Raw genomic sequence first — 123,447 nt, 5'->3', positions numbered from 1 at the left:
TACACTTTGTATTCTGTGTTGTAATTGAAATCAATATATTTGAAAACATAGAAAACATCTAATGGTATTAGTGATTAATTACGATTAATTTTTTTAATCACTTGACAGCTCTAATATTTACACACATCCATTTTATAATTTTTTTCCTAGCTTTACCATAACACTGAGTGGTTAGCCAGTTCCAGAAAGCTGAAGATGTCCTGTTCCTCCTTAATAGTAAGATGATTATCTCATGAGCAGTATCCTTCCTCTCTAGTCTTACTTCCCAACACGTACTTTCCCCTCATTATTTTAGTCTCTTTTCCAAAGTGTGTAAGTGCTTCAAGAGGCAGGCAGACAAGGAGGCTGCTGGGTGCCTTGGTCCAGCTAAAGCTCTGAAAGAATTTGGTAAGAGGATTTAATTTAACCAATTTAATAAATGGTTATTTGTAAGATTCAGTAGCAAATGCTCCAGGATTCAAGACCAAGAATGGGATGTGGGGATATCAATCACGCAGATCCTATAACCAACAAAGTTGTCACGCAGTAAGGGCTTGATCCTGCTCCCGTTCAAGTCAGTGGTGCAGGATTCAATCTTATCACTTCCCTAACAGCAGTGAATACATGCACTAAAGAAAGGAAGCAAGTCTTTTGCCTCATCCAGCAAGCTACTCTGAAATGATCACTCCATCTCATTGCAGACCCCTGCTGGTGAAGGCCCTCTGCTTGGGTTTTGCCTTCAAGTGGGGGAACAGGCAGTGATTTCAAATCAATGTACCTCAAGTGCTATGATGGCACAGAGGCCTTCCAGCATTTCAGCTCCAGCAATGTCTGGTGTAGACAGAGCTACAGTTGGCCACCAGTGTTTTTACTGTCCCATCACCTACCAGATATCTCACAGAAGTCAAAGCCACAGGGTCTTTAAAACAGCAGTGGCCATTGGCATTCTACTCTGAACTAGTCCTTCCATAGTTGCTAACAGTAGTGGAACTAAACTGGTGGTAGCAGCCGTGGGAAGTTTTTCACAAAAGTGCCTAGAATAGACAAGGCCTTAAAGCATTAACTAATATAGTGTCACTAACAAACTAGTCACTCAGAGCTTGAGGCTCAGTCGCTAGCTAGTGTATCTCAGACCACTAGCATCCACTCAAGTGCTTGAGCCCCTCACCGTTTCTAGTTTATTGTGAAAGCAGTGGTCTGAGTCATTGTGGGTTGCAGTCCAAGGAAAGAATTGCTGCCCTGAGGGGGCCAAGTCAAGAAAAGTCAACTTCAGAATATTTGAGGGAAAGTGGGAATTTTCAGATGTGCTCTTGAATTACTGCAATACTAGTCCCCCTGAAAGTCAAAGGGGAAAAACAGAAAGTATCACAATGCCCCTATATAAATCCATGGTACGCCCACTGTGATGTTCTGTACCTCGGGAGAACACCCTACACCCCCACGGTCATCCTTATGATTGTGTGGTATCCAATGCAAAGTTTGTCATGTCAGGTGTCTTCGGAAGGCTCATGATGCACTGAGCATTGTTATTCTAGTAATGTTATAGGTTGTAATTTCATGTATATAGTTATGAGGCTGAAAGTGTGTCCTCATGGCTTAAAACAAGCCCAGGCAAAAACTCTCCAAGAGCAGAGAGGCAGTTCACACTTCATCAGGGCATGTATTGGACAAACCCAGCCCAGCCTCACAGGAACAAAAGACACTGGCCTAGGCAGCAAAAAAGGATCTGTTGGATTCTTGAGTGAGTCACTCCCCTTCCTTTGGTCAGTTTGGGACTGCGATGAGGTAATGCTCACCTGACTCTGAAAGGGGGTGCGGGGCAAAGCCAAGAGGGAAGAAAGGGCATAATAAAAGGGAGAGACATTTGCCATGCTCTTCCTCTCTCTTCCAGCTCCATCTACAGACATCAACATGAAGTGACTGAAACGCTGATCAAAGGGGAGAACCTGGCTGAAGGGCAACCAGCCAGCCTGTGGTGAGAAGCATCTAAGTTTGTAAGGGCACTGAAAGTGTTAAGATCAGCTTAGAATGTGTTTTGGCTTTTATTTCATTTGACCAAATCTGACTTGTTATGCTTTGACTTATAATCACTTAAAATCTTTGTAGTTAATACATTTGTTTATTCTACCTGAAGCAGTGTGTTTGGTTTGAAGCATGTCAGAGACTCCCCTTGGGATAACAAGCCTGATATATATCAATTTCTTTGTTAAATTGACAAACTCATATAAGCTTGTAGCGTCCAGAGGGCACAACTGGACACTGTAAGATGGAGGTTCCTAGGATTGTGTCTGGGACTGGAGATATCGGCTAGTGTCATTCGGTTGCACAATTCAAGGAGCAGTTTACATGCCAGAGGCTGTGGCGTGAACAGCCCAGGAGTGGGGTTCTCACAGTAGAGCAGGGTAAGGCTGGCTCCCAGAGTCAAGGATTGGAGTGACCTAGCAGATCACCCGTCCAGAAAACACAAGGGGAATGTCAAACCCACATTTTGAATACTGTGTGCAGATCTGGTCACCCTGTTTCTAAAAGGATGATAGAATTGGAAAAAGTAAAGAGAAGGCCAACAAAAATGATGAGGGGTATGGAACAGCTTCCATCTGAGGAGAGATTAAAAAGACTGGGATTGTACAGCTTGGAAAAGAGATGACGAAGGGGGGATACAATAAGAGGGCTATACAATCATGAATGATTTGAAGAAAGTGAATAAAAAAGTGTTCTTTACTCCTTCACATAACACAAGAACCAGGTGTCACCCAATGAAATTAATTTGCAGCAGGTTTAAAAACAAATATAAGGAAGTACTTCTTCCCATAACGCAGTCAATCTGTGGAACTCATTACCAGGGGATTTTATGAAGGCAAGAGTATAACTCTTTACAAAGGGAGAGTATAACTGAGTTCAAAAGAGAATTAGGTAAGTTCAAGAAGGATAGGTCCATCAATGGCTATTTGCCCAGACGGTCAGGGACACAACCCCATGCTCTAGGTGTCCCTAATCCTCTGACTACCAGAAGCTGGGACTGGCTGAAATGATCACTCCTGGATCACCCAATAATTGCCCTGTTCAGTTGATTCCCTCTGAAGCATTGGGTACCGACCACTGTCAGAAGACAGGATACCGGGCTAGATGGACCTTTGGTCTGACCCAGTACGGCTGTTCTTTTGTTCTTATGCAGTAACTTCCAATGTTCCCTCTTAATTTTTTACATCCATGTGTGGAATGAATTTTGTTATGTGCACCAATATGGAGGTGATGTGGGGTGGGGCAAAGGGGTTTGGAGTGTGGGAGGGGGCTCAGAGCTGGGGCAAAGGGTTGCGGTGTGGCGAGTGAGGGCTCAGAGCTGGGGGTGAGGGCTCTGGGGTGGGGCCGGGGATGAGAGGTTTGGGGTGAAGGCTGTCAGGGGGCTTTGGCGGGGAGAGACGACTTCCCCAGCCCTCACTCGGCGCAGCAGCCCGGAGCCAGGGGAGAGGCATCTTTCCTGGGTTGCAGCAGTTCCTTGGCCACGGGAGAGGCACCTCTCCCTGCCTGCGTGGCCCTTAATAGTCTGCTGTGTGGCTGCACAGCTTAGAGGGAACTTGGATAACTTCTGTTTACATCACCCTTGAAGCTCTAGAATTCACCCCCCATACACCAGGCATTCTCTCACCCACTTAATTCTCTCATCTCCAAGTCTCTGAAGACCCCTCCCCCCATATTTTCTTTCAACATTTGTCCAAAGCCGGGTGGGCTAAAGAGGACTGCTGCCTGCATGACCAATTATTATGCAATCTTGAAGCTAAATTGTGCTGCCTGGCACTTGTGCCCACCAAAGGATCCCCAATGTACTTCACAAACAACACATTTAGCACCCCGAGAGGTAAAGGAGTTATCACCCACATTTTACTGATGAAGAAATGAAGGCACCAAAATTAATCGACGTGCCGAAGGCTTACACTGGAACTCTGGAAGAACTGAGAATATATTTTGACATAAGGTCTCATATTTCCTATTCTTTATTCCTCTGGTGTTTCAGAGCCCAACTTACACTTCCTCAATTTTTGTTTTAGAAACTTTATCGTTTACAGAGAACCAGTTTTACTTTCTCCAAGATGTGCTTTGTCCTTTCTTCCAGGATGCAACAGAAAGATTTTTGTTTAAATGGATAACACACATACACAAGAGATCCAAGTTTGCCATGAAAAACTCACATTTATTTGATTAAACAAAAATAAAATAAACTGCATAGGAACATTTTAAAGTCCAGAGAGACACTGCCTTTGTTTTAAGGCTGCCAGTAGCTGATATATCATCTCCTTGCTACATCCTTCAGCCTTCTCTATGGACCACAAAGATACATTCAGAAGCCTCCATTAACACAAGAGTTCTCTAACATTGTTAGTTTGTTCTACGTAATAGTTTGCCCATAACCTGTCATGCTTTCTTCTTTGCAGTACGTAACATTTTAAGTTACGAAGTCCAGCAATTTTTGTCTAAATAGACAAGTGAACCCTTTTTTGGATGGTGGGGGTTGTGCTAATGGGAGGGTTTTTTTGACCTGACCTGTTCCATTAACAGTTTTATATGCTCTGTTTTTAATGAGCTGCTCAGAGCAAAGTCTGTCCCACTGAGAATTTTTTATTATTCGGAAAACAGCATGATCAATCAGTAAAATAGAAAAGCAGAGTGAAGCAGAACAGGAAACTACCAGAGCAACTGGCTCAAGAAGCACAACTTCCAAGAACTGACAGAATCATTCTCGATGCTCATGGCATTACTGTGCTGAACTATATCAAGATGACAGTACTTCTAATTCAGTAATTACGTTTTATAAGATGGGTTTGTATCTACAGTAAATCAAGCGAGGACTTAAACTGTCTACAGATTTTTGTTAAACTGGTCTTAATTGGACAGAGCTTCCATTTGTTTTTGAGGTTTCCAATTTCTGTGAATCTATGCTTCAACAAAGGACCAAATTAAATGGTATGTAGGGGCCCTCACTCTTTTTACTTAAAATGTATCAACCACCAACCAAGATAGGCATGACAAGTAATGCACAATAGAAACAATAGTCACATACAGTAAGAACCCTCCCCTCCCCCCACCAATTCGGGTGACTAAACACACCTTACAAACTAGTTTAAAACTTGTTAGTCATTTTAGGAGGAAAAAAAAAGCAAAACTCAGAAACAGGACATCTCTTCCTCCGAAGGAAACTACTACATAGACTGAGAAATATTCCACAAACCTATAAAGGAGTTTACTGGTTTGGTAGTTTAAAGAAAGGTATCTACTCTACTTCGCTACATAGACACATAACATTCAGTCAGTAAGGCTCTGTAAAAAGAGCTTTAAAACAAAAATATCTACCTGAGTTTGTAAGCTGATACAATCATTAAGAGAAGGTCTAAGACCATGCAGGTACACAAATCTTTTTTAGAACCATTATTGGTTAAACCATGATGGAAAAAGATGCCAAATTGGCTTGTTAACCCGTAAGATCACTTAAAAAGACATCAAGGTACATTTTCCACCATAACATTTACCAAACCCAACACAGCATATAACCATTAGTGGTTTTCTGTACCCACTCTTCCAACTTTTGTCACTCAACAATGACTAGGGGAGAAAAACAAGAGTTTTTAATACAGTAATCTGATAATGTGCTTCTCTAAACTTTACATGTAAAATAATGGGCCTGTTGAATGCCACTATTAAAGTCAAATAAAAACCCAACATAAGGGCTGCCTCTGGTAAGAACATTCAGTCTGAATTGCCCTCCAGGAACTTGGTTGCACTGTCATGGTGGAAAACATCCTGTTGCATCAAGAAAACTACATATACAATCACCAAGTCAAAAAATCAATCTCATTCCCTTCAAGCATTTGGTATAGCATTGCGTTTAAAGAAATTATACCCTTAGAGTCTTTTCTGACAGGATACATTTGTAGGCATGCAAAAATAGATAAAATATTTTTCTCTTGTAGAGAGAAGACCTAAAGGTCTTAAGGACGTAAGAACTCTGCAAATAAAGACACAAAGCATGTCATGTCAACCAGTACGTGTCATAATACTGAAAAAAAATCAGTTTCCCTTTGCATAATTTCTAGTGAAGACGAGTCACACTTACAGGAGGATGATTAGAATTAGATTTGCCTGAGTGTACGAATATTTGGTTTTATTTACAGTTCTTTAGCAAGGGCAGCCTAATATTTCCACAAGGAGGCAAAAACAACAAAAAAACAGCCACTTGTACACATCTAATATTTCCACTTAAACAAAAATGCATCTCCTAAAGGCAGGATGTACCCTTCCCCTGCACGCAGACTAACCCTTTCTTCTGAGACCTATCTGATACTAAATTGAGGTAGATGCTTTACTTCTCCATGGTGAAGTAGAACTTTAAGAAACAAAAACAGTTGGGTCTCTATTTGTGCATTCTGTACCACAGCAAACTGGGTTCCACTGATCTCCAAAGGACTCAAGGACCTGAGGTACAATATTTGTCTAACGCAAGTACCAGTGTTTAATTTTTTAGACAGCTCCAAACTGTTTGTCTAAACATCTCTATTTTTATTTATTTTCTTAAATACCCTATTACCTTTTGGCACCATTTGGATTCACTCCTTTAACAAATAAAAATAAAAACACTTTGGCACATGTTTTTAAAAACCAGAACTGAACATAGAAATTTTATGATCTTCAAAAGAAATAAAACGTATGGCTGGATCAAGCCTAAAGACTGCTCTGGAAATAAATTAATTTGGCTTAACTATAACTAAACAGACTGAGTCGATCGCCAGCAATTCCCAATGGAACGCCACAACGAAGTGCCTTCTTCTGTTTCCAACTTGATTATTTTTGGCCCTCATATACACTAAATTTTAGGTTTTTCCCTCTTTATGGTATGCACTTGTGGGCTTCCCCATATAAGTTATACTTAAAGGGTACAAATGAAAGGAGTGACTTACCGGAGGGTACTGCATCATCTAACCTCATGGCTGCCTCATAAGCCCTCAACCAGGACATCATTGAAACTCTCACTAAAACAGTTCTGAAATAACAGGACTGCTTCATATGGCTGAATTAGGAGATTATGAGCGTTAACGGATAACATTTCACAAAGCAAAAATTTACTGACAGCCAACATTGGTTTAACCTGGCACAGTTAAATTCCTTTGGGAGCTTTCAGAGCACAAGTCTGTAGATCCAAATCTGTTATTCTTCTCCAAAGCTAGAGCCCGGGGGGCGGGGGGTGGGAAGGGGTGAAAAGATAAACCAACCTTCTCCTTCCCCTAATCCACTTCTACCAATTCAGGAGATTATACTGAACAGTTTAAGAAAATGCAGGGGTTTGTAACCCAGCGTCAAACCTTTGCTTACCTTTCCTACACTCCTCTCCTGTATGTCTATTCGCCTATTTTCTACATGTATCAGGACACTGGAGGCATTATCCAACAATTGTCCATGAACATACATAGAACAAACGCTGAGCCAGATTTGAAATCCTACCAATTATATACCAAATAAACAAGCCCCTATGGGACATACGATGTTGGCATTAAACTTTTCCCTATAATATTACACGACTTACTCTCATCGCATTATAAGCACTTCATTTTATAAGCTACACTAATATTTTTCAATGAGAACAAGTGTGCTTAGCACTATCTATTACAGTAACAGAATAGGAAATCGTTTGGGTAGCCACACAGCCGTTTTTTAAAAACAAAAGCCTCCCAACATGTGATGTGAAACACTTCAAAGTCAAATAGTCTTGTTTGTGCTGTAAGCAGATCCAGTGAATTAAGTAAACAGCAACTGTAAAGGAAGACATTGTGCCTCCCCCAAATAAAGACAGGCTTGTGGCCTTCTCCAGTCTTGTGCAGCAACATATGACATAGTGAAGGTCAATGGAAATTCCACCAGCCTTCACATCTCTATGCAATACAGGGATGGAGACAGACAAGAAGAATTTTGTTGCAATTCAACTCAAAGCATGTCAGGAGCCCCAAAACACTTTATATTTAAAAAAATAAAAAAAAAAAAAAAGCCTGGGGGCTGGGGTGGCCACACAGGGAGAACAGAAAATACAAAAGGGCAACATCAGTAAGCATTAAGCATAATAGCTTTTCTGGCATAATCCAGCAGTGACAACCACAAAGGTCAAGGTAAAAAGGCCAAGCATTTTTAGTAAAACAGAGGTGAAATGGAAGTATTCTGCAAATTGTCAAATTAAAGCTTTCAACCGGTTATCTTTGGTATCTAGGTCTTTGAGTCTAATTTGTTTTCACAGCCAAGTTACAAATAATTCTCTCAGCGAAAAACATAGAACAAACAAACAAAAACAAACAAACGGTATCAGCTTCCACAGGCTACCACAAAAGGAAGGAAAGTGGGTTGTGAAAGCTAAAAGGGGTAATTTGCTTTCCCTTACACACAAATTCTGAAGAGCCATATACAGGTTTAATGACAAATCTCTCTAAAAGATTATCTTGGATTTTTTTTTAACACTATCCCTAAAATTAAACGCAGTTTATGCCCATTGCTGAGCATTTGCTTCATGAGGTGTTAGCTGAAAATAGCACAGTTACGTTATCCTGTATAATTTAGGTTTTGGGGTTTTTTTTGGTTTTAAAAGGGTTCTTGTGATCTCACTGACTCCCTCTTCATTGTCCACCTCTTAAAATCCTCACCTTCCTACGTGGCTGCTGTCATAAGCCTGGACAAATTATTAGGATTTCTAAAAACAGGAAATGAATTTCTTGGAGATGTTATGGTAATACAGAAAGCAGTGGAAGCAAGTGAAAGTGCACCTTGAAATTTCTTATTAATATGGAAAGAGTCCTTCAATATTTCAGGTTGCTTGTGTATGTGGTGGCTGGGAGAAGAGATGAACCCTTTCTTCTTCAGGCTTTTAGTTAATAACCTTGCTTCTCTTTCAGGGCTCTTCTCTTGCTGGAATTGATAACACTAATCTTACACCACTGCAGAGGAAAAAAAACCTAATTGATGCATGAACTCTTCAATTCTGCACAATGCAAAATCTCTCCATCCCCCATATTAGCCTTTATGGTTTGCCAATAACAGTCCCATCCAGAAGGCAAGGCAATTTCTCAAGAGTCCATGTCAACATCAATATCTAACATATTAAGATGCAAGCTATTGAAATGTGGACTGTAATCCACTAGGGAATAAAATTCACGTGGCTTGGTAACCAAAGCCCCTCCTCAAGATCTCAGCTTCTCAGAAAAACAAGAAATTCCTATCCCCATTGGAGCTAAATTTTGCAGTTTATGGAGTTTAAAGAATCTGACTAATCTAGTTTTTAGACACTGTCCCCATTTTAAATGCAGTTTTTCGGTGATGCCAAGGAATGATGCAGAGCTTTATATGGCTCCATTTTTCCCCATGTTGGTTACCTTTCACCAGGTGCCATTAAGAATGCCTGTACATTAAAAAATGTTCTTCGATCCTTTCAATCCAACTTTTTTTTTTTTTTTTTTTTTTAATAAAGGGGAGGGATAAGGGAAAAAGAAAACAAAAAGTTCAGCTGATGTCACTGACTGGTTTTGTGATCTGATTTTTTTAAAAATGTGGACTTCTCTGAAATGCACCCTGAATTTCCAAAGTTGTGCTTTATGTTTATTTTTGGGAAAATTTACTTTGTCCTGACAAACCTATTAATCTTTACTCCTCTAACTAAAGCCTTTATGGGAACAACAAAACGAAACAAACAAACCCCACAGACATTTCACATTAAACAAATTTTAACTCCAGGGTTCAATCTTCCGTGTTTTGATGCAACAGGCATCGATACACATAACAGTGACATACATATGATGGAAGGAAGAATGGAACCTTGTTTTTAAAATGTGGCTAATAATCAGACAAAGGGCTATAAAGAAATTATAGAACAGAGAACACATTACAGAAAGTCCTGCTTTTTTCATTAAACTTTTTATGACAACTACATGAAGTCACCAAAAATGATTTTTTTCCCCCAGAAATTTGTGCATTTTCACAGGGGCTTCACTTTGTGCTGTAGGATTACTGCACTTTTCAAAAACACATATGCAAAAAAGCAAACTTGCTTTTCCTGACTAGCGAACCCCACCCACTTCCACAAAAAGATCAAAGTCTTCTGGGAACAAGACACTATGTTGAACAATAAATCAAACACACTGAGGTATAAAATGGAGAACAGGAAAAAGTTCTCTGCTGCAGCAGCATTTAAAAAAAACAAAAACAAAACAAAAAACCCCCACAACCCTCCCCCCCACAAAACCACAGTACGATCAAGAACACAAATCCTCTACAAATATCTAATGCTACTGATTCCCCCCCCCCCATTAAAAAAAAATTAGAGCGCGCCTTTTTGGCTTAGTCTACAGAATTCATCATGCACCCACCTCATGTGTTCAGCAACACATGTTGGTGCATGATGCCCCATGTGGGGAAGAGGTAAAACTTACTGCGGGGGGGTGGGGGTGGGGGAGAAGAGAGGAGGAGAACAAAAAGATAATGAGGTAGATAGAATTTATAACTTCACAGGATCACTCCCTGCAGAAAAGATAAGTACATTCATCTGTAAAAAATTAAAGATGAGGTAGGTTTGAATTAACGTTGTATTTTTTCGTTCTCTTAAAAAGAATTTCCCTGAGACAGTTTCTTCCTAATTCAGATAGCACAGATTAGAAGATGAGAATTCGATTGTTTCCGAAGTCAACCACAACAATCATGCCATCAGGGGTGACAGCTATACCTGAAGGTCGGTCCATCTGACCAAAGCCACTTCCCTGAGTGCCAAATTTGCATAAAAAACTACCATTTGACTCAAATATCTGCACTCGGTGGTTCCTGGAATCAGCCACAATGATGCGCCCCTCTTGATCCACAGCCACGCCTTGTGGGCGCAGGAACTGGCCGTTGCTGGTGCCTTCTGACCCAAGGAAGCGTGCCGACTGGCAATCTGGATGGATGACCAGGAGGCGATGGTTGTTGAAATCGGTCACTACCAGATGGCCTTCATGATTGAAAGTCACACCCCTTGGAGAATCAAAGTGCTTCCAGAGTGCCCCTTCGAAGCCATATTTATTCAGAAACACACCATCAGGTCCAAACAGTTGAATCCGATGGTTCCTCGTGTCAGAGACCAGGATTTTGCCCTCGGTGTTGACTGCCACGTCCCACGGGTAATTGAATTGCCCATTCTTGGTTCCCTTTTCCCCGAATTTCAGAATGAACTGCCCATCAAATGTAAAGATCTGGATGCGATGATTATCCTTGTCAGCCACAACAATCCTACGCGAGCTATCACAGGCAACACCAGCAGGGCGATCGAACTGACCAGGCCTGGAACCCAAGGTGCCAAATTTGTGGTGAAAGGTGCCACAGGGCTTAAACACCTGAATGCGGTTATTACTGCGATCAGCAACCATGATGTACCCTTCTTTGTCTACACAAACTCCCCAGGGGCGACACAGCTTGCCATCGTTGTCTCCCTCGCTGCCAAACGAAAGCCCTGGTAGTCCTATGCCAATGTAACTGCGCCCAGATTTTACCATGACTTTGAACGGACTGTTCTCTATGTGCTGGTTGCACATCATGACAGAGACTAGATGCTCTCCCTCCAGCTGTGGTCTGTAACTGACCAGGTAGGTTCCATTCTGCTGATCATTGACATCTGCACCGAACAAGTTTCCATCAGGGCCCATCACCACTGCAGAGATCATATCGCCCCCCGAAAGGCGTGGTTCACCATCATGGTCGTAGCCTATCACCGTGAAGGAGGCCGCTTTGCCCTGTAGTGCACGTTTGAGACCTTCCCCAGTGGCTTTGGTCAGAGGAGCAAAAGCCCCACTGCTGACAAACCCCATTGATTTAATGGCCATATACAGAGCCTGGTCAGGAGGAGTGAACATGACTCTGTCATCCTCCTGTGGCTGTAGAAGGCCTCTCACATTCTTCAGCTCCTGCACTTGAGCCAGCATGCGATCCCGAGCCAGGAGAATATCCATGCTACGACCCTCCTCTAGGACCTGCTGAACTGCACTAATAGTGTTGTCCAGTTTATTTAGATTCTGACGCAACTTTTCAACTTGCAGGTAAAGGGACTTGGCTTTGACTTGACGAATCTTTTCCACCTTAAAAACAAGCAAAACAAACCCATTACATTTATATTAAAAGACAGCTAATAGTTCAGAAATATTTTTCTAGTGTTGCTTTCCTACCAGTAGTGCAAGTAGGGTAGCACTCTCCAGTACGCAGTATCGGCAAGAGATTTTTAGGGGGTACCCGAAAGACTTTGGGCTGCGGTCTGCTCCTTAAAGGAGCAGAACATGGCTAGGGAGGGCATTCATTCTTTATATGGTTTTAGCAGCACAATGCATATGCTAACAAACTTAAACAAAGCCTATGCATATGCTAACAAACTTAAACAAAGGCTTTGTTTAAGTTTGTTAGCATATGCATTGTGCTGTTAAATTGGTCCAGCCCTTAAGAAGGGAGCAGCGCGGGGGAAGGAAGGTGTTTAAACAGTGTTTTTGATTCTGTTTCTCCCCACTGGTCTGAATTATCCATGACATTCATACTGCATCACATCAAGTCCAAACCATTAGAAGAATGCCTCTGCTTGCACTGACCAGAGGATGTTTGGATTCTGATGTCAGCCCAGTTCTGCAGCCTGACAGGTATCAGGTGTTGTCTCCAGTGTACATAGAATTCTTCTTTGCAGCCAAACTAGTCTAACAGACTCCTGAAACTCTTACTATTTGCATGTCCATAGACCACTTTTGTGGTAAGAGGTTCAGGAGTCTGTTCTGTTCCTATAAAGGAAGTTGAATCTCCCACTAAAATGCAATGTTTGGGTACAATACCATGATACAGTTTAGTTTATCTGTCCAGAGACAGTTCTCATGCATGTTCTGCCAGGCTGATTTTGATTGCCCCTCCTGTGTGTCATGCTGAAGAAAATAATACATGGCACACACAGTTCTATGCCTCTTTTCCATCAAACCCAGATCGTGCAGCATCTTTACTTTCCTAGTGCCTGGGGGAGAGCAATACTTAGATAAAGGCAAGCTGGCAGAAGCTTAGTTTGGACATAAGGGAAGAACTGATAGTGTGTTAAGGGAAAGTGGGGTGATTGTCTTTCCTATCCTTCTTTCATTTAAGAAGTTTTCAATTTGGGGTGCTGCTGGATCCTCAATGACACCTGGAAGTACAGGTGGCACCAAGGGCCCAAAGCATCGTTTTACAACTGCATCTGTTAAACAGATGCAGTTGTAAAATTTTAGACAGGTAAGGGGGGTATTGGAGGGGACAGGAAGAGCGTGGGGGCCCCGGGCTGGGAGGAGTCACATGGAGGGTCACGTGGGGAGGTCACGTACCCTTCCTTGTGTCCCTCCCATGAGCGCAAGAAATGATTTCTACTTGCACCACTGTTTCCTACATAAAATTGGAGTGTAGTTGCCACAGGGATGTTAAGAGATCATGAATGGAAGGGGAAGTGGTCTGCAGGACAAACACTCTGTGAAGATGTGGTCCATGTGAGGAAAATAATTAGGGGAAGTGTGGATGCACATTGCAAACTGAACCTGCTGAGAATCACTGGCCCCTCCTCTGACAAATATAGCCTTAATTAAAAGCAACACACACTTCTGCCATGACGTTTTGCTGCATTAGTTTGCTACTTAAAAGAAAGGTCATTATTAACAACTAAAAATAGTCTTCTTTCTTTGCAATTGTCCCATCTTCCGGCCACAGGGAGCACTAAGGATCCGGCATAATAGGATTTATAGGCAGAGTGACAATTTTTTTTCAGTTTATATATCTGTTTTTCTTCAATACTTTAGAAATCCATTCAAGATGTTAATGGCAAAAAACACATGCCTTGTAAAGTTAATGAAATGTGTAATCACTTCACTGTTGCAGAGTGTACTCCACCATCAGTAATGCAGCCAAGCAAACATTCAGAAATTTCAGCCAGTGTGTCCATACGGTCAATGTACATAGCGTTTGAAGACTGCAGTTATATGTTTAACAGATGAAGGAAGAAGTTCTGCAATGGTGAAGTGTGGACATGTGTTATTAAACTTACGAGACATGCAGTTTCTACCAAGTGTGTTTTCAACATGGACATTTTAAAAAGATGCTCATCCCTTCCTTAGAACAGCTCCCTAAGGCCTAATATTCAAAAGTGACTAGAAAATCACTAATCGCTTCTGAAAAGTTAGGCCTAAGATGCTATTTACATTAATAATAATAAATAATTAAAGTCTTTAATTTTATCACCCTAGAGGCTTGAACTGAGAAGGAATGCAGGCAGGAGGCGCATATTTTAAAGCCTGGAGTTTCCATATAGTCCAGTACCTGCATTGGAGGGAAGAAACGACTCACACTGATCAAAACTCCCAAAAAAGAACCCCAATTCTACTCCTAAAACTATAAAAAGACTATAAAAACAATAAACCACTCTAAAACTAGCTATGTACAATTGTATATTATTAAGTGCGTCACACACAAGAGGACACTAATAGTTCCGGGCCAGACCATGCAGCAGTGAGAAGGAACTGGAAATGCGGCTGGTCTGCCCCACCCTTGGATGAAACCATGAGGCAAGACAAAGGATCAGCACGGACCAACGGACACTACTAATTTCAAAATCTCCAGCTGCAGATGCATGGTGCACATGCGTTAATCCTCCATGGAATATAATAGGGACCATCACTCGAAGTAGTCGTCAGAATTTGTCTGTTTAATAACTGAACAAGCCCTGTTCCCCGTGCTGCTGCAGGGCCATGCAGAAATCAGACAGAAACCAAATTTCACAATTTCTCTGTGAACCAGAAATCCTGTATTTTGGCCAGCTCTGTTTGCAGATCCAGCAAGAATCAGGGCTACTGCATTTCCTATCCATTCCTCTGTGACCGTACATTTTTGTTCTTAAAAGTACACATTTCGAATCCAATGGATATACATTTATTATGAGACACATTCTACCACTCTCATTCATGTTGAAAATACCTTAATCCTCAAACTGATTTTAAAATGGGACTACCTGTATTGTAAATACCACTCAAAATACAACTCAACACAAGGGTATCATAATATGGCCCTATTCTAATTTAAAGACAGGTCAGATTTCCATCTTAAAGGTTAATTGTTAGTAACTAGAACAGCTAACTATACCTATATAAAAAGCTTTTTACCTTCCACAGCAGCTCACACTCCCGTTCTTCCAGGGCCTTCTTATGTCGAGACGTCATGGCTTTGACTTCAGACTGCACCACCTTTGCTTTCATCTCAACCTGCTCCGCCACAGCTTGCGCCTGTTCAATACTCAGCTGGAGAATAAACAGGACACGCATATTGCTTAGTCAAACCAATTTAAGTTGCATTAGGTGATGGCTCTTACATTTAACCCAGTGCCTCCAGCACTAGAACAGAAACAGGTCAACTGTGCTCTCATAATGCTATTGTAGGACAAAGTTCAAGGCAGCTGTTTTCATGTAGTTTTCCTGAGTGCATGTCAGTTTCACATATTAGATGCTGGAATTTATACAAAATTCACTACATAGGACCAAATTCTTCCCGAGCATAGCCTGTGAAACCCCACTGATACCAGTGCAGTTGCACAGGATTCAAGTTAATGTACAATTTGGTCCAGTATTCACATGTTGATTAAGTCCAATATCAAACCTACATTCTTTAGACATGTGTGTTGAGAATCCAAAATGACCTTCTGATCCTCAAGTATTTTAGACTAACAATGCATTTGCTACAGGATACAAATCTAGTCTTCTAGTAAGACTTCTGTTTTCCACTAATGCAGAGGTCCCCAAAGTTGGAGCATGCCCCCACAGGGGGGCATGAAGGAACGTCTGGGGGGGAGAGGATGCAGTGGGCCAGGTCCAGTCTCCACAAGTGTGGGGAGGGAATGCCACCCAGCCCCTCCCCGCCCCCAGCTGTCCCTGGCTCCCGGCCCCACCCCCAGCCTCAGCTCCATTCCTGGCCCAGAGCAGAGGCTGGGAGCGGAGCCGCACTTTGCCGCAGGCCAGGCACTGGCCCCCACTGCAGCCCAGCTGTGGCTTTGCTCCCACCCCCAACCTCAGCCCCTGGCCCCAGACCCACCCCCAGCTATGGCCCCAGCCTCAGCCCCCTTACACTTGTCTGTGTTTCTTCCCCCTCCCCCCCCCACTCCCAAGCCACAACCCTGCTCCGAGTCCTGGGCAGGGTGGGGGCTTGGGCAGGGATAAGGGGGGCTGTGACCCTCAGAAGTTGGGAACTACTGTACTAATGTATGCCATTTCTATGCAAGTCAATTGTATGTAGACAGCAATACTTTTTGTATATGACTTAGTAAAATAAATCAACTTGGAGAAAGGAGTGGCTGCACATGAAAATAAAATTTAGTCTATTGGCACTTTAAAACTGGAGAGACATGAGCAAGTGTTAGATAGAGACTGAAACTTCAAGTCCTCTAAACACAAGTGTAGTCAACTTTCCTGTTTTATATTTAATAAAGTGAAACTATCAGCATTTTCAGAAGCATGGAAGTTGCAATACACCAGGGTTGTACGGTTAGGACCTCATGTTTTGACAGCTGAGGCTAATAATCCTCAGAAATGCAATCTTGAGAAACAGAATAGAGAAAAAGTGTTGTAAGTAGCTGTCTATCTAGTAGGGGCTTCAAACTAGGTAGAGTGTCTTGTGGTAATGGTCATTGGATGGGCTGGTAGGGAAGATGTTAATAGAATCTTATGACATCTGGATCAAATCTGACTTGGGTTAGGAACTTTTAAGAACATCACTTTCAATAAAAGACTGTCATGCTAGAACTCTATAATCTGATTATAAATGTGGATAAGGAACATCTACATTTAAGACAAGGGGAGCAATATTCTTGACTGGTAGAAGATCTCCTTGATAAGAGCAGAGAGGAAGTTACTTTTAAAAGGAAACTGCAAAAAAAATGGGATATTAAAGTTCCAGGCACCTAAATTCGGCCTCTCAAAGCCTGGATAACTTAGACCAGGGGTCGGCAACCTATGGCACATGTGCCAAAGACGGCACGCAAACTGATTTTTAATGGCATGCTGCTGCTTGCCGGGTCCCAGCTGCTGGCCCCGCTCAGCCCGCTGCCGAACCCAGGGCGGGACCCCGGCAGGCACCAGTGTGCCATTAAAAATCCTGTCCGCCCTGGCCCGCTCTTCTCCGCCCCCCACAGGGGCAGGGTGAAGAAGCTTGGTCCTGCTGGCTGCTGTTGCAGAGCAGGCAAGCTCCTCCCACCTCTTCCCCCAGCATGCTGGGTACCTGCCCCTCCTCCTCTCCCTCCCTGCTGCGGATCAGCTGATGGCCCTTGCAGTGGAGGGGGAAAAGCAGAGCCGCAGTGTGCTCACTGCTCTGGGGAGAAGGCGGAGAAGAGGTGGAGGGGAAGGGGGGGGGAAATCAGGGCATATCCCTTCCAGCCCCCTGCCGTGAGCTGCTCTGGGCAGGGGGCTGGGAGCACCCCCATGACCCTAGCCCACACACCACAGCCCTCTGCCCTGACCCCTACACCCCCCACACACCCCAGCTTCCTGCCCTGACCCTTACACCCCCCCCCACACCCTCCCAGCCCTCTGCCCTGACCCCTGCACCCCCCTCAGACACCTCCAGCCCTCTGCCCTGACCCCTGCACTCCCCCATGACCCAGCCCTGACCCCAGCACCCTCCTCACATGTCCCCAGCCCTCTGCCCTGACTCATGCATCCTCCTCACATACCCCCAGCCCCCTGCTCTAACTCCTGCACCCCCCACACATACCCAGCCCCCCCCACCCCATGCCCTGACTCTTGCACCCCCCACATTCCCACCCCCACCCTGAGCACCAAACGGGAGCTCCTGCACCCCTTGCACCAAATGGAAGCTGCCCAGGTAAGCACTCCACACCCAAACCTCCTGCCCCAACTCTGAGCCCCCTCCCTCATTCTAGCTCCTGGCCAGACCCTACACCCCAACCCCCAGCCTGCTCCTTCACCCCCAGCCCTGTACTCAGTGCTCTCCCACCCTCAGCTCAGCGCAGAGAGGAAGAGAATGGGCTAGAACCAGGAAGAAGGTAGGTACCCACTCTATGTGGGCAGGGCTGGGATCCCAGACTGGCAGCGGGCTGAGCGGGGCCGGCAGCCTGGCTGGCAGGAGATGGCGGACGGAACCCCAGACCAGCAGCAGGCTGAGCCCACTGCCTGTCTGGGGTCCCGACTGCTGGCCCTGCTCAGCCTGCTGCCGGTCTGGGGTTCTGGCTGCCGGCCCCTTGCCAGCCGGGGTCCCGGCCGCAGGCCCTGCTCAGCCCGCTGCCGGCCTAGGTGAACGGAACCCCAGGCTGGCAGCGGGCTGAGCAGGCCGGCGGTGTAAGATCAGCATTTTAATTTAAATTTTAAATGAAGCTTCTTAAACATTTTGAAAGCCTTGTTTATTTTACATACGACAATAGTTTAGTTATATAATATATAGACCTATAGAGAGAGACCTTCTAAAAAACGTTAAAATGTATTACTGGCACGCAAAACCTTACATTAAAGTGAATAAATGAAGGCTCGGCACACCACTTCTGAAAGGTTGCTGACACCTGACTTAGACGAAATTAACGAATAGCCTGTGTTGTAGGAAGAGTGGAGATTCTGTGGCTCAGTAGATGAGGTCAAGGAACTGCAGCCTCAGCGAGAATGGAGTGATGAGAAGCATTCTAAGAAAGATGCATGGAGATGGCAGTAACCCATTTTCATTCCTGTAATCACAGTCTGCTGGTCTGTGAGCTCTCCCCCAGAAGCAAGACAGAGCTCCCTTTCAATGAAAGGGCTGAAATATGTGGGTTAGATGAGAAGCAAGTTCTATTTCCTCTTAGGAGTCTGCTTTAGACAGCCTTCCAAATGGCCTCTGAGAACTAAGAACCAGCTCAGTTGTAAGCTGCGTTGGCCAACTGAATACAGTTTAGAAGATGATGATTCCAGTTTTACATTTAAACAAACAACAAAACTAAAAAGGATCTGAAAACAAGTGCTCAGCAGAAGGCGTCCATAACTCTCATGTGAAGCTATGGAGGCAGACCCAGATTAATTCAGTCCTAGTCTGACGTGTGCAAAATGAATTGCTCATCTTCTACCTCACCTGCGATTGGCCAAGTAATCTAAATATTTATTAGCTTCCTCTGCTACAGTGAAAAGGTGAGTGTTTCTTAAATTGAGCTGGAGCTTCACCAGCTACAGCAAGAGGTAATCTCATTTTAAAACCTGTCATTTTAATACTGCTAGGAGCCTTGTGGTTTTTTTTTTTTTTTTTTTTTTTTTTTACGGTGTATCATTAAGATAAATTTGGCTTTTTGTATTTTCCTCTAATAGGTTACCTTTCCTCAAGATAGTCAAAGAATAAATCCAAGACAAAATGAATCCTCCACATAAATAAGGCTGATTTTGTGGTCTAATTATCCAGTTCAAGTAGAAATCTTTTAAACTCTATCTGAATCAAACTCTCCTAGCTCTCCATAGACAAAATTCTGCTACCCAGTGTGTTGACACTTCCATCTTCTCTAGAAATCACAGTTCAGGCAGCCTCAATGCTCCATTTTTAAATCTGTCTTCTTTTCAGGGTTCAGTTTCTTTCTCAGCTTGGTTTTCAGTAAGTACCTCAGGAATACTCTACTGTTAAGGCCACAAAAGAATAAATTTAATTTTTGGTTGGATATTGATCCATAGAACACATCTCCTCCTACAGAGAGTCCCAAAATGAAGTTTTAGTGAATTGTATTGATCATTTCTAGTTATTTTGGAGTGATCTACCTAGATGATGAAAATGTAGTGCTCAAAGACAAAGACTGCTCTTTCAGGATTTGACATGCCTCAGTTTCTGTTGTCTTTTTATTCCTGTTTTCATAGCCTAAGCCTTAAAATACACCACATACAAAGAAAACGTGTGCGTGTGTAAAAAGCAGTCGCTACAAAACCCCAGCTGACTGTGGAAGTGAGAACAGTCTCAATGAAGGATGGCTGTAGCACTGAAACACTGCCAATCACTGAGCTATTCCCGCCAGCAACCTTTCAACACTGCCAGCTCTCTGCCACAAACCTACTTGTACAGTAGCAACTGTGCAAAGTGTACAGAACTCTAATATCAGAGGAAATGTCGGGCATACTGTATGGTTCAGACTTTCAGATTTCAAAGCACGTCTTATTACATATACTGCAATAGCTTCTGTTGGGATAGTCTTAAAAGCTCCCAGGTACTTGGAGAATAAAGAGGATATATAATTTTTCAGTTTATTATTAATAGGAATAATTACTTAGTACTTACACAGACAACATTTTACATTTTCAAAGCACTTGAGCTATACAAACACCCCGGCATATACAAACATAGTGAGAGGCAAGGTCTGGGCTAAGGAGCCCACTGGGTAATACTGGAATCAAACATTCCATTCCAAGGTGAGACAACAGATCCAGACCTGCTCAACCAGTTCCTATACTCCATAGCCAGAGTGGAGCTCAGTGGCGCTGCCACAAAAAGGGGGAACAGCAAACTGGTATCAGAGGCATTCAAGGACACTTCAGGCTCTATCAGAGAAGTGCATCTTCTGCCTGGACTACATACACTGAGGAAGTGCATTCTGCAATTTAATATGAGACAGTCTACCACTGTGACACTCCAGAGGCCATAGGACTAGGACTTCAGAGATGTCTTGACATTAAAGGGGTGTTATCAGTTACATTCACTGTGATATAAAGGCAAGGGTGCACAGCTGGATGCCGGAAGAAACTAGAAACTGATTGACACTCAAAATAAAAGAGGTGCATTTATTTAAAGACAAAAGGAACGTTAGAGATCTGCTTATGAACTGTGTGTAGTGTACAATTAGGATCATTCAAACACATAGCTCAGAGCACATCTGTTTTCCACTCTTTAGGAGGCAAGATGAATATATGAAGAAAACCGTATCCAATCATTATAAAAAAGCTATAACAAATTATGTTGCATCTAGTTTTTACTGCTCTCCTATCAATATACTAGAAGCTAGAAACTGGGCCAAATGCTGGCATAAATTTTCAGAAACAGTTCCATCTTGATTATTTCCCATCAGACTGGTTTAATTTTTTTATATCAGTAGCATAAAAATGACTGACTTTTTAGAACCATTCTTTCCCTATTGTTCCAAGATTTGACAGAAAGAATATGCCATTTAAAATCTACATAAAAGGACTACTTGATAATCCCACTGACAAACTATATGAAAACAATTTGCATCTTTCAAAGACACGGACTTTCTCCAGTCCCTTTTGAATCGTATGTAACACTGAAGAGCCAGATACTCAGCTCTTGTAAATCTGCATAGCTCCACCGAAATTAATGTAGCTACACCAATTTACATAAGCCAACGATCTAGCTAATGTAAATGTTATCTGTGAATATAAAAAATACATTAAAATAGAGTTAAGGTTGAAAGTATATATCAGTAACTCAAGAGTAAAATCCTTACAGGGATGTCATAATTAACATCACAGAAAGCATTATAAGACCAGGAAACTTAGACAGAATCTAAACATGTTAAGGTATAGGTGTCTTAACTGTGCATTTCCAAGTAACTTCAATTCTAGCCTATAATGACACCATGCAAAACAAATGTACAATTATAATTAGTATATTACGGTATTTGCTGGTCTGGATTAAATTCAACTGGTTTCTAAAAAACATATTTGATTTTTCATTTTTGATTCATGTAGTCACAACAGGTGGAGTTAAGTGTTCTAAATGCCTTTACTACAGCGTTTCCAAATTTTAATATGTTTACATTTCTTTTAAATTTACGCCTTGAGCCTAACACTGAATCCTGAATTAGTAATGCTTGTTTTAGGGAGGATTACAACAGCCCCTGTGATGTGTTTATTCCGTGAATTACAGCTATATATCCTTCACCTTAAGTCCATTTAAGCAAGTTTTGTCTGGGAAGTTTCCTTTTGTAAAAGATTTAAAATGTCAGAAATGAACATCAAACAAGAATGCCAAAGAGAATGTTACATGTGGTATTTCTAATGGTTTGGAGATCAGCAGCAGCATCTTTAAGCCTTTTTTACTTTAGCTTTAAGGGCTAATTTCACCAGTACACCACATGGCTGCTTTCTCCCACTCTGGCGCAGAGCAAAGCAGTCCGCTTCCATCTCCCCATTTCCTTCTGCACATGCCCACCTCACCACAGGCTTTCCTCCTACCCACTCCTCTGAATAGATTTGGTGCAACAAGTAGTTTGAGACGTTTTTAGGATTAATGGACTTTTTTTTTTTTTTTTTTTTTTGCAATTCTTCATAATGGAAAGTGTCTTCTTTAGCTACTGGTTCCCACTGTTCCCCACACAAGTGAAGCCAACCTGGCTTCAACTAAGATGGTAGCTCCCCTGTGCTGTCAGGAAGCAGCATCTTAGGGCACGTCTTCACTAGCAATGTTAAAGCGCTGCAGCGGCAGCAGTTTAATGTGGCTATGCAGAGAGCTCCCAGTGCTAAAAAAACCCACCTCCACAAGGGGAATAGCTACCAGCGCTGGGAGCGTGGCTCCCACTGCTGGTGCACCGTCTACACTGGCACGTCACAGCGCTGAAACTTGCAGCGCTCAGGGGGGTGTTTTTTCACACCCCTGAGTGAGAAAGTTGGAGCGCTGTAAAGTGCCAGTGTAGAGAAGCCCTTAGTGAGTGAACTTTGGCACCATCACTATTGGCAACAATGTGAAAGAGGGCACCTTTATGAGATTAAATCTAATTTGCAAGTGGGCTAAACAGATGGGTTAAAATAGCAAAGATGCTAATATATAGCAACTAGTGACAAGTTGCGTTTCTGGATTTGTTTTGGCTTTTAATACTTTGTCAAATTAAGGTAAAACTGAAAGCTCCAATTGCTTTGCTGGTATTGGGGATGTTAGTGCTGTTTCCAAGTGTGTCCCTACTCCAATCCCTATCCAGTGATATTCCCCAAAGTAAAAACTGACTACCCAGAGATGTATCAGTTTGTCTCTGCTCAACATTTACTGGGTTTAACTAAAAACTATTCCTAAAATCCACCTAATTAAGCTGGTTTAAGTTTTCAACATAGACTAGAGCCAGAGACCAGCCAGATGGAAATTTTTATTTGTTTGCGGGAGGGAGGGGAGATTGTTTTGAGTTGAGAGGGGAGCTGAAGGAAGGGGGACTAAAACAAAAACGCAGAGTTTTGATGGAAATAAGGCTAAAAAAGCTAGAAAACTGGCAGACTAGAAATAGTAACAAAGCTCCATTTTTAGAGCAAAAAGCAGACAACTTTGGTTTGCATTTTTTACATATAAGTTTTTCCCAAAAACTTTTAGGCATGAGCAATTTGCAGAAACGCCAGCATTAGCAACATTCATTTTTCCTGACACTCCTCCCACCCCAAGTTTTTAATTCAAGGAATTTAGCAAACACAGCGGGACAAAGAAGAATATTAAATACTTGAAGGGATTCAACCAACCTAAATATCATATGTGGTAAACAAACATTTCTACCACTTTTATAAATAAAATCTTAAATCTAAGAGTGATTTGAGTAAATCCGTTTGATCTGACACTATTTATGGTGTTTACAGTTTTACACTTCTTTTAGCTTGGGCAATAAAAAAACCAAACCAGTTTCACTGGCAAAATCAGTGTTAGTTTCAGGATCTCAGCGCATGGGGGATGGTAGTTAAAACAGGCTATTCAAGTGGATTTATTTGTAAATTGTTGACATGTTTCTATTTGTCCTAGGCTTTATAGGGAGCTCCAGTTTGCCAAAAAGTTATATTTTGGACCAGATACAGACTGACCTATAATAAAGTTTATCACTATTGTTTGCAATGCCCTTTTTCAGCGCACACACACACACACACAAGTCCATGACATCTTAAAACTTAGAAATAAAGATCCTTTTCTTACACAGTAACTAGCTTAATACTAGTGCAGAACCTGCACAAGGCAGGTCCTTGCAAACGAGACAGTTTAACGAGAAGTGTAGAAACAGTGATTAAAAAAAAAAAAGATACACCCAGCAGGCCTTGAGAATATTGGACTTTTTTGGATATTTACTATGCAGCTTCACTGGTGAGAGCACTAGATCTGACAGGGCACCAGCATATTCACCCCTTTGTCATTTGACACAGCTCAGAGTAGATCTAAGCAACAATGCTGGTGAACAATGTTGTCTTGCCTACATTAGTACTCAAATCAGTTCAGCAGCAGCAGCGGTGGTGCAGACAATTCTCTATCAAACTAGCGTATTGTTCCACATCTCTCTAACATTAAATTCCTATCAACGCAAGCTAAGCATGGAAAGATTTCGGGTGGCCTTCCAGACTCACTGGTGAGTGGGAGAAGGGGAAGATTGATATGTTTTGCTTTTGGTCTTTCTAGATTCCTTTTAATTTCTTAAGTGTTAGATGGTCAGACTCCACCCCATCTGCTTCCTAGCTGGGTGCTACTTATTACCTTGCCAACAGGCAATCCCCTCAGCAATCCTCTCAATTTATTTCAGTAAGACAAAAAGGCATTGCCCTAATAGCCCTGCCTACCACCAACTCTGAAGTCTTTGATGTTGGAAGGTAACAGAACCACTTCCTCTGTGTTCTGCTAACGACCCAGGCCTGTTACAGTCTTCAGCTTTTAAACAACATACTGTCAAACACCACAGCAAAGGCAACTAAGGGACTGCCCAGGCTAAGCAAGGTAGTGTATTCCTAAAATCTCGTTATCCAACTTATTTGAATCAACATGTTTTGAAACCACTGTAGATGGCGTAAATTGTATTTTAACACATTAGTCTGGAGGCCAATGCTATGGCAGGTTAATACCCACCTCAAACATCTATTAAAAATACAACTTGCCCTGTTGAGATAGGGTTTTACAAACAAGTTCACTAACACGTTTTTTTTTTTTTTAAAACCCACACCTCTTTTATCCTAGTCTAGACATACCCTGAGATGCATGTCAGCAGGAGTGGCAGACTGAACTAACTTATTTACAACATCCTTTTCAGATTTTTAACTGAGTTTCCTCCAGAACCTCAGAGAGAGTTCAAATAAATTTCCCTTTCTGCAAAACTTCCAGTTGGGGTTATCTGCATGCTTTCCAGACATCTCAACATAGGGGGCTCAATATCCTAACTCCTATCCCCACTTAAGCACAGTTTATCTTTTCTTCTCTAAGAAGTTGGTAAATTTTACATAAAGTTCATCAGCATGGCAGAAACCTATCACTTCTATCTATCCTTAAGTTCCAATGTCATGGCAACATTCCTTTTAAAGCCTGTAAACACCAATCCTTCAACCAACCAGCGGAATTGCTAAAACAGGAACATGAACTGATCCTCCAAGGATTGAGCACGTCACCTCCACAGCCCTCCCTGTGCTATTTTAATACTAGACAACTGGGCTAGTCTCAAAAACCAGTCATTTACGCAGTTTGTATCAACATTTTAGAAAAGAGACTCAACCAAGCTAGTCTACAAGGTCTGGATGCAGTTTCTTCTGGACCTGTCAACATAGATTTGCTAGAGATGTGGGAAGCATTCCCTATTCCATGTGCGGAACCCATAGCTTTGATTCCCTTATGGACTGGAAGAAAGAAATCTCTCCTCCATAACTGGCTTTCCTGTGTGGCAGTGTCACTAACCTTTCAGCTTGACCTTCACCCTCTGAATTTCACGTATACATTTTTTCCCTCAGTTCTGAATTATTTGTAGGATTCACATTTACAAGATCTTGTAGATCCAACACTTTTTGTGCTTCCCCAGTCCTGAACTGTCATTAACAGCTTCACTCATCATGAAATTAGGTGTCTTCTGCCAGCTGTTTTAAGTGTGGGAAAAAAATTAGAAAGGAATGGTGAGAGATAGTAAAAGAAGCAGAGAAAGGAATGAAGCAGATTTAGGAGGAGAAAGGTGAACGTGATAATACACATAACTCTTTGCAGATTGGTACTGTAACCCATGTTGCTAATTTCTGCTTTAAAAAAATTAAGAGGCACAGTCTGCTACTCAATCATCCCAACTGGTGCAAATAAAGCATCAACATCAACAGAAGTAAAAAACAATAATCTACTTACTAACAGACAGACCCTTGTGCAGGCCAGCTTGAAGAAATTCAACGTTACTGTACTTCTGAGGTTCTTTTAGCTACCATACCCTCCTCTTCGCTCAAACTTGGGGCACATTAAATATTTCTACATGGTTTCTATGGAACAGATCTGACATCTGTCAACTCTTGTCTCAGAAACAAAGCGGACATCTTAAGCAGGACTGGAAGGAGTTGTGACGTACTAGACCCTACATGAGCACAAAGCTTTAGGTGAGCCACCCACTTCTGAGCTCCAGAAATCCCAATGATTTTCTGTGTTCTGGCTCACGTGTCTTTTAGAGGACTACAGTGCACAACCCCCCAAGAATGAACCTCCAGAAACTGGGAGAGGAAGAAATAGCCTACAATTTAATATCTATGTTGTACTAGTACTTCTTGTGCTACTCAAGTATGAGCATAAAAGTGACAGCTGCTGCCCAAGAGCTTAATTATCATATTTATGTTTTGTTCTTTATTTCTCTAGCTTAGGTACTTATATGGCCCGCATTACTATACTGAGAGCCTCACAATCTAATGTGTTTATCTTCACTGCACCCCTAAAAGGTAGGGATGTATTAGCCCATTTTACAGGTGGGGAACTAAGGCACAGAGAAACTAAGTGACTTGCTCGAAGTCACACAAGAAGCCTATGGCACAGCAGGGAACTAGTCTCCCATCCAATTTCTCCCAACCCAACCCAACCCATAAATCCCTCCTCTCATGACCAGCAGCAGCAGCTGAGAGGCTCCAATTTGTAGCCCTTGGTAAGAGGATGTTCTACCAGATAGAATTAGTGATTTATCACTCAAACCTCAAAATTACTGATATGTACTCTCAAACGTAGCTCTATCTTAGTGGATTTTTCTTTTGTTTGTTTTTTTTTTAATTACAAAGAGTTCCCAGACAAAAACCTCACACATTGCTACCAAACAAGGAACGGAAAGAAATACTACCATGTGGTCTCTGTAATTATTTGAATATAAGTAATATCAACCTTTTAAAATTTTTAAAAAAATTCTAACATGTCAAGTTTCACTGGTTTGCTCTGGCTACTCTACCCTACTCTGGAGTAGCGCAAAGTAGTGAGAACATACTGGCCTGCAGAAGTGGCTTTATTTCAACAATTTCCATCCCTTTCCTGCCCTCCACATCCTTCCCTCTCAGGCCAAACTCACCCTTTCCCCTACCCTTTGGGTGATTTTGAAAAGAAATAGTTAAGTGTCGTGATTTGTACGTCATTTTTCATAACAAAGTTCATCTATCAGAGGCTGGAGCATAACATCTACAGAAAAACTCAAATAATGTCTGCCCTCCTTCAAAATGGCTGCCTGTCATCTGTTTTTGTCAATGGGAGTGAAGCTGAATTCCCCTCAACTATGCGTAGGACACTGAGCATTTGGGGAATGATGTAGCAAGCATAAAAACATAAGAACAGTCATACTGGGTCAGACCAATGTTCCATTTGGCCCAGTATCCTGTCTTCCAACCAGGGCCAATGCCAGGTACTTCAGTGAAATAAACAGAACAGGTAATCCTCAAGTGAGCCAAACCCTGTCGCCTATACCCAGCTTCTGGCAAGCACTTTTGTCAAGGGTACCTTGTGGCTTCAGTAGCATTGAGAACAATAGAAAATGGCTGCCATTTTTAAAGAGGGCAGTTTGTAGCCTTCCCTGAAGATTCTGTACCAGCCTCCATGGCAGGAAAAACTTTTTTTTTTATGAACATGAACAGCCATAAAAAAAAATAAATCAAAAATAATTAATTGAATTTTAGCCTATACAAAGAATTCAGTGAGTTTTAATCATATGTAAAGTTTTAAGAGTCTGTTATTCAGTTAAGATCATTAAAGACTAAAGAAGTCTGATACCCAGGTGCTAAATTTCTTAAAGGCCTTAATTTAAAATTAATTTTAGCTCCTGAACAGATTTACTTATAAATCCTCAGAGAAAGAATATAGTGTTTTTCATACATAACAAAAAGTTTTGAATTCCTGTTTTAAAAGCAAAGCTCATCCTCAACTATGGAACTGCAAACTAGTATCTCCATAACAGACACAAGCTGCCAGGTATCTCTCATGCTCCAAATTGGTGATATGAAGTTGCTTGTTCTGTAGCTCCATTTGGGGGTATGTGTGTGTTTAATTACAAAGAGTTCCCAGACAAAAACCTCACACAATAGCTTTAAACAAGGAACAGAAAGAAATACTACCTTGAGGTCTCTATAATGATTTGAATAAGTAATATCAACCTTTTTACATTTTTTAAAAATTCTAACTTATGTCAAGATTCACTGGTATGCTCTGGCTGCTCCACCCTAGTCTGTTTGTTGTTGGGTGGGTTGGTTTGTTTGTTTGGGTTTGGGGGGGGGGGGGGGGATTAAAGATACTTCATGCTGCTACTCAGTTTACTTAGATTCAAGATGGTAAAACATAATAGTCTATTTTTAGGTTAAAAGAATAACAGATTTAGATCATATGGTTCTTTGGGATTGGGACAGTATTTTTGTTTTGCATTTGTACAGCATCCAGCACAATGGGCACATGTCCATGACTAGGGCTCTTAGGTGCTACTGCGCTAAAAAAAAAATAAATCAAGAGTTAATTCCACATAAACCAAACAATCTCTGATTTGTAACCTGTGTTCCTTATAACAGAAGGAATATATAAAATCGGAGTGAACATCTGAGAGTTGAACATGCAGAATATATTTATTCACAGTATTACTGCAACCAGTTCTCTTCTAACCCAGGTGCTGAACCAGACATGGCTTTTCTGCACACCCAGATTTCAAAGAACCTTCCAATACCCTCAGCCACCAGCTGCATTTAGGGTGGGGTTTCTGTCCTTACTTTTAACTTACCTTTAGTTAAACTATATTCATTAATATTTAAAATAAACTGAAGAGTTTTAATTAGTTTCTAATTAAGTAGCGGTTATCCTCCTTTTGTACGTTTATTGTGAAAGCATTAAGCATTTCTCCCCTTGATATCTTAGACAAGAGCTGTGCTCTCCAGAAGGAAACGCAGCAGGTTTACTCCACAGGCCAAGCGGCTCGGAAGCAGATACAAAATGATAATCCCAGCTCTGCTACTAATTCATGGCATTCATAAAAGTTTGTGCTTTGAGGATTTCAGATGCCCAACGGCAAAAATCCAGGGACTGATTTTCAGAAGGTCCTGAGCGCCAACAGCTCCAAATGAAGTCTCACTTACACACTGTAGGTTTTCAGCACCTCTGATAATCATGTTCTAAAAGTCTAAAGTTAAGCACTCAAATTGAGACCATCTTTGAAAATTCAACTTATCCTCAGAGCCTCGGTATCACCATCTGTAAGATGGGGACAAACAAAATACAACTACCAAGAACTGCTGAATCTCTTGATTTTATTGAGAATCTCACAATATTTGGTGTGGTACCTAAAGTCCTAGCTAAGGAAGACAAATGATTATGTGTACGTGTAAGCTTTCATTTAAAAGAAAAATTTTCTCTAGCCTTCAGAGTTCAGAGGAAAACATGAAAACGTGAACTGAATATACTCTAAACAAAACAGAACAGAAAGCAAATCAAAAGCACTCAATTTTCAGGGAGGTAGGGAGAATGGTTTAAATTGCATTTTAAAGATCTGATTTAAAGTCTGATTTATGACTTTTTAAATGTTTGAGTTTGGCTATACTGCCTACAAGGGTGTTATGAAGATTAATATTTGCAGAGATTTGAAAGTGGGCAGTGCTGTATAAGTGATGTGTTGTTTATTACAACTTTGGAGAAGATAGTAGTTTAGGGCCTGATTCTGTCCTGCTTCTCACGCTGACCAGTACTTTACTTGGCAAGAAGTTCTACTGACATCAGCAGAATTATCTGCAGAGTCAGGTACTACTCAGTGAGAGTAAGAATGGCTCAATTGGGTCCTTACCTGTATATCTGGTCAAATTCCTTTCTGCCTACCAAAATTCTTCCTGTCGTTTGAAGGGGTATGGCAATTTTCTTCCATCCTTGTCCCGTATTTAGATTTGTTGTGCACTGTTGAACAGCTGCTGCATTCCTCCATAGAAGTGGCACTATTTAATTCTATAACACCTTGCATACAAAATGCTTTATGATCCTTGAATGCAGAAATGCCTTCACCCACTCTCTGCTTAAATTCATCCGTGTTCCTATTCTGAGAAGGTTATATTTGTAATAGATCCCCACTCACCCACACAGAGTGGAATTCTAATCATTCTAATCCAAGTAGCTGATGCTTACTACTTGTCATGTTACACTGCCCAAAACTCCCAACCATGCTTGGGGACCCATTGTGCTAGGCACTGGTCAGAGCCATACTAAGAGACAGTCCGTGTTCTGAAAAGCTGGAGATAGTTGTTGGCAGTTATACAGCAGCAATGAGGCATGTGCCATCTCCAAACCAAGAGGGCTTTATAAGATCAGAACTTTGAGCCTAGAACAAGTTACATATCAAACTGTGCACAGTCTCATGTGGAAACAGCATGATGTCCCTATTTATGAAAGGATGATGCAACAAAGATGCATGTGCATAGTGTGTTGGCATTTCCTTTGATTTTGCTGCTGACAAGGAAGTCCCTTCCTGAATAATGAAAAGACATCACCTAGCGCTACAAGGGAGAGGGTAGGGGACACTGAAAGGAGAGGCTTTTTGCCCTTCACACACAGGGGACATTAATTAGCAGCAGGCACAGCTGGTGGTAGACAAAAGGGAAGATTTTCTTATCCAGGTGAGCGACTTACCTGAATAGCCTGGCGTCCTTGCTGAGCATCTGCTAGCAGCTGAATGGTGAGGGTTCTGGAATCCTGGAGGGCATCTTGGAGGTAGATAAAGCTATGACCCACATGTCGTCCCATGGTGCATTCCCGGCAGATAGGGACAGAACAAGTGTCACAGTAGAAATGCAGCACCTGGAAAGGACACAGAAGAAAAAATTGTATGACACACTAAACCACCCACAGAAGAAAATAAGTATCTTAACCATAAGAGATATTATGGGTAGTAATGATAAGCAAAGTGTTCACAACAGCTTCTATAGAGGAAAAGCGATCCCTCTTGAAAGCAGCCACTCATACGTGGACAAAAATAAAATACAAGTGTGATTGTTTTCTTTGCAATACAATACCAGGATGTCCATCCCACCCTTCTCTCAAGAACGGAAACCATCTGCCAACACTCACCCATTTGGGTATGTCACCTATTGCATGTTTCAGATAACTTTTCTTGCATATACAAACATTGCATAAAGTTACTGAGCCATTTAAAATTTACTGTACTATTGTTGCACTAGGCACATCAAGCAAAAAAACAAGGACAATCCTCTCTCTAATCTTTCAGCCTATCTGCAAGACAGAACATTCAAGGCAAACTGGATGCAAAAGCTTGCCATCACCACCAAAGGTGGTGTCAAAGCCAAGAATTGTGGCAGGTCTCCTGTGCCACCCAGGACTTTCAGCGTCAGTGGAACTTCTGGGAAGAAGATGGAAATAGGAGGAAGAAATTGTACACTAAGTCAGTTACAGAATTTAAAGATTAGCCTGTCCACATTTTTAAGACAAATGGAATCATGTTGGTTAATAAAACTAAACCAGATCCCAAACCCCCATTCACTCCAGAGTAAAACTCTGTATACGCCATATCATGTATTTATTCACTAGCAGTAACTGCTTGCATGTTTGCATTCCATCCAACAGAGGGAAGTGGTACACAGATGTAGCATCCTATACAGATTTGTGTTTTGTTAGAAGTTAAAGAAATCAGTTGAAAACAGATCTGTGGAGGAGTGTAAAAACCACCAAACAACCTAAGAACAAGAAAGTTCAGAGTGAAATCTAAAACTCTAACTTATACCTACACACAGCATTCTTGATGTAGGAGATCATAAAAAGTCCTAGAAAATCCAAAACGCTGTTGAAAAGCCAAATCCACTGTACATTGCAAGTAAGGTCTTATACCATAAGTACAGGTTTTCCACCATCCTTAACTAATAGTTTTAATCTACTCCATAGGAATGACCAAGAGCAAAACAGAAACAAGAACCAAGTAATGTTCATCTGAGCGTGGAGTGGTGGTGGGGTGGGAGGCAAGGCAATCGAGTCTAACGGCAACCAACATTCTCTGTACCAACTTGATTTTTTTTTTTTGGAGGTGGGTGCGGGGGAAAGGAGACTACCATCCTGATTTCTTTTTCCTGAAATTTACTCCATTTATTGATCATAATAAGCCAGGCAAGCAGGCTCACTCCTCCACCGGGGGTGGACACATTTTATATTATGCAGAAACATATCTGTAGCAGCATACAAGGTTGTGTGCGTGTAGTTCATCTTTATTTCTGGATAAGTTTTTGAAGGAGGTTTTCAACAAAACCTTTTAAAAAAAAAAAAGAGTTACATTTCTGGACACAGACTGTTCTGCTAGAAAAATTAAAGCATCCTTATTAGCATCTGAACAAGACTGATACCTCAAACATTCTAAATGTTTTGGAAAATATCAAGCTGCTTTAAATTCTAAATATTAAATTTGGAACGGGTGCCTCTTCCTGTACTAGAAAATTCCTTTTGTGCATAATGTGGTAAGTCAGTTTACTGTATTATAGTTTTCTCCTGCAGTGCTGTATTTTCAATGTAAGTTTACAAAGAACATACATTAAATATTGCTGGTCCATCCAACTTTTAAACAACGGGGGCGGGGGGGGGAATATAAAGCCACGCAAGGTATCAAAGTCAAGTCAAACGAATCTGATATTATTTAAAAACATGCAACATGGATTATGCATCTCACTATCAAGGACGACAGCGGAAAAGAAAATGGCGATCATATGAGCAAGAGCCCAGCAGCAAGTTAAACCGGTCATTAGCTGTTTGAGAGAGTTAATGCCAGAAGCAAAGCTAGGGCAAAGGCCAGGGAACTGTCCTGTCACACAGATCCAGATGCTGCTGCTGCTCAGAATACAATGCCTAATGTAGGACTCATTCAGGCCACAGACAGAGAAACTAATCAAGCAGTTGCTCAATCAACCCACTCCTGCCCTCCCTCTCCTGATGGATGCAAATGAAGTAATCACATTTTTAATGAAACCAACTAACAAAGATGACAATTTTATTTCAGATATGCAGATTACATAGGGAACATGATAAAGTCTTAAGGCAGAATTGAAAAACCAACCTTCTCATTCGAGTGAGAAAGCTGTTGGCAAGTTTCTAAGGCAGAGGTCCCCAATCTGTGGGGCGCGCCCCACTAAGGGGGAAAAGAAGGAAAATTCTGGGGGGTGCGGCAGGGGCCTGGGGCCAGCCCCCATGGAGGGCAGGCAGGGAGAGCCACCCAGCCCCCTTCTGGCCTCGGACCAGGCCCAGATGCCGGCCCCATGCCCGGGGCCCCAGCCTCGGCTCTGCTCCTGCCCCCACCCACAGCCTCCAGCCCTTACCCTGTTCCCCCCTCCCAGAGCCGTGACCCTGGACAAGGGTGGAGGGAGGTAAAAAGTTTGGGGACCACTGTTCTAAGGTGATGTATGTAGAGGCTTTGCAATCTAGATTTAATTACAAGAGAAATAGAATCAGTGGGCGTGGGGGACCATCATTTAATATGACCATGCTTACTCCAGCTCCACCACCCTTTAATAAAGTTAAGCTTTTTAAAAAAAAAAAAAAAAAAAAAAAAAAAAAAAAAAAAAGCTGTATCTATCTATATACCCCCTCAGAGACCTCAACATATGTTCACTCTGCAATGAAGATGACTAGACATTGAAAGGCAGCTGGAGGAGGATAGAGAAGGGTAATCAACTTCAAGGTGATCTGCTAGAATCTTCTAAGCCAGCAGTTCTCAAATTGTGGGTCAGGACCCCAAGGTGAATGGGGTCGCCAGGGCTGGCTTAGACTTGGTTCAGCCCTAGGCGGCAGGACTCAGGTTGCAGGCCCCCGGCCTGGGGCTGAAGCCATGAGCTTCAGCTTGGTCCCCCGCCCGGAACAGTGGGGGTGGGGCTTTGGCCTTGGCCACTCCTCAGGGAAGTAGGGCTTGGGTGGGCTCAGACTTCCATCCCCCCTCCTGGGGTCATGAAGTAATTTTTGTTGTCAGAAGGGGGTCGCGTTGCAATGAAGTTTGAGAACCCCTGTTCTAAGCACAAGTTGAAAAAGGCAAAAAGCACATTACTCTTTTGGAGCCAACTTCAGTTTTAATTCTTATACCTTCATACAACATAATGCAACATATTAGAGGCAGTTTAGCTGCACTGGTTTCTTTATTTATCTGAGTGTTAGAGTCTGTATACACCCCAATGTACCCACAAAGAATCAGAGGGCCAGACTGTCCCCTTCCGTACTATCTGGGTGACGGAAGGGAGTTGCGCCAGGAGGGCTCTGTGCGTAGAAGCATAGTGCCATGCCCACCCACAACCAACTCCACAATGAATTAGTGAGTAAGAAAACTGACTGCCATCATTTATTATTCACAGTCTCCTTCTCTTAACCCAGCCCCAAAGTTCAGGGCCAGTAGCCAAGTTTCCTGTCCTTTTTTGTTTTTGGTGGTGTTCATTTTGCTTTCCCCCCCCCACACTAAACAGGGCCACCTGAGCCCAATAAATCTAACAAACTGTGATATCTGTAGCTCAGAATAAAGTTTTGTATTGATTCTAATTGGGAAGGATTAAGATCCAAACAAACACAGACCTTGCACCAAAACGGTAGAGATTGCAGTTTTTTCTTGCAGTAGAAAGATATATAAGGGTTGTTTCAAGCACGCAAATATGTACTAAATTTGTAGAGAAATCTGCTCCTCCTCCCCCCGCCCAATTCCCATTTCTGGAGTAGCAGAATCGGAAGGGTTTGGCTCATGATTATTGGACATCATATATCTTTTTTAAAAAACTATGGCTAATCTTAGATTAATAAAAACAGAATCTGTAGAAGGATAGAAACTTAATCTTCCATTACTGAAGAGCATTCTATCATGGCAAAATATATTCATTTTTAAGAACAGAATTTAGGTTCGCCTCAGACAAGTTTCAAAAGATTTCAAGTTCTTCCCCCACTCAACCACATCCCCTAAAACCAAACATATGTAGCTACCTTGCAAAAAGTTCTTTCTGGATGTATATTTAACATTTGGGGGTGCCTTCCACTTAAATTGTTATTTTCTTGTTTTTAAAAACCATAAGGGCATAAGATTGTTTTTTTCCCTTGAGACTTCATTTTTTGTCCCACTTGAAGATACACAGATAATGAAAGGGCAGGGGCAGATTGCCACGTTGTAATTTAACGGATAGGATTTTGGAACGACCTCCAAGCCATGATAGCGTTATTAACTGCTGCCCATTCATCCCCAGTTCCCCAATTTAAGAACAAATATTTTGTGAATCTAGCCTCAGAAATAAACAGCCATCTTGTTTGGGGCAGGGAGTGTAGAGGAGGAAAATTGGAGCTAAAGATCCCCCTTTCCTCCTGAATTAAAAAAAAAAATTAATTAGGGATCACATGAATTATGTTTACTGGATTTACTGTTTGGTTTTGTAATTATTACTAGGCTGTTCTGCTGTAAAGATAGTTAAGGAATAAGATTTTATTTTTTCTTTTTAAATATACCATTCTCCACTTTGTTAAACTCTGGGCAATTTTAGTCAGTTAACTGGAAGACTACTGGAAAGATAGAAATGAAATATGTAAAAAGGAAGAGTAACAATGTTCTTATCAATTTGAGAATTCCAGTTTATCACACTTAATATTTTAAGAAGCTCCCTCAAAAAAATACATCATCCTGAGAAGGAGAAAGAGGCAGGAAGGTGGTGATGGGAATGATTTTAAAGATGGTTAACAGTGATTTATTCCAAAATAAGTTAACCATGGGTTGATTATTTCCAAATAGAAAATATTTCCGTGAATTGGTGGCATACAATTTTAAACACAAAACAATAAAGGCAGCCTACTTCAAATTAAACAGAGTCAGTGAACCCTATCAGAGGGCTATTCATCTTTTACAGCCGCAGGAGCCCAAGAAATACGACAGCAAGACAATAAACGTGATTGCTTCAGGAAAGGCTGTACAGTGCACTGTAAAAACATTTTACAACAGCAGAATTCCTGGGTGTCGTTCTCCCCATTTTTTGGTCCATCTGTTTTCAAAGGGTATGGGGGGGATGGGCGGAGATGTTGTTAAATGTCCCCTGGGATTCCACAGCAATCAATCAGCATCTGATGAATGGCCACTAAAGTTAAACTCTGACCCGACTCTACAATTCCCACACCAGCTCTCCCTTCCTTACTGTTGACCAGCTTCCAGAATGCCCCACCCACCTACCTCCCCTCACCAAAATTTCCAAAATACCAGGCACAGACAAAAGCACTGGAATGTAGTAGCCACAAGGAAAATTCAGTGAAAACAGTAGTTGAGGAGCCTTCTCTTAACTTGTGTTTAAAAAGTGTCCTCTTGGTGAAGCCAAAGTGTGCCTTTTTGCCCCACAGCTCTCATTGAAAACTTTGATTTGTCTCTCTGTAAAAAATGTATATTTTTAAATATGTGTTTGCATGTAGCTATATCTCTAAGAGGGAACAAATAGATTTCTTCAAGTTCTTATGCTATCCCAGCATCATATGCACAAACAATATTGACACTGAATGTGACTGATTACAATAGTTTTAAAAAAACTACAACATTAAGAACCTACTGATGGAGGCAAAAATATTTAGAAGTTAAAGAAAGCCAGACATTAGGGCTCTAAAGTTTACTGTAATGTTTACATATTATTTCTCATTCTGCCCTGGGAACAGATACAAAATATATGGTGAAAAATAACAGCATGGAAAAAAAAAAAAGGCACCTCAGTTTTACACTTTTGAAACAAGCTCAACACTACTTTTACAGAGTCCAATATCAGTTGAAAAAGGCAAAAAGCATATCTATTCCATTCAGCGCAGAATTCTGGAAGTTCATATAGCAAAAAGCATTTCACTTCTTTTAGCTGTACTGACTACTGCATCTATTACTGCCGTTGCTTGCTTGGTAGCAAGTGCAGTAGTTAGGGTTGTCAGACTATGAAAGTTTTAAAATGCTACAAACATTTTAATCACCACATCTTCCAATGAAAAACGTGTTCGGTTTCTGTTCAGGAGCAATGTTTTAGAAGAGTTTGAGAAAAGTCCTTTTGGCTGTGTGACTTCAGAAGCATATTTTTCCATCCTCCCTTGCTAGGGGGGGGTGGGAGGGGGTAATATATGTAAAATAAAAATCAAGCTATGTGAGAAATGAAGATTTGGGTTCCGATACTCAAATTCGTATAAATAGTCATAGCTCAATTGCAGTCAAAAAGCAGTTATCAATGGTTCACTGTCAAACTGGGAGGGCATATCAGTGGGTTCCTTCAGGGGGTCAGTCCTGGGTCCAGTACTATTCAATATTTTCATTAATGACTTGGATAATGGACTGGGGAGTATGCTTCTAAAATTTGCAAATGACACCAAGCTGAGAAGAGTTGCAAGCACTTTGGAGGGCAGAATTAGAATTCAAAATGACCCTTGCAAATTAGAGAATTAGTGTGAAATCAACAAGATGACATTCAATAAAGACAATTGCAAAGTACTATACTTAGGAAGGCGGGGAGGGAGGGGAAATCAAATGTACAACTACAAAATGGGAAATAATTGGCTAGGCAGTAGTACCACCGAAAAGGAACTGGTGATACAATGGGTCACAAATTGAATCTGAGTCAGCAACAACATGAAGTTGCGAAAAAAGGCTAAATATAATTTTAAAGTGTACTAACAACAACATTGTATGTAAGACGTGGGAGGTACACCTCTACCCCAATATAACACAGTCCTCGAGAGCCAAAAAAATCTTACCGTGTTATATGTGAAACCGTGTTATATTGAACCGTGTAGGGAGGGCCTGGTAGAGAAGGCCGTGCCTCCCCAAACAGCCTGGCCCCACCCCCTATCCGACCCCCACCTACTTCCAGCCCCCTGACTGACCCCTCAGAATCCCCAACCCATCCAACCCCCCCCCCCCCCCCCACTCCCTGACCACCCCCGGGACCCTCTACCCCTTATCAACCCCTCCCCCCCCCCCCCCCCCCCCGCCCCCTTAAACTGCTCAGAGCAGCACGTCGGAGTCAGACACGCTGCCGCAATAGGCTCCGACTCCATGGGTGCTCCGGGGCTGGAGCACCCACAGAGAAAGTGTGGTGGGTACAGAGCACCCAACGGCAGCTCCCCACCCCAGCTCACCTCTGCTCTGCCTCCTCCCCAAGCGTGCCACCGCCGTTCCACTTCTCCCCCCTCCCTCTAAGGCTTGCCGCGAATCAGCTGTTCGGCGCAGCAAGCCTGCGAGGGAGGGAGGGAGGAGCAGAGCAGCAGCATGCTCGGGGGAGGAGGCGGAGGTGAGCTGGGGCGGGGAGCGGTTCCTCTGCACCCCCTTGTCCCACAGTTACTTGCTGAAGCCCTCCCCGCGCCCCCACCCCACCCCACCCCAGCTCACCTCCGCCCCACCTCCTCCCCTGAGTGTGCCGCCGCTCCACTTCTCCCCACTCCCTCCCAGGCTTGCACAAGCCTGGGAGGGAGGAGGGGAAATGCTTTACCACGTTATATCCTATCACATTATACCGGGGTAGAGGTGTAATTGTAAATTCTACTCCGCAGAGGTGAGGCCTCAGTTGGAGTACTGCATCCAGTTCTGGGCACCACACTTTAGGAAAGATGTGGACAAACGGGAGAGCCCAGAGGAGAGCAACAAAAATTATGAAAAGTTTAGAAAACCTGGCCTATGAGGAAAGGTTAAAAAACTGGGCATGTTTAGTCTTGAGAAAAGAGGACAGAGGGAACCTAACATCAGTCTTTAAATATGTTAAGGGCTGTTACAAAGAGGATGATCAATTGTTCTCCACGTCCACTGAAGGTAGGATGAGAAGTAATGGGCTTAATCTACAGCAAGGGAGATTTAGGTTAGATGTTTGGAAAAAACTTTAACTACTCCATAAGGATATTTAAGTTCTGGAACAGGCTTACAAAGGGAAGCTGTGGAATCTCCATCATTGGAGGTTTTTAAAAACCAGTTGGACAAACATTTGTCAGGGATGGTCTAGGTTTACTTGGTCCTGTCTCTGAACAGGGGTCAGACTTGATGATCTGTTGAAGTTCATTCTGGCCCTAGATTTTATAATTCTATATACCCAAGGCGGGGGAGGAGAGAGAGAGAGAATAAGGCCCTGAAAAATTAAATTTGTGGTATATTTGGCAGTCAGTGCCACTGTTAAATCATAAAAAAAGTGGTAAAGCTGAGTTTGTAGGTCTTTAACTTTTTCAGTGGAGCAACCTTCAAACTATATTAATTTTTAAAATAAATTATATGCATGTAAAATATGAGAAGGTGCTGAGCTTGTTGGTGGAGATCATTTATTTGGGTGATTTGTTTACCTTATTGGCACTACAGAAGAAAGTGTCCAGTTGTAAGCTACGTTCCAATCTGCTTTAAATACCAGTTTAGCAGAATTTATAGCTGTTAAAACACACATATCCAGAGCTCTGTGTTCAAGTACATAATTTTAATAGTCACCTATTAGCTTGTATGTATGAATGTTCTGAAATGTAAATATTTAGTTTGACAACAAAGCTCTCATGTTAAGCCAGTATTTTCCATACCGTCATTATAAGAACCATCCATCTAAAACCTAAGAACCTTGGAATTCCTTAGTGTGAGGACATAATGACTCCACAGGAAACTATATCATCAAATCCATGGCAGGACACCTGAAAATTTAAAAAACAAAACTGTCTTTGTCTTGCACCCAAGGCGAGCCATTCCTCAATAACTGCTGAGCCCAAGTCTATGTTTAAAATTGAATATCAGATCTAGAGGGCGTTCACTCCAAAATTAGGGTTAATCTTTGTCCAATAGGATTTTTACAAGAATACTGGCAGCATCTTAAGAAATGTTAAAACTCTTAAATCAGACAAGCCAATATGCGGAGAAGTTAAGCATCAGGAGGGATACCAGCTCATGATTTAGTGCTGCTCAGCAACCTGAGAGCAAAATAATGCTCTTTTAGTCTCCATTTAAAGATTCATAGAGTTTAAGTACAGAAAGGACCATTAGATGCCCTAGTCTGAACTTCTGTCTATCACAAGCCATAGAATTTCATCTAATTACTTTTGTATTGAGTCCAACAGCTGCTGTTTGGCTAATGAAGATCTTCCAGAAAAACATCTAGTCTTGATTTAAAGATCAAAAGATGGAGCATCCACCACTTCTTTTGGTAGTTTGTTCCAGTGGTTAGTCACCTACATTGTTAAATATTTGTGTCTGGCTTTGGCGTCCAGCAGTTGGTTCTTGTCTTTCTTTGCTAGACTAAAGAGCAGGTTAGTAACACAGTATTTTCTCCCCATGAAAATACTTATACGTGGTTATCAAGTCACCTCTCAACAAGCTAACAAATTGAGCTCTTTAGATCTCTCAGGCCAGGCCAGTACTCAACAGGCTTTGCTGCTATAGCTATGCTAGTGTACACACACGTACACACACACACACACAAATACCAGCAAAGTGCTCTTAGCGTGGACACAGTTTATACCAGCAAAAAGGGAAGTTACTTCCCTTTTTGAACTGAAGTTTGAGGTGTCTGGTCCCAATTTGTCCCACTGTGCTCCATACACCTGAGACCACAGAATTCTTGCAAGTAGTGTCTGTTGGTCCCCAGCTGGGTTCTTGCAGTCCTCGTGCTCTGCGCAGATGGTATAAAGGGTGGTAAAGACTAACCATATCTCCAGTTTCTTCTCTGGCCGCACATCAGACGTGATCCAAAACACAGGGGAAGGAGGGCAGGCAGTGGAATATAGATAGGGACCACACGTCTTGACAAACTCCAGCTACAGAGGGTAACTTCCCTTTCATCTTTGAGTGACAAGCAGTATTCAGATTGGTGGAGGGTGCGAGGCTGCAGATGGTATAGCTGCTTGTAGAACTCCTGTCCCAAAGGAGGCTCAGACCAACCACAGATCAAAGAGGCTGGATCCAGGTGTAACATCTTGTGAATGCATGGCTGGAACTCCATGTTGCTGACTTGCAAATACAAAGCAGGGATACCTCTTGAAGCGATGCTATTGAGGCTGCTACACTCTCATAGAAAGCCCTTGCCCTATGTAGGAGAGGAAAATGTCCCAACTGATAAAGTAGGAAATAACCATAGATCCATTTAGAGATTGTCTCAGAGGAAACAGCTTGTCCTCTGACTCATTCAGCTATGGCAACGAACAGTCTAGGTGACTTTTTCATCTTTTGTTCTCTGGAGTTAAAATGCCAATACTTGTCTTACACTAAGGAAATGAAAGTCTCTTCTCTCCACTGGAAGCCTAGGGATTCAGGCATAATACAAGTAAGTGGATAATCTGATTTATGTGACACTCTGAAACTACCTTAGGGCTGAATTTCAGGTGTAGTCATAGTGAGACTTTGTCTTTATGGAATATAGTGTATGGTGGGTCTGCCATTAGGGCTCCATGTCCACCTACCCATGCGGCTGAGGGGGTGGTAATGAGGACAGGTGAAACACTGAACATGTAACTACATGTTTGAAAAGACTGTGTTGCCCCCACTTGGATAGAGTCGGGGAGGGATCCAACCTCTGGAGTGGATGTAGAGGAGGATCTGCTCTTGTGCCTATGAGATTGACCTTTGTTTTCCTGGAGAAACTGCAACAAAAAGTCCCTGAAGTTTGCTGTTTCCTCCTTCTGCAGCAGACCTTGTGCTAGGAGGAGTGCTCCTCGCTCAAGCTGGGCCACGTACAGGGCCTAGGTGCAACTGGAGCCTCATTGCTTTCTCCATGCGGTGCTTCTTTAGTCAAAGTTCTTGCTCCTTTCTAAGATATATAACTTTTCATATGGCTATATTAAAAGGCATTTTGTTTGACTGGGCCAGCTTACCCAGAGATCCAGCTCACTTAATATAGCTGCCCTATCTCATTTTTACCATTATGCCAATCGCCGTCACCTACAAATTTTATCAGCAGCGATTTTATATTTACTTTCACATCATCGATAAAAATGTTGAACAATATTGGGCCTAGCATCCCTAGAATCCCAGTGGAACCCCACTAGAAATATCCCCAGGTAGCGATTCCCCATCGGCAACTACTTTAAAAAGTATGTTACATCTACACAGTTACCCTATCAAAATATTTTTATAATCCCAAAGAATGAAATCCGTATTGGCTGGCAAGATGTATTTTCCATGAAACACATGTTGATTCGTTAACTATTCTTATTCTCTAATTCTTTATCACTTTAATCCTGTATCAGCTTTTCCATTATCTTGCAAGGGGTTGATATCAGGCTAACTGGCCTATAGTTACCTGGGTCATCTGACTTGCCTTGTTTGAACACTGGCAAATTTTAAAACTCTTCCAGTCTTCTGGAATTGCCCCAGTATTTCATTATTAAAAGTTATCAGCAGGCTAGAGATCTCCTCAGCCAATTCTTCTCAGACTCTTGGGAACAAGTTATCTGGGCCTGCTGATTTAAATTTTTTAATCACTAGTAGATGTTGTCTAACATCCTCCTTCATTTCTAGTGGAATGGAAGGTACTTCATCATCCTCCAGTTATGTGACTACATCATCCCGATTCTTTTCAAATATAGTACAGAAATATTTAACACTTCTGCCTTTTCTGCAGCATTAACAATAATTTTACCATCTCCACGTACTAATGGGCCTGTACCATTAGTAGGATCTCTTTTGTTCCTAGTGTACTTAAAAATACTCATTGCCCTTAGCCCTGACAGCCATAGATTTTTCCCAAGGTCTTCAGCTTCCCTTATCAGTTTTCTATCTTCATAATTTCTAATTTATATTGATAGCTATCCATTTCCCCCTTTTCCCATTGGTTATATATAGCTTCCCCCCCCCCCACCCCAATTTCTGCCTTCAGTTTGCCATTGGACCAGGATGGGCTTAGCCAAAGTTGTCCTCTTTCTTGATAGTGGAATCATGGCTTTTTGGGCATCTAATCTCTTTCTAAAATTCCAAATTTTCATTTGCGTTTTTCTGTCCAAGTTTTCCCCTCCGTTAATTTCATCCAATTTTCTTCAGCTTTGGGAAGTTAGACCTTTTGAAGCCCCAAGTATATATACACACTACTGGTTAGAACTGTCTTCCATTTGTCTGTACTGAATGAAATCAGGTCATGAGCACTGGTCGCTAGGCAACCAACATTTTAGTGGCACTATTACTATTTCTACCCATTTTATTTAAAGTATTTTAGTTCTGCATCACTGTCAGCTATTTTATTTCTGGTTATGCTTTTAGTACTATGCATTGTGGGACTTTGTTTTTTGAGATAGGAAACTTGCAAATCTCATGAATATCTTTTCTAGCTCCTTTCAATAATTTCTCTCTATTCCTACACTGCTTAGGAATGAGAGAATAAAATTTCTACAACTCTTGCATAGAGAAAAAAGTTAGTAGAAAACATATTCAAGGAAAAAACTGGGTTAAGTTCTACACTTGAAGTGAGCAGTGCTGGCAAAATTTACCCTGCTCTATCCCGCCACCAGGGAAGGATATACCAACCCTCTGCAGTTATGCAAAAACTGGGGCCTAGGTTTTAAAAAGTGACAGCAATTTTGGGTGCCCAACTTGAGTCACTTGATTTTCAGAAAATCCTGAGCACCCTCTGAAAGTCAGGCACTTTAAAGGTGTTTTAATTTGAGCACACAGAATCACTAGTCATTTTTTAAAGTTTCTGTTTCAGTAACTCTCGTTCCTCTTATCAGTTCATCATCAATAGGAAATCAAGAGGATACACTGCAGATTTCTGAATTCTGTCTAGTCACAGACCAGAGAGCAATAACACAAGCTTCTCCCCACATCACTACACCTCAACCCTGTTCTGTCCTTACATCATTACCGGTAAAACAGTCTATTCATGCTCATTTGTTTTTTGTACGGTAAAATGTTGCCAGAGGTGAAGATTAACAGAAAGCAGTGTCCTTGTTGGTAATTGTGACTAACCTTAAATAAATACACAAATTTGGAACTGTGCCTTTTTTACTTCTCTGATATACAGAAAGTGACTAAGGAATGCTCTCTTGTAAAAAACTTAGAAATATCAGAATGTCCATTCTGGTATTCCTGAACTTGTTTGAGTACCACTGGATCACTCTGAGGATGTATAGTGCTAGTCCGTACACCTTAGCTGGAGATGTGTGTTTGTAGCGGGGGGGCTTAATCTTTATCAAAGAGGCCCTCTTTCCAAAATGTTGCTTAGTTGATATTAAATAGGTTTTTTTAAAATGACTAAAAGATTCTTGTCCCCTTTTGACTCCTCTGATGTAAGTTCACTAGATGTCTAGTCACTATAAAGTCTTCCTAGTAAAACAGATCCCATGGTCCTAAAAGTACAAAGAGTATCCTGGGGTGGGGATGGGGCAGAGGGTGGAGCGTACAAGGGAAAGAATCACAGGATTTTCCAGCCTTCATTGTACATCAAAGAAGCACAAAAGGGCACATACCCAATTTTGTTTTTCTTCACAAGTCTCCTTTGATTCGAGGTGTGTTTAGTGCTTATGTATTCTGATACTATAGTTCCTATAGAGAGACTGGGACTTTGTTGAATGTTATGGAATTTAATATTTAATCTCTTTCTGTGACAGTTTTCCTCTGTATTTTTTTTTCTTCAATTGAGGATACAGATTTAACATGTTCTGGAAATAAAATTTTTTCTCCTTTCACATTTTTAGTGCATGAATAAAATGCTTTCCCTCTATGAAAGATGATAAAATAATGAGCAAGTACAGATTATACATTTTCAGTTCAGGATGTAAAGAGTATTAGAAAATTGTACATATTATAGATAAACGATAGCAGTGGATGCTACAGAGTCTTGAATGCTTTTGTTTGTTAAAGTTTCTTTGCTGGATTATAGCAGTTCATATACAAAAATAACTGCACTCTAAATTTGTATAAGATCCGCATTCCTCCCCCCCTTTAAAAGTAACTGTTTGAATTTATCCAACAATTCAGACAAGTAATACTTAAATGGATTAGAGAATATTTTTTTCCAATTTCTTTACTTTAGAACCTCAGAACAAAACGTTATGGTGGTTCTTTCAAAAGTTTACAACTGAACATTGACTTAATACACCTCTGAAACTTTACTATGCAGAAGAAAAATGCTGCTTTCCTTTTTTTTTTTTAAATTAAAGTAGTTTACATTTAACACAGTACTGTATGTATTTGCTTGGGGGGTAGAGGGAGGTCATCTCTGCTGCTGCCTGATTTTGTACTTCTGGTTCCAAATGAGGTGTGTGGTTGACTGGTCATTTAGTAACTCTGATGTCTGTAACACGGAGATTCTACTGTATTTTGTCAATTTGGCAGCTTTTTGGTATAGCTGTCTCCCCCTGTTTGTATAGTTCTTTCCCACTAACACATGAGAGGAAAGAGACTAGGAAGGGAAATTGTAAAGAACAAAACAAAAGTGACTTTGGGGCAGGTGTAGTACCTAAAAGTACTTTCAATTCATTTTTAAAAAATTGATTAGCTGTCAAGTTGACACTGTCCTTTTAAATCAGGATGCGAATCATAGAATATCAGGGTTGGAAGGGACCTGAGGAGGTCATCTAGTCCAACCCCCTGCTCAAAGCAGGGCCAATCCTCAATTTTTAGCCCAGATCCCTAAATGGTCCCCTCAGGGTTTGAACTCACCGCCCTGGATTTAGCAGGCCAATGCTCAAACCACTGAGCTATCCCTCCACCCCCAAGAAAAAAAAAATAATATAAATGCATCTAGCTGGTTTTCTAATATTTAAAGTTTTGTACACCAATTTCTGCCTTTAAGATGCACACACTATTGGCTTTCGAGAGAATATTGAACAAAGGCGGCCAAATTTGGCCCTATGTTAGTCTCTTAATTTAAGAAATGTGAATTTGTTTTTAAAAATTTTACAAAAATGTTTTTGCAAATATTACAGTCTTTATGGGAAAGCAAAGAAAATAGTGATGACTACCTGACTTTAACAGAATTAACTCCAAAGCCCCTACAAGAGATGTAACAGTTTATTTTGCTAAGTGGACATTAATAGGTTGGGATTTAAACAAGTCTCATTTTTACACTGGTGTTCGAACAGTTACTATTTATTTTGACTTCCATTTGAGAAAAAATGGTATGTTGGGCAAATGAGGCTGCATGTTTCTTTTTAAGCATTCCCACCTACTGGGAATGTCAATGTTACGAGTGGGAGCTGCATGATTTAGTGATGAACAGCAATCCCATGAAATTGTTCAGAGCAGGGACTTTGTCTGGTGCCATGCACATTGAGGGCACTGTAGATCTAGAGGTCACTAAAGTAAATAGAGTCTCTATGCAGTGACTGTCTTGAGGCAAGGCTTACTTACATATGATATATATAGCATATGTGAAGTCAGACTGCTGCATGGTTTTTGGTTTATGCTTCAGATACTATTGCAAGCAAAGAAAGTGCTATTTTGTTCAACTTTTTAGAGAAGGTCAGAAATATTACAGCGAAGTTTAAAAAAAGGTATAAATGATTCTATAGCTATTAACAGTTGCAGTCTAAGACAAAAAGAGAAGAGTAATATAATCTTATGCTTTAGGGTGTAAACTGATCACCTGGGATATTAGGAATTCCACCCTCCCATCACCCACTTTCTTGGTGCAATATCGCGCAACTGACCAGGTGTACTCAGGGAGGAAGAAGTCTGTTCCTTTAAGGCAGGAGTCTAAGGCCCAGTCTACACTACGGGTTTAGGTCGAATTTAGCCGCGTTAGGTCGATTTTAAAATGAATGCGTCCACACAACCAACCCTGTTCTGGCAACTTAAAGGGCTCTTAAAATCTATTTCTGTACTCCTCCCTGGCGAGGGGAGTCGCGCTAAAATCAACATTGCTGGGTTGAATTTGGGGTAGTGCAGACGCAAATCAGTGGTATTGGCCTCCGGGAGCGGTCATAGAATCACAGAATATCAGAGTTGGAAGGGACCAAAGTGCTCCATTGTGACCGCTCTGGACAGCGCTTTGAACTCTAATGCACTAGCCAGGTACACAGGAAAAGCCCCAGGAACTTTTGAATTTCATTTCCTGTTTGGTCAGCATGGCGAACTCAGCAGCAGTATAGGTGACCATGCAGTCCCCCCCAGAATCGTAAACGAGCTCCAGCATGGACCGAAAGGGAAACACTGGATCTGATTGCTGTATGGGGAGAAGCATCTGTGCAGGCAGAACTCCGATCAAAAAGAAGAAATGCAAATATATTTGCCGAAATCTCACAGGCATGTTGGAGAGAGGCTACAACAGGGACACACAGCAGTTCTGCATGAAAGTTAAGGAGCTCAGGCAAGCCTACCAAAAGACAAAGTAGGCAAACGGTCACTCCGGGTCAGAGCCCCATACATGCCACTTCTATAATCAACTGCATGCCATTCTAGGAGGGGACCCTACCACTACCCCACCACAGTCCGTGGACACCTGCAAGGGGGGAGTCTCACGCAACAGGGAGCAGGAGGAGGAGAATGCGCAGCAGACAAGCGATGAATCCGTTCTCCCCGGCAGCCAGGACCTTTTCATCACCCTAGAGCCAATACCCTCCAAAGGCGGGATCCCCAACCCTGAAGCTGAAGAAGGCACCTCTGGTGAGTGCACATTTGCAACTACAGTACAGGGTTTAAAAGCAATAGTGTTTAATGTTTGATTTGCCCTGAAGAATTGGGACACATTTGTGGCCAATACAACTACTGGAAAAGGTTGTTCACATGTCTGGGGATGGAGCGGGAATCCTCCAGGGACATCTCCATGAAGCTCTCCTGGAGGTACTCTGAAAGTATTCTGGAATCATTGCAGCACAAAGCATGGCAGCGAATGGTCCTGGGTTTTGGTTGCATTCAAGCAACATTCAGTCTATAGCTTTCTGTGTTAGCCTTAGAAGAATGATGTCAATCATGGTCACCTGGTTGAAATAGGGGAATTTTTGTAAGGGAACAGTAAAAGGACCCCATTCATGCTGGGCTGTTTGTGCTTGGCTAAAAGGGATCATCCAGAAGAATAGCCACGCAGTGGGGAGGGGAGGGGAGAGGTGTGTGCTGGACATCCACCCGAAAACCGCAGTCCCTCCTTTTAAATGTGAAACCCAACCCATTGCTTGCTATGGGAAAGGACGGTGCTGCACTTTGAAACCATTCCCACATGTTATGTGTAAGAAGCCAACCCTGCGTACCCTTTGCCTTACCATGGCTGCATGGAAACCGAAAAAGAACGCACTTGCGATGACGTGTTTTCCGAGCTCATGCAGTCCTCCTGCACTGACAGGGCACAGCTGAATGCATGGAGGCATTCAGTGTTAGAGGCTAGGAAAGCATTAAGTGAGCGCGAAGGGCAGAGGCAGGAGGCGATGCTGAGGCTAATGGGGGAGCAAACGGACATGATGAAGCATCTCGTGCAGCTGCAGTAAACCCAACAAGAGCACAGACCCCCGCTGCATCCATTGTACAACCGGCTGACCTCCTCCCCAAGTTCCATATCCTCCTCACCGAGAAGCCCAAGAACGTGGGGGTGAGAGGGGAGAAGAGGCTCTGGGCACCCAGCCACTCCACTTCAGAGGATGGCCCAAGCAACAGAAGGCTGTCATTCACACAGTCTGATTTGTAGTGTGTCTACAATAAGCAATGTGGTCTTGTCCTTCCCTCCTCCCACACCCCACCCCACCCCACCCACCTTGTCAGTTATCTCCCTTTTTAAACAAAAATTAAGAAAAAGAATACATGGCCTCAAAACAAGTTACTTTATTTCGAAGGGGGGAGGGTGGTTGGCTTACAGGGAATTAAAAACAAAGGGGGCGGGTTTGTGTCAAGGAGAAATACACACAACTGTCACACCGAAGCCTGGCCAGTCATGAAACTGGTTTTCAAAGCTCTCTGATGCGCAGCGCACCTTGCTGTGCTCTTCTAATCGCCCTGGTGTCTGGCTACTCAAAATCGGCTGCCAGGCGATTTGCCTCAACCTCCTACTCCGCCATAAACATCTCCCCCTTACTCTCATAGATATTATGGAGCACACAGCAAGCAGCAATAACAATGGGAACGTTGGTTGTGCTGAGGTCTGACTTAGTCAGCAAACAGCACCAGCGAGCTTTTAAACATCCAAAGGCACATTCTACCACCATTCTGCATTTGCTCAGCCTATAGTTGAACTGCTCCTTACTATTGTCCAGGCTGCCTGCATACAGCTTCATGAGCCATGGGAGCAAGGGGTAGGTTGGGTCCCCAAGGATAACTATTGGCATTTCAACATCCCCAATGGTAATTTTCTGGTCTGGGAAGGAAGTCCCTTCTTGCAGCTGCTCAAACAGCCCAAAGTTCCTAAATATGCAAGCATCATACACCTTTCCCAGCCATCCCACGCTGATGTCAGTGAAACGTCCCTTGTGATCCACCAGTGCTTGCAGCACCATTGAGAAGTACCCCTTGCGGTTCACATACTGGTTGGCAAGGTGGTCCGGTGCCAAGATAGGGCTATGTGTTCTATCGCTCCACCACAGTTATGGAAACCCATTGCAGCAAAGCCATCCACTATGACCTGCGCATTTCCCAGAGTCACTACCCTTGATAACAGAACGTCAATGACTGCATTGGTTACTTGGATCACAGCAGCCCCCACAGTAGATTTGCCCACTCCAAATTGATTCCTGACTGACCAGTAGCAGTCAGGCATTGCAAGCTTCCACAGGGCTATCGCCACTCACTTCTCAACTGTCAGGGCAGCTCTCATCTTGGTATTCCTGCACTTCAGGGTGGGGGAAAGCAACTCACAGAGTTCCAGGAAGGTGGCCTTACGCATGCAAAAGTTTTGCAGCCACTGGGAATCATCCCATACCTGCAACACTATGCGGTCCCACCAGTCCGTGCTTGTTTGCCGGGCCCAGAATCGGCATTCCACTGTATCAGCCAGCCCTACTGCCGCCATGATGTCCCAACTGCCACAGCCTGTGCTTTCAGGAACATCTGTGTCCATGTCCTCAGGAATATCGTCCTCATGCTCTTAGCTCAGTTCTGCATATACTCCAGGATAAGTGCAAGGTGTTTACAATGCCCACAACAGCAGCGGAGAGTGAGCTGAGCGGGCTCCATGCTTGCCGTGGTATGGCGTCTGCAAGAGAGCAGAGTTGCAGCGGAAGCGGTGGATGACGACGGATGCCACGAGAATAGATATTTATACAAAACGACGAGAGGACCTGCAAGGTGGAGTCATGGCACCAGGAGAGCAGAGTTGCAGCAGAAGCGGTGGATAATGACAGTTAGCAGTCGTACTGCACTGTCTGCTGACAGCAGCACCCAAGACACAACAGCAGCGGTGACGGTGAGCTGAGCTGGCTCCATGCTTGCCGTGGTATGGCATCTGCATGGAAAAAAGGCGCAAAACGATTGTCTGCTGTTGCTTTCATGGAGGGAGGGGCAACTGACGACATGTACCCCAAACCACCCGCGACAATGTTTTTGCCCCATCAGGCATTAGGAGCTTAACCCAGAATTCCAATGGGCATCAGAGACTGCAGGAACTGTGGGATAGCTATCCACAGTGCACCACTCTAAGTAGATGCTAGCCACAGTAGTGAGGACACACTCCGCGGACTTGATGCTGCTTAGTGTGGACATACGCAATTGACTGTATAAAATTGACTTCTATAAGATCACTACGAAATTGGGTCGTTGCTATACCCTTAGTCTATTCCAATAGGCGGACCAGGGGCCAAATCCAGACCACCAAACACTTTTGAACGGACTGCAAAATCTTTTTATTTAACTTGTAATTATCATTAGTTATTATTTTTGTATTATTTTCTGTGGAGTCTGGACCTTGACCAAGAAATTTGGACCTTGACAAAAAAATAATTGATTACCCCTGCATTAAGGCATTAGCTATTGGTGACTACTACAGGCAGGATAGCTGGCTGGAATGCTGCTCTGATGAGGTATGGTACTAGTGTTACATTGCTTTCTCCCTTGCCCTCTTTTTAAAGAAATCATTTGCATTCCTGATAATTGAAAACTTGATGGGATTATGGTATCGTTATTGTACTGCATATTCAGCACTTGTAGATAAATGTCTAATGTATAAAAATGTATGGCCATGAACTCTGGGAATACAATTGGTTATACAGGAAACCAACTTTTTATTGAGAATTGACAGTAAGTCCTTTTGCGTCTGAAAATTGATTTCTATTCACAGTATTCAAAAGCAGATTATGACTACTCCTGGGGGGAATTCTACACTACTGCACATGCACAGAATTGATGTCCCCCACAGATTTCTTTGCTTCCCCGCAGAAAAATGACTTTCTGACAGGGAAGCAAAGGGAAGCCACAAGAGCAGTCATGCAACCTTCCCCAGTAGTATGTTCAGGGTGCTCAGGACAGCTAGCAGAGAGGTAAATCACTGTGGGACAGGAAGCAGGACTGGGGAAGACCTGGCTGGTGGCTCCTTTCCTGCGCTGGGCTCAGCTGCTAGTCTCGGCTGGGCTGGGGAGGACAGGACTTCCTCTTCCCCTGCACGGCATCTGGGGCCAGGTCAGACCCACCCCCAGATTTCTCTCCCACCTGCAAGCAGCTCTGAAACTCCTCCCTCCCTGCGCTTCCTGTACCCATCGCTCCTCAGCTGCAGGGGGAGGGATTCCTGTGCAGGGAGCTGCTCCCCCATCTGTCCAACCCCAGTGCATCCAGACCCCCTCAGACCCAGACCCTCCCCTCCCCTCCCCCCAGCACTCAGATCCCCCCCACAATGAGCCCGACTTCCATTGCACCTGGACCACCCCGATGAGCCCCACGAACCCAGATCCCCTCACCAGCGAGCACCAACCAACTAGACCTGGATCCCCACACCACTGAGCCCCACTCCCCCAGCACATGAACCCCCCCACTGAACTCCCCACACCCAGACCCCCACTGCTGAGCTCTATCCCCCCGAAACCAGACACCCTACCCCCCCGCCACTGAGCCCCAACCACCTTCACCTGGACCCCCCCTGCAGAGTCCCATTACCATTGCACCCAGAACTGCCCCCCCAAAACTCCTGTGCATCCAGATTCCCACACTCACACCTGGATCCCCCACTGAGCCACCTGTGCCCAGACTGGCCCACACAGAACCCTTTCAACCCACACCTGGAACCCTCCACATTAAGCCCCTCCACACTTGGATTCTGCCTTGCTGAGCCTACCTGCCCAGACCTCGTGCACCAGGCATGGAGGGGCAGAGCCATAGGTTGTTTCTGGGGCAGGCTGGATCCTTGTACTGTGTCAGGATTGGGTGCAGGCTCACCGCTGAGTCTGTGTCCCAGGGGATGGGGGGAGCTGCATAGTGATCTCCCATCTCTGTGCAGCCCAGTGGCCTGTGGTCCCCAGTGCCATGCTGAAGCCTCCATATTTATTTGATAAATAAAATTTGCAGAATTTTAAAATATTGTATGCAGAATTTTAAATTTTTTGGCACAGAATGTCCTCAGGAGTATTATTATACAGTAAGGTTTTGGTTACTACTTATGTACAGTAGGTTTTGTTGAAAGCAACTTTAACAAGGTCTGCTTTTTAATGTTTTAAGCAGATTGCATCTCCTCTTGCAGATGTGTAGTTCTTCTATTCCTTGCACTTCCTTAACCATGCTTTGAGCCATCCCTTATTATACAAGTTAGTTATATACCCCCCACTTACAGGCTCACGATGAACAAAATCTTTGCAGCAACTTTAAAAGTTTAACATTTACTTTGTAGAAATTCAAAGAGATTTTAACTGACTTTCAGAAGAATGATGTCACAAAATTTAAAATTAGAGGCTTATTGTCACTCAGTTCTGCAATGCCAGTATAAAGATCTAGCATGTTAAAAAAAACAAATTCAGAAGGAGGCAAAGAAACTCTTGCATTTTCATCCTGTATTACTATTTGCATTTAGTCCAGCATTATGGAGGTTTTTCTTGCAATTCCATAGTTCAAGTTTGGGCGTCACTTAAACAAAGCAATTATATCCTCAAACAAAATATTTGTGATGACTTCACGTGCACCAGAGAAAAGCAGCAGTTTATACAAAAGTGATGTAATACCTTTATACTGTATGACTGTACACAATTGCTTGCTTAGATCAATGCTGAATTATACAATCCATGTAAAATTATTATTGGGTTTTAATTTATCACAGAGCATCTTATTCCCAGAAGAGAAATTAAGATATTCTCCTTTGAGAACGAGATGCTTTGGTGTTTGTAAAAGAGACCCAAGACCACACTTATCTATTCTGATTAATATGCTTGTTACTCTTCATTTTTAGGAGGATTATACTCGTGTGTTGTATGAAGGATGCCTCGTGAAAGCATTTTCTGGTGATGAGCAACTGTGCTCCACTCCCTCGAAGCGAGCTCTTATACTTAATGTTTGTTTTGGAAGAGTTAGCTGTCTCAGCAGCCAGAAGGGCATTTCAATAATCATACAACAAGCATTACTGCAGGTTATTCTTTAATCCCCTGCGTATGACCAATGAGTGAATTCTTGTCCATCTATCATTTTATGGCACAACACGCAGTTATTGCCAAGAAGGTACTGTAAATCAAAAGAAAAACAGATCTAAGAATAAAAAGATCTAATCACAGAAATCACCAATTGTTTATTCAAACATTTTCATCCCCATCACCATGTAGCAATTATACTGAATAAATATTGGCGTTGTTTGACTACAAATATTGGATCAAAAGGCCTTTTGGTGGAAAAACCACTAATAGCTTCTAAAAAAGACAAATATTAAAGATGAATTGGTACATGCTGAAGAGCTCAATTTCCTGAACAATCCAGCTTTTGATCATAAAAATCACAGGCTGGGAGTCTGGAGATGTCAGTTTCAGAAATGCTAGAACCAAACAAGTCACTTTATCCTTTTGTTGTGACTGCTTCCAAATTTGTGAAGTGAAATTCTATGGTTTGTATTCTGATCATCTAGGTAGACTTTTCTGGCCTGAATCTATGCAAATTAATACATCTACTCCACAGGGTGGAGCTGTAAATCTTAATTCATTAATCTTAAAAGTACTTTGGAGATATTCTGATAAAAGGGACTGTAAAATATACACTAGCAGCAATAATCTACCCTCTCTTGGCCAAATAGTAGGCAGTTAGATTTAAACAAGGTGAGGTCAAAGTTTCTCAGAACAAAAATACTTCTTTGAGTGAGTATCAGTTTTGCTACTTTCCTCTAGTACAGTCATGTAATTTTACACATCTCCTCCCTCCCCAAACTTTTTAAGTTGACATTTATTGCAAGCATTCCCTGTCAAGGAGAATAAGCTAGCAATACTGCGGTGCCTGGATTTTGGCACTTTGTTCATAATGCTATTGTGAAGGCAGTTTGGGGTTTTAGGCTCGGGGGCTGAGGGGGGGGGGAAGGTATTATAGATTTTCCCCCACCCGCCTCAATACACCACCATAAAAATTTAGTGCATGTTGAAACTAGTCATTCTACAGATAGCTCTGGTGCCTTCCCTCTGTCATTCATAGGCAGTAAATTGAAAAACCCATTCAATTATTTTTTAAAAAGTGTTCCTAAAATATATCCCACACATACACCAATCAAGAAGTTGGCTGCGTGGGAGAATGGAATTCCTACATGTATTTTGAATTAGCAAGGAAGAGAAAATCCCTGGTGAACAAATGTTTTTAGAAACAGTAATAATGCATGATTCAAGAATATCTTCTTTGGCTCCCTTGATTTTAAAAGTGTTTTTTCTTCCCCAAATGGTCTTTATACCACCCCAGATCTTACTACTATAGATTTTTTGTTGATTTTAAGCCTTGTCTAGTGTACAAAAAATACCTTTTGCTTACAACAAGATCAGCAACAAGTGCAGCTAAATTGGTGCTGAGCACTGCTCAGCACTGCTCATCTACAATAGTAGTCAAGGGCAATTTAGTCATAGCTGTTAAAGGCTAGAAGGACCATTATATCTAGCCAGGCTAGAGAATTTCACTCGGTAATTCCTACATCAGATGTGTGTCCAACACAGTTCAAGCACACCCATTGTTGACACTCTTGTCATCAACCGGTATCTTCTTCAGTAGCACAGATAAGGTTGGAGAACAATTCCACCCTAGAAACAGTTGGAGACTAATCTGAGTGAGCCAGGAGTTAGTTTGTTTTGTTTGTTTAGAAAAGGGGAAGAGGCAGTGCTCAACTTAACTGGAATCATTTGCATTTAGGAGTTTTATTGTGTCCTCAGATTAATACAAAGAAAATGCAAATGTGGTTTTAACTTCAATCTGTTACTGAAAGCAGTCTCAACAATAAAGTGTTAACTTGTTTAAAGTGGTTCTATTGTTATAATATTCAAGAATATTAACATTTTTAACAAGAAAACAGCATACACCTTTCAGCGCCGAGAGATTTACAAGTCCAGCTATTTTGTCAAACATCTATATTTGCATACGAGGTAAGGTGTGCCAGAAACCCAATCCTAAACAATATTTTAATTAAAATAAATACTATTAGTGCAGTGTTGATGTTCTCTATTTAACTTCCACACCCCAAAAGGGAGAAGTTATCAGGAAATGCTAAATGCTTCCACAGCAACTTTTTTCTGCCACATTACACATATTTGCATTTACTAATTTAGATACTTTAAGTGTATTTTACTGTGCATGGACACAGTTTGTGTAAATTAATGAGAACACTAATTGTAAGCTTTATGGGGTTAAATATGTAAATATAAAATGCTTTCTTAGCAGTTTACATTCAAAGGAAAAGGAAAAACAAACTGGCTATCCCCTGTCCACACCACAAAAACACACATGTAACCAGGTTCCCCAGCATGGTAGAATTAAGCGACTGAGTCAAGTCCCCTCATTGAAGGCCCTTTAAGTATGCAACCTGCCTTGCCTCAAACCCTCTTCAAACCACTCTTGCATCTGGCATAAAAGTCTCTGAACAGGATTTGCAAATAGCAGCTATCCTCTTACCCACATCTTGGCAGTTCCTATCCTGCAGTCCTTTCAGCCACCTAGTTCTTAATTGAAAAGGTCTAAAAACTGAGTATCACAATCGTATGTATTTAAACACCTGCATCGTTTTGCCCCACTCTACAGTGCAACAACAGTACACAGTTGAGGTAAGGAAAGTTATTAAATTCAAACTACATTAAGCCCCATTTAAATCCTGCCAGCAGTTTCCCACGGCACGCATTCTAGCCAAATCAAGACCTTTAAAGAAAAAAGTAAGGTGACGAAGGGGAGGAAGAGGATTTTGAGCCATGTCTCACTTAAAAAACAACGAACACAAACCAAAAAACCCCCACCCTCAGGCTCCTGTGGCTCACTGCTCTCTAAAACCATAATAGGGCACTAGTTTGCTATTATTTCATCAGAAAGAACATCTACTGAATTAGCAACATCACTTTATGCAACTTCCCTTTCCCAGTAATAATCAGACCCAATCCTGATTCACTTAAGACTTAACAAGATCACAGCTTGAGGTGATATAGCCACAGGCCATAAAAAAGACTAATAAAAATTTTAGAAGCCCATCTGTTCTGCAAGATTAGCATCCTATGCTTATTTAAAGGATCAAGTTTGAACCCAGCTTTCAGAGTCACACTGTGGGTCTTCAAGGAGCCATGTAACCTGGGTCCCTTGACCAAGCACAATCTGCCCATTTATTTTGGCAAATTTACTTAGTTGTGTTACTAAGAAAACAAGAAAAAAGATTTCACGTGCTCAGGGAGAAGGACTGTATCTAATCCCTCAGTGGGTCTCTTCATAGCAAGTATAAAGGCTGGTCATGTTAGGCTGCTTTCCCTCTTCCATTATCATCACCCCTTTAATAGCAGGCTCAAGTTATAGATTTTATGATCAGTAGAGATCAACTTGATGTAACGTTCACCTCACATTTAGCACATGCAGTGTGTGTATGGTTCTAATCCTAAGAGGAAAAACCATTACACGCAACTCTGGTCCTTTACTAACCTAGCAATAGAAAAAAGGTTACAACATGAACTGCCTGCTCACCCTGCAAGTTCCCACAGTGATGACTTTTCTGCCACCTCACCCTTCCTTTACCCTCTACAGAATCACACAAGCTTGCACTCTCCACAATGAGCGATCACCTCTCTTTGGGTATGTCTACACTGCATTTTAAAACCCGCAGCAGTGAGTCTCAGCGCCCATGGCTACAGAGTCTGGCTCACAGGGCTCACTCTACGGGCTTGTCTACACCACACAGCTTTTAGCGACAAGGCTGTGTTGACACAGCCTTTTTGCTAAAAGTCAGCATGTGTAAATGTTCTGCCGACAAAATACTTCCAGCCCTGCGAGCAGAGTTAGCTTTGTCGGCAGGAGCCACCCTTCCCAAGCTTCAGAGTCCATGTTCCAGCCATTGGGTGGGCCCCAGCCTGCAGCCATGGGCTGTGAGAATTGCTGCCCTGGGTTTTAAAACGTTGTGCAGACATACCTTTTACACCCATCAGTACAGACTTTCATCCACAAGTTTATACACAGAAGAGGAGTTTAAAAGCTACAACTGTTTTTAAATAAAATGGCTAGGAAAAACTAAGAGAATGAAAGGTAGGCTTTTACATTCAGTTATGTTTTGTTTTTAAACAGACCTAGAAGAAATGGTGCTTTAAAGAGATATTAGGATTAAAACACAGACTTAACAATGCATCTTAATGCAGGGCAAGTGTTCAAATCCTACCATCATATACCAGGAATTACAGTTAGGTGGTAGAATAATCTATAGTCTCACTGGAAACATGCAATCTGTGGCTCCAAAAAAAAAAAAAAAAAAAAGTCAACGTTCTGTATTGCTCCTCCTCCTTTTTTTACCTAAGAGGATATTGTTGTTTTGTCCTCAATTCAGAAACAGGCCTCAAAATGCAAGTTACATCTGGAAACAGACAAAAGCCAAATGCCCAGCAGTTTTGGAAAATTAAAACATTGGGTCAGATTCAAATGAACTAGAAAGCCAAAAGGTCAAAGCAGCTTTAAATCATTAGTTTCCCAGCTGCCACCAAGGCATAGAGATGACCTTTGATTTTGTAAGAAGTGGCCCAAGCAATTTTCTGATGGCAGTATGGACAATCTGGCAGAGTGGAAAAATATGTTTAAAAAAAAAAAAAAAAGCCTTAAAGGCACAAATTAAACTATAACCTTTCCACTCAAGCACCAATCTTTCGTGTGACTCATATTAAGGTGTGTTACTATCTTTATATTCATGGAGTAAGTTACATGTAAAAATAAGTCACCACTCTTGTGGGACTGTCTGTTTTTCAGCATAGTTGAAACACAGGGCAGAATGTAAATTTAGTAATTATGCTTTTTAGATTTCATGTGCAGTTAATTTTTTTGTGGTGGGGATTTTTTTTTTTAATCTTTCAAAAAGAGAGTATAAAAAAACGACAGTTAACAGTCTCTTCCATTTTTTTTTTAAAACCTACTATTGTTACAAGTATCACCTAATTCTAATATAAATGTAGGAAATTGAGGGGGAAACCAACACATTGTATCTAGTCCCTCTGTACAGGCAGTTTTTCATATACTTGGGACACGGTGAAGTCAGAGAAAGGAAGGGTAGTTTATTATTCTACCCTTCTCCTGGCTTCCATTGTTTTGGATCCCCCCTCCTGGGAATAGCTCCAACGCCCGTCTTTGCTGTTGTTCATAGTTCTGTCAACCATCAGCCGAGAGATACTGACTTAGTAGTTCAAGTGTCGTAGCTGTGTCGGTCCCAGGATATTAGAGACAGGGTGGATGAGGTAATATCTTTTATTGGACCAACTTCCGCTGGTGAAAGAGAAATGCTTTTGAGCTACACAGAGCCTTCAGATCTGGAAAAGGTATTCAAGCTTAGTCTACATTAAGACTTTATTTCAATGTAGCTAGGTCTCTTAGCAGTGTGAAAAATCCACACCCGAGAGACTTAGTTATACCAACCTAACCCCTGGTGTAAACTAGCACTAGGTGGCTGGAAGAAATCTTCCATCGATCTAGCTACTGCCTCTCGGTGAAGTAGATTACCTACACCAACGGCACTCCTGTCAGTCGGCGTATGTAGTATCTATGCTGACGCACTACAGCCTTCAGTACACTGCTGTCTACACTTAAAATGCTGCAAGTCCTCAGAGTGTCACAGCTAAATAAACCTATTCCAGGTTGTATTATTTAGCATAAGTAGTTAACATATTTTAAGAGACCATTCAATGTGAAGTGGCTTGTTAACATAGGACAAAAAAGGAGGGTTAGTGGGTTTCTGACTGTTGTAATAAGCCACAAATCCAGTGCCTTTATTAAAATCATGATTTTTAGTGTCTAGCAAAGTTATGACTTAAGCTCCCAGGCTCTTTTGAAGGTGTTGTGCAGATATAATTCAGGACAAAGACTGAAGACTGTCAACACTGCAATTAAAAACCCGTGGCTGGCCTGTGCCAGCTGACTCAGGCTCACAGGGCTCGGGCAATGTAGACATTTGGGCTCTGACTGCAGCCCAATTAAATAGCCACTTAGCTCGAGCGCAAGTCTGCTGCAACCAGCCAACCGTGGTTGTCTCATTGTAGTATAGACATATCTAGAGAGGTCAGATATGGAGTGATCGTTTTGTGAAAAGTGTTCACCCACAGGTTATATGGTGTTTTTGTCTTTTTTTTAGGTGAACGTTCATTTGAGAGCCTAATGATTGTCTGGTTTCACATGCATAGTTGTTATTGGGGCATTTAGTGAACTGGATGAGGTACACCACATATTGTAATAGGTATGCATATATAGGACCCATGGATCTTGAAAGGTGCGTTGTGAGGAGCACTGATCGTTGTAGCAGTGGAGATACGTCTGCAGGTTTTGCATCTGTTGTTTTGGCAGGGTCAGATAATGCTTTGAGTTGGTGGGTTCTGGTCTGCAAAGAGACTGCTTCTGATGATGAGCTGGGGGGTTGTTTGAAGGCCAGAAGAGGAATATGGGGAAAAGATTTTTCAAGACCCATCAAGTATGGGTTGTAATTGTTTAATGAGGCCCTGTATAGGTTATGTGTGGGCTGTGAGGAGGAGGAAGAGTTGTTTTTTTTTTGTTTTTTTTAACTCCTGTATTGAAGCAGGTTCTTTAAGGGTATTTGGGTGGCTCATTCCATGATGCAATCTGCTTCTCTGGTGGAGTGTCCTTGTGTACTGAAGGGTGTTTTAAAAGTGTGTTAAAATGCGTATCCTGGACTTTCCCCTCGGAGCATATTCTGTGATATCTGTGTATTCGGCTGTAGATAACAGATTTCTTGGGGCATCTGGCATGGTTACTGCACCTGTGGAGGTAATGGTGGTGATCTGTGCATTTCCTATACATCACTGTCTGCAGGGTTCCCTTGTTGAGGCTGATTGCAGTGACCAGGAATTTGATGCTGGTGTGGAAGTGTACTAGAGAGAGTTTCCTGGATGGGTGGCGGTGGTTGAAGGTGTGGTAGAAATCTATGAGGGAGTTTAGACCACCTGACCGAGAATGACAATATCATTGATGTATCTCAGGTATATCATTTGTTTCATAGTGCAGTGGTCCAGAAATTCTTCCTCAAAGTGGCCCATGAAGAGTTGGCATATTGGGGTCCTGTGCCCCCTTGGGGCTACCAACTGATGTGCCAAGACTACTTCTGCTCCTGCTTTTCTGCCCTGGCAGCTTGGGACTTCAGTGCCCTGTCTGGTTTGAGCCAGACCTGCTAGCCTGCTGCAAACCCAGACCCAGGTCTGAACCATGTCCCCTAACAGCTTTAGGCATAAACTGAAAGCAGCTTAAGAAGTGTTCCTGTCTTTAATACTCAGTTGCCCAATTCCCAATGGGGTCCAAACCTCAAATAAATCTGTTTTACCCTGTATAAAGCTTATACAGGGCAAACTCAAATTATTTGCCCTCTATAACACTGACAGAGAGATATGCACAGCTGTTCCCCCCCGCCCCCAGGTATTAATACATAATCTGGGTTAATTAATAAATAAGTGATTTTATTAAATACAGAAAGTAGGATTTAAGTGGTTGCAAGTAATAGCAGACAGACCAAAGTGAATTACCAATAAAATAAAACATGCAAGTCTATGCCTAATACAGTAATAAAACTGAATACAGATAAAAATCTCACCCTCAGATGTTTCAATAAGTTTCTTTCACAGACTGGATGCCTTCCTAGTCTGGGCACACTCCTTTCCACTGGTACAGCCCTTGTTCCAGCTCAGGTGGTAGGTAGGGGATTTCTCATGATTGCAGCCCCCTTTGTTCTGATCCACCCATTTTTTATATATATTATATAAAATCTTTTGCATAAGTCGGGAATTCTTTGTCCCTCTCTGGGTTCTCACCCCTCCTTCTAAATGGAAAAGCACCAAGTTAAAGATGGATTCCAGTTCAGGTGACATGATCAGGTCACCATAAGACTTCATTACCCATATGCCAGCACACAGGTATACAGGAAGATTTACAAGTAAAACAGGGCCATCTACAGACATTTGTCCTGGTTAAATGGGAGCCATCAAGATTCCAAACCACCATTAATGGCCCACACTTTACATAATTACAATAGGCCCTCAGAGTTATATTTCATATTTCTAGTTTCAGATACAAGAGTGATACATTTATACAAATAGGATGATGACCACACTCAGTAGATTATAAGCTTTGTAATGATACCTTACAAGAGACCATTTGCATGAAGCATATTTTAGTTACATTATATTCACACTCATCAGCATATTTTCATAAAAATCATATAGAGAGCAACGTCAGAGGTCCCATCCCAGTACCTATGGCTGTTCCCATGGTACTGACAAAGCATTTGTTGAGGAATGTAATATTGTTATCGCAAAGATGAAACGGATGAGTTTGGCAGCACGTTTGGGGTGGATATCTGAGGGTTGTCTATTGTCTTGTAGATATTTCAGGCAGGCAGCGGATGCCATCATTGTGAGGGATGTTGGCGTATAGGCAGGTGACAGCCAAGGTGAGAAGGATGGTGCTCAGATTGGGGTTGTTAATGTTGTGGAGTTTCAGGAAGAAATCTGCTGTGTCCTGAAGGTAGCTGGTCCTTTGTGTGATGAGTGGTTTGGGGATGGTTTCTAGGAGTTCTGATATTCCTTCAGTAAGAGTGCCTTGGCCAGATTTGATGCGTCTGCCTAGGTCCCCTTGTTTGTGTATCTTGGGAAGCGTGCAAGAAGGTCCCTGAGGCGAGTTCATTGGGAATGAGGTGGTAGAGTTTCTCTGCGGAAAATAAGGATATCAGATCTTCCCCAGACAACTCAAATTCTTGGGTGAACTATGGTATGGGGTCTTCCAGTTCTTTATAGCAGGTTGAATCAGAGTTGTTTGTTGGCCTCATTGATGTAGTCATTGAGGTTGAGAACTACGATGGCACTCCTTTGTCCACTAGTTTGATCACTATCTGGTGGTTGGGTTTCAGGGACTGTACAGCTGTCTTCTCAATGGAGGAGAAACTGTGATGGACGTGATGTTTGTTCAGGAAAAATATTAACTGTGAAATCCTTAAGCAATCAAAAGGAATGATAAAGCGTGTGGCTTTGTCCACTGTGGAACGTCCAGTCAGAGGATTCTTTTTTCTTTTGACTGTCGCTAGGGACATGATAATTGTAGGTGATGTCCTCATTGCTGAAAATAATTCTTTGAGGCAGAAATGGCGAAAAAATTATTTTAGTTCTCCAAATGTTAGTATGGCATCAGGTACTGTGGTGGGGCAGAAATTCAGTCCCTTGGAGAGTACAGATAATTCACCTCTGGTTAGGGGTAGTCTAGATAAAGTGATGATGTTGGGCTGTCATGTAACATCCATGTGGTGGGTCCTGACGTCATGGTTTCTCCCAGATGCGGTGCTCTGTGGGTTGTGGAGTTGTTGTAGTTGGTTCCACTTTTTGTTTTTGTGCTGGACGGCTCTCAGTTCCACTACCACAGACCAGTTCTAGGTAGTGGTCAGTTTCACTGCAGCTAAGTTTTAGAATACTGCTGCTTGACAGAGCTACGAGCTGCAGCAGGGGCACTGAAGCAGTCTTTGAGAGCAACGTGAAAATGGCATTGTCAAAAAAAGTTTAAATGCTGCTTTAACAACCAGCTTCAAAAAGATTTTCCATATTTACAACCAGAAAAGAAACACCTGTATTATGTTCAACATGCCAGTTAGTATATTCCATTTTGAGTGGAGGGAGGACATCTGCAAAAGAACCCGAAGTACCACTAAACAAAGTTGCTTGTACAGCACATGGTAGTTCAAGTTCTGTTACTAATTTTTTTCACAAGGTTGAGCCAACAGCGTGAGTATGACCTTGCTTTGCAAGAAGAAATACATACCTATCATACCATTAGACGAAAATCACAGTTCATAGGTCAATGGACTTTACTTCCAATTTAAATAAAATTCAGCAACCCAAAATTCTCATGTAGGTGGACAAAGCGTGAAGCAACTGCTGTAAATGTTTTTGCTCCATGAGCAAAAGATGAACAAATTGATGCCTGGAAAGACACTGCTGATGCATTGAATCACAGACATGTAAAGTTACTTCCTGTCTTGCTTTGCTATTTCAAGGCTTATGAAGGCTGTGTATGCGTGCAAACTAAACTGCAGATTTTACCAAACTAGCTATATTATCAATAAGGAACTGAAAATAAGGTTGCAGCATTCTCAGCAGATAATACAAACACAACCTTTGGTGGCCTATGCAGACATGGAAGAGAAAATTTGCACACCAAATAAAGACAAGTTTAAAAAGCGAAGTGATTGGCCTTGGATTCCCTGCTCACATTGTGCACAACTGTGCCCGAACTGCAAAGGATACAATCCCGGTAAACATTGAGAGGATTCTAATTAAGAGTTTGAATATTTTCATATATTCACGGTTTGTGTGGAAAGACTGAAAAGTTTTTGAGAGTACATGGGACAAGAATATTGGAATACTCTGGCATACCGTAATGCCAGATTGCTGATGATGTTACCTGCTTTGGAGACAATCCTTCAACTTTGAGACACTGAAGTCATTTTTTTTGTCAGAGGAAAAGTGCTCAGTAGTTCTTCACAAAGTATTTGAAGAACCATGTACCAAACTCTGGCTTGCTTTTAACCACGCGAATGAGACACTTTTTCATTATACAATCAAATTGCTTGAGGGAGATGATTGCTATGCTGCAGGGTTAGCCAATATCTTAATCTCAAAAAGAAGTTGGTTACAAGGTACGAATACTTTGTGCATGTTTTAGTGAGCAAATTATTTAGAGACCTAGAAGGAGTGGGGGTTGTGACACATCAGTGCTATCTTAATGTGTCAAAATCTTTCTTTGATACTGCCATAAAATACATATGTGCATGGGGAAAGCATACTGACGATTTGAGAGATTTGAAGTGTCTGCTTTTAAAGAAATGTTCTTTAAGATCTAAGATTGAAACAGTAGCCTAGTTACTGCAGAAGCAGCACCCGAATGTGACAATTAATGAGGATGCACTGTTTCATGAAAAAACGGTGCTAAATGAGTTTGTGACAGGGAAACCAAGTGAATTAAATGACACGACTACAATGATCACAGTATGTGGCAGATGAGATGAAGTATTCTTTTTCCTGAACAATGTTTGTGTATTATTTGTAACCAATGTCTGAAACCATATCTTTAGTGAATGCGTCACATCCGTGGGGGATTATATGCATATTTGTTTTATATTTATAGTGCGTATGTGCAACTGTTAAAATAGTAGCTGCTAAAAACCATTTTGCCTCACTATGCTCCACAACTTACATGTTCAGTGTTCTCAACTTTGTTGTGCTCCCAAAGTTTGGTTTACAAAAATATGGTCACCTAACCTAAAGGGAAGCACATCCTTACGCGTGAAGTTAGGCCATCATCTGGCATAGCACTTAAATACGTGCATAAAATTCAGCACCTGAGTATCCACATTGAAACTAGTGCTTTGTCACATGGGGGCCTTAGTGAATGGCATGACTAAGTACTTAGTATGTCATGGTACAGTCACTGGACTAGAACTAAAATTGTTACAGACAAGCGATTAGAAAGGAAATTGGAGTGGAGGCTCTAGCACAGCAATGGGGAGTGCAGGTCACCCGGCAGTCCCCTCTCCCCCACCCTCCCAGGACAGAGACTCAGCAGTCAGGCACAGCACAAAGACCGGGTCCGCCCCAGGAACACTGCAGGGCCCCACCCCTCCAAGAGTCTTGCTTGCATGCCCAGGTGTGGGCAGGCAGGCTCGGCCCAGCAGGATCCAAGTGTGGAGGGGCTTAGCAGGGAGGGGATCCAGGTGTGAGGTGAAAGGGTTCTGTGGGAGGCAATCTGGGTGTGGGTGACTCAGTGGGGGGTCCAGGGTCAGGGGGGATTTGGATGCACAGAGGCTTATTGGGGGGTTCCAGGTGCAGGGCAAATGGGCCTCTGCGGGGAGTCCAGGTGAAGGTGGTCAGGGTGCAGATCCAGATGCAGGGGAATGGGGCGGGGATCTGGGCGTGTGGGGCTTGGCGGGGGGGAGTCTGGGTTCAGTGGGTGGGAGTTCCAGATCCTCCCACCGAGTCCCCCATACTTGATGCACAAAGGTGGATAGATGTGGGGTGGGCGGGGGAAGGAAAGAGAGATGCTCCTTGTACAGCTGGGGAGCAATGGAGACAGGAAGCAGTGTTGGGTAGGGTGTAGAGCCTTCCTGCAGCTGGGAGGAGGTCCCCGGGGATGGCTCTGACCAGTCTCCATGAGCAGCCTGTGCAGGGAAAGAGGAAGTCCCATCTCTTCTCCCCTTCCCGGGACTAGCAGATGGAGCCCGGCATGGTAGGAGCCACCAGCCCTGTCCATCCCCAGGCACACCATGACAGTGGGCAAGAGGGACAGAGTCTTGCATGCACACCCAGCCCTGCTCCCCGGGGCGATGATTTACAGCTCCCCCGGGCTGTTCCCGAAGCCCAGACCAGACACGCCTGCTCAAAACCACTGCCCAGCAGGGGCATGTGAATCAATTATTCTGCAGGGAAAGGCATTAATTCTGTGTTGCACAATGGTGCAGAATTCCCCCAAGAGTACAATCTGCAGAATCTTGGTGAATTTATGTATTGGCCCAGGAGCCACCTAATAGATCTCAGTACAGGAGACGACATTTCTCTGCCCTGGAATTAATTATCAGTGCTCCCAAACACTGGACTTTTGATGCTTAACAGAAGGAAGGATATTTATTGAAGTTTCTTTGGGAATCAATGCAAGGACAGCGTAAGGGCTACTTATCTGAATTAAAAGTAAAATGCTGTGTCTCATCTAAAAAATGCCCAGCTTCTAATTGGAGATAGTAAGGGAGGTCTACTTTAATGAATAAGTAACATAAGGGCACTTCCCGAAGTGGCTCCATGTGAGTAGAACTGCTAGCAGCAGAATGAGGTGGTGTTCTATGGCGTTGTGGAGATGGAATAAGGATTATTCCTTTAAGGAAACATTTATGTTGGTGTATACAAGCTTCATTTGCTTAGACATAAAACATTATACTACAGCGACTTGAGCTTTTCTCTTGGGCACTCAGACACATGCACTGAGGCCCTTCCTGAGGAGCTCAAGGCAATGGTTCACTTGTTTAACATGGTAGTTAAACTACGGCAGAATAAGTTCTGTTTGACTTCTCTCTGGGGATAATCACTTCATCCAATTTTCCTTTTCAACCAGTCTAGTCCTGGATGGAGAATTGGTTTTGCAATAGCAGACCTCCTCTGAGACAGAGAACATCAGAAGGTCCAATGCTAGGTTAATCAGACATGAAAGCCACAGCCTCTTCAGACCAGAAGTCATCTCTTTCCCGATCTTTTGTATGGTCCTGGGGTGCAGAGGAAAAGCTGGGAAGGCATACAGCAGAGACATTGCCCAGCTTTGTAGGACCATTCACCACCTCATGTTCCATGTCCTGGCACATGAAGAGGCCACTGGACACTTTATTGCGGTTTCAAGATGCAGTTAAGTCAATCACCGGCCTACCAAATTGACTTTCGATGGAAGATATTTCTGGGTGCAGGTTCTACTCTGCTTAATCCATCATCTACCATGTAAATCTTAGCATTTATCACCCCTTGTATGGGCAGTGCAGCGAAATAGGAAACTTTGCTCCCCCAAGGGCAGGAGAAGTTGATTTTCACTCTGGGATCAGGCTGATCATGTTCTCTCTTATTTTATTTATTAAAAACCTCAAAGATGACAACTGTTACAACCAAAACAAATCTACTATATCCATGATAGCACTGTTCCTATGAGACCTTAATGAATCACTGTGTTCCAGCTGGTGGATGCGGTGTTCTCTTTCTGGTACATATTCCCTAATAGGGACTGGGATTTGAATAACCCACCTCCATTATCCCTACATGGTATCGGACTGAAGAATCACTCTGCCTGGTTCACCAGCACGTAGATTTCTTCAAAGAGAGTATGACTTTGTGCACACACTTGAGAGAGCAAAGAATATACAATGGGACCTTTTTTCCCCCACCACATTTAACTCCGTCAGCCCTATAGGTAGAGACAACATAAATTACTGGGTAGGTAGCTTATGAGCCATCTGGTTCATTGAAGTATGTCTGTGTATAAGATCAGCATTCCCAACAGGCTCCAGTAGGAACTGGATTTTTATTTCTGTGACACTACTTATTTTTCTTGAGGCCATTTTCATTGTCCATGAACATTCTTCTGAGATGAAACCTTGTATCTTGATGGCATTCATCCTCAGCCCAGGCCTATGACTGACTACCTTTGTGCCATTTGTCTGTTTATCATGAACCAAGGTACTCAAGGAACAATACAACTGTGCATTTCCTTAAGGGTTTTGAAAACCCTTATCAGAAAAATGGTCCAGCAAGAGAGAAATGAATTTCTTAGTGTCAATATTAATTCTACCAAGACCTTGGAAGAGACTCTGGGATAACCTGTCAGATCAAGTGACAACAATTACAACTGGAAAAACAGAAAGCTGCCATCCATATTCAAAATGGAAGAACTGTTTGTAGAAGATGGATAGTATCATGACCCGGCATTTCCATGGGTTGGTTGAGTTGGGAATAGGACAAATCTGTATCTGAGATTCTTACACAGTTCCATATAGAGTACTCTTCTCTCCCACTACCAACCAGGTAATGTCCAGTTGCCTCATTTTGTCCAGATCTCACAAACTGACAGTCTAGCACCAATCAGGATAGCTAGGATTATCTGGAGGACTCCCCATCAGCCCTGAGGCAGCCAATGACTTTACCTCAGCACACGGCCCTTGTTCTAGCTACCAGCTGCAGAGTGATATTTTCTCCTGTTGTACTTCATGGTCTGCTTCAATGTGCCATATAACCATTAGTCCTTTCTATCTGGTAGGAGCCAGGATTTCAAGTTGATTTTCCAGGTGACTGAATAGCCTCCTCATTCCACAAAGTTTTTCACTGAATCACTAATATCTGGGAATTGATTTGCCTGAGCATTTATCTCAAAGGACCAAAGGCCCCCCCTACCCCCCATGCATGCGCATAGAAGATTTGTATCCCACTGTCTGTTCCTAGGAGAAGCCCATAGGCCATGTGCTATTTAGGTTGTGAGAGACCATACTTTCAATGCTGTCCACCCATGTTTGCATGCTTTCACAAGCAATGCTAAGACACTTAGGGTGTCAGATGACCGTTCATTTTGGGGGATTGTGAGGGGGGTTGCTCTAATGCCAATTAATAGCATGGGGAAACTTATGGCCTTCTAAAATGCAAGCTGAGGGGCTATAAATAAATGGTGCTTTACTCCCTACTTGTTCTTCCACAGCTGAGTATTGCTCCTTTCCTCCCCCACGTGCTACCTGTCGAGGGGAGATGGGGTCAATGAATGGCAACCTGCAGCAGAAGCTGGAACAATAACCTAGACATTCAGGCACGGTGACCCACAGCAGCAGCTGGGAACAAAAGCCCAATACTTTCACAGTCTTACATGTGGCAGGAAATTCCCATCCTTCTATTACATTTTCCCAGAGGGTATCGGAAGTGATATAGAGCTACCTAGCTTGTGTAAGGCAAATGCAGATCTCCCAAGCAGTGTCTCTCAGGCAGAGTACTCAGTACTATAACAGTCTATCCTCTCATGGGGGTTGTTTTTTAAACTATGTATTTTATTATCTGATCCCCCTAATCAGTTAGGTCTTAATTGATTCAGACAGCTAGCTTTGCTCACCCAGGAAGGAAGGAAGGATGCAGCTATGCCCACGCCCAGAGCTTCAACAAGTTCATGGCTTTGTCTTTTTTGAACTGATCTGCCTTGCTGCAATCTGCAGATGAAACAATGCTATTTTATTTATTTCCCCTTTGGGAGTTTGTCCCTATAATTCTGCTTCGGGGGGTGGGGGTGTGAAATGCGGCTCAGATTCCTCCAGGTATATTTCAAGCAACTAACAATTTCCCTATTAAGGCTGCACTTGTGCCCCCCTCACCCACGGGGGTCCTTTCTGGGCCTCAATGATGGACTTCCCAGAAGCTCCACCTCTCTGTACTTCTTTGGATCTACCTGAGCCAGATGGTCTGTTCTCCCCCCCCGCCCCCCGAGGCCCCAGCCTGGGATCAGAAGGGGTCCCCAGGAGGCTTGTTATACAAGTGGCAGAAGTGGGAGTGAGCTGAGACTGAAGCCCCTTAACCACACACACACACACACACTAGCAGTGTCTAGTCCCCTCCCCGTTAATAGCATGAGGGAGGTGGGGAGGAGGCAGCAAAGCTCCCTAGCCCAGAACATGGCTGCTGATGCTGGCTTTAGGGAGGTAGACACATCTTCCATTTGGCATGATACCTTTTGTCCTACTTCCCCTTATGGAAATGGGGAAAGGGGAGCTGCTAGCCCTTGGAACTAGCCTATTCCCAATCTTGTCTGGCTCCTTATCGGCCTGAGACATGGGGCCCAAGGCGACCTCATCCAGCCTGGTCTGATAGAGGAAGGGGTTGGGGCTACCTCTGCCCAAAGCCAGCTGAGCTCCCCAAAGAGAGGCTCAACAAGGAATGAAGCAGGAGACACCGACCCATCCTTTTGCCTCACCTCCCCCAAATTTTGCAGGGGGCAAGTGCCTCAGACAGGGAACAGAGCTGAGAAGACAAACCTGCCCAAAGGAGAATAAAGCGCTAGAACACAGCCAGGAATTAGACAAATTATTGAGCCAAAAATGTTCTGAAATCTGAAGCAAGGCTTGGAATCTCCCTCAGAAGAGCTCTGTTCCAGGGAGGACTGGCTGAGCTGTCAGCCACTAGAGAGGCAGATAAAAATTAGAGGTGTGTCAGTGACAAATAGGTCTGGTTCTTCCCCCTTATGGCATGATAAAGAAATAGCAAGGAGGTTACTAGCGAGAATAACTTGCAAGTCTTTTGTAATTGAAGGCACTATCCATCCTTCTGTATAGGTGCAAAGAGCTACCAGGACTGAAGTAAAGAATTCCAGACAATGGTTTAATTTTTGGCATACACAGTTGCATGGGATGAAGTGGGTTTTAGCCCATGGAAGCTTATGCCCAAATAAATTTGTTAGTCTCTAAAGTTCCACAAGTACTCCTCCTTGTTTTTGCTGATACAGACTAACACAGCTACCCCTCTCAAACAGTTATTACTATTAAGTGTTGGCAGTGTGTGTAAAATGCAATATGAAGACAGTCCCTGTGCAGCTACACAGATGGATTAAAAACCCCAGTGTACACAAAGCCTTAAAATGCTGCTATTCTGAGCATACAGATTCCTTCGAACTGAGCTTACTTAAAGGAGCCATCCAGTGAGACAACAGCTCCCAAATGCTTCTTGATCAAAAACTGATACAGACAGGGAAGGCGGAGAAAATGAGTGTCTAAAGGAACGTTACTAAGAATGTTAATAGCAGGAAACTTTTATTAGATGATTTCTTGGCATTCTTTTTAAAAAAAAGCCGCAAGCTTGAGAGTGAAGGATTCTGATCAATGCAGCTTGCTATTAAAAAAAAAAGGGGGGGGGGAGCAGAAGGTCAAGAGGAAATGATTAATCGTGTGCAGAAGCCTTGCGGGATGGGTCCTGGACTGACTTACCAAACAATGCCCTCACTAATAAGTAGGTCAAAAGACCCTTAGTGTGAACAGAAGCCTTCTCGTCCCCAACAGTTACATTTATTCACTACTTCCAATACAACAGACTTGTTTTATTTGAATCCAGCTATCATCAGAAGATAGGTATTTTGAAAGGCAAAATTATAACTTGCTGTCAAATGCAACCAGCAAGTTAGAAGAGTTAAGGTATGTCTGCAAGAATTTTGTCAGCATTGTATCATTATTGATCTTAAAGTACAAAGCTTTGAAATCAGGCAGAAAACTCAGGAGAGAAGGAAATCCCTCAAATAATTGCATGGAACTGAAAGTCCAGATGAATTGTTACCATGTTTCTATATATTGAAAAGTAGCAAGAGACTGCAAACTATGGAAATAGGAACTCTTCCCTATTTAGGTAAAATAATTTATATAGTCTTTATGCAAAAAGAAAAGGAGTACTTGTGGCACCTTAGAGACTAACCAATTTATTTGAGAATAAGCTTTCGTGAGCTACAGCTCACTTCACGAAAGCTTATGCTCAAATAAATTGGTTAGTCTCTAAGGTGCCACAAGTACTCTTTCTTTTTGCGAATACAGACTAACACGGCTGTTACTCTGAAAATAGTCTTTATGGTGTCTAACAAACTCCTTTACACTGTTTGCAAAGAACACTCAATGCAGACAATATTTAAAAGAGGACTTGCAAAAGAGTGTGCTTTTAAAAACTACACACTTTAAAACTTCAGAAATGTCAAGTCTGGTCTTTCTAGGTGTCACTGGAAACTTATAGGTCTCAACTTATAGGCTTAGTCCATTTAATGCTCCCACACAAGTGTGCATGCTGGTAGGGTTTAATGGTGCTACAGCGAAGGTGAGATCATTTCAGAAAATTCTCAGTTTTCACAAGCACTAGGAATGCTTACATCTTTTTGTTTCACTCCTTTCCCAGCCTGAATATCATATCATATACTACCTATCCCAAACAACAGGAGTCAACACTGTTTTTAACTACTTAAACATGAAGACAATGACGACCTTGGAAAGCTGGACCTAAATTTCACAGGAAAGCCCTGGTTTCTGTTTTTGTATTTGGGGTGGGGGGAGACAACATTATGGGGAAAATTGTGGCAGCTTCAAAGCACCCAAGTTTTTACCTTATTCTTCATTTTCCTGTTTAATTAACAGTAGAGTAATCCTCAAGTTAATTTATTGTGATATGCATTCATTTTATGGTGCCCCAACATTTTCAGCATTCCACATTTGTGCATTCCCAATACAAGCTCACTGGAGCAGTTGTCAGTGGGCAAGGCGAAGCTGGAGGCTTTGGCAGGTGGGTATGGGGCTGCTTTGGAATTAATAGCCTATTTTAGTTGGGGAAGTTCACATCTCTTTGGAACTGTCTGCAGATTTTCTGGTTCAAGACAACAACATATGCATCCTATTTACGTTTGGAAGGGTCAACAGCTTTTATGGTTCTGAAGGGAAACTTATGGCTTGTATACATTTAGGTTAAAATGGCAAAACCCTTATGTCAGCATTATTAAAGCAGTTAAAAACAAAAAAGCACCTAATGTGGGCACAGTTATACCAGTATAACATTCTAATTTGGGACTTCTGTGGGGGCTCAGCATACCTGAAAAAAAAGTCAAGCCACTGATGTTTAATTCATTATGAATCAATTTAACTCCAAGTCACTTGATAAAACATTTAAGTATTTATAATTCAGTAATTTTATAACAAAAATTATTCCCTCTAGTTTTCATGGTTACTTTTAAAACTTAAGTTTGCTCACACAAGGCAGGGAAGAGCATTGGTTTTGCTAGTGACAACACAAAAACTACAGCCTCCTTTTTAGCCTTAGGCCTGAACAGCTCTTTCACCGCTAACTCGGTCACATACACAGACGAACAATTGAAGAGAGAGTCTGTGTAAAGGAATATAGGCAGTTTACGGGTATTTCTATACGTACAATGATGCAGCGGCGCAGCTGTTCTGACACAGTTGTGCCGCAGTAGCGTGTCTGGTGAAGATGCTCTATTCCGACGGGAGCTCCCATCAGCGTTTAAAAAGCCCCTAAAAAACCCCCACACCACAGATCCTCTGCAAGTGGCATAAGCTAAATTGGCAGGAGAAGCTCTCCCGCTGACATAGTTCCTGTGCACAGTGCTCTTATGTTGGTGCAACTTATGTCGCTTGGGAGTGGAATATTCATGCCCCTGAGCGACATACATTTTGCCAACACAGGCTGCAGCGTAGACAGCTTTAGTAAATGCAACACAGATCTCTTGCATACCAAATCCCGGAATCTATAGTGTATTCAGACATTGAAACTTTTGTTTTTTATTCTTGTGAAGCTTCTTGGAGCTAGTTCTCCATCTCTGCAGTGTCAAGAAGAAGAGTTTCCAGCAGCAGGGGGTTAATGAAAGCTAAAGCATCTGTAAACTGAACTAGAATTCCCTACCCCCTCCTGTGTCTCAATTTGCTGATGCACAGGACTGGCCTGGCATTGTGACCCGACATGCCAAATACAGGGACATTAGAAACCCAGAAACCCTTGACTCCAACACACATGCTCAAGTGCATAAAACTCACTTTGCTCCACATTGGTGAGGGAAGCAGATTTCAGCCAAGAATAAGCAGCACTACTATTGAGGAGAATCAAAATCTGACTTATAAATACCCCCCCCCTTTTTTTTTTTTTTTTTTTTTTTTAAAAAGGACCCAAGCTAGCAAGTCCTTAGACTAGACACACGGCACTGAAATTTCCAGACAGCTGAGTCACCACAACTGAGGCTTAACCCGCAGGCCCCACATACTCAATAATTCCATGTTCATTCCATCAAGCTTTTTTTTTTTTTTTAAATTAACTTCCAACTGTGTCAGTATTTGTAATAGTTATGGAGGTCTTATCTTGCTTTGAATAGGCTACAGTGTTAACTTTACAGGTTGACAGATGCATTCTGAAAGATCTAAGCTGTACTTTCCAAGTGACCACTTTAAAATGACAAAAGTCTTTGGCCAGAAATGGAAAGAATGTGCTTGCAACAACACAGAATGGTGGGGCATCGACTTGCGTTCATGGAGAGACGGACAAGCTGGACAAAGGTGACTTTAAAATGAAGGTGGCAGGGCAACATGTGATTTCCTTGCAGAAAATGAAGTGTTCCATCTTCTCTCATTACCTTTTGATATTCTCCCATTTGTTCCTTGTAGTTCACCTATCACTCTGAGCATTCGTTGGAGGAAAAGTACTCTGGTTTAACAAGCAAATTCTAGTAGCTCTGCTGTCCTGTTCTGTGGCTGGGGTTCACAACAGGCCAAGGTCCACTGTTGGTCACATGCTTTATGAGATATGCAAAGTACTTTTGGGCTCACAACAGAGGCTGCTCATTAAAGGTAAGGAGAGAAGGGGCAAGCAGCAACAAGTGCCAGGTCACAGAACACCACGCTTTGCACTTCTGGAGTACCAAAAACTCTTTTGGAACAGCAAACCAGTCCTCACTCCTGTAACTGTACAGATGGTGCAAACTCAGGCAGGTTAATTGAGTAACTTAACTCTCCAAGGTCACACAGCAAGTCTGCGGCAGTCAGAAATGGAATCCCAATAACCTCTCATCCCCATACTTTAGTAAACAGGAAATCAATCCCCAGAAGTACCAGGGCCTGGGACCCATTCCCCAATATCCAGTCACGCCCTTTCCCTCGCTGCAGTAGGTGGCTGCCAGGCAAGCCTCTCCTCACCCCTAAGTCTATACTGGATCAGAACACACCAGATTTATGGGAAAACAAATTTTAATCTCAGCCCCCTAAATGATGGTGTTAAAAAGACCTAGCTTGCTTTCATAAATGCAAGTGTGACTAAATAAAACTCACCACCAACAATAGAGAAAAGCCATCCATTACAAAGACCTGAACAAATTTTGTTTGAAGCTTTTTTTTTTTTTAAATCAAAACAGAAGTTTCTGTGGAAAAGTTCAACTGCATTTTTGTCAAAAAGAAAAGCTTTTCAGTTTATAAAATTTTTGGCTTCCTGATAAAACCCTTTCATTGAGGTTTTTCTGAACAAAAGATTTGAATTTTTTGCAGTAACAAATGGGAAATGTTTCCCAACCAGCTCTATACATGACTACTACGTTTAGGACTTCACACAATTTGAAACGGGGGAGGAGAGGGGGAAGAGCAGGAGAGGCAAGAGAACTCTGTTTTGGACTACATTAAACATTTGTTGTTATTCTTTCAGCCATATTCCGTACAGTTAAGTTTTCCCTAGGACCATTTAAGCATCATCGTAAGAGATACAACAACCATGCAACCAGGCAGCAACAACCAAAGGCTGAGCATTGCAAATACACTGAGCAGGAGCTGGGGGAGGGGAAGAGAGGAGGAAGCCATTTGGCTACTAAAAAGGATCTTTCTTTCAAAGTCGTAGGGAATGAATGTCAAAATGGCTTTGGGGTGGGAGGTCAGGCATGTTTGAAGTGTTAAACTCCTGTCCTTCTATTTGTCAAGAAGTTAGGTTTTTTCCCCCTCGCCCCTTCAAAATAGTTTTAAAGCAACTGAAAGTAGTTTTGAACAGATTTAAGAAGATTTTGCATTTTTAAATCCATCACAGATAGATACTTAAGAGAATTTGAGACGATAATCCATTTATAAAGCTACTGAACAAATGTTCCATTATGGAAACATCTTTTGGGAGACTATGGATATTTTGAGTGATTTGTTTGAAAGATTTAAAATTGGCCTTAAAATCCTTCATCCCCCACCAAAGCCCATTTTGAAAGTGAAGTTTATAATGCTTGCACTATGTGAAAGCCTCAGCAACATTCTTTTAATAGTATTAATACAGACATTGAGAAGTAGTGATAAGGTTAGAGACAAATATCAGCAAGACCAATACAGCACTCCAATACACCACTCATTTTTTAAAAACAGATTCTTAAAAGAACACTACTATTTTCTCTTGGTTTTGTGGAAGAAAACATGCAATACTGGAGTACTTGTGCATTGTTGATTGAAGAGAATTGTGGTTGTTAAGATCAGGAATGTGGCTACTTGCTTACATCTCTGTTTTAAATACTTGCACTCTCACAGCACTTGGAGATTAAAAGTGCTTCAAATGGTGGATAAGCGTTTGAGCTGGTCAAAAATCTGTCAAAATTGAGGGAAAAGTAGAGCAAAGTTGTTGGGATTTTTTGTTTTTTGGGGTTTTGTTTTGTTTTTTAAAGAACAGTATCATCTCCATTCCTTTATTCCCCCTCCCGCATCTCCATCTGTAACAAGAGAGCTGTAAGGATGTTAAGCAAAGATACAGTGGTGTTAAGCAACTTTCAAGTTCACACAACACCTTGTCTTCACTGCAATGAAAGGCATATTTTTGTTTACGTCAATGTAACTGAGGCGCGTAAGCTATCCCAAGGTAAAAACCACAGTGAAGACAAAGCACTTTAGTTTTACTCATGAAGTAAAGTAGGCAAAAAGTCAGTGCTATACACCAGTCTGGGGTTGACCTCACTTAGTTTTACTCTAGTTTGCCTCATGAGTGCCCTTTTTGTGTTTACCACCTCAGGACAGCTCATGTGTATTAGTAAGCCTTTTTTTTTAGAAAATTAAAACAGTGAATCAGTGAGAAAGATAATAACAGAACCTAGAATTCTATGGCTGGTATCCATGCTAATTATTTTTGATTCACAGGCATGGGGAATCTTACACCACTCTTCCCAAGATGTCTGCAGCTCCAAAGTTAATAACTGGTGGATTCTAACTGTGCGCTGTCCTTGCTAGAGGCCTATTGTAGCACACTGTTTAGTTCTTCTAAGTGGCTATATTCACAACTCCATTTGCTATGTGGACGTCCTTAACCATCCCACTCTATCCTGTTCTCCTTCCTATTGTAAAATTAGGGCTGTCAAACAATTTAAAAAATCAAAAACAGTTTTAATATCACTGTTAAACAATAACAGAATACCATATATTTAAATGTGTTTTAATGTTTTCCACATTAAAATATACTGTTTTCAGTTATAACAGTATACAAAGTATACACTACTCACTTCATAGTATTTTTAATTCCATATATTTTCACTGTAAAAAAGATAAAATAGTATTTTTCAATTCACCTCATACAAGTACTGTAATCTCTTTCACAATAAAGTGCAACTTACAAACGTATAAATTATTTTTCCTTAACTGCACTCAAAAGTAAAAATGTAAAACCTTGCAAAGCCAGCTACAAAAGGGCCAGGTGAATGCCTGTTCTCACTTTCAGGTGACATTGTAAATCAGAAGCAGGCAGCATTATCTCCTGTAAATGTAAACAAACTTGTTGAGCAAATTGCTAAGACAAACAAGAAGTAGGACTGAGTGGACTTGTAGGCACTAAAGCTTTATATGGTTTTGTTTTTGAATGCAGTTATGTAACAAAAAAATCCACATTTGTAGACTGCACTACAGTACTTGTATGAGGTGAACTGAAAAATACTATTTATTTTTTAAACAGTGAAAATATTTGTGATAAAAATATAAAATGAGCAGCAGACACTTTGTATTCTGTGTTATAACTGAAATCAATATATTTTAAAAAGCAGAAAAACATCCAAAATATTTACAATAAATGTAAATGATCTATTATTGTTTAATTGCAGTTTTAATTGCACTGTTAATCACAATAATAATTTTTAAATCAAGTTAAGTGATTAACTCAAAACAAATTGAGTTAACTGTGATTAATTGACAGCCCAAGGTAAAATATATGGTCAGGCATCCCACAGCGCCCTTTCCCACATGCAGTGGATACCACTTTATAAGCCTGACCTCTGGGGACTATCTCCTGCGCCCAAAGTATTCCATGGAGCTTAAACAGCTACATCAACTAAAAGCCACAGGTAGATTTAAAAGAGGAACATCAGGTTGTTTTGCTGAACATATTGCTCACACCACTGTCTGGATACATGCTACTGTGCAACATTAGTGACCAGCTGATGAACCATCTCTCTGCTTGGAGAAGCAGAGAAAATATATCTGGCTCAAGGAGGAGATAGGTCCTTCTGGCTATATGGAGCAAGGAGAAAACACACAGACAAATTTGAATGCAGTCAGTGGACAAAACGATCAGTAAATCCCTAGAAGCACCTTGCTGGGAATGGGAACCTGTGAACAGATGTGCAAGGTAAATTACAACAAAGTCCATGAAAGGTTCAATATGATCTGGGTAAAAGCTTCAAATAAAGGCCTCCAAGCAACTGTTTGTGGATACTGGGAAACCTAAACCCAAGGTCTCAGGAGGAGATGGGAACAGTAGGTTGAGGAACCCATATAGCAACAGGGGGAAGGAAACCCCCAGTTCAGATATTTAAGCTATATCTGTTGAAGTGTATAGTTTGAGGCATGGATGGTGCTAGGGATAGGACGAGATGGAGCCAACCTACCCAGATGTTCCTGACGGGATTAGATCATCATGGTCAGTGTTAATATTTTCTCCAGCCCAACCACCAACCCTTACTGAATGACGGAGTGGTCATAGTTCCCCACACATGTGATCGTGGAAGTAGCATTTGCTAACAGCATAAAGTTAAGACAGATTAAGTCACATGGCTCAATATTGACGCCTCAGTGCCCCAGGTTCCCTGTGATGGATTCAATCCCTTCAGTAAAGGCATCCAATTTCATCCCAATTCCCCATACTGAATTATGTGAGATGAACGTTCAGGAGTCACAGTGGGTAACAAACAACTAAAGGCATCAGGGTTGCTAGCCTGTAAACAAGGAGCTAAATCCTTCACAAGCCCTGCCACAGTGTTACTGAATTCTACATGTTTTATAGCGGAACAAACAAGAATACATACCACTATCTAATCTAATGTAGCTGGATGCAAGGTGAGAGATGAGACAGTTTTCAACCCTTAGAGCGTCTAGTAAATATGAATGTCACATGAATGATGTCATCTGAACTTCAGTCTGACAGACAAGGCAAATTCTCAATTAACCTTATTAAAACAAAAACAAAAAAAAAAACCCCACCATCTCTCTCAAGTAAAGCTTCCCTTAATTCTCTTCATTGTGGCTTAGGGTGGCGATGGCAAACAGAAGGAAAGGGCAGCAGTGTAAACAGATATTAACAACCCAACATTTAATAGCTAGCCTAGGGAAAGCCCAAGACTGCCCTACCACTAAATTTTTTTATGTGGCTACCATGTATTGGAAGATGCAGCTTCAATCCACATGTTCAAGCTGGGCCAGACATAGGTGTCAAGGTCACAAGCTCTGCCACGCCACAATCAGAAACATTTCAGGGAAGAGTTAATTTATGGCAGCAGGGGTATTTAACAAAGAAGAGCCCCAGACCTCAAGGAATGGGGTCCTTCTGGAACACCACATGGGAAAAAGAACATGACAGGCAGGACAGCTTACTCTGAAAAGCAGTTTCTTGGACTGGGAGGAGCTTTTAAAAAGTGTTTAAAATGGGTAAGCTCCCATACAATAAGTTCTACCTTACTTGCTCAGAAAAAGGAAAAAAAGATCCACAAAGGCTTGCTATAGTAACTCAGAGCTACACTGCTCATGTTCAGCAAGAACTTAAAACAAACAACCCCCTTCTTCCTCTCCCTTCCCACACACACGTGTGTTCTCTCACTCATGTTCCCAACTGAAAACTATGCAACACTTTTGTAGACAAAAAACAGCCTTCCTGTTGTCTAGCCACGTGGCAGCAGGAAGCACTGTCAGGCAAGTGCTAAGAACATCAGATATGGATTATTCTCTTTTCTTAGTTCTCAATTCATTTAAGAAAGGTAGTATTCTTCTTTCCCTGCCCCCACCCTTAAGGGTCGTGCATCCATTTTTTGCCTAAAGGGCTTACATTTTTAAATGTAATAATTTGAATAAACTTTTTAAAAACTGGTTTTTGGACCCATACCTTAGAAGTAACCATGGACATTTCTTCTACCTCCTCCAGCGAGAACTAGCATAGGTGCTGCTATCAGACCATTAACACCCACAGCACAGCCAGCTACACAATTAACTGGAAAATTGCTAATCAGTTTCCATAAAGAGAAGGTTACTTACTCACTTCATACTAACTGGAGTTCTTTGAGCTGTATGATTCCCCCTGGGTGCTCACTGTGGGTGTGCACACACTTGAGACTGGAAACTCTTCAACAGCAGTGTCAGTTGTTGGTCCATGCCTGCACTCTTTGCATCCTTATGCTCCCAACAATGGCATAAGAGGCAGTGGGGAAGAATGACTTCCTTAAGTTCATTGCAGAAGAGGATGTAGTTAGAAATCCATTTTGAAAGTCTTTGGGAAGAGACTGCTTCCCCTTTCATTCTCTCAGCGACAGAGATAAATCGCCTCAGAGATCTTTGGAAGGGCTTTGTCCTGGTCAGATAGAAGGCTAGAGCTCTGCATACATCCAGGGAATGGAGGCTGCTGTCTTCACTACTACTGTGAGGATTTTCTGTGAAAGAAAACATAAGCCAGGTCTGTCACGAGGACCCCAAGCTCACCTGGTGATAGGGGTTAGGAAGGCGACCTTAAAAAACACACTTATCGTTGTTTTGTTTGTTTAAAAGGGACCAGGAGGCCAAGGGCTCAAATGGAGGGGTCATAAGTGTCAACTGCACCAGGTTCAGGTCCCAGACAGGCGTAATGCCAACAAGAATGTTTTGATGATGCCTTTTAAGAACCTTACAGTTGTGGAATGGGTGAAAACTGACTAGTTTTCCCACTGGCAGATAAAAGGGATTAATATTAATAGCGGATAAATGTACCTGCAGTGACCTGATGGATAGGCCCAGTGACTTCAAAGAGAGAAGACATTCCAGAATAGGAGGTTAGTGATGCTGCTGATGCCATAGGGAGAACCTCTTCCACAAGGCATAGCACTTCCTTGTAGAGGATTTCCCCCAATTGAGAAGATGGATCGAACCTCCTCTGAACAAGACAAGACTTTGCCCATCCAAAAAACTAGGCCTACCAGACGGAGGGACACCAGGTTGGGGTGGTTTGTTCTGCCTCCGTTCTGGGACAGTAGCCTCAGGAAGGGCTGTAAGTGTATGCATGGGTAAGAAGCCATCTAGAGGATAGTGAAGAACGAGAACTGCTTCTGCCACCATGGAAGCAGTAATCCTGATAGCACCATGACCTGCTTGATCTTCTGAAGGATACAAGGTAGCAGGGGAGTGGGAGGGAAGACGTACATGGACAAGTCCGGCCACTGCACTAGAAAGAAATCTCCTCTGGAATTGTGCCCAAGGTGTCCCAAGAGCAATAGGCCAGGCATTTCCTATTTCCCTGGGTTGCAAAGACGTCCCATAATTGTAATGTCCACTGCCCAAAAATTCTGCTGGACCACCAGAAGAACAGAGCTCTCACTTGAGAGCCTCATGAAAGTGTATGCAGAGGTGGTCTGTTACAGAGTTCGCTGCAGAAAAGGGTTTTCTGATGCTGGACATGGAATTACAGAATTTCATTGCTTCTCTGCAGAGAGGGGTGGATCTTGCTGCCCCTTATTTGTTTATATAATCAGAACGGCCATACTGGGTCAGACCAAAAGGTCCATCTAGCCCAGTATCCAGTCTTCCGACAGTAGCCGATGTCAGGTGCTTCAGAGGGAATGAACAGAACAGGTAATCAAATGATCCCCTGTTACTCAGTCACAGTTTTCCACAAACAGAGGCTAGGGACACTTCAGAGCATGGTTTTGCATCCCTACCCATCCTGGTTATAAACAAACAAACAGTGGTCAAAATGTCTGACACTACCTGGACATGAGAGGACCTGATGAAGGGCAGAAATCTTGCTGTGCAAACTCTTGTGCAGCCAGGAACCCTGAGCTGTATGGTTGTCCAGGTGCACTCCCCAACCCAGTAAGGAGGCATCCATCATGACAGTCTTTATAGGTGGAACAGGAACAAAAGGAACCCCTATGCAGACATTGTCCTTTATTTTCCCTCAGATGAATGACTGACAGATGTTACAAGACCTGTTTATCCAGAGGGGTCTCTGCTTGGAGCCCAGACCTTTCTCAGCCATGCCTAGAGGCACTGGAGACAGTGCCTTGCAAAGGGGGTCAGTGCACCAGGCCATGTGGCTCAGTAGGACCAAACTCTCATTGAGGGCTGAGTTCAAGTTGAGTAATGAGGTCACTCATGGGGAGGAATCTGTTGAGGCTGGTATGCCGTGGCTCAATTGAGAACAGATTCACGCCAAATAAATTCTATAAAACTCTTGGGTTAAAGTGGACTTTTCTGGATTTATCTGGAGCCCCAAGGAGTGAAACAGGTCAAGAAAGGAGGAGACTTCTGATAGGACCACCCCCTGAAGAGCCAGTCGTCTAAGGAAATATTGGTTCGCATTGTCAGAGCTGGTGCTTCGCTACCAGAGCAAGAACCTTTGGCAAGATGCTTGGGGCAGTTGATAGGCTGAAGGGCAACACTGTACTGGAAGGGCTCTAGGCCTACCATAAAACAGAAGAATCTCCTGTGTACTGGGCGAGTATCCTCCAAACCAAGGGCTGCATACCAATTGCCTTCATTCAGGGAAGGGATTATAGCAGCCAGGGTAAGCATCCTGAATCTCGATGATGGATGAAGATATCCAGCTGCTTAGGTCCAGGATAGGTCTCCAGACCCCCTTCCTTTTGGGGATTAGGATGTATTTGAATTAAGGGTCCTTCAACCTGTGTTGAGGCTATATGTGGTCTATTGCTCACAACTGTATTAGGGAGCCCACCTCCTGTTTGGGAATCCTCTCATGAGTGGGATCCCTGAAGAGGGGACAGGCAAGGGAGTTTTGCAGAAAGGGATTTGATTGTGTAGCCGATTGAAATAAATGTACAAGACCTCTCTGTCTGAAGTTATATGCTGCCACACTGGAAGAAAACGGATCAGGCAGACACCAAAGGTGATGGGGGAAGACTGGCTGTGCAAGGACTGGTTGATGGCTCAAGTGCCCTGTCAAAATGCCTTCTTGATAGGTGCCTGGGGTCTGAAAAGGGGATTGTGATGGTGTGAGATGTCTGTCATATCCGTGGGGGCTGGTCAGTACCTACGAGGTGGCAACTTAGAATGCACCCTGGCACCTTGCAGGAAACATGTTCCCAAGGAGGAGAGGATGGCATTGGAGTCCTTGAGGGAGTGAAGCTACACAGTCTTTTCACTAAACAGGCTGTTACTCTCTAAAGGGAGATCTTCAACTGTCGCATGGACCAAGGGAGCGGGCCTGGACTGGTACAGCCTGTGTCATTCCATTACAGCCTGGACTAAGAGGTAGCTCAGGTTAGAGTGAGAGAACAAGAATTCAGTCCCTTTAGAGGGCACAGAGTACTTCTCAGCCCTCTTTAGTGACAGGGCACAGGTGGCTGATGTGTGCCAAACAGCTTTAGCAAGCTCCCATATGGGCTCATTGACTGTGAGCATCACTTTAGAAGAGGCAGAGTGTGGAGAATGTCTAGAAGCTTATTGGTGGGAGGATCCTGAACCTTTCCCAATGGGATCTGGAGGGTTTCTATAACCCTCCTCAGGAGTTCCTGGCCTATCATCTGGGGGAGAGGTGAGACTGATGCCACCGCCTCACCCGTAAATGAAGATGCTGTCAGTGAATTGGACAATACCAACTGTTCCTGTTAAGCAACAGGTGGCTGAGACTCCTCCCTTGAAGGTGATCTCTGGATGACAGTGCCCAGGGTCCTCATAGTCTGGATTCCACGGTCCCACATATGGCCAGAGGGTAGGTACATAAGGGAACAGATACAGACCCCAGCAGGGTACCATTGATCCCTAACCCCATAGTATGGGTCATAGTAGGACTTCCAGAGCCTCCGGGAGTTCTCTGTCTGTGCTGATGATGTCTTGTGTTTGGGCTGCAGGGGAAGCCACTGGCACTGTGTTAGTAGGGCACACTGGGGGTGAGGAGGGAAGAATTTACTGCCAGATAGCTGGGGTAAATCCGAGAGGAAATATGTACGGTTTGTGTACACACAGCCTAGTGCAATTAAAACCTGGTCCATGACTGAAGCTTTTAAGTACAGTAAATACAAACAAGGGGCAGGGGGGTTAATATACTCAGCAAATCTTTCCAGTCATTTGCTCAAGCAAGGAGATGACACAGAAGTAACTTAAAGTACTCAGTAAAGATCAAGTAGACTTTCTGCTGATTTCTGATTCCATAAAGAAATATGCTTCCCCAATAAATTTAAAAAAAAAAATGCTGACAGAAAAATGGAAGCTGTGGCTCCTTTGTCCAAAAATTTCAGTATAGTTGAGTCATTTAATCCCTTCTCCTGGCCTACAGGACTAGGTTTCAATGTGGGGGATGGGGAGAAGAGGTGAACGAGAGGAAGGAAACTATAGTTTGGTACCTTTAAGTTTTATCTTAGATAGCAATCGCAGCAAGAAAAATGTTTTCTTGCTCAGAGACATTGGTCAGTTAATTTCAGTTTGCTGTCCGAATCCTGCACTTTATCTTTTTTCCCCCACCCAGTCTTCCAACTTTGCATGTTTAGCAGGGATTCCCCCAGCCTTAGTTCTGCAGTTGCTCCCTTTGCTCCCCAGTGAGTAAATGTAACAGGGAAGAATTGGCTAGGAAAATTAGGCCAGTCCAGAAGAAAGCAAACTAACAGTAGTTCTCAAACTTTTGTACTGGTGACCCCTTTCACACAGCAAGCCTTTGAGTGTGACCCCCCCCCAATAAATTAAAAACACTTTTTAATATATTTAACACCATTATAAATGCTGGAGGCAAAGTGGGGTTTGGGGTGGAGGATGACAGCTCACAATCCCCCAGGTAATAACCTTGCGACCCCCTGTTTGAGAACCCCAGAATTACACCATAGATTTAAGCATTCACACTAGTTTTTACAAAATGAAGCTTTTTGTGAGTCACTATATTTGACTTGGAGATGCCAGAGTTAAATGTAGGTTCTCAAGAAATTTATTGTTTACTAATGTCTTAGGTCTTGGTTCTAGCTGTGTTGCTCTGTATAAGTATGGGCTTGAAGCAACAGCTGGAATCACATTTGTAATGAAATAAAGCTAGAAAGCAGTTTTGACACCGTGAATGACCTCCAAATCAAACAGACTATAACAAACAGAAGGGTCCATTTAATACAATGCAGTATGCAATTACCCTGCCACATGCATGATTAATGAACAGAATTGTGATATGAAAACAAGGATATTCATTAGTCTAATTGTTTAAGCCTAGTTCAAAGTGTAATACATTTTTCATTTTGATGGCAACATTAAGCTTTTATATATATATATATATATATATATATATATATATATATATATACACACACACACACACACACACACGGTTCCCCCTTTCTTACCCCAAAAAGGTATACAGCTCTTAAGTGGGGTTTTATCAAGGAACATAAAGTCAGAATACCAGTATATATTGTGAGCAATCTCTGACACATCTCACATCACTGGCCATCATGGACATGACACAATGATGAAAGAAGAGTCTTTGGAACCAGTCCAAACCCTTGTGTACAGCATGTCGCTGCAAACTAAGTATTATTTAGGTTGTACATGTTGAACTCACAAATATGCAGCCAATGCCACAAGGTCCATACCAAGATGAACAACGGGGTCTATGTTCCTTATACTTATCCTGCCAGAGAATAGTAAGCAGAATCTGTCTCATCAGAAGCTCTCATTTACAAAATTAAACTTTCTAGCCCAAGAACATAACTTTCAGACTGTGACTGCTGCTATCCCATCTGCTCATGTCTACAAATTACCTCTTGGAATATTGTTTTAGTCTTAGCCTACTCCCATTCAGTTTAACTCTGAAGTCTAATGATGACAATATAAAATATCAGCACTGAATTATCTGACTGCTAAGCATTTTATCAGACATACAGCCAATGTTCTTAATCTTTTTCAGACTGACAGAGAATCCATGAGAGACCGTGATGGGTTGGCCGATTGTTGCCAATGATTGCTAGAATAGGGAACTAGGAGTTCAACCTCCAAAAGATCTCAAGTCACCTCTGCCCACAAGGAAGGAAGGTAGATGAATTCCTTCTCCAGTGAGATTAATAGTTTTTCCTGGTTAAGCCTCATCTAAAGATTCTCAATTCAAGAATTTTTGACTCATCTTTGCTACAAGCACATGTATCTTCTTTTACATATTCTGCTGACTGAACTTTCTCTCAAGCAGTCTGTTTTGTTTCAGACTACTTACAATTCAGGGAACAAATGGCCAGATTTTCAAAGGCATTTTAGGTGCCTAAAGAGGCAGATGGGATTTTCAGAAGCACCTACAAGTGTAACTCACATTGGCGTTAGGCACTTTTTAAAGTCCCACTTATCCATATCTTTAGGCACCTGTCATAAATATAAAGGGAAGGATAAACACCTTTAAATCCCTCCTGGCCAGAGGAAAAACCCTTTCACCTGTAAAGGGTTAAGAAGCTAGGATAACCTCGCTGCCACCTGACCAAAATGACCAATGAGGAGACAAGATACTTTCAAAGCTGGAGGGAGGGGAGAAACAAAGGCTGTCTCTGTTGTTTTTGCCAGGACCAGAGCAGGAATGCAGATCAGAACTCCTGTAAAGGGCTAATAAGCAATCTAGTTAGATATGCATTAGATTCTATTTTGTTTAAATGGCTGATAAAATAAGTTGTGCTGAATGGAATGTATATTCCTGTTTTTGTGTCTTTTCGTAACTTAAGGTTTTGCCTAGAGGGATTCTCTATGTTTTGAATCTGATTATCCTGTAAGGTATTTACCATCCTGATTTTTACAGAGGTGATTCTTTTACTTTTTCTTCAATTAAAATTCTTCTTTTAAGAATCTGATTGCTTTTTCATTGTTCTTAAGATCCAAGGATTTGGGTCTGTGTTCACCTATGCAAATTGGTGAGGATTTTTATCAAGCCTTCCCCAGGAAAGGGGGTGTAGGCTTTGGGAGGATTTTGGGGGGGGGGAAGATGTTTCCAAGCTGATTCTTTCCCTGTTATATATTTGTTAGACACTTGGTGGTGGCAGCGATAAAGACCAAGGGCAAAAGGTAAAATAGTTTGTACCTTGGGGAAGTTTTAACCTAAGCTGGTAAAAATAAGCTTAAGGGGGTTTTCATGCAGGTCCCCACATCTGTACCCTAGAGTTCAGAGTGGGGAAGGAATCTTGACAGCACCTAAATACCTTTGAAAAATCTAACTCGGTCACTACATCCTGCTGTTTGGTATGGTTGGTCTCACTACTATAGTAAGCCCTGTAATGGATACAGTTTGAAGATGAAATATTGCTCATTTTCGTAGATAATGACAATTAGCACCTATGAGACCTGCGTGAAGCCTTCCCCAAGCAAATGAGCTTGCCTGCAGCCATTCATCAGCACCTCTCTACACTGAGGGTATTCTACACTGCAATAAAAAACAAAAAACAAAACAAAAAAAACCACACAAAACCCTGTGGCTGGCCCATACCAGCTGACTCAGGCTGCCTGTTTGCACTGTAAGCTTCGGGTCTCAGGCTGCAGCCCGAGCTCAGGGACCCTCCCAGTTTGCAAGGTTCTAGAACCTGGGCTCCAGCCTGAACCCAGAAGTCTACACTGCAATTAAAGAACCCAACTTCCACAAGCCTCAGTCAGCTGGCAAGGGCCAGATGCAGGTGTCTAACTGCAGTGTAGAAATACCCTAAGAATCTCTGTATAGTCCCTGAAAAGGAAACCAGTAGCTAATGAGTCAGGAAAAAGAAAAGCCACCACAAACTAAATATGGCCAACTCATATAAATCCACATAGGGACATATAAGATGGAGATTAGGATAGATGATCTGAAGGTCTGACAAAGGAGATACATTGTGCTGCTTCTTAATGAAGGTTTGTCAATAGCCACCACCTTTGAATTTCAATGGCTCTGTCCCATAGGCAAACACTACAAAGGAAAGCAAAAATAGTCAAGTATTAGGACACTTGTAATCATTCCTATTTAAAATTAGATTGGTGCCAACCTTGGACTAAGGCAGTTTCAAGGCTCTCATGGTTCAGTAGTTATTTTGCATTGTTTCTTGTAGTTACTGCTGTTTTCGGACTGATTCCTGACTATCAGGGGCAGCATCCATGCCTAGCTCCAACAGAACTTCTCTGCCTCTACTCAACGGTTTATGTTACATGGCCTCCCAAGGGTTTACAGTCTCAGAAACGTTGTTTTTAATTGCATTTGTGACGCCAAACCCCTTGCGCTTTTGTCATGTTGCAGTTTGTTTCCAATAAATGTGTCAACAAATCTGGTATCTGCTATTTGTTTGCCTTTGTATTCAGTCTTTGTGCTTTGGTATTTTTTAAGTTAGGTGCACTTCAGTTTTCATTGCTTGCCAACGCTCTAATTTGAGAGGCACAATTTTTATCAGCGCTACAATGCCCATCGCTCTCTTGAGTTGCATCGGGGTCGCATCCATTTGTGGTTTAAATTTTGGCCCGGTTATTCGTTGTAACGAATAATTTAGCTTCCACTTCGTTCATCTACTCCCACAACTCAGCTTGATTACACAGATCTGTAGCATAAGGCTCAATGATCTAACTTGCCAGACAGTTTCTTGTAAAAAGCTGTGACATCCTTGATTCTGCTCTAATTTCTCTGCAGTAACATTTGCTCTTCAGAAACACTTGGAAGCACTGGCCTCGGGGGAAAAGGGAGCAACCCCACCTACCCAACAAGACACTCCACTGCACATGCTTTCCCCTCTGGGGAGATGATGAGAGAACACACACACACGACAAATGTAGAGTCATGTTGCTTAATTCACTACTGGAAGCTCAGAGGCTACAGTGATGAGTAGGGCCCTACCATATTCATGGTCCACTTTGGTCAATTTAATGGTCATAGGATTTTAAAATTAGTAAATGTCATTATTTCAGGTTTCAGAGTAGCAGCCGTGTTAGTCTGTATTTGCAAAAAGAAAAGGAGTACTTGTGGCACCTTAGAGACTAACCAATTTATTATGCTCAAATAAATTTGTTAGTCTCTAAGGTGCCACAAGTACTCCTTGTCATTATTTCAGATATTTAAATCTGAAATTTCATGGTGCTATAGTTGTAGGGAGCCTGACCCAAAAAGTTGTTGTGGCAGGGTTTGCTAGGTTATTGTAAAGAGGGGCAGGGGTGCGTTGCGGTACTACTACGCTTACTTCTGCACTGCTGCTGGCAGTGGCGCTGCATTCAGAGCGAGGCAGCCGGAGAGAGGCAGCTGCTGGTCGGGGGCCCAGCTCTGAATGCAGTGCCAGCAGCAGCACAGAAGTAAGGATGGTATTGTATGGTATTTGCCACCCTTACTTCTGCACTGCTGCTGACATGGCACTGCCTTCAAGGCTGGGGGCCCGGCCAACAGCCGCCACTCTCCAGCCACCCAGCTCTGAAGGCAGTGCAGAAGCAAGGGTCACAATACCACGATCCCCCTAAAGTAACTTTGCAATGCCCCTGCAACTCCCTTTTGGGTCAGGACCACCAATTTAAGAAACGCTGGTCTCCCCCATCAAATCTGTATAGTATAGTGTTAAAGCACACAAACGACCAGATTCATGATCCGGGTCACGTTTTTCATGGCCGTGAATTTGGTACGGCCCTATCAATGATCATATTAAAAGTCAATATAGAATAGTTCTAACAAGTTCCCTTCCACAGTGAGGGATTCAGGTGGCTTCATTTGCTCTATTATTTGCAAGCATATAGTTTACTTCCAGTACCATGTAAAAGTTGCAACACAGAAGTGCTAGAAAATCTTTATCTTAACACCCTGCACCCAGTTACCTGACATGACATGGGTCAAGATCACAAAAATATTAAGCTTGTCCCATGACAGACCAATACTGACTAGTCCAGTGGCTACTCATAAGCCATCCATACTACTAAACAGAATCATATTGTACGAAAACAATGTTAGCAGGTTCCTTGACATGATAGTAGGTTGTATTATGTAGTCATAATTTACTTTACAGCGCCAAACAAATGGTTCTCTAGTGCAGCATATTCTAAAGATTCCTAGGGTGATGGAGTGTTCCGTCTTTCTTTTTTTTTTTTTTAATAAATATTTATTTTCAGGAATTTTAAAGCTACTTTTGGGGGAGAAATGTGAAGCTTTGTAGCTATAATTAACCTGCATAATAGTGTTAGATAGTAAAAAACTAAACATAAAGGGGAAAAAAACCCTGTAACAGTTCCTGCAGTTCATCAGCATGTGTGGGCATTGTATTTGAAAAGAGATAAGCAACGGATCTGGTAGAAAAGCAGTAACAGTACGCTTGGAAGGATTACATATTTTTTAATTGGTACACATCAATCTCACTGTACACACAAACTGACAACAACCTTCCACCAACAATAAAACAGAAATTTAGGCAAAGTAAGAAAAACGCTGCTTCAGAACTTAGTCAAAATCCAGTGATGCAGACTTTTGAATTAGGCTGGTTAAAAATGGACTAGTGAATTAATCGTAAAATAGGTATGATTTGTTGAGTTTAGGATATTTACTTTGTATATTCTGTATTGTATGAAGTTTTAACTTTTGGAATCTCAATGTCTATCATTAAATTGTCTGTCCCCTGCATAATTTCCTGCAACTGTGAATTTAAGAGAAATGTTTTAAAAATTGCTTAATAAGAAGCCTCTATTACCCATCAAATAATAAAAAATAAAAATATATATATAATATTGCCAGGCCTACATAACAGCAACATAGAAAGCCATTTGAATATCATATACTCTTGACATTATGTAGGCTAGGAAAAAAGTGTTTTTTAAATTTATTTTAACTCAAGTTAAATTTGAAACAACTTAGCACCTAGTATAGGCATAGTTTAACATAAGCTAGCTAGTTGTAATATGTCCTAGGGGGAGCCCAAGTTACACCACAACCAGCTAGCACAAGTTTAAAAAGGTATTAAGCTGTTAATGTAGCAGATGCAGGTACATTTGAATTTTCTAGTTTGATATATATAATATCAATCAGCCTTTAGAAAGCAAAACTGTAATGCAATACAAGATCTAACTGCTACAGCAAAAAAAAAAACAAAACAAAACAAAAAACAACACCCTACCCCCCACAAAATCCACAGTTCTGACAGCTCTTCATTTCTCTTTTGAAGAGAAGAAAAACAATTGTAAAGGCATCTGAACTCACAGGTTTTAATGTTAAATAGTACTGAAGCAGACAGGAGTTCTCAGTGTTGATATTACTGTTGCCAACTCCTTGCAAATTAACTGTGAGTCACACAGTTTTGGAGACTTTTGCATTTTCGCAAGAGCTGCTGCTACAATCTCCTTTGTTCCAGTGATTTTCGGAGTTGGTTTGAAAACAGGGGTGCCCAGCTGTGGGCAAGAGACCCTCTGGAGGACCAGACCTGTCCTTGCCACTGCCCTGCTGTCATCCCTATGAAAGGAGCAGAGGGTCATGGTAGCAGGTGAAAGGGAGGCGTGGAAGAGCCCCGGGAAACAAATTATACCTAGCTACTTGCAGTTATGATTGTTTAAAATAAAATTAATGTATTCTGATTTATTGTCATTGTATAACTGATCAAAATATTTAAAAGACGTTTTACAAATACATTGAGATCTTTTTAAAACAAAGATTCTAAATAATTATTGTGTTAAAAACAGTCATGGCACACTGAGGCCCAGACAGTAGATGACCCCTTAAATCTTACCCATGTACGCATCAGTTATGATGTCACCTGGCATTGTCCATCTAGCATAGGATATGTTCTGCTAGCCATCACAAGCAACAGGATTTCTGAGAGTGCAGGAGTTGGTCTCCCCATGACAAGAGAAGCTTCAACCCCATGCGAAATTCAGCCCTGCTGGAAGCTGGCAGTCTCTCCCCTTTGCTCCCTCTTGGGAGAACAAACCAGCAGCTCAGCAGAGCTCCACTCCCTCTTCCCCTCCTTGGAGGGACGTGAACAGGACAGTGCCGCCTCCTCCTCCTCCCCTTCTGCACCCGAAGAACCCTAAGAGGAGCAGTGATCAGGCTGGGGACTGAACTGAGAAAGAATGGGGGACAGGATTAATTGCTGGGCAGGGAATGGGGGTGAGAGCTCCTTTAGCAGGGCCAAAAAAATCACCTTTCCCAATACACTTGTGAGAAGAGCAACACTAACTCTCTCGCATACACCCAACAGAATTTTTAAAAAATTCAAGAGACTAAAAAGCCCACAATATAATTTTAACAAAAGAAAATAAAAGCATGATTTTGGGGGTCTGACTCATGATTTTTGATCTCTTGAGATCTGCATAATTTCAGTATTGCCAGAGAAGCAAAATTTCAATATACACCAATGAGCCGCTTGTACATGCACACAATATGCATGTCTTCACTGTGTTTTTCGTGTAATCTATTACATACTCAGCAATTTATAGTTTAGTCTGCATACAATTTCTAGCCAGTGTTGCCAATTTCTAAGAGAGACAGACTAGGCTTTTTTTTTTTTTTTAATTAAAGAAAAACAAAAAACACACAACCACCCACACACAAAAAAGCACTTATCTAAACAGTTTCAGGGACTTTGAGTTTCTTCAAGTTTTGTTTCAGTGGAAACTGTCTGAAGTCATGCTTAATTAGGCAAATAAAGTAGTGATGTCAGAATTTACTGACACCAGAATAATAAGATTTCTAGTTTGTTTAGCCAAAAATGCTGTAGGAATGTTTGGGCAAAGATTGTACGGTGCTTGCTACCATAACAAGGAATGCAAACTGGCCATGTTAAACACCAAAAAACCACTATTAGTAAAAAGTAAGAATCTCTGTGTGATGAAGCATGAAAGAGGAAAAACTACATGTTTAAAACAAAAACAATGAGGAGCATGCATCTGAAGAAGTGGGTTTTTTACCCATGAAACCTTATGCGCAAATAAATCTGTTAGTCTTTAAGGTGCCACCAGACTCCTCGTTGTTTTTGTGGATACAGACTAACACAGCTACCCCTCTGATGTTTAAAACACAAGACACATTTGAAGTCACTGTATGTTAGATATGAAAAGTTTGGGACCAGAGAAACTTCTGGAAGAATCAGCAAGCAATACACCAGTCCAATACATATCCATATAATCCTCAGAAACAGAGGATTCTTTCACTGTAATATCAGAGCACTATTTTGCATCAAACAAGTAAAGTTTGTGCATTGTTACAAAAGCTAGACAGCTGAAGATATTTACTTCTATACTCCTAAAATGAAAAGGGTTTGCACTGCTCTAAACATGTGCACTGGGAGGACAGAGAATAGGCTACATAGTGTCCTGGTTTAATACTCTTCTAAATTAAAGTATGTATTGAGCAACAAAAACAATTCACCCCTAGTGGACTATAATCGTGTTATATAGACTATTTCTGTTCAGGACTAAGGGCATGTCTACACAGGAAGACAAGCCAAATTAACTCCAGGTGTGAATTTAAAAAACAACAAAACACTGTGTGGATGCCCTCATTCAAAAGTAAGGTGGCCTTTGTGAATTATGCTGAAGTGAACTAAAATAACTTTCTTCTGAAAGAAAGTGTTCACACAGGGGTTTAAATGCGCTTAAAAGTCACATCTTTAGTAAATTTGAAGTAACTTCCCATGTAGAAAAGTCTGGGAAGAGAAAGTCTTAAAATAAAGAAAAACATGATTGTTAGACTACAGAAAGTAAAGTGTTCAATTGCAAATTTAAAATAGGATCTTACTCAAAAAATCCATTTTTCTTTTGTTTATCAGAATCATATTGCTAAATTTGTTTTACTGCTTAAGGCACCTGTGATCATCGAAGAGTCAACATTGCAAAGACCTTGACTAAACTAGGCTTCCCCCTCTCTCCCCCTGCCCCCCCCCCGTCCCATTGTCAAATGGAGCTGAGCCAGTGACAGCAACAAAGTCAGTAATAATGGGGACACTAATGTAGATGGCTCCTGGCAATTGATGATATTCCGTCTACACTAACGCGCCTATCATTACCAGCAACACAACTGAATTGGTGGTAGTAGGGATTGAAAATTTTGTGCATGAAAACAAAAAAACCCTGGTGTAGACACCCTTTAAAGAGGGAGATGTGGTTACCATTTCATTCTGTGTTTCATGAGAATTGTTTAAGTGACAGTTAGTTAGCCCTCTGCAAATCCTAGGAGACAACGGAGAGCTCAAACATAGCCAAGATCCGCATCTGAGGTGCAGAACTTTAACAACTGTCAATTATGTGAAAGAAAAATTAAAAGATCACTTAAATACCAGGCGAACTAAGGAATATCAGCTGGGCTCACTTGATACAGTTATCATTGGGACCCAAACACTGAATCCCACAATACCTTTTTAAAAGTTAGTTCTTGAAGTAGAGCCATGTTTAATAAAGATGCATCTGTGTGCAGCATCTACCATTACAGTAATGCTCAAAACTACTATTGCTAAGAAATTCTTCAAATTTCAAATTGTAGATATTGTCAACAAACCCAGACACTAAATTTTGCTTAATATTAGGTTTTTACATAGCATCTTTCAGCCACAAATCTCAAGGCACTTTACAAAGCAAAGCACATTAAACCCCTACATGAACACTTTATTGTGAAAGAAAGTGGCTTTAGTTCACTTGTTTAGCTTAATTCACAAAGGCCACTTTACTTTTGAAAGAAGGCATCCACACAGGGATTTGATGCACTTTAAATTCACATCTGCAGTTAATTTGGCTTAACTTCCCATCTAGACAAGCCCTTAGTCCTGAACAGAAATAGTCTACATAAACAAGATTAAAGCCCAGTTTGCTTCATTTTTCTTAAGTGCAACATTATCATATTAAAACATTAAAGAAAATGGGGCTCTATGCAATTTTCAGTGTTGCCATAAAGTCTCACTGAATTGTCAATAACTAGAGCACTACCAAATTCAGGGTCCATTTTGGTCATTTAAAATAATAAATTTCACGATTTCAGCTATTTAAACCTGAACTTTCACAGTGTTGTAATTGTAGGGGTCCTGACCCAAAAAGGAGTTGTGTGGGGGTCACAAGGATATTGTAGGGGGAGGTTGTGGTACTGCTACCCTTACTTTTGCACTGCTGCCAGCCGCAGCACTGCCTTCAGAGCTGGGAGCAGTGGTTGCTGGCCAGGAGTCCAGCTCTGAAGGCAGCACTACTGCCAGCAGCAGCCCATAAGTAAGGGTACGGCTACACTACCCGCCACATTGGCGGGTAGTGATCGATCTATCGGGGATCAATTTATCCCGTCTAGTGTAGACTCGATAAATCCCCGATCGCTCTGCCTTCGACTCCTGTACTCCACCGTGGCAAGAGGTGGAAGCGGAGTCAACGGGGGAGTGGTGGCAGTCGACCCCGTGCCATGAGGATGCGAGGTAAGTTGACCTAAGATACGCTGACTTCAGCTACGAGAATAGCATAGCTGAAGTCAACGTATCTTAGGCCGATTCCCCCCACCCGCCGCAAAAAAAGGGTAGACCAGGCCTAAGAATGGCATGATACAGTATTGCCACCCTTACTTCTTGCTACTGCCTGCAGTGCTGGGCCCTCAGTCAGCAGCCACTGCCCAACTGCCTTGCAATACCACGACACCCCTCCCTTTCCCACCCACCCCGAAATAACCTTGCAATGCCCTTTTGGGTCAGGTCCCCCAATTTGAGAAACACTGGACTCCACCTTGAAATCTGTATAGCATATGGTAAAAACACACAAGACCAGATTTCACAGTCCATAATGTGTTTTTCATGGCCATAAATTTGGTAGGGCCCTATCAATAACTTTGTATAGAAACAGTCATAGTACACAACACAGCTGTGTAGTCTGAGCATCAACAGTATAGAGCAGAACAAAACCCAACTTATCTAAAGAGACCCTCCCAAACAGACTACAAGAAACTTCATGTATCTACAGTAAAAGGCTGAATGACTATGTTGATCCTGTTGTAATTTTAACTTCCAGTCCCAAGGAACCTGGGTACTTCAATTCTGAAACTGTGAACAAGTAACTATCCATAACACTCACCTCTATCCTCTCCTAACATTAATGCACATGTACTTATGTTTTAAACTACTGTTAGAACAAGAAGATTCCAAGCTGAGGCTGCCACTCCAGTCTTCCTTTGGAGTTTCTTGGCTTTTGTTAGTTACATTATTAGCTATTTGAATGAATATTTTCTTTTTAGTGGAGTGTTTAAATAGTGGCTCAGGGAAAGCTGCTTTTCCATTAGAGGCTTCTAAAAGTAAAAACCCTCATTTAACAATGCATTTTGTTAACAAGATGATAATTCTCACCATTTCTCAGCCACTCTTCCCCATGCAGTATAGTTTTGCTACCACAGATATTTATTTCTTCGTCAGTTATGTTTCTGTAGAACAATTAGGAGGTTTCTTCCAGAGGATGGTCTTAGTATTTTCAAAGTACTTATTATTCATTTATCAGACACCACATGTACATCAGTTAATATACCACCACCACTACGCGGCCATCAATTAGTACTTCAATAATGAAATGTACAAATATATTACTAAATTTCATAGATCCATATTCCTATATTTGAAGCTGTAATGTAAATGAAACATTTGCCATTTTACAAAGAAGTCAGAGTGAAGTTTTATAGAAGAGGATGACCATCACAGGAGGAGCTCCATTGCTCATGTAATAAACTTTAAAAAGTACCCCAGAAAACATTTTTATGTAGAAAACACATACATCTAAAATAAAAAGAAGAAGAATGCAAGATGGCTTACTCCTCCCTTGGAATTTAACCTGTATTAAGTGGGAGCTCGAGCTCCTGAACTGCCCTTAGCTAGTTGCTGGAGAGTACGGAGCACACACTTTGAAAACTGTAACACCACTCTTCTCATAGTCTTACTGCATGTGGTTGTGCTTTGGTAGGAAATTGTGACAAAGAACTTTAAGAACACTTAAAAGAGTGAATGAATTTCACTACAGTTATTACCACACATCCAATAAGTCTGTTCTAAACTAAAAGCACTATGGCCAAATTTCCTTCCTTCAAAAATATCTGGCCCTTCATGCTGAACAAGTATTGTTTCAAAGGGTAATCGTCTACCCCATTCTGGATTTTACACTGATAGTTACATTTGTTATTTAGGACATCCACTAGTAGACAGAGAGGAATTTTGCAAGCACTACAGGAGGTCCAAGTGCTAATGAGGAGATTTTTGCATTTCCGCTCATTGTCCCTCCCCCTTCTCCAGAACATGCCTTTCTAAAACACTCATTCTATTAAATTTAAATGTTCTGTTCTTTGCTCCTCTAACAACCTTATCAAAAAACTGAACTAGAAAACAAATCAATTAGAATTACATTGGCATAAACTCTAGTAGCCTAGCTGTCCCTACTAAATAGAACTAACACTTCCTAATGCATCCAGTTTTTTAACCAATTGAAAAGATATTTATTCAGCAGCGTCCATGGAATTTTTCTGCACTCATTCAGTCTTCAGGCAGGGATCTTATCTCCAAAAGTAGTACAGAATCAACAACAAAAAATAACTAGAAGGGAGTAAATCATCCTGAACAATGAAGTTAATGGAAAATTCCACTGAGGCATCATGCTAAGCTCTAAAGAGGAAAGGGAAAGAGAGGAGTGCCATTTTCCAATTTTAAGTTAAGTCAGTCCAAACTGACACATTGTTACTATTTTAGGACAGACAGACATTTCAGCTATATGTTGAAAAATGTGTGTCTTCACAACTAACGTCTTTAAGAAACTATAGCCAAAAATAACTATATTATTTTTAAAAAATTAGTTTGGTAATATCAAAACTCCTTTGTAATACAAATATATAGCTATAATCTTAACCAGGAGTATGTAGACAAGCATGAACACATTTGCCAAAACTGATTACTTCCTTTGAAAGTTTATTTTTCCCCGCTACATCATATTGTCTTCTTCCAACACCTTTTAATGGTTTTCTACTTCTACAATGGAGTATTCAGAGCATTGCTAATGCTACACCAATATCTTGTAGACAAGTCTGTCATCTTTACTGTTAAGTATTCATTTTGATGGTGTTAACTCCAGAAGATAGATTCCTTACTGTCAGGACTTAAGTACAGTAAACTTGACTATCTAAATATTCTCTGGTTTCAGAGTAGTCTGTATTCGCAAAAAGAAAAGGAGGACTTGTGGCACCTTAGAGACTAACAAATGTATTTGAGCATAAGCTTTCGTAAGCTACAGCTCACATTGCATCCGATGAAGTGAGCTGTAGCTCACGAAAGCTTATGCTCAAATAAATTTGTTAGTCTCTAAGGTGCCACAAGTCCTCCTTTTCTTTTTGTAAATATTCTCTGCATTCCAACAAACCTCTTCAAATCTTTAAAAATACAGTTCTACATGTTATTTGGTTTTTAAACTTTTGAAAAAAGTATATAATGATTCCCTATCCCCTCAAGCCAGTTTACCATGTATTCCAAAATTTTGATCAGCTATAAACTTGAGATTCAGGGACCCTAAGACGGTTTCTAATTTCACTATATGTGCTTTCAAGTTTTAGGGGAAATCCGTTACCCAAACTATTTAAGTCTATAAAAGTAGTTTGTGCTGTGGAAAGCATACATCCCTCCCCCCACAACCACCCCCTCCTCCACAAAAAAGTAAATGAGACAAATGTGGGTTAGAGAGACCAACAGAAGTTGGCCCAATAAAACACTCTCACTCACCTTGTGTCTCTAATATCCTGGGACAGACAGGGCTACATATGCATATTTAACAAACACACACAAACACAGAAAAGCTATACACATTCCCTATCTCACAGGTCTGACCAGAAGGCAGATTCACAATCATACTCTTTGTCTAGGTGTACTAATTTCTCCACCACAGAAAAACAAGAATTTCAAAAATGCACAACCATCTTTTGAAGTAAGCAATGAAACCCAATGACAACTTTTCACCTACAGTACTTTTTGGTTAGCAAAAAGAGGTGTTAGATCCCTGAAGTTAATACTTCTTCCTCTGAAATATTTATATTTACAATACCAAGTGAACTGTTAAGAACACTGGTGGGTCTTCTAGCGGTTCAGAGCCAATGAAACGGTAAGTTTATAGATTAGTGCTCTTAAACAATCAAGAAAAAAAAAAGAAACCACACTCATGGGGACAAGAAACAATCTCCAACTGAAACCAAATGGAAGTGGAAAAAGGTTTAGAACTCCTCTCTTCCTCCCTCCCTCCCCCCTTTGATTAAGGCAGGAGAGTGCAGTTGAGATGGGAAGCCTCCCAAACAGGACAGTCTGAAGCAAACCAGCACATTCTCCCTGCCCACCAGTAAACCGGTTTCTGGGAAAGAACTTTTAAAAGCTTATCCGGCTTTCAGGCCCATTCGGAAGTGCTTGTTCTGAACGCAAATATCCTCTCCCAGTTTACCACAGCCAGCGTTACACAAGAGACACTCTGATGTTCCCGTCAGAAACAGAAGTGTAAAATTAAGACACGCTAACCAGCTCCCTCCCACCCCCTCGAATATTTCCGACTCGGTTTCCCAGGGCTAACAGTGATCGCTAGCCGAAGGGAGAGGACTCAAAAGGAGCCGCCGGCTGGTGCGAACAGAATCCAGGCACGGGCAGAGTAGCCGCTGCCGGCCCTCTCCGGGTGCAGGCGGAGGTAGCCCGGAGCCCCAGAAGGGCGAAGGGACTCCATGGCACCCGACGGGAAGAGCTGGGAGAAGGGGCCCGAGGCAGAAGGGCGAGCGGGCGTCAGCCCGGCGGGGAGGTTTCTCAGCCGGGGGAGCGCGGACAGCTCCAGGAGCGGAGGGAGGTGGGGGACTGGGCGCGCGGGAAGGGGCAGCCCCGAGGGGAGTGAACTCCCGGCCGGCCGACGCCGGGGGGCGGACCTGGCGCGGCCAGCGGCGCGGGCGGGTTGCTCACCTCGTCGTCGTGGTGCTGGCAGTAGCTGGCCCGGTCCGGGAAGACGGAGGCGAGGATGCTGTAGGGCGTGGCGGGGTACGGCTGGCCCAGGGCGAGCGGGGCGGCCGGCCCGGGGGCGGCGGCGGCGGCGCCGGGCGCCCCGCCGAAGCGCTCGATGAAGTGGTCCTTGGTGAGGCGGACGCGCTGGTGCGCCCGCACGCAGTTGTCGCACAGGTGCTCCTGGCAGTCCAGGCAGCGGGAGCTGGCCGCGTTGCCCTCGTCGCAGGAGCTGCAGCGGGGCTCGCCCTGCCGGCTGTGCGGCCGCCGGAGCAGCAGCGAGGACGAGCCGCCCCCGCCGGAGGCGGACGGGGACGGGGCGGCCGCAGAGGCGGCGGCGGAGGCGGCGGAGGAGCCGCTGCCGGCCGAGCGGTGCTGCTGCTGCTGCCTGGGGTGGTGGTGCCGGTTGTTGCCGCCGCCGCCGCCTCCCCCCCGGCCGTTGTTCTTCTGCTCCTCGGCGGCGGCGGCCGCCACCACCACCACGTCCAGCAGGTTGCTGAGGAGGAAGTTGGAGGAGGGCAGCGCGTCCATGCCCGAGGGCTCCGAGATCACCACCTTCTGGTCGCAGATGGGGCAGCGCAGCTTGAGCGCGTCCCCCGCGCCCGGGTGCTGGCGCTGCGCCTCCAGGCACTGGCGGCAGAAGGCGTGCAGGCAGGGCAGGACGTGCAGGCGGCGGGACGGGGCGCAGGACGAGCCGCCCGCCGAGGAGGAGTTGGAGGTCTGCGAGGAGGAGGAGGAGGTGGAGGAGTTGGAGGAGATGGGAGCCGGCGAGCCGCACATCTCCTTGCACAGCGGGCATAGCTGGAAGTCCGCCTCGGGAAACGAAGCCATTTGCAAGCGGCCTGGCTGCCGGGGGGGCGGGGGCACGAGCCGCGGGGTGCAAGCGCCTCAGCAGCAGGGACTCATGGAGGAGCCGGGTTGCAAATCGCTTGGCATCGATTATTAGTCGGTGTCTGCAGGGAGCCGAGTCCTCGGAGCGCCTCGCCCCCGGGGGAGGTGGGGGGCGCTGGGTGCGGTTGTCCCGTTCGCTGCTTGCCAGTGGAGTCCGCCTTCCCTACCCGCACTTAGCTTCCAATCCCGGTTCGCATTGGACAAATTGTATCGATTCCCCAAAACTAGTCACTGGCTGACACAGAGTCTCTGCCTGTTTCCCCCGGGGTGGGCAGTTCGACAACGTGGTTGGTGACTATGTTCTTCTTCAAGTGCATGGGCGCCACTCCTGTAATCTCCCTCCCCCCCAATCCAGTGTGAACTGGACCTAGCGCTGCGGGAGGTTCGGCTCCGATTTCCTCAGCAGCGGGAGAACAGCGTCGGGGGGGTCTGCGGGGCAATTCCCCCCCCCCGACCCCGAGGGGCTGCTGGGCGGCGAGGCAAAGGGCTTCCAATTTAGCTCCTCTCGTTGGGGAGGGGGGGAAGAGGAAGGAGAGAAATATTTTGTTTCGCTTTTCCCCCTTTTGCGGCTCAGTCCAGTTCTAGGAGAGGCAGAGACACTGAAACACAGTGGCCAAGCAGACTCCTCCGGCTCCAGTCCTCCCCCGCCGACGCCTGCTCCACCACCGCATGACTGGGGGATGGGGATGGAGGGCGGTGTTGGTGCCGGACCCCCCCCGCCCCGGGAGACACTCAGGCTGGCGGGATGCAATAAAGAGAGGCACCCAGCACTGCAGCGAGATCGCTTCGGTGCTCCTCGGCCCAGCTAAGCGCGTTCTCCCCAGCCCTGGGTCGCTCCGAGCCGCTGCCCGCACGCCCCCCTGGGCTGGCTCCGCTCCCGCTCCGGGTCAGCCTTAGACCGGCTCGCTCCAGCACGCGGTCTCCCCTCTAGACTCGCAGCCCGGGCAGGCTCAGGGTGGCTTGCACACGCTGTAGCAGCAGCGGTAGCCGCCGGGTAGAGTAGCAGCGGCAGGTCCCCGCCGGCCGCCCTGAATTATTCATGGGGGGTGTATTATATTCGCTTGCACAAATTGGAGCCGCTGTGCAATGCTATCCGAGAGTCCCACGCTCACCCCCCTCCTCTCCGGTGCTCGCTCGCTCGCCTGCCTGAGCCTCTGCAACGACTGGGATCACATTTCCTTTGTCATCTCGCCTCTTCGTGTGGTGTTTTATTAGGAAACAAAAGTAAAAAAAAAAAAAAAAGCAGCTTCCCCCGCAATTTGCACGACCAAATCCACGAGCAATTGGCACCGGGTTTGAATTAGCAACAGCGGCAGCAAAGGCAATTACTCACTCAGCAGCAGCAGAATCCCAAGTGATACAGATAATGTTGGATTCCAGCAGAGCCATCGCACGGGGGGGGGGGGGAATGGGTGGCTTCTCCCCTTCCCCTCTTTGTCGCGGTGGGGGTTTGGAGTGGTTGCTTTCCCCTCAGGTTGAGTTTGAGAGCATGGCTTTTGCAGGGGCTCCGGGCAGCTCGTGCTCTGGGTACGCGCCCTCTCCTTTTCCCTCTCTCTGGACGCCTGTTATTGAAACTGATCAGAGTTCGGAATCCTTTTAATCTCCAAAGGAGCGAACTCACTTCCGCCTGAGCTCTGAGGGGGTGGCTAGGGGGAGGGGGGTCTAAAGGCAAACAGGAAACATTAACCCTCTTACTATTGCTGGCTTTTCTGTGCTGCCTCTTGCCCTAGCAGCCGTGGATTCCTGAATCTTCTAGTAATTCGGCTTTTTAAGACTGCGAGGGCTGCTTATAGTATTTTAAGGATTCTAATGCTTTGTCTGACCGTCTTTATATTAATTAGTCCTTTTATAACTGCGAGATACGTTTAATATGTACGAATTGTGATTATTTTACTTTTTGTCTTTTATACGTGTAATCATGTGATTCTCATTTGTAAAGAAGGAGCGACTTGATGTTAAAAGCTATTGAGAGGACAATTATACAACTTTGATTAAATTTTGAAAACATCTAATTAAAAATATATTTCTAAGCCTTAAATCACTCAGTTTAAATAACACCTCTTGTTATGTCCTGGACAACTATTTATTGACTAAACCCCCATACCTGTGATCCAGTTTAAAATTAAAACAACAAGAAATCCTGTATCAAAATGTAAGGGGTGGGTGAAAGGATTCTAGGATTAATATTTAAGAGCTCTTTAAGAAGATAAGTAAATACACAAAACTAGCCTTAATGTAATATTAAGATTGCAAAATAATTTTTTTTTAATAAAGGTTTAGTGTTTTAACCAAGCTCTCAAAAGGCAGGAAATTCCAAGAGTTAAAGTTGCTGCCTCACTGTTAACTCAGCTAGATTGCCTATCCTCTGTATATATGGTGTGCTTTAATGCACCATACATGAACAGATACATGATGTTTTAGAAATAATAAGGGAAACAGAAACTACGGAAGAGATTTAAAAAATGAAAATGAGGTAGGGTTAGAGTTAGAAATGAGCTACAAAGCCCGAAAGGCTACAAATATATAAATGAAAATATTAGGAACGTGCTCAAACTGTCAAAACATGACATAAATAGGGTATGAAACAAACAGCTAAAAGGCAAAAGCTAATAAAATAAATGAGCAAAATAGGAAAAAGAAAAACAGGGTAAAAGGACTGTATATCATTCTTCCTCCTCTTTTAGCTCTGTCCTGCAAATATTTATTCACATGCTTTCCTTTTGTGCCAAGAAGTAAGCGCATGTTTAAGTATTTGGAGAACAGGGGCCTTACTCTGTATGGTCCCGGATGCTGCAAAGAGATTTGCAAATGAGGACCTTTTCTCTTGCACAGTCTCATTGACAAGAGTAGGACTCCCTGAGAATATAAAAGTCCACACATACAGATCAGACTATGGGAGTGGGCTGTAAAGTTGATGGGACTGCTCACATGCATTCATTTATGTATAGGTACAAATGTTTACACTACAGGATCATCGCCCTAGATTGTAATATCTTCAGGGCAGGGATTTGTCATATTTATAAAGGACCTAGCACGCTTCCTGATGCTATATACATTTATACTACATATACAAATGTCCAATGTGGTTGAGGTAATACTGCAGAAGACATCCATTTTGCATTTAATTTCCTCATTCTGTTTTTGTTGTTTTGTTTCACCCAAAGGAATAAAAGGAAAAATACCAAGCTATCCATTGTGTACAGGTTAAATGCACTACAGGCTTGACGAAGGGAGATTACAAAATCATTGTGCCACAGTCAGACTTCTATTATCTGAAGTCTGGTTAACCAGAATTCTGTTATCTGAAAGTCAGTTGTGTCTCCCAAAATGTGAACAAGCTTAGGTCTACTGGACCAGCAGAGGACTCTACTACTGGGGAGCTTTTTCTGTTTAATGTAGAACTAGTTGGCTGATTCATACTGCAAGGTGCACTGGCTCACCAAACAGCTAACACGTGCAAACATGGTCACTTGGTTGCTCAGATAAGAGCTTCCACCAGCTTCCTCAGCGGATCTTGTCAGCTTCTTCATTCAGAAATCATCATCTAATCAGACAGAATTTCCAAGGTGGACTATTTCCATGTACAACATACACCCCTGCTGTGCATGGTGACACTATTTGGCTTTTTCAGCTAACAAACTTGAACAAAGGAATTTTGCCCCTCCATGCTCCAAGTGCCTCTACTAGGGTCCCGGTGTTTCACACACATTCTGTAAGCTCCTCAGCACTTACAAGATCCACCGTATTTGTGCTAAACCTTCTAAGACTTACAGCACACAGTTTCTTCCTGTTTCAGCAACAGAGCTTGTAAACTGCTGAAAACAATTAGCTATCTACAGCGTTTCATATGCCACAACCATCACCTTCAGAGCTGAACACCTACAGTGGTTTTTTTAAATTGAAATTCTACCTCCCCCTCACCCTTTAAAGATCAGAGCAAGTTACTTGTTTTGATTACGGGTGGGTTTTTATTTTGAGTCCAAAAAAACATATTGAAGTAAAGCTAAACTTAGTTTTGCATTTAGTTCTAAAAGTGGTCAGATCCACACACCAGTATTAGCTAACTGATCATTCATATACACCTCATCTATCTTTAACTGCACAGCTAATAGCTTAATGGATTTTTCTGCTGAACGTGCTTGCCCCCACATTTTTGAATCAGCAAAATTTTGTTACGTTAAAAAACATTTCCTCCCCCTAATGTGTTAAATCATCTACTGTTCACTAAAACCCTCATCTTGCAAAAGTGGATGTAATAGTCTAAAGGTGATGGATGCAGCCTAAGAACCTCCACTTTCAGAGGTAGAAAGCATGATTAGAAACATTTTTCTATTAATTTTTTCATGGGCAGGTAATTAAAATTTGCTTGTGAAAATTGTCCTAATTTTCAGGCCATAGTCTCATTCTCTTCTGAAAGCTAAAACGAAATATTGATGCTTCTGTGTTTGTCTAGTAATGTTTCTCTGCATTCTGTTAATTCTCTTTTGGACTATTGTGCCAGTGTTTCCCCCCCACCCCTTTTTTTTTTCTTTTTCTTTTAATGTGTTTGACTCACACTTGGACTTAAATTTTATTTTGTCCTGACTTAAATATAAATTAAAACATCATTACCAATGCTAGTTTGAGACCATGAGTTAGAATTGAGACTAATAATTTATTTTGAATTAAAGTACAAATTCTAATACCTAAACAATATTAGAGTTAATGTCCATTCAGTTGGAAATCTATATCTGACAATAGCACTTGTCTAGTCCTCCATTAGTGCTGTCTCCCTGTGCTCATCATAACTGTGTCTATGAATGTTTTGTTCCGGTCCGTCTTCAAACCAGGGGCTGGAAAGCAACTGCACTTGAGCTATTCACTAGAATCTGCATCACATCTTGGAGCATGCTTTTGCCAATATATATGTGGAGGCTTGTTTTGATTAATGTCATCATGGAAAGCCCATGTTCTAACACTGAAGTGTTACAGGACAATTATTATTGTATTCTAATACATCCTGAAAAGCAGATTACCTGCTGGTTAAAAGCTTTTGTAAACATGAATGTGCACTGTAATTTGTTGTGGATTTGGTAGCATTTAACTGTAATTTTAGAGGCAACCACTGATATAGGGAGCTCTCCTTTTCTTCCTCCTTCAACACCTATGTAAAGCAGTCCAGCTGATTGTTAATTTGTACACTGTCATACTGGACCAATTCTTATTTTATCAACAAGGCAGTATATAGAGTCAAAGCACTGAAACCATGTACATGGTAATTGCTGTAGCCTGGGGAATCTGATCTCTGTATGTGCATTGACAGCTACAAGCATACTGACCTGATGGTTGGTTTTGGTTGGTTTTGTTTTTGTTTTTTGCATGTCTACCTCCAAAGACCCAGAAATGTTTACCCTGTCAAATTATCTATCTCTGGAGATAAGATTGTAGACATAAAAGGCAGGGTTGCCTTTCACTGCTTTGAGTTCTAGCATATTAGTTTTTAGCTTTTGCACAGCCTCACGCAACACAAGATCCTCTCCTGGTGAATAAGTCCATCATAAAACACAATGTGCCCACAAACCTGCTTGTCTTGATCTTCTTAAGAATGCCCCTGACTCACTTTATTACAAATAAGTGATGGACAAACCATAGCTTTTTATCATTTCCTTCTGTGCTCTAACAACCAAGTATACTTGGTGGTTAAATCCAAAATATCTCTGTTTCCAAAGGCCTCAGCAAGCGCTCAAAGTTGGCATCATCTTTTGGGATTTAAATAATAAAATATGACATATTTCAAAATTAACTCTAGACAGGGATAATATTTTTGAGATCCAAAATAGCTAGCTTATGGTTGTGGCTGACACAATGCACAATACCATGAAAAGTATCTTGTCTCTGTTTGGCTTGCACACCATTTGAATAACCAATAGTCCCAGCTGCACCATCTAAATCCAGCCAAATCAATTCTGGTTTGATCTCTTTCGGTCTTGATCCTCACAACTGCTAAAGCGACCCCAGATTCCAAGTTTACTGTGTCAGCTAAGAAAGTACAAGATTTCCCCACCTGTACATTGACTCTTGCTCAGCTACATATCCATCCATGAGCAAGTACAGTAATAAACCAAACTTTCTCTATATTTCTCTATATTTCTCTGCGATACTTCCCTAAGTGACTTTCCAATTACCTTTATAAGATCCAGTGGATCCTGACTTAGAGGGCACAGAAAGGGCAAATGCTGCCTACATAACATAATTCTCTTGAATCTGCAGGAACTGTCTACTCATCATGATTCATCCAAGTCCCCTAGACTCTCTGGTGGATTTAGCTGGCTTTGGGATCTGTTTGTGGGAAAACTAGGCTGCAAGCTGGGAAAGAGGGATGGCTGGGGAGGTAGGGCCTTCCCCCCACACCAAGTCTTTTGTGGAGGGTAAGTTAACTTAGCCACCTTCCCGCTCTGCACCCTTCAGGGGCCAGCAGGGAGCCTATGTCAGAATGGCTCCTGTACAGTGATACTGGCTGGGCAGAGAGGGGCCAGTCCAGAGACAGGGCCTTCATCCAGGTGGCTGATGTCTCTGTCCCTTAAAATCAACTGGCTTTTCTGATTAACCCTCCCTCCCCTCACTTCCATGGAGAGTCAAACTTTGCTCCTCTCAAGAACCTGTAGGGAATTGAATGAGAAGAATCTCAGGTTCCTGTCTCCTGCATGTGAACAGCCTGTATTTTTGGGTGTTCTAAAGAAGGGCTCATTGGACTGTAATTTCTGAGTCATCTTTTTCAAACATGAAAACAGCATTGGCCATCCTCCAGCTCTGCTACTACTGTGGGGGGGTACAATCTGGGAGAGAGAAAATACAGATTTTTTTAATGCCTCAGAACTGTCAAATGAGTGCCATCCAGTGCTGATAATTTATTACAATTTAATTTCACAAGGACTTCTATCCCCTCTGTTCCCCAATATCGCTAACGCTGAGTGCATGTCTGTTGTCACAATTTCCTCTTATACAACCGCTCTAATACTTACCATGAACCTATGATCAAACTGAGCATCCATTCAATTGAACACCTGTACTGGTTTTAATCCCAGGTGGCTACACTATAGTCATTACCTCTCCAAATTATGCTCAAAGCTAGGAGCTGGGAACTCCTTAAATTCTAATCCTAGACCTACCAGTGATTTGCCTTGGGCAAGTCATTTAATCCACCACAGTTTTCAAACTTGGGTGCCTAAAGATAAGTATGGCTAAATTAAGATCTAGATTGCTAAATAAGTGGCCTGGTTTTCAGATACCAACTGCTCACAGTCCCACTGACTAGATACCATAAACAGTTTATAAAATGCATACAAAAAAGCCACTAGAGTAATATTTAAAAGCTCCCAAGCCCATCTCCAAATAAACTTTGCCCCCTTCATATTACTTCCCCCTGCTCAACAAACATCACGTTCACCCCAAATAAGATCTCTCCCTCTATATCAATCAGCCCACATTTCAGTTCACTTCAAGGAAAGGCTAGGAGAATAGATAGGCCTTGTAACATACCATGAAAGTCAAGAAATCCAGGCTCCTGGCAGGCAGTAGGTGAGACCAGGTTCCAGCACTGAGGGCTTATAATTGAAAATGCACTGCTGCTAGCCCCCTGCTGTTTAAAGTGCATGGGGTAGGGGGAAGGGAGCAGAGGTGGCTATCCACTGAAGCACTCCAGGAGGTTGCAACTGCTATGGTATCCCACTTAGGGATTGCTTTCAGTGCACAGTTAACCCAAGTTATGATTCAAATGTTGCCACTAACTCACCTCCTATTCACACACACAAATCCTTGAGTGTGGTGGTGTTTTAAACTCAAGTTGGCTGGCCAGTCAGGCAATGGGCTAAAGCAGTGAGTGAATACAACTCATCAGCTGCCAATATATCCACACACTACTGTTTCAGAATTAAGTGGGTTTTAAGCCCACGAAAGCTTATGGCCAAATAAATTTGTTAGTCTCTAAGGTGCCACAAGTAATCCTCTTGTTTTGTTTTTTTTTTCACACTACTGTGTGAATCCAGACTAGCTCTATAAGTGCTGCTCTCCTCCAATGCCTTCCTACTGTTCCCCCTGTGTGCCCAGACTAATTCTCCCACAATGCACCGTGAAAGAATTCAGTGCAGATCAACTTATTGCTGTGCTAACAATCATGGGATGTACCTCCAGAAGTCTTAGTACCACATGGGGGTGAGTGTGGATACAGCAACCTGAGTGTTATTTCTAAAATTGACAGAATTTGATGGGTTTTTTTATAATTTTCACAGATATCTATATTTATTTTTAAGCATTTGTTTCAATTTTTATCAATTTAGATTTTCAGTTGCACAAAACTGGATTGTAAGTAATTTTTATTTTATCTATTTAAATTTTCACAGTTGCAGGAAATCATGAGGGGAGAGTCAGACAATAATAATTTAATGAAAGTAGATGTTGATTCAAAGAGGGAAAGCTTTATAACCATTTAAACACAAGTTGTCAGTATCACATATCAAAATATACAAAGTAAATATCCTTAAATTAAAATTTTAATAAGTTCTAAATTTCAATGATCATGGATGGAAATATTTTTTTTGGTTGGTTTGTGTGTAGGGTGAAATCAACATTTACCCACAAAAATCTAATCCTTCCACACTTAGTTATTTCACAGTGCGGCTGCTTACGTTTGAGGTAGGCCAACTTGAGAGGAATAACTTGAATGTAGAGTGAGATAAATTAACTCTGCAGTGAAGATATACTCTTAGAGGTATAGTCTCTGAGATAATCAGGTCCAAAAGCATTTAAGGATTTATAGGTCAAAAACAACACCTTCATCTTTAGCTGGAAACTAACTGGAAGCCACTGCAGTCTAGTGCACACAAATGTAACATGCTCCTTAAGTGAAATACTGCTTAATAAAGAGAGAGCCACATACTGCATTAGCTGAAGTTTCTCAGAAGTCTTCCCGTGTAATCTTATAATATCAGGCTCCTGTAGGAAAAGCCAGGGAGAGGACTAGGAGAAGTTTTCGCAAGGTTAGTCTTGTAGAATTTCCTCCAGATTTCTCTGTTTAGGGAGGGAATGGGATGAGGCATTTACACCCATGCAAGATGCAAGGGGTTCCACCCCCCGAATCCCAGGGATGTCCAGAGGTTTTCTGGAGCCGCAGGGTGATCTGTGTAGAGGCCCTGGCTGTTAGTCCTCCTTCTGGCCCCTGATTCAGTTCCCTGACAGTTTGGTTCCAAAGGAGCCATGTTGCAAGGCAATCCTGATCAGGCAGTGTCCCTTCAATACTACTTTTCTGAGTGAGCAGCATGGTGTCCCCTTTATGACAGAGGTATTTTCAAAAGGAATCATATTACTAGTATACAGTACAAAACTCTTTTTGCATGCCCCAGAGGATGCCATGTATGATTTCCAAAACATACAAGGCCAGATCCTCAGTGGGTGTAAATTGGTGTAGCTCCATTGAAGTGAATGATTTGGCCCCGGTTTTAAGCATATATGTATACACTTGTTCTTAGGGAAGATATTAAATATCTGTTTCTTGTGTTTTTAATTTCTGTGTACAAAAATGCAAACAGGACTAGAGGTATAAAATCATTCCATATTCCTATTCTGAAACACCTTGATTGGGCCTGGCATGGGAGATATAACTAGGCTATTTGAAAAAACAAAGGGTAACTTTCTGAAAATGTCGGGGGCTGTAGGTATAGATTTCAGGTGCAGGAACATTAAATCAAGACAGCGCTTCCCCATTTAGACAAACTCCAGGACATCAGCTATCTGGTCACAGCTGCAGGTTTCAGTCTGGGGAAACTATAACTGATTGTCTACACCATTTACAAAGAAGAATATAGCCTTTCGTTTTAAAGGAAAAACAAACAAATTTATCTGCTGGTGTGCTATAGATCATTTGTATCTATTTTATTTAAAAGAAAGGGAGAGCTGGGGTTATGTTAAATCCAACAGACCCTTTTGTTATCCAGTAACATTAAGGATAACTGTTTGTGTGTGTGCGGGAGGGGGAGGTTGTTTCTGAAATAAAAAGAGCTAAGTAGCTTGTGAGGGTTTTACAGGAGAGAGACGGTCTTCCTCTGTGTTTTAAAAGTGCTAGCACCTTTTGGGTGGTACTGCAAATCAGTAGTAATCATGAGAAAGGAGAGAGCTCTGACTCACAAAGCAAAATCAAATGGCAGAAGCTGCATCTCAGGAAGCTTTACAAAGACAGTGGGTATAGTGCAGGTGAAGGAGAGCAGAAAAGTAGGAAATCAGGGAAACAGATGTGACTATGCCAGGATCCGAGGATGGCGATCTCAAGATTCAGGAGAAGGATTCCCATGCTTTCCCATCTGGCAGCAAAGGAAGTTATGTGAAGTGAGGGGGCAAGGGGCCTCCTCTCTCTTTCTTCTCCATTTCTTTCTCTTCTCAATTCCCATGATGCCATGAAATATCAACTGCTGACATCAACTATATGTGCTGAATGCAGGTATTGTTTTTATTGTGCTATGCTACACTATATATAGATTAGATGCCAATCTCTGCCATTAACCAGAGAGAAGACACATGGGGAATTCACTGGGAAGTTGTGCCGTAGGCACCACATTCTTTTCCTGTATAGCAAAATAAGACAGAGTGTATTGTAGAACTGGATATATTCAAGGTAAATTATTTTTTGCTCTATTTGCTGAGCTGAAAAATCATTAAAGATTAATTTGCAGTGATTATTTTTAGCATCAGGAAAGTAACAGCCTTGGCCTTCTAGAGCCCTCTGCAAGAAGCTTGAAAAAAATGCAATATGAATACGTGAGCAGCTTCTTGCATTAAAATAAATGGCTATATATTAATTCCCACAAGTTGGACCTTATGCTAGGTTATATTATATAGGCCCAGATTCTATTTGATGGAAAAGCCTCACTAGGGGTCTGAAGTTAGGTGGAAGAAAAATCTGTGGTCTTGACCCCGTTGTTTGAGGAGTGAGATTTATCAAAGACCCCATAAGATATATTGCAAAAGGCCTAAGAGCAGTAGTAGAAATTACTGAAGCCCAATAAATCCACTGCGTTTGGAGGTAGGGGGTCCCAAAGCTTGCAACTGTGATGACAAAGCTGTATATCCAAATCCTATCTCAGCACCACTTGGAGGAATAGTAGCATTTTAAGGTATAAAGGATCGCAGAAGATTCTGTGCAGTGCTCTAGCCATGTAAGTCCCAGGATACTAGGAAGACAAGGTGGGTGAGGTAATATCTTTTACTGGATCAACTTCTGTTGGTGAGAGAGATAGAAGTTGGTCCAATAAAAGATATTACCTCACTGAAGTATCTAGCACTGCCTGACAGATAATCTGTTGCACATTAAACCCTGTTGAAGTAATTTCTGCCAACATTAATTTAGGCGGAGTCTTACATACATACTTCTGAGTGAGCCATTGGAATTAATCTCATATTCCATTCTTTCCCTCGGGTGCCTCTCTTTTTCACTAGACAGGCTGCTTTTTTAATAACTTAGTTGAAGCACAGAGTTTTTGTATTGCCTTTACAAACGGCCAAAGTCTGACCCTAATGGAATCAATGGGAGTTTTGCCATTAATTTCAATAGGACCAAATCTAGCCCACACCTCAGAATGTCAGATAATTGCTGACCATGCTGTTGTGTTGTTTTCCCTGCATTGCCATCCTAAATCCCTTCTAGACCATTTATGGCTTTTCCTTTCTTAAGGGATAATTTAGCCCTCAGTCAATAGATGGTGCCGTTTGTTACTATGGTTCCTGCCAGGCTTTAAGAAGAATTGAGTCAGGTGAAAGTGTTTAGATACAGTCACACAGCAGACTGAGGGAAAAGAGCAGTTCCTTTGAATTCCTGGTTCTCTAGGTTAATTTTGCAACTTGCACATCACAGTTTGGTGATGACAATGGCATCACCTCTCATGTGCAATCTGAGGAGTGTAAGTAATGCAAAAGGCGACTTCCATCTGAGATTCTTCCTGGCCTAACTAGATCAAGGCTAGCTCTACACTACAAACTTTTGCCCCCACAACTTGTGTTGGCATAAAGCCACCGTAGTTGGTATATCACTTGTGAATATGCTTTGGCTCCTTGCAACGGAACTGCGTATACTCACCAGGAGAGCTTGTGTTGATGTACAGTGTGTGGTGCACCATGAGTAGGTATCCCAGCGTGAGATTTGCCACCGTTCAGTGCACTGTCTTTTTATAAGTTGTAGCAATGGATGGGGGTGGGGGCAGAAACAAGGGATCAACTTCCCAGCATGCAACTTTCTCCATTCCATAATGTCCTGTGTATCCCATAATTTTCACACCTTTGCTAAAATTCCCATGAATCCCCATGGCCCTCCTTGCTGCCTTCCATCTCAGTCAGAAGTATGGAAGCTGCACAGCTCTGCACTATTGTCACGAGTGTTGTAAGCACAGGACACATGGGCCTCTGGTATTTGCAGAGCTGCAAGAACCACCAAATCAGTGGAGAAACTGAGAGTTTCATGGAGGACAGATGGCTGTGGGATATAGCAAGACCCAAGTCAAGGTTCTTGGTAGTGTTCACAGAGCAGCAGCAGATAGTGGAGCGGCACTTCTGGGCATGAGGAAAGGGCACTGACTGGTGGGATCCCATCATAAGGCAAGCTTGGGGTGATGAGCAGTGGCTGCAGGACTTCTGAATGAGCAAGGCCACATTTCTGGATGTGTGTACTGAGCTCTCCCCAGCCCTGAAGTGCAGGAACACCAGAATGAGAGCTGCACTTATTACCAGAGAAAATTCTCCAGTCTCTACTTTGTATTTTTGATCCCTATTCTGAATAAACAAAAAAATCACTCCACCCTGAGATGGACACCGCTGACCCTGAGAACGCTCAGTGAAAACTTAGGATTTCTTTAAAAAATGAAGTGCCCTGGCACAGAGCCAACTGGGTATGGGTATGGGTGTGGCTTGGCAGAATCACAGCTCTGAGGTAAAGGCCAACAGTGAGCACGTGCAGTAGTGGCAACTGTTGAATATGTGCAGTAAGGGGTAACAGGTCCATGAGAGAAGCAGCTAGCTGGTCAGAACTCACTCATACCAGTCACAACTTGTTGTAAAGGTCAGAGTGCCAATCAGAATTCTGAGATAATGGTCAAGACCGTGCACGTGCAAGTAAGGAACTGTTTCTAGGAATAGGAAGCTAGATAAAGAAAGAGCATAAAAGGCCCTTTGTCAGCAACAGTTTTGGAGTGCAGAGGCTGCATCTGAAAAGGAGATAGGCGTGCAGGAAGAGCCGGAGAGCCAGCAAGAGAAGCCAAAGAAAAGCTGCAGCAAAGAGAGAAAAGAAAGCTGGAGCAGAGCGGAGCTGAGCTGACTGACCAGGAGTTGAACAGCAGCAGCAGTGAGGTGACTTTTAAAAGAAAGCAGCAACGGATTTATAGAGTAAGCTTATGTGACCAGGGTTCCTGGGGAGCCCACTGAGGTCACTCAATTAGGGTGAACTGCAAAGAATGGGGCAGACAATCCCCAAAAGTTGGTGGATATTCCAATACTTAGATTTACCAAACCAGCACAAAACAGCCTCTATAATACTTCACTGGTTACCCAGAAGCCAACAACATAGTTACCTTAAAGTAACCCAGCCTCAGGCCTCCACCCAGACACCCAAGTCAAATATGATGAGGATTACTGAAAATCTTATTCACCATATAAAAAAGTTCTACTAATCCCAAAGGATCAGACACATTACCTCCCAGGTTAATGAATATTTCAGATCTTACCCAAATTCCGACTTACAGACAATTCTTATTAACTAAACTAAAATTTATTAAAAAAGTAGAGAGAGAGAGTATTGGTTAAAAGATCAGTGTTCTTACAGACATGAGTACAGCACATAGCTACAGCTCACGAAAGCTTATGCTCAAATAAATTGGTTAGTCTCTAAGGTGCCACAAGTCCTCCTTTTCTTTTTGCGAATACAGACTAACACGGCTGCTACTCTGATAGCGGAGATGGTGAGCTTTGAAGTTGCAAAGAGTTCTTTCAGAAATAGTTCTTAGGTTATAGTCCAATGTTTATATTCAGGGTGGTCCAGCCAGGACTGGGATCTCAGTCCTTATGGCTTAGGCTTCCCCTGCATGAAGCCTCAAGCAGAGCTGAGATAAAAAGGATTGGGACCCAAACATCTTTATACAGTTTCAGGCCTTCTTGTGACAGCTCAGAGTCCTTTAGCAAACAATAGGCAATTATGGGGACTTTTGAAATAGATCCATTTCCTAAACATCACTGGTAATTATCTACACAGATTAACATAAGGCAATTATCCGTTTTCCATCATTCTCAGGTGATATACTATACGTTTCAAAGAGAGATGAATACAGTGATATCCTATGTTTACAGTTCATCTAAATGTTAATATGTCCTTTTGATCTCTGAATTAACAGAATACAGCGTAGACAGGCACTGTTTGATTACATTGTTAACCTTTAACACTATATATGTAAATACACAAAAACACAAACATTATCTACCAAAATGTCTTTAAGGGTTGAATTTGGATCATTTATTCTGCAGGATGCTTAACCCTTTCTGGTCATGCATCACAGCTTAATATTATTTTAATTATAGTTCAGTATAAGTATAGTCTAGGAGAATATATAGGATTATGTGTGTGTTATAAGAATGCTACAATTCTGTTATTATTTGCATGTTATTATTTGCATTATATGTAAACTTGAAAGCAATTTAAGATCTGCTATCAGCAATTTGTTGCAAATTGGCCCCTTGCAATAAATTTCTTCACTTAGAATCATTTAAACTGCATGCTATTGTAGTTTACATGCTCTTTAACTTGCAAAAAGGGATTTGTCTCAGGGATTTTGTGCCTTATTTAGGATTTTTAGGATACACTGTATTAGGGATTATTCGTGACTTTAATAAAAAGAAAAGGAGTACTTGTGGCAGCTTAGAGACTAACAAATTTATCTGAGCATAAGCTTTCGTGAGCTACAGCTCACTTCATCGGATGCATTCAGTGGAATCAGCCACTGAATGCATCGATGAAGTGAGCTGTAGTGCCACAAGTCCTCCTTTTCTTTTTGTGAATACAGACTAACACGGCTGCTACTCTGAAACCTTTAATAAAAAGGTACATTATTGTGGGAAGAATACTGCCTATGTCAATTACTTTATCGAAAGGTTATATCTGTGTCCTTTAGTGTTTCCTTAGCAACCCCGGGAACTTGTACCTCGGAAAGAACAGATTAAAGAGGCAATAGGTAGGTTATTGTATCAATGCCCTAAAACTCATTTTTTGGGATAACACACTGACAGTGGAGAAGTGAGTGGCGATGACACTGTGGAAACTTGCAATGCCAGATTGCTAGTGGTCAGTGAGAAATCATTTTGGAGTTGGAAAATGCACTGAGAGGGCCATTGTCATGCAAGTTTGCAGGGCTATTAATAGTCTCCTGCTATGCAGGGTTGTGACTCTTGCAGGATATAGTGGATGGATTTTACAGCAATGGGGTTCCCGAACTGCAGTGGGGCAATAGATGGTACCCTGTGACACGCTGTACCTCAGAATGGCACCCTGTAACCCTCATCACAGCCATATATGAATGATGAATATATTTCATACAAGGCATGCCATGTAAGATAGCATATGAACAGTCATGATCTGCTGAAACCCATTGTTCTGTCCAAATATACATATCATTAATGTGTATAAAGTTATGAGATTTTGTTGTATGGTTGTTACTGAAATATGCTGTAAATTTGCTAATGACATATGAAGGACCCCGCCTAAGTGGTGGTCAACGACCATTAATCAGCAGGGGAGTTGTCATCAAGGGATTTACAATTCAATGATAGCTGCCCAAGCACCACACAATGGGCACTGATCAACTCTATGATTCAGTTGCAAAAGACCCCACCAGGGGGATTGCTCCACCCAGTGACTCAGCAAAGCCCACCAGGACATGTCTGGGCAAGCTGCGGTGCTGGGCCAATTTTTATAGCGGGGATACTGAGAGCCGTTGAACCAAACAGTAAACCCCTGTATATAATGGAATCCACTTCAAAACGGCACCCCCAGCACCAGCACCCAGGGTGGTATTTTCTAGGCACATGGACAAAGGATATAAAACAGGGAATGGTTGCTGCATGCTTTTGCTTTCTCCTCCCCTACCTACACTGGAAGCAACAGGAATGCCGAGATGACAAAGGTCATCTGAGGAGAGTGGTCCAGGCTTCAGGAGAAGCCTGTGCATTAAGAACTGTAACATCTGGTGGGGTGAGAAAATTGCTGATCTAAAGACTGCCTAGTGTAAGAAGGTTTAAGATTTACATTGTACATTTATCTTTTATTTTCTTTGGTAACTTTCTCTGATCTTTTATGCCTATCACTTAAAAATCTATCCTTCTGTAGTTAATAAATCTCTTTAATGCTTTACCTAAAACAGTGTATCTTGCTTGAAGTGCTTGGGAAATCTCAGCTCAGTTTACAAGACTGGTGCCTGTCCTCTCCACATTGAGGGAGGGGCAGCCTTCTGACCAGGGCAAGATGGTATAGTGCATGGGTGCAAGGTTGAGGAGCTGGCAGGAATTGGCTGCAACCTCTCTATTGTTAGTTCATGAGTGGCTGGGAGAAGCATTCATGTAACTCAGTTGTGTGTATCCCTTCCCATGGATGTCTGTGTAAGTGCAGCACCTACCAGAGGTTTGCAGCTTGACATAGCATCACAGTGTGAGAGGAATCCCAGGCTGGTTGGTCAGAGGGCTCTGCAATCTCACAGGTCAGGTTGCACCCCCGGGATCCCGTCATACACACACAGCCCTGTTTTGGCACCAGACTACCTTACCCCAGAGTTCATCAACAGAAAGGGCAAAGCATTGGTGGATCACTAAGGATGCTTCACTAACATCTCTGTTGGCTGGTGAGGGAAGGTGCATGACGCTCACATCTTTAACAACACAGGACTGTTCAGAAAGCTACAGGCAGGGGCTTTTTCTTTCGTGATTGGCAGATTACCACTGGCGATGTTGAAATGCCAACAGTGATCCTGGGAACCCAGCATACCTCTTTCCCCCTGGGCCCAAGAAGCCATACACCGGCCATTTCAACGGGACCAAGGAGAGATTTGACAGCTGACTCAGCAGGTGCAGAATGACAGTTGAATGTGCTTTTGGTAGATTGAAGGGATGCCGGTGTTGTTTACTCAAAAGATTGGAATCAGTGAAAAAGCATCCCAATAGTTATAGCTGTCTGCTCTGTCCTGCATGATACCTGTGAAGTCAATGAGGAAAAATTGCTGCTGGGGTGGAGGATGGAGGTAGAGCAGCTGTCTGCTATTAGGGAGGCCTTGAAAGACAGTGAACCACAGTAATGTGTTGTGGTGGACTGTGATCTACCTGGCCCTGATATTTTGGGGCCTGTTAGGAATTGTATATATCTGTGAATATAACACTGTCAGTGCATTATTAACTTTGTGGTGCTTGCTGTACATTTATATTGTTACACTGATCTGATCTGATGACTTGTGTCACACTGTACAATAACAAGTAAGTGGGTGCTTTCAGTACCACGAGATATGCTACAGCATATGGTAGGAACTAATAAAGATTATTTTCCAAACGATAGGATTTTACTGAGTGACAAAACCAGGGCAAAGAAGTCTGTGCAAGTTAAGAGCAAATACATTAAAAACATAATTAATGGAACAGAACTTAACAAGGGGAAAGAACGTTCATGTCCATTTTACCTCCATATACCGCAACCGTGGCTCTCACGGGTCAGTGTATGTGAAGCTGTGGTTGTCCTTAGCGTCCCCCGCTGTGGGGTAGCAGGGGTAGGGATGTGGCCCCTAATACCACCTGGAATGTTGAGAGGGGGGTGTAAGGAGGTGCTGTAATGGAGTTCTCCTTGGACTGCAAAGGAAGATGAGCCTGTGATAGTTGAACCTGTAGGTCCATAAGATCCTGCAGCCTGCACCCATTATGTCCTGGTGCATCTCCCTCTCATCTTCCTGCTGAGACACCTGGACCTCTCATGTCTGCTCTTTACTTTTCCAGTCTGTCTGTAACATTCACCCTCCAGGCCCTGTGCTCATGGTCTGATGTAGCCCCGGCTGGCAGGATCTCACTGAGCACATAATTCTGAGTAGTCTTCTTTTTCCTCCTGATATGGCGCAGGTGTGTAGGGGAAAACCCCTACAGGCCACAATGGCAGCAGCTACAGATAAAGTACGCAGAGGTACAGTATAGTCACAGCAGAAGTCGAAAGTTAAGATTCATAACTCCCTTTTCTTGCTCCCCTAAAATTTTAAACAAGACGTGCTTATTGACACTTCTGCTTCGGCGTGCTTGTGCAGGGCACTATGCACAGCACCAGCCATGGTGAGTATGGCCTGCCAGTGGGGAGAGAAATGAGAAGGGAATTGCTCAGTTGCATGAAACTGTGAGCACAGGGCAATGGCGCTGAATACTGGCACCATCTTCCACAGGGGGTGGTGATTTGAGGGGATCTCTCACTCCTGAAGGTGACAAAGGCACATAAAGCACAGCTGCTGCTGGTGTCCTGAAGCCACCCATGCCCATATCCCTGGGGTGGGGTCTCTGCCAAGTATGGCATGCAACTCTTTGTAGAAGCAGCAGGTCTGTGGCTCGGTACTGGATCGACTGCTGGCTTCCCTGGTCTTCTGATACACCTGGCTGCAGTTCCTTCACTTTCCCATGGCACTGATGCTGTTCCCTGTTGTACCCCTTCTTCTGCATTCCCCCGTGCAATCTGCTCATAGATGTCTACCCATCTAGGTCTGGTCTGTAGTTGGGCCTTCACAGCCTCTTCTCCCCACAGGCCCAGGAGAGCCAATATCTGGTCCGGGCCTGAGCATGCCTGGAGCATGTAACCAGCGTGGCTAGTTGGGCAGTTGCACACAACAGTGGAGACGTGCTAGGTGGGCTTGCCAAGCTGGATAATGAGGAAAAGGCATTTTAAAAAAAATTAGAGAGTTTTAAGGGAGGAGGGGGCGGCTTCTGGTCTCCGTGACCCCTGGGCAGTGGAGTTCACAATTGTGACCAGAGCAGGCCGTGTCAGGCTTTGTGGGACAGCAGCTGGAGAACTGTTAGGGACAAGTGTCTACACTTGTGCTACATTGACCCTGGCTAAATGCCACTCAGAAAGGAGGTGCTATTGCAGTACTGTTACAGGGCACTTATACCAGTAGGAGACAAATTTAAATGTAGACACGTGCACAACTAGGTCGATGGCTTACGTCAACCTAACTTTGTAGTGTACACCAGGCCCAAGTGTATGTCTCACTCAGATGGTGGTTGGACCTGCTGTCTTTGGACCACAAACATCTTGAATGTGCAGCATAGGTGCATATACAGCAAATTCACATACAGTGTGGGGTCCTCCACTAATGGGTTCTTTTCTCTAGTAGCTGGCCACCACTTGGCAGATCCAATGCAAATATTTAATGTTGGACGAGTGAGGGATGAAATACCCCCTACCATCACTCCAGGCTATTCAGGACTTTTCTAGCTGAAGTAGTCTAGGTTGGGGAACATTGCGTCCTGGCAGGAGTTATGAAATGTTGCACATGTGCAAATATTTTCAGAAACCAAATTTTACATTAGTGCCAGATGAGCTTGTACATCAGGAAAAAGAAACAAATACCATGTTAGCTGTTTGACCAATCCAAACTAACCAGACTGTTATGCTGGAAGATCCTAATAGGTGCCATTTAGTGAATTTTTACTCCCTGGATCAATCACAGACCTGGTTAAAGTCAGTGGGTATATTAAGCACCCTTCATTCAGGCTAAATGGAAAGAGCAATTAAATCCCCCTTTGAGTAATGACAACTGAAACAGAAGCCGCCATCCAAGGCATTGCCCACATGGAAAGGCCTGAGCAGAAGTTGAGCCATGTGCACTGATTTGTTGCAGCTGTGTTAGAGAGGCCAGAAGCAACCAGAAAGTGAGAGAAAGCCAGCAGATGGCAAGAGAAGCAGTAGTGAATATGGCACTAGGAGGAAGCCAAAAGACAGAACATCTTTTGGAACAGTACTCAATGGAAAGGCACAGTTGGATTTCTAAACAAAAAAAATGACAACTCTTTTTTCTCCTGCCTACTGTATTCAGGGAAATATGACATGGTATACATTCTTTGTAATCAGATAGCATTGCACCAAAAAATACCTGACTTGTATTGCCAAGTTGTTTCTATTAGGAGCACAAATTGATAAGGCCCCAAACGTTGGCTAACCACACAGGCCAAAAAGGTGTACGCAAACCCATGACAATTAACCAACACTGACTTACTGCTGTCTCACATGAGAGAGGTAGCAGGGGTCCATGGTATTGAGCTAAAATGGTTTGAGACCTTCCTGGAGGGAGATACCAATGACCAGTGATGGGAAACTGGACTTCACCATTAGAATCCTCACTTGCAGAGTCCCACAAGGATCAATTCTCTCTCTGGTCCTTTTTAGCATCTACATATGACCACTAAGTGAACTGGTCAGACAACATGAACTCAAGTGCTAGTAAATGCAAATGACTCAACTCTACCTATCTGTCACTATGTACAATCACACCACTACCAACAAGATGGCCCCGTGCTTGGATGAGATCAGCTCGTGGATTCACAACAGGTGGCTGGTGGTCAGAGGAAAGCATTTTGAAGAGTTTGCAGCCAGGGTGCAGTCTCTGCTGGTGGAAGATACACATCCACAATTGGTCAATTCAGTCTGATCTAGGAGTATTCTTGGGGTATGTCTACACTATGGAATAAGGTCGAATTTATAGAAGTCGGTTTTTTAGAAATCGGTTTTATATATTCGAGTGTGTGTGTCCCCACAGAAAATGCTCTAAGTGCATTAAGTGCATTAACTCGGCGGAGTGCTTCCACACTACCGAGGCTAGAGTCGACTTCCGGAGCGTTGCACTGTGGGTAGCTATCCCACAGTTCCCGCAGTCTCCGCTGCCCATTGGAATTCTGGGTTGAGATCCCAATGCCTGATGGGGCTAAAACATTGTCGCGGGTGGTTCTGGGTACATATCGTCAGTCCCCCCTTCCCTCCCTCCCTCCGTGAAAGCAAGGGCAGACAATCGTTTCGCACCTTTTTTCCTGAGTTACCTGTGCGGACGCCATACCACCGCAAGCATGGAGCCCGCTCAGGTAACCGTCACCGTATGTCTCCTGGGTGCTGGCAGACGCGGTACTGCATTGCTACACAGTAGCAGCAGCCCATTGCCTTGTGACTTGCTTTCCCCTGCTCTGAAGCGCATGAATACCAAGATGAGAGCAGCCCTCACAGTTGAGAAGCGAGTGGCGATAGCCCTGTGGAAGCTTGCAACGCCAGACAGCTACCGGTCAGTTGGGAATCAATTTGGAGTGGGCAAATCTACTGTTGGGGCTGCTGTGATGCAAGTAGCCCACGCAATCAAAGATCTGCTGATATCAAGGGTAATGACCCTGGGAAATGTGCAGGTCATAGTGGATGGCTTTGCTGCAATGGGATTCCCTAACTGTGGCGGGGCCATAGACGGAACCCATATCCCTATCTTGGCACCGGAGCACCAAGCCGGCGAGTACATAAACCGCAAGGGGTACTTTTCAATAGTGCTGCAAGCTCTGGTGGATCACAAGGGACGTTTCACCAACATCAACGTGGGATGGCCGGGAAAGGTACATGACGCTCGCATCTTCAGGAACTCTGGTCTGTTTCAAAAGCTGCAAGAAGGGACTTTATTCCCAGACCAGAAAATAACTGTTGGGGATGTTGAAATGCCTATATGTATCCTTGGGGACCCAGCCTACCCCTTAATGCCATGGCTCATGAAGCCGTACACAGGCAGCCTGGACAGTAGTCAGGAGCTGTTCAACTACAGGCTGAGCAAGTGCAGAATGGTGGTAGAATGTGCACTTGGACGTTTAAAGGCGCGCTGGCGCAGTTTACTGACTCGCTTAGACCTCAGCAAAACCAATATTCCCACTGTTATTACTGCTTGCTGTGTGCTCCACAATATCTGTGAGAGTAAGGGGGAGACATTTATGGCGGGGTGGGAGGTTGAGGCAAATCGCCTGGCTGCTGGTTACGCGCAGCCAGACACCAGGGCGGTTAGAAGAGCACAGGAGGGTGCGGTACGCATCAGAGAAGCTTTGAAAACCAGTTTCATGACTGGCCAGGCTACGATGTGAAAGTTCTGTTTGTTTCTCCTTGATGAAAGCCCCCGCCCCTTGGTTCACTCTACTTCCCTGTAAGCTAACCACCCTCTCCTCCTCCCTTCGATCACCGCTTGCAGAGGCAATAAAGTCATTGTTGCTTCACATTCATGCATTCTTTATTCATTCATCACACATATAGGGGGATGACTACCAAGGTAGCCCAGGAGGGGTGGTGGAGGAGGGAAGGAAAATGCCACACAGCACTTTAAAAGTTTACAACTTTAAAATTTATTGAATGACAGCCTTCTTTTTTTTGGGCAATCCTCTGTGGCGGAGTGGCTGGTTGGCCGGTGGCCCCCCCACCGCGTTCTTGGGCGTCTGGGTGTGGAAGCTATGGAACTTGGGGAGGAGGGCGGTTGGTTACACAGGGGCTGTAGTGGCAGTCTGTG

General features: G+C 42.7%; 1 protein-coding gene across 1 annotated transcript; it reads right to left on the bottom strand.

Annotated features, from left to right (window-relative positions):
• Nucleotides 1–4,143: 4,143 nt before the first annotated feature.
• On the bottom strand, nucleotides 4,144–102,710 carry TRIM71 (tripartite motif containing 71). The gene is made up of 4 exons (XM_037890367.2): nucleotides 99,941–102,710; nucleotides 30,817–30,984; nucleotides 15,168–15,302; nucleotides 4,144–12,101 (listed from the first exon to the last, which is right to left on the bottom strand). The coding sequence occupies exons 1-4, from the start codon at nucleotides 100,805–100,807 to the stop codon at nucleotides 10,650–10,652; spliced, it is 2,622 nt and encodes an 873-aa protein (XP_037746295.1). The 5' UTR covers nucleotides 100,808–102,710; the 3' UTR covers nucleotides 4,144–10,649.
• Between the last annotated feature and the right edge of the window lie 20,737 nt (nucleotides 102,711–123,447).

The sequence above is a fragment of the Chelonia mydas genome, chromosome 2 (genome assembly GCF_015237465.2).
Source record: "Chelonia mydas isolate rCheMyd1 chromosome 2, rCheMyd1.pri.v2, whole genome shotgun sequence".
NCBI lineage: Eukaryota > Metazoa > Chordata > Testudines > Cheloniidae > Chelonia > Chelonia mydas.
The sequence above is the reverse complement of the archived record's forward strand: the minus strand, read 5'-3'. Positions and strand labels throughout refer to the sequence as shown.

Coding starts and splice junctions, on each gene's coding strand:
- TRIM71 (XM_037890367.2), bottom strand. CDS start 100,807: ATGGCTTCGTTTCCCGAGGCGGACTTCCAGCTATGCCCGCTGTGCAAG. Junction 30,985..99,940: donor GCCAGCACCACGACGACGAG/GTGAGCAACCCG, acceptor TGTCCTTTCCAG/GTGCTGCATTTCTACTGTGA. Junction 12,102..15,167: donor AGTGTGAGCTGCTGTGGAAG/GTAAAAAGCTTT, acceptor CTTGTTTTTAAG/GTGGAAAAGATTCGTCAAGT.